This window comes from Thalassophryne amazonica, chromosome 1 (genome assembly GCF_902500255.1).
Source record: "Thalassophryne amazonica chromosome 1, fThaAma1.1, whole genome shotgun sequence".
Classification (NCBI taxonomy): domain Eukaryota; kingdom Metazoa; phylum Chordata; class Actinopteri; order Batrachoidiformes; family Batrachoididae; genus Thalassophryne; species Thalassophryne amazonica.
The window spans coordinates 147,029,032-147,168,704 of record NC_047103.1 but is presented as its reverse complement, the minus strand read 5'-3'; the positions used below and the strand labels follow the sequence as shown (position 1 = coordinate 147,168,704).

The 139,673-nt window shown below is 41.1% G+C and overlaps 1 protein-coding gene across 2 annotated transcripts; it reads left to right on the top strand.

Annotated features, from left to right (window-relative positions):
• The first annotated feature begins 20,781 nt into the window (after positions 1–20,781).
• LOC117515096 (gamma-aminobutyric acid receptor subunit beta-3-like) lies at positions 20,782–136,230 on the top strand. 2 transcript variants are annotated; one of them, XM_034175607.1, is made up of 10 exons: positions 20,782–20,861; positions 20,980–21,071; positions 21,216–21,283; positions 62,544–62,764; positions 72,504–72,586; positions 87,856–87,993; positions 110,624–110,776; positions 124,299–124,543; positions 127,223–127,291; positions 135,110–136,230. In XM_034175607.1, exons 1-10 carry the CDS (start codon positions 20,782–20,784, stop codon positions 135,479–135,481), a joined length of 1,521 nt encoding a protein of 506 aa, XP_034031498.1. In that variant the 3' UTR covers positions 135,482–136,230. The 2 variants fall into 2 exon arrangements, with proteins under 2 accessions (XP_034031498.1, XP_034031505.1); XM_034175614.1 differs by lacking the exon at positions 127,223–127,291 and having other exon boundaries at positions 135,110–135,481.
• Positions 136,231–139,673: the final 3,443 nt, after the last annotated feature.

Genomic DNA, 139,673 nt, shown 5'->3' with positions numbered 1-139,673 from the left:
ATACAAATGGATGAATATTTCTTTCTTTAGAAAAAGAAATATACAAACAGGTTTGAAACCAGGTATTCCCATGAGCTTACATTTTACCTAGATTTGGTCTGCCATGGCAAGTAACAAGCACTATGCAAATTACTAACTCACTATTAAGCAGACACAAGAGTAGTGTTTTTCCCATTTTTAAATTTCTTTTTTAAAATTAGGATGTTTATTTTCAATAAAATATAACATATTTAATAGTCATGTACGTTTCAGTCATGACCCTTAGCTCTGGTCTTTTCAAGGCACCTGTTAAATGAGAAAATAGTGTCTTGGTGCAACAGATTGAAGATCACAAGCAGATGACTTGGTTCTTGTTGTATTTCAATTTGTTTGTGAATATGATTATTGTTGCACATTAGTGCACGAGTCAATTCATTATTTCATTATTATGTGTATCCAAATCCAAATTCTCTTTCATTTGGACATCTTCACAAATAAACAGCATCATTCTCTACATGTTCTTTACAAAATTTATAATAATAACCTGTAAAGATAAAGATAAAGATAAACTTTATTGATCTCACAGAAGAGAATTCACATGTTACGTCAGCTCTTAAAAAACACACAAGACGGGTGCAAGTAGAGGAAAATGTTCATCAAACAGTGTGTACAAGGATAAGCAATAATAATAATACTTGTAACAGTACAAGACATAAGAAATGAGGTAGAAATAGAATTATATATATATATATATATATATATAATATATATATATATATATATATATATATATATATATATATATATATATATATATATATATATATGTGTGTGTGTGTGTGTGTGTGTGTGTGTGTGTGTGTGTGTGTGTGTGTATGCATATACACATATACATACACATACATATGCATATATATATAAACGTGATTGGGATTGAAAAGGAGCATCTTCTTTACAATATGTGAATGGAGTTTAGGTGTGGTAAGGTGACATTAGTGCAGGGATTTGTAAACGAGTTGTTATTGCACATGATTTGTTCAACCAGGTAGAATTCCATTGAGACTGAAACCTCTTGCAAGCAAATTGTTCAGCGCAGTGCACGAGGAAAACTATTATTGTTTTGTGGGATGACTCACTCGAGGACACCTGGCATTGTTAGCTTGCCAATATGTCCTCTTTAAAAGGGAGCAGTGGAATATGACTTTGACAGTGTAATAGCAGCAGACGTAACATTTGAAAGAAAATTTTATTTTATGACTCATGTTTGATTGTTGTCATTTTTTTTTAATGATGCGTCAGTCGACATTCAGTTTCTGTGTCCCTCCCAAACCATGCAAACCTCCCAGGCCCGGTCGCAGCCTGTTATCATAACCGTCGAGGAGCCCGTCCAGGATCCTGGTGAAAACGATGCTGTCGTCGTTGGCGCTGGTCTCCTTTTGAGCCTCTGAGGAGGAGGTGCAGAGACTGGTAGGGGGGGAGGTGGAGGGGACAGAGCAAGGAAGGAAAGAAAGGATAATAAATTCAGTGAGGAGAAATGATAGCAGAGCATCCTGGCACAAGCTGAAGAACCCTGATGCGAGACGTCAAAAAATGGCCGGGGTGCTATGATTAATTAGCCTTCTGTCTTTACAACGGGCTAGTTGCCGTTAATTATGCAACAAGAGTGCTGCTTACAACTACCAGTAGAGATAATTACGGATGGTAACATTATCTCAATATAAACACAAGGCTTCCGCTACTCTTGCTGGTAATGCACAGAAATTACCAACGAAGAACGCAGTATAGGAGACATACAGTAAAGGCTTCAGTCGAGATTTGCTGTGCAACACTGCAGAAGTTGTTGTTTGATCTGCTCAGATGAGAGTGGATTTCCTGTCAAAGAGCTTTGTGCATTTCCTAAGTGCACTACAGTAGTATTGCAACACAGTGCAATCAGTCACAGGGAGGAGGCTGAGCTGGCGGCATTCCCCGACAAAAATAAAAAAATGAATATGCCAGATTTCATTTACAAACCAGCATGAGCAGTCTAATATTTATGGCAAATGTTTGACTATACGACAGAATGTATATGTGTGTATTCATCGAAGGGGGCTGTGGGCCTCTCGGACATACGTTGTGGTTTAAAAATAACATTTAGTCATTTTGCATTTACTCCCAAACATTCATTATCTTATGCTTAACATACATATATGCATTCTACTTTCATGCATTTTCAGTTCTTTAGTCTCAGTGTCAAACATTACCCCAAATGCAACATTTTTGCTTTCCATGTTTTAATGCATTGAAGTAAAAGATCCATGATTTCTTCTGTGCACACAAAAGGCTTATTTTTCTTGAATTTTGTACACGAATTTGTTAAAATCCATGTGAAGTGGACAGTAGAGGTGGGCAATACCAGAAATTTTGTTCTTGAGCCGATACCAAGTAAATACAGGCCCAGTATCGTCAGTACCAATACCGATACTTTTTCATATTTAAGCTTCATAGATCCAAAGACCTAGGATAGAATTTCGCCAAATATTGTACGTGACAACAAAATACTTTATTATCACAATCAACTTAGCGGCCAGGCTGAGCCTACCTGCATGGCTGTTGGCTGGCGCCACTGAGCCATGTGATGGTGCAACAACAAAAGACCAGAGGGGGGAGGGTGCGCTGCACCGTGTTGTGTGACACAGCGCAGCGCTGCTCTTACAGACAGAGCGTAGACTTTGATGAATCTGAGTGTGCAGCAGTCAGTGCGTGCGGGAGAGAAAAAAGCTTGAGTATCGTATCTTTTTACACGAGGATCGTTCCATATCAATACCAGCGTTGGTATCAATATTATCGATATTAGGATTGATCTGCGCACCTCTAGTGGACATTTCACCGTTGCCAGGATAATACATCGAGCTAACAGGTGTAGCATGTCAATGTGATGATTAAACAGCATGAATATTGCAGAATCCTTTATATAATGTGCCTTGTGTGTGTGCCTATGTCATTCTGTGTGTGCGTGCACGCGCATGCATGCATATGCATTTGTGAGCTTGCAGCTCATTTATGGGTAAAGAGGTAGAGCATGGGTGAGATCGTCTATGACCATGGTGGGACAAATGAGACCCGAACATGCACCCATATTAACAATTACTAACAAGCTCAGCGAACAGGCTGACATCAGTTTGGATGTTTATTACATCACATTTTTGGGGGCTGAGCAGTGGTTCTCATCATGGTTTTGCTTTGGTGTGGGCATTAAAAATTATGACCTGCTTATTTCCTCAGTACTGATGGACTAACTGGAAATAACACCCTCAAGCTCCCGGTAGCTGATACACATGCTAATACCATTAGCATATTTCCTACAAGATCTGCTAACAAGCTAACCTCAGTTGCTTATTGCATTGTATTCTGGGGAGCTGAGCAATGATTCTCATAACTGTTTTGGTTTGGTGTGGACATCATAAATTATGATACTATCAGGGATTAATAACTTGATGTTATGAAGATACCAATAGCTTCAAAAAATGCTAATGCTGCTAGCATCAAAACTTATATCACATGATAATTTAATTTGACACAAATGCAGGCCCACACACACATCTAAAATCAGCAGGCATGGCCAGTATTTACAGAATCTTTTTCACACAGTTTATTCTATGATTAATATGAATGATGCACCATGCAGCAGTGCAGCGCTCCCTTGTGCTACACTATGTTACAAACAGGAAGTGCCAAGTTTTGAATCTACAGTGAAACAGGAAATGTCAAATGTTGAACACTTTCTGGATTGTCAATAGATGCGATCTTGTGGGAGCTTGCAGCAATTAAGTGGCACGTTGACACTGAAACAGGAAGTGCCAAGTCTTGAGCCCACAGTGAAACAGGAAATGTCAAAAGTCGAACACTTCCTGGAACTACAGCAGAGGATATTAACCTGTTTTTCATTATGTTGTTTTTGCGCTGTTATGTTTATCCTCTGTAAAGTTTTTGTGTAACGTTTTGTTTGTCTCATTTAAAAAAAAAAAAGAAAAGAAAATTTTAAAAAGAGGAAGAGGAGATCTCACATGAATAGAGGAGATTTTGCGGGAATTCAGTGCACAGCCAACACTGAAACGGGAAATGCTAAATGTTGAGTCGACATTGAATCCGGGACTGCTAACGTGGGAGGCAGCGCGCACCTTGACAGCACCTGAGTGGTTATTTAGTGTGTAAATTGCATGAAGTATTTTAGCCATGCTAATGCTGACCAGAAGCATTTACTGAGAATAAAGTGTGAAGGACCTAAATGAGATGGTGAGGACTTTTCAGGCATGTGAGACACAAATAAAGAAAAATGCTTAAAATGGCGGGGGTTATGAGGGCCGTAATTGGGGTGTTTGGGGGCGAAGCTTCCCAGAAGGTGAGTGTTTTTAGCCATGCTAATGCTGCCCAGAAGCATTTGCTGAAAATAAAGTCTGAAGGACCTAAATGAGCTGGTGAGGACTTTCCAGACATGTGAGATGCAAATAAAGAAAAATGCTTAAAATGGTGGAGGTTATACGGGCCGTAGTAGGGGTATCTGGGGTAGGGGTGGGGCAGTCTGCATTGCAAATTAGGACGTAATAAGGTGGAAATGAAGCAAAGAGTTGTCTGCACCAAAGCATAAAAAAGTTTGGAGTGAGAATGTGTATGTTTGTCTGCTTCCTGAACACTGGACATGGCATGTGATCCTCGCTGCACTCCACTCAGCAAAAAAGATAGCATCTGTGGTGGAAAATATGTCACTTCCTGCTAAAAGGTTAAAAACTATGAGGAGAAACTGAATGCAATCCACCCAACTAACAAACTAACAACTGAAAGGAGAAAAATAATGCGCTCCCCCCAGCTAACAATTTAGCAACAGAAAAGAGAAAAAAATGCGCTCCACCTAGCTAACAACTTAGCAAGAGAAAGGAGAAACATAATGTGCTCCACCCAGCTAACAAGCTAGCAACTGAGAGGAGAAATATGATGCAGTTAACCCAGCTATCTGTCAAGGTGCTGAGACACAAATAGGTAAACACAAATGCAGACTTGTAGGCTGAGAAGTTGGAGTAATCAAAAAAAGCTTTATATTGTAAACAGGCAGAGGTTCAATACACAGTAAGACAGTGATGCGGCATTTACAGACAGGCGTGAGGCACAGGTGTGACCCAAAAAATGAGCAAGGTTTAAAAACACTGAGAGACAAAATACAATGAGACACAGACAAAAGCGGAATCCAACAAACAGAGCAAGGTTAACACACAGTAAGGAAAAAAGGGGAGATGACAAAAATGCTGGAACGAAGATGCAAGGAACACTGAACTGGCAGTGAAAGACAAAACACATGAGGCTTAAATACATGGTGGGTAAATGAGACACTGGTGCGGGGAATGTCAGGAAGGGGGCGTAGACGAACGAGACGCAGATGAGGAAAGACTGTGCAGGAGACGAGAGTTCAGTGACAAAGGTGGCGTGACAGACAGGAGCAGAGGTAAGACAAATCCGTGACAGTGACTGAGCCAAACAGTGATCAAAATAACATACCTAAAACACGGATAAGCAAAACCAAAGGCCAAATAAAACACCCAGACAAAAAGAACAAAGAATTAAACCAGGAAACAAAAGGTAAGAACTGAAAGAGATCATCAAGAAACTAAAGGCTGAAACAAAAACTAGAGAGGAACTCAGCACATGGCTAAAGTATAACAACAAGGTTGGGGCAAGAAGCGGAACGCAGAGAGGGGACATTAACACAGACAGGGGACAAACCATGACATGAGCCCTGGCCGGGACAGAACCTGACACTAACAAGTGACAACCACAGGAAAAAATGTGACGCAATCCACCTAGCGAACAAGTTAGCAACCATAGGGAGATACATGGTGTCCACTGTGTATGCAGAAACAGTACAAAAAAAAAAAAATAATAATAATAATCCAGAACGGGAAAGTAAAACCAGAAAGAAACAACAGATAGAATGTGTGCCTGGGGATGGTACCAAAACTTTTCATCTGTATTTGCAAATTAGCAATTATGCATTTGAAGCACATCTCCAGAATGTTTTTGAAACTTTTGCAACACCAGTTTAAACACATTGTACACTCTGATAAATGGGGCCTCAATATGTTGTTGTTGTATAATAATTTGAATATATTAAGAAAACAAAATTTGTTATTTCACATTTATTTCTGAACATATTTTAAAATCTGTCTGTAGAAATCATGGGCCATAATAATGTCAAACATATCTTTTCTCACATTCATCCAAATACACCATGTTCTCACACGCATATACGTTGTATTTACAGTCGTTACTCACAGTAGGAGGCAGTTTGGGTGTTGACTTAATGTGAGCTAATCAAGAGCCATTGAGGAGCTCAGTGAAAACTTGTCCAATTCTTGATCTAATAGCCCTTGTACACTCCTAAAATGTTCCCACAAACACTGCTGCTACTAGATTAAGCTTCCTCATATCAATGAAGCATTTTTAGGAAAACTAAATGGAGCCAGCAGAGTAAAGTGCATGGGACAAAAATACTATACTGTGGTGTAGTATATGTATGTGTATAGTATACTACACGACACTACACACACACACACACACACACACATATATATATATATATATGTGTGTGTGTGTGTATAGTGCATCCAGAAAGTATTCACAGTGCTGCACTTTTTCCACATTTTCTTATATCAAACTGGATGTATTTTTTCCCCTCACAATTCTGCACACAATACCCAATGACAATGTGATGAAGTTTGTTTTTTTTTTAGATTTTTGCAAATTTATTAAAAATAAAGAAAAACAAAGAAATCACGTGTACTTAAGTATTCAAAGTCTTTGCCATAAAGTTCAAAATTGAGCTCACGTGCATCCTGTTCCCACTGGTCATCCTTGAGATGTTTCTAGAGATTAATTGGAGTCCACCTGGGGTAAATTCAATTGATTGGACATGACTTGGAAAGTCACACACCTATCTACATGTGACATGCACCTGTGACAGTGCATGTCAAAGCACAAACAAAGGCAAGAAGTCAAAGGAATTGTCTGTAGACCTCCGAGACAGGATTGTCTTGAGGCACAAATCTGGAAAAGGGTACAGAAACATTTCTGCTGCTTTGAAGGTCCCAGTGAGCACAATGGCCTCCATCATCCATGAATGGAAGAAGTTCACATCCACCAGGACTCTTCCTACAGCTGGCTGCCCATCTAAACTGAGTGATCGGGGGAGAAGGACCTTATAGTCAAGGAGGTGACTAAGCACCCAATGGTCACTCTGTAAGAGCACCAGCATTCCTCTGTGGAGAGAGGAGAACCTTCCAGAAGGACAACCATCTCTGCAGCAATCCAGCAATGCCCTGTATGGTAGAGGGGCCAGATGGAAGCCACTCCTTAGTAAAAGGTACATGGCAGCCTGTCTGGAGTTTGCCCAAAGGCACCTGAAGGACACTCAGACCATGAGAAACAAAATCCTCTGGTCTGATGACACAAACACTGAACTTTTTGGTGTGAATAGCAGGTGTCATGTTTGGAGGAAACCAGGCACCAGATGAACTCAGCAATATACAGAGACATCCCGGATGAAAACCTCCTCCAGAGCGCTCTTGACCTCAGACTGGGCTGATGGTTCATCTTTGACAATGACCCTACGCACACAACCAAGATATCAAAGGAGTGCCTTCAGCAGAAATATGCGAATGTCCTTGACTGGCTCAGCTAGAGCCCAGACCTGAATCCGCTTGAACATCTGTGTAGTGATCTGAAAATGGCTGTGCACCGATAGTCCCCTTCCAACCTGAGGGAGCTTGAGAGGTGCTCTAAAGAGGAATGGGTAAAACTGCCCAAAGATAGGTGCACCAAGCTTGTGGCATCATATTGAAGAAGACTTGAGGCTGAAATTACTGCCAAAGGTGCATCAACACGTATTGAGGAAAGAATGTGAGTACTTATGTACATGTGATTTCTTAGTTTTCTGTTTTTCATCACCAACACTGAAGTGCTGGAACAGGCGAAGGCTAGCAGTGTACAATGCTACTGAAGTCCCAGCTCTGCTGGGCAGGTCATGTCTCCAGGGTGGAGGATCATTGCCTCCCCAAGATTGTTCTATATGGAGAGCTGTCCACTGGCCACCGCAACAGAGGGGCACCTATGAAACGCTATAAAGACTGCTTAAAGAAGTCCCTCATTGCCTGCAACATCAACCTCTGCCTGGTCCAGCATTGCTGCTGACCATCAGCCCTGGGGGCATACCATCCATCAGTCCTTCTCCTCCTTTGAGTTCTCCTGTAGGGCTAACCTTAAGGAAAAGAGGAGGAAGAGGAAAGCTTGCCGGGCCACAAGATCACTAGCTCTTCTAGATCAAACTCTTGCTTGCAGCCGCTGTGGTCGAGTCTGCCTGTCACGCATCGGACTCATGAGTCACCAATGAACCTGTATCTGACATGGACAGTCTCTTCCTTCCTAATCTTTGTTTGTGAAGTTAAATGGTGATTTTTAATAAATTGACAAAAATAATAAAAAAAATTTTTTTTCATGTTGTCATTATGGGGTGTTGTGAGTAGAATTTTGGGAGAAAATATGAATTTACTCCATTTTGGAATAAAGCTGTTGTTGTTGTTCATTCGGCTGCTCCCGGTTTTGTTCGGGGTCGCCACAGCGGATGCAACCAGATCTGCATTGGCACAAGTTTCATGCCGGATGCCCTTCCTCACGCAACTCCAGTTTCACCTGGAGAAACACACACAGCCGCTGGTGTTCCAGAGGTCTCCCATCCAAGTACTAACCAGATCCTACTCTGCTTAGCTTCTGAGATCTGATGGGATGAGGCTGACACAGAACAGACCGGCTGCTTTGGAATAAAGCTGTAACATAACAAAATGTGGAAAAATTGAAGTTCTGTGAATACTTTCCGGATACAGTGTATATATGTATCATCACCGTGGTGGCATTCCCTCAATGTCGATGATGAACGTTTTTGTAGTGCAGATGTAATTTTGTAATTAGTTGTGAGTTCTCAGGTGGCTGAGTCTGATTTTTGACCTGAACTTTCTGTTGCAGTGCGTGCATGTTGTTCCTGGTGGTGTGATCAGCCTCGGTTGTAGCTCCTTTTGCTTTCTTCTTCGCTGCTTCTTTTGCAACCCCTCTCATCTCGCAGCATTTTCGTAGTTGTTAGGATCCATGTTGCATGTCTTCATGCTTGGTTTCAGGATGTCTTTATAGCGCTACTTCTGTGCACTTCTGCTCTGTTTGCCTTCTTTCAGTTGGGAGAAAAGACTTGCTTCAGGAGATGATCGTCACTCAAACTGACAATGTGGCCACACCATCTGAGTTGGGTCTTGATAATGCAGGCATCTGTGCTGGTCGAGTTGGTTTCTTGTGGAACACTGACGTGGGTTCTTTGATCTTCCCAACTAATTTTGAGGATACTTCGAAGACAAGGGGAGGTGATGGCCTAATGGTTAAATGTTGGACTTCAGACAAGAGGATCTTCAGTTCAAGACCCAACCAGACTGGAAAATCACTAAGGGCCCTTGGACAAGGTCCTTAATCCCCAGTTGGTCCCAATGTGTAGTGAGCTCTTTGTATGGCAGCACCCTGACATTGGTGTGTGAGTGTGAATGGGTGAATGTAAGGCATTATTGTAAAGCGCTGTGAGCGTCTGATGCAGATGGAAAAGCGCTAGATAAATGCAGTCCATTTATCATTTACAACATTGCTGGAATGTTTTGAGTGTCTTGAGATAGTGACGGTATGGAGTCCATGGAAGATGGACTTGGTGAAGACATTGACTTGGTGTCAGTTCTTTTATATATATATATATATATATATATATATATATATATATATATATATATATATATATATATATATATATATATATATTTCTTGTACCCACTGGACATGTCACATCAAATTATCAAACTAATTAATTCTTCGAATGCTTCACACCTACCAATGTTGGCATCCACACACGAGCAGGAGTGAAAGGACGAGCTGTGCCACGACCGACATTCTGATAAATTTGTTGGTGAGAGCTGTAACACAAATGTATGTTCACAAAAGCACAAAGAAAAGCATTAAACAAACATTGTGACATCATTGATACGGTACAGAACTAACCCCATCCCATAACTTAGACCATGAAATCCTGCCACTTTCCCCATAATTATCCACATGCAATCTTCAAAAAGCTGTGATGACCTAAAGCAGAAAGTGTTTTCTGCAGTGTGAAGCTTTTTACTGCGCGTCACTTCGCATCCGGTGCAATTCATACAGACCAGCCTCCCCAAGAAAGCCCCCAATCCCTCCCTTCTTACATCCACCATCACATTTTTCACCCCTCTTCATCACACACAAAAAAGAAAAGCACAATCAGTTTTCATAAAGGCTGCATCCAATTATTAAAAATAAAATATCTGAGTGAGGATACCTGAAGGGAAAATCATCATCAGCAGAAGGTTTTTCTTTCTTTCAGAGGGGTTTTTCCCAAACTGCAGCTGGTGCCAGGATTCTGTCCGACGTGCTGAAACTGAATGTTCTGCTTTCGGAATCTAATCGAGTGGTTTTCTGTGCTTTCACTGCCTTCTGCCCCAAAGCTTCTCCACAATGAGCTACTCTCTCTCTCTCTCTCTCTCTCTCTCTCTCTTTCTGTATTCTGTCTATTCTTCCTCTTCTTTACTGCCTGCTGCAGCACATCTCTTGCGTCGCCTCCAGAGGTGTTGCAGCAGCAGCATCAGCATCACCCCAGCCGGCTCCTCGATCTCCCCCCTGTCAGCCTCGCACACTGAATTTGCTTCTCTGATTTTTTTTTTATGTCGCTCTCTTGCTCCCTCTCTTTCTTTCCCACCTTGTTTATTGCCGGTGCTACAGGATGGAGTGCGGCAAGGGAGGCTAATAATTTTGTAATGGGTTCTCCTCATTGGTGGATTGGGAGGTGGAGGCGCACTGGCAGAAGAGCATTTGTTCGTGAAATCAGCTGTGGGGTTTGCAGCCCTATTGTTCAGTTTCGTAGCAGTGAGGACATGAACAAGGTTTTAATCAGAGCATCTTGTAAGACAATGTGATGCTTCATAAGCTGCCTCTTTCAATGACAATTTTATTTTTTTTCACGAAAGGAGGGCAAGTCTGTCTGAGGAGCAGACGTCAGGGATTCTCTTCCAAAAATAAAATACATTTCTTCAAATGGATATGATCTGAAATTTTTTCAAATTTATTAAAGATAAAAAAAAAAACTAAGAAATCACAAGTGCATAAGTATTCACACCATTTGCTCAATACTTTGTTGATCCACCTTTGGCAGCAATTAAAGCCTCAAGTCTTCCACAAGCTTGATGCACCTATCTTTGGGCAGTTTTGCCCATTTCTCTTTGCAGCACCTCTCAAACTCAAGACAATCCTGTCTTGGGGTCTACGGACAATTCCTTTGACTTCATGCTTGGTTTGTGCTCAGGTACGTGTCTTTCCAAATCATGTCCAATCAACTGAATTTACTCCAGGTGGACTCCAATTAAGCTGTTTAAACATCTGAAGTATGACCAGTGCAAACAGAATGCACCTGAGCTCAGTTTTGAACTTTGTGGAAAAGGCTGTGAATACTTACGTAAATGTGACTTCTTTGGGTTTTTTTTGTTGGGTTTATTTTTTTACTATTAATAAATTAGCAAAAATCTTAAAAAAAAAAACCTTTTCACATTGTCATTATGGGGTATTGAGGGTGAAAAAGTGAATTTCATCCATTTTGGAAAAAGGCTGTAACATAAAATGTGGAAAAACTGAAGTGCTGTGAATCCTTTCAGGATGCACTGTAAGGTGAGGTAAGGTGAGGTAAGGCCTGGGAAGGTAATGTAATGTAAGGTGACTAAGGTAAAATAAGGTAAAGTACGATAAATTAATGTGAGGTGAAGTAAGGTCATGTAACTTGATGTAAAGTAAAATAAAACAGGGTAATGTCCGATAAGGTAAAGGTAACGTAAGGTAAACCTGGTATCACTGTAAAGTAAGGCAATCTAAGATAATGTAAGGTGAAGTAAGACAATGCACTATAAAGTAAGGTAATGCAAGATAATGTAAAGTGAAGTAAGGCAATGTAAGGTGAAGTAGAGTAAACTGTAGAGTGTTAAAGAGTAGAGTGTAAAGAGTAAAGTATTAGCCAAGTTCAAATCCATCATGGACAACTCCTCTCACCCTCTGCACCGGCCTGTAGTGGAGCTGAGGAGCTCCTTCAGTGACAGACTGAGGCACCCTCAGTGCAAGAAGGAATGATACCGCAGGTTGTTCCTCCCTGCTGCTGTCAGACTATACAATAACACTGAAATAACCACATGCAATAATATGTCCACAAATCATGTGCAATAACAACTTGTTTACAAATTCCAGCACTAGTGTCACCTTATCAAATCTAAACTCCACTTCACATATTGTAAATAAGATGCTTCTATTTTTTAATTCCAATCATGTTCATATATATATATATATATATATATATATATATATATATATATATATATATATATATATATATATATATATATATATATATAATTTCTACCTCATTTTCTTATGTCTCGTACTGTTATTATTATTATTGCTTATCTTGCACATGCTGTTTGATGCACATTTTCTTCTACTCGCACTCATCTTGTGTGTTTATTAAGAGCTGACGTAACATGTGAATTTATCCACTGTGAGATCAATAAAGTCTTATCTTATCTTATCTTATCCTGAGGTCTGGGATCACTGTAAAGTAAGGTGAAGCAAGGTAAAATACATTAATGTAAGATAAGGTAAAACATGGTAAGGTAACGTAAGGTAACATGAAGTAAGGTAATGTAAGGTGAAGCAAGGTAAAATAGGGTAAAGTAAGGTTAGGCAACATGAAGTAAGGTATAAGAAGGTAAGGGACTGTAAAGTAAGGGTATGCAATATAATGTAAAGTGAAGGAAGTTAATGTAAGGTGCAGATTGGAATCACTGTAAAGTAAGGTAATGTGAGGTGAAGTAAGATAAAACAGGGCAACATAAGATAAATCAAACGAAGGCAAGGTAAGAAAATGTAAGGTGAAGTGAGGTAATGTAAGGCTAGGTAAGGCAATGTGAGGTGAAGTAAGATAAAATAGGGCAACATAAGATAAATTAAACTAAGGCAAGGTAAGGTAATGTAAGGTGAAGTGAAGTAATGTAAGGTGAAGTGAGGTAATGTAAGGTGAAGTGAGGTAATGTAAGGTGAAGTGAGGTAAAATAGGGAAAGGTAAGATAAGGTAAATGAAGAAACACATGCACTGAAAAAGAAATACCCTAATGTGTATTGCCAAAGTTTGAAATATGATGAAATGTTAATTAAAATGTAGTTTGATTTTATTTCTTCATCTGTATTTGGGTTTGCTGCCGACCTGGTCCTTTCTGTGTGAAGTTTCTATGTTCTCCAGGTGTTTGTATGGGTTTCCTCCATGCAGGTTTGGTATACTGGTGTGAGAGGGACTGGTGCTGTGTTTGTCTGTATGTGTCTGCCCTGTGATAGACTGATGATCTGTCCAGGGTGTACAACCTCAATTCCAATGAAGTTGGGATGTTGTGTAAAAATACAAACAGAATACAATGATTTGCAAATCCTCTTCAACCTATATTCAACTGAATACACCAGAAAGACAAGATATTTAATGTTCAAACTGATAAACTTTATTATTTTTGTGCAAATATTTGCTCATTTTGAAATGGATGCCTGCAGGACGTTTCAAAAAAGCTGGGACAGTGGTATGTTTACCACTGTGTTACACCTCCTTTGCTTCTAACAACACTCAATAAGCATTTGGGAACTGAGGACACTAATTGTGAGTGTCATGATTGGGTATAAAAGGGGCATCCCCAAAAGGCTCAGTTGTTCTCAAGCAAAGATGGGGCGAGGATCACTACTTTGTGAACAACTACATGAAAAAATAGTCCAGCAGTTTAAGAACAATGTTTCTCATTGTTCAATTGCAAGGAATTTATGAATTCCATCATCTACAGTCCATAATATAATCAGAAGATTCAGAGAATCTGGAGAACTTTCTACACCAAATCAGCACTGAATGCCTGTGACCTTCGATCCCTCATTGTGTAAAGGATCTTACCGCATGGCCTCAGGAACACTTCAGAAAACCATTGCCAGTTAACACAGTTCGTCGCTACATCGACAAGTGCAAGTTAAAACTCTACCATGCAAAGTGAGAGCCATACATCAACAACATCCAGAAACGCTGCTGCCTTCTCTGGGCCCGAGCTCATTTGAAATGGACAGACGCAAAGTGGAAAAGTGTGCTGTGGTCTGATGAGTCTACATTTCAAATTGTTTTTGGAAATCATGGACGTCGTGTCCTCAGGACAAAAGAGGAAAAAGGCCGTCCAGCACAAAGTTCAAAAGCCAGCATCTGTGATGGTATGGGGGTGTGTTATTGCCCATGGCATGAGCAACTTACACATCTGTGATGCACCATCAATGCTGATAGGCAATGCTGCATCCAAGCAATGTCTTTTTCAGGGACGTCCCTGCTTATTTCAGCAAGACAAGGCCAAGCCACATTCTGCACATGTTACAACAGCGTGGCTTCGTAGTACGAGGTCTGTGAGAAAAGTATCTGACCTTATTATCTTTTTAAAAAAAACATATGGATTTGAATCACGTGTGATTACATCAGCCAAGCTTGAACCCTCGTGGGCATGCCAGAGTTTTTTCATGCCTGTCTGTGACATCATTCGCCTGTGAGCACGCCTTGTGGAAGGAGTGGTCCAGCCCCCTCGTCGGAATTCCTTTGTCTGAGAAGTTGTTGAGAGACTGGCGCTGTGCTTGATCAAATTTTTTTCAAAAACTGTGAGGCACATCCGAATGTAGACCGTTCGAGAAATTCAGCTGGTTTTCGGTGAAAATTTTAAAGGCTGCGCCCGCCACAAGAAAACACCTCCGTTGGAAGCCTTAAGGACAAGTTGGAACATGCCCTGCTGTTAAACAATTTCTCAGACACTCACTCAACTGAAAGCCACCAAAAGCCGCCTGGATTTTACAAATGGTTATCAACACGGAGGTGTTTTTCCTGTTGCGGGCACGCCGCGCCAGCTGCGAGCCATATATATATATATATATATATATATATATATATATATATATATATATATATATATATATATATATATATATATATATATATATATATATATATATATATATATATATATAATTGTCACCACTCTGTGTGTATTCTTGTTTCAAAATGTTGCCATGCCTGTGATTAGAAATGAATAAAGTAATCCACACGAAATATGCCTACAACTTTTTATCCAACTGCACCATGCACTTAAAGATACAACAGAGTGACATAAATATGTAATTCAGTGTGTTTTATAATGTAGGAAAGCAAACCTGGATGTCCAAACGAACACGTGTTCCCACCTAATATTATTTTCAGTGAAGTAATTTGCATCCTGACAGTTGCCATAAGGGGGTACCAGAGATCCATGATGCGTTACTGGCAATTAGTGAGTGATATTTTGGCTTTGTGAATCATTCTGAGCACGACAGTTGGAGAAAATGCAAAGAGCTGCTGCAGTGATTTCAGCACCACGCCAGGCGTGGACAGCTCCTGCCGCACACAAGCGTGCAGTCAATTGGTCTTTATGTGCCTATTTATTTGGTTTACTGCAGGTTGCAACAAATATGGAAACAAACACGATACAGGCAGCATTAAAAGCACATCCGATTTATAAGTAATAATGTTCCCGGTTATGTTTGTGATCATCAGGTTCTTTTTCTTTTTTTAAAGTATTATTTCCAAAGCTTCTCTGTCACTAATGATGTCATCCTCCTCTTTCAGGGAGGCTGGTGACGGAAACAAGAAGTTGATCGCAATCTATGACACGAGGTAGGACACGCACGCGTGCACATGACCGACGAGGTACCAACATGTGTCGTGCACGCGCCACCCCACATCATTTATATCACAGCCGCACGTTTTAGAAGACCAGCGTCATTAAATAAATAAATCAATATTATTATTAAAATGAAAATAAAAGATTAATAACATAATCGATCAAAATTTATTTTATTTCATTTTATTTTATTGATTTATTTATCAAGGAACCCAGTGTGAGGGGATTGGCACAGACGGTGTGAAGAGCACAGTAAAAAAATAAAAATAAAATTTTAACACTTTGAATATAGAATATAAAATGCTGTATTTTTTCATCCTGGAAAAGCTTCAGTAATGTGATTCAAGTCTTTTTTAATCTGATGCATCTGCTCAATATAGATGCTCAATAATTTCATTAGCATTACTTTGTGTAAATTGCAGTTAGTATTGCTTATATATATATATATATATATATATATATATACAGTGAGGAAAATAAGTATTTCAACACCCTGCAATTTTGCAAGTTCTCCCACTTAGAAATCATGGAGGGGTCTGAAATTTTCATCTTAGGTGCATGTCCACTGTGAGAGACATAATCTAAAAAAAAAAAAAAAAAAAAAAAAACATCCGGAAATCACAATGTATGATTTTTTTTTTAATAATTTATTTATATGTTACTGCTGCAAATAAGTATTTGAATACCTGTGAAAATCAATGTTAATATTTGGTACAGTAGCCTTTGTTTGCAATTACAGAGGTCAAACGTTTCCTGTAGTTTTTCACCAGGTTTGCACACACTGCAGCAGGGATTTTTGGTCCACTCCTCCATACAGATCTTCTCCACATCTTTCAGGTTTGGAGTTTCAGCTCCCTCCAAAGATGTTCTGTTGAGTTCCAGTCTAGAGACCGGCCAGGCCACTCCAGGACCTTGAAATGCTTCTTACAGAGCCCCTCCTTAGTTGCCCTGGCTGTGTGTTTGGGTTCATTGTCATGCTGGAAGACCAGCCATGAACCATCTTCAATGCTCTTACTGAGGGAAGGAGGTTGTTTGCCAAAATCTCACAATACATGACCCCATCCATCCTCCCTTCAATACGGTGCAGTCGTCCTGTCCCCTTTGCAGAAGAGTACCCCCAGAGTATGATGTTTCCACCCCCATGCTTCACGGTTGGGATGGTTTTCTTGGGGTTGTTCTCATCCTCTAAACATGGTAAGTGGAATTGATTCCAAAAAGCTCTATTCTGGTCTCATCTGACCACATGACCTTCTCCTATGCCTCCTCTGGATCATCCAGATAGTCACTGGTGAACTTCAAACTGGACTGCGCATGTGCTGGCTTGAGCAGGGGGACCTTGCTGCCCTGCAGGATTTTAAACCATGACAGCATCATGTGTTACTAATGTAATATTTGTGACTGTGGTCCCAGCTCTCTTCAGGTCATTGACCAGGTCCTCCTGTGTAGTTCTGAGCTTTCTCAGAATCATCCTTACCCCACAAAGTGAGATCTTGCATGGAATCCCAGACCGAGGGAGATTGACAGTCATCTTATGTTCCTTCCACTTTCTAATAAATAATCATAACAGTTGTTATCTTCTACCAAGCTGCTTGCCTGTTGTCCTGTAGTCCATCCCAGCCTTGTGCAAGTCTACAGTTTTGTCCCTGGTGTCCTTAGACAGCTCTTTGGTCTTGGCTATGGTGGACACATTGGAGTGTGATTGATTGAGTGTGTGAACAGGTGTCTTTTATACAGGTAACAAGTTCAAACAGGTGCAGTTAATACAGGTAAAGAGTGCAGAATAAGAGGGCTTCTTAAAGAAAAATTAACAGGTCTGTGAGAGCCAGAATTCTTGCTGGTTGGTAGGTGTTCAAATACTTATTTGCAGCAACATACAAATAAATTATTAAAAAATCATACATTGTGATTTCCGGATTTTTTTTTTTTTTTTTTTTAGATTATGTCTCTCACAGTGGACATGCACCGAAGATGAAAATTCCAGACCCCTCCATGATTTCTAAGTGGGAGAACTAGCAAAATTGCAGGGTGTTCAAATACTTATTTTCCTCACTGTATATATATATATATATATATATATATATATATATATATATATATATATATATATATATATATATATATATATATTTGCCCACTCAAGTCGGTTACGACAACGAACTGGAGTCAGGTCGAGACCCCGATGAGGACGACGAGCATGCAGATGAGCTTCTCTGAGACGGTTTCTGACAGTTTGTGCAGAAATTCTTTGGTTATGCAAACCGATTGTTCCAGCAGCTGTCCGAGTGGCTGGTCTCAGACGATCTTGGAGGTGAACATGCTGGATGTGGAGGTCCTGGGCTGGTGTGGTTACACGTGGTCTGCGGTTGTGAGGCTGGTTGGATGTACAGCCAAATTCTCTGAAACGCCTTTGGAGACGGCTTATGGTTGACATTCCTGCTGTCAGCATGCCAATTGCACGCTCCCTCAAATCTTGCGACATCTGTGGCATTGTGCTGTGTGATAAAACTGCACCTTTCAGAGTGGCCTTTTATTGTGGGCAGTCTATGGCACACCTGTGCACTAATCATGGTGTCTAATCAGCATCTTGATATGGCACACCTGTGAGGTGGGATGGATTATCTCAGCAAAGGAGAAGTGCTCACTATCACAGATTTAGACTGGTTTGTGAACAATATTTGAGAGAAATGGTGATATTGTGTATGTGGAAAAAGTTTTAGATCTTTGAGTTCATCTCATACAAAATGGGAGCAAAACCAAAAGTGTTGTGTTTATATTTTTGTTGAGTGTAGTTGTTATTAAGATATCTTGCTCCAAATCATGTATACAAACACAGAGACCAAGATGAGCACAAGACTGCATGACTCTTGTTATTGGCTCTATGCTAAATGCTAAAAGCTACATGCAGCTTCTGGCTGAGGTAAGTCATATCATTTTTCACAATGCTATTGCTTTCAATAGTCCTATATGTATATTTAGGATCTATAATAAACAAGTAGACAGTTGGGTGGTCAAAGCTGCCTTTCTGGTATAAAACTGGTGTCTTTTTCATGCATAACCCAAGTGTGTGGAGTGTTGTGAATTGTGGCACCACCTGCACTCTTAAATAAATGAACTGCTGCCTCAACAAGAAAAAGTGATGTAATAATTTGCATAGATTTTTTTTCAGCTATTTCAACTTAGTGAAACATATTTCAACTTAACTAGAGAAGTCTTGTGGCATTAATTCAGTTGAAAGTTGAAATAACTAAGTTGAAATAACTTCTATGCAAATAGGGCAGCGCAGTCTCGTTTGAACCCTGTTGTGATATCGTGGGATTTGACCACTTATGGGGACAGCCAGTCCCGTTGTGCAATATATACACAGCATAACTTCACATGGATAAATGGTGTACTGTTTTGTTTTCGGCTGCAATCACCGAAGTAGTCGTGAAAAGTGCTGTTTTTTCAGTTCCCAGTGAAGAAGGGAAGACGAGGCGAATGTGAGAGGTCATGTTGGTAAGTGTTAGCCTACACAGCTAACCAGAGTAGCTGCGTTCTCTTGCCTACACAAGCGCCTCGACACGTTTGAGCTCCAGGTCATAAACAAACTGCAACATACGTCCACTGTCCACCGCATCGTCACTTTTTCTTTGTATTTTCACTTTATTCACATGTAATTTGCCCCAAATCTCAGAGAAAATGCCGTGTTTCTGTCCCCGGAAGTAAAGAAATTAAGTCATATGCGTCATATTTTACCCCTTTAGCACCCGCCCTCAAACGAGACTGAGCTGCCCAATTGTTACAATTTTTCTCGTTGAGACAACAGTTGTTTTTTTAGAGTGTGCATGTGACCCAAGTTAATATTCTGTCACCAAACTGCAGATTGATACAATAAATATCCATAAATAACTGTCCTTATTTGTTTCAGCCATCACAAGTGTCCACAAGGGTGGAAAAATGTCCAGACATTGAACTCAGACTGGTTTTCAAAGCACAAAAAAAGGGTCATTTTGAAAATATAATGTACAAAGATTGCTATGGATATCTGATGTCACACTTTGCTCCTCCACGTCGAAAGGAGACAGCTGAGGTGGCTCGGGCATCTTTTCCGGATGCCCCCTGGATGCCTCGCTGGAGAGGTGTTCCGGGCACGTCCCATTGGGAGGAGGCCCCGGGGAACACGCTGGAGGGACTACGTCTCTCGGCTGGCTTGGGAACGTCTCGGGGTTCCCCCGGACAAGGTGGGAGAGGTGTGTGTGGATCGGGAGGTCTGGGCGGCTTTGTTTGAGCTGCTGCCCCCGCGACCCGACTCCGGATAAAGCAGAAGAAAATGGATGGATGGATGGATGGATGGATGGATGGATGGATGGATGGACGGATATGGAAATTCCTGGTGATGGTGTTAGGGGGGTGTGTGTGTGTGTGGGGGGGTAGAGCCCATTTAAGCCTCACAGTAGACACGCCTATGGCGCAGATCTGCTTTAAAACGAAATCATCTGCGCAGTTGGCACAGCTGGGGAGATTGAACATTATTATGATTATTACTGTGATTAATTAGATTTCTTTTTTAACAGTGTGGAAGTGCCGCTGTCTTTTTCGTTTCAACAGTCTGACCGCCTTCACCGCCACTAGCAGCCTCCGGGTGCGTCCGTGCGTGCGTGCGTCCTCCTCATCAATATGCGCTCCAGCTCCTGAGCGTTCGGAGCCCTTCGTGCACGCTCAGACGCGGCGCCAGCGCGCATTACCAGCGAGCCGATGTCAGCCCGCACTGACCACATCTCCACCACACACTGGTGACTTTCTGCACCAGATCCAGCAGCGCACTTTCTCCATTTTTTTTTTTTTAACGATCAATGGGTTTGCATGTGAAGCGCGCCTCTCACTGTTGATTGCCGCCGCTGTGAACAATTATTATTATTTTTCCACAATAAAAAGAGGGATGCCGTCTTTGCGCAAAGCCAGCCAATTTCGCGTCTTGTCCGCACTGGTTGTGGGTTCGATTGTCTGTTGCGCCAAAAGGTGAGAATTGCTCCATTGAGCGCGGAGTCTGTCAAGGTTATTGACCGCGCGGTGATTTGATTGATCGATTTGTTTGTTGGTGATTGAAGGTGATGTGTTGTGTTTACTGTTATTTCAGCGTCAACGAACCTGGCAACATGTCATTCGTGAAGGAGACGGTGGACAACCTGCTCAAAGGGTACGACATCCGACTGAGGCCGGACTTTGGAGGTATGCTGTCGCATCGATAACCCCCGCGTCAAGAGAAAACATCTTCACGTTACGCGCACGCTGCTTTGGTTTTTGGCGCCAGTCACCGTGTTGCGTTCAGGTGCTTGATCTCGAGGCCTAACGGGCGTCTTTCGTCCCCCCCAGGTGCTCCCGTCGCCGTCGGGATGAGCATCGACGTGGCGAGCATAGACATGGTGTCAGAAGTCAACATGGTGAGTGACACGTGCACGTTTGCAACATGCTGGTTTTACAGTAGGGGAGACCTGGAGTAAGTGTAACACCGGAGTCTGTCATAGAAAAATGCCCTGATAATGCCTGATGGGTGAATTCTGACACATTTGGTCTTGTATTATATGTTCTAAAATAGTCTTTATCCGTATGACGAGTCTACATGCTCATTCCGGCCACGCACATCACCTCTGAGGAAAAACAGTCGCTCCCCCGCAGTAGAAAACACATTGAATTGATCTGAGCTCAGTTTTATCCTTTATCTTTCCTGTTTTGTTTCAGATCTCTCGCTTTTTTAATCATTGTTTATCAGATATTGTGCATATTTGTGCATACATTGGGTGTAGCAACAGCGCGTATACCATAGACACCTGGAAGGCTCGCCTGTGTGGAAAACATAAGTGCAATTTGAGTCAGATGTGTATGACTGCCTGGTTCTAACAGAAAGACTCAGACGGCAAGTTAAAGTTGATCATTTTAATGCAACAAGTTAATGTACAGAAAGTTATTGTATTTGGTGTAGAAGATATGGTGCTGGTCCAACCCAGTCTCATGGATTGCCGCGATTCAGCAGCACGAAATATACATTAAACTATTGGTTCGTCATATTGTCATTAAAAGTGCAAAATTTTCATCATGGCAGCACAAATTCATTCTAATTCATTCCGTGATGGATGCACGTAATTAAAAGTGCAGCGGGGGGTGGTTAGGGTTAGGGTTAGGGGAAGGAGTAGGGTTAGGTTATGGTTAAGGTTAGGGTTGGGGTAGGAGTAGGGCTAGTAATAGTGAGTTAAAAAAAACCCCGTCACAAAAATTTGAATCATTTCTTGACGGAGTAGACTTGAGATGTTCCCAAATCCTGCCATTGGAGATGCTCCCTAGCCAGAGGACAGGGACCAACTGGTGGCAGTGGGGTGGAGGAGGGGATGTCTTGTCAGTGATCTGTAAACAAAGAGAGTGGAGTTAGAACACTGACGTTTTAAGGAATGTGCACTGTTTCCACTGGTTGAGAGCAGATGATGAAAGCCAATGTGAATTAATCGATTCTGAGTGCCTACTTAAATGTCCTCTGGTAGAACTTACGCTGTGGTGCATTTCAATTCAAGCTCTTCACTTGACAACCTTGAAGGTCAGTATAAGCTTGTGAATATTGTATTCCTTTTCCAAAAAGAATAATATGACTTTTTTATAAAGTTTTTACAGAAATTAAGTGATTATTTAAGCTATGTATAGCTTAAAAACATAACTACATCATGTAGTCGGTCAGTATAATTAGTTGCTCTTTTTTATTTGTCATGAGGTATTTTAAATTTAGTTCTATTCCTATAACATTTGTTCATGTAGGCAATGTTCATGAAATAATTTTTGTTTTTCATGTATTATCCTATAAAGAAGGATGAGAATGACTTACTGAAAATGGTTGCAAAACACTGAAATTATCTGTAAATCTAATTTTAAAGACAAAGCTGAAATACAGAAAAATCAGCTGATCTGCTGAAAAATTCACTGGCTACAAAAATGAGTGATCATTCTTCTTTTTGGTAGCTTTCAGTCAATTTTCTAAAAAAATGATTTTCCTGGAACTTCCCAGTGGGTTTTTTATCCCCAGCTGGCTGAAGGCCAGAAGGGGGATTATGTCATGGCGATTTCCATCCATCCGTCTGTCTGTCCGTCTGTCTGGCTGTCCGTCCACCCCAAAAAGGGTATAAGCTTTCTGAGCTCAACTCCTCTCACATTTTTAGAAGGAATTTCATGAAACATGGCACAAGTCGTTGTTATAGGTTGGCAATACACATATTATAATGTAGTTCAAGTTGGGCCCATTTTACCAGAGTTATAATCCTTGATTAACAAATCTAGACTGCGTCAGTTTCATGAGCGAGTGCCTGAATTCTGAAATCAACTCCTCTCACATTTTTAATAGGAATTTTGGGAAACGTGGTACAATTCCTTGTTATAGGTTGGTAATATGCATATTTTAATATAATTCGAGTTGGACTAATTTTACCAGAGTTATGGACCTTGATTAACAAAGCTAGACTCCATCAGTTTCATGCTTCAGTGCCTGCATTCTGAAACCACCTCCACTCACACTTTTAGATGGAATTTCATGTAACTTGGTACACATCCTTGTTATAAGTTGATATATATAGTACAAGACTGACACATTTTGGCAGAGTTATAGCCCTTGATTAACAAACCTAGACACTGCCACTTTCATGAGTTGGTGTCTGCATTCTAGAATTACCCATTAGACACCTTGAAATGTTATCAGAATGAATCAAGCACTTGTACCAAAGCAGCATTTGACAGTGGGGATATTGTGCTCTCAGAGCACTCTTGTTTGATTTGAAATGAAATGAAAACCATTTCATGTTGAATGAGGTTGAATCTAGTTTCAACTAGTTCACAACTGATTTACAGTTACAGTACAGTACATTTACTGGAAAAAGTGAAGCAATGTGAAGTCTTTCCAGAAGCATTGTATAAAATAAATAAAATGTAAAAATCACAAAACAACAACAACAACAACAAAAAAAAAACTATAAAAATCTCAAAAGCAACCAATTACTTTGGCAGTATCTTTTTTGGAGCTTGATCACAGATCTCTCATTTATTGTAGTTGTCCGATTTATTGAATTTATTTTAGATTTTTCAATATTTTTGCATTCAAATTCTAATGGCTGAATAATCTTAACACTCCTTTGCTGCTTTTTGAAACTGTGTACTTGCATTATAATGGATATGTAATAGTATTAAAATGACAGTAAGTCTGTTTATAGCAATCACTCTTGGGACAGTGTATCATCCAACAAAGACAGTAATTGTGACAGTCCCAAACCAACTCATCTTGTACTGGAAAAGAAGAAAGGTTTTACCCCTTGAACATGCTTCTTTTTATATCTTCCGTATCTATGGATGAGCACTTCAGTATTTGTCCTACCTCTGTTTCTGGAGACGTGTCAGCATTAACGGTACTATCAGCTGCATTTGCCGCATTCGAATTCTCATCACCACCACCTTCAACACCAAATTTGACACATTTGCACTATGCTTTATTATTTTTTTTTAATTTAATTTAATTTTTTAATTTAATTTTTTTCATTAATGGTGCACGTCAGTTGAGTCCAAAACAATTCCTGGCACCAACCAGCAGCCCTTGTTATATAAAACAAACCTCCACTTCGACACAAGTTGCAACTTTCACTGCTGAAAAAATGAAGCCAACGCAGGAGTTCGAAAAGTTGCACTTCTTTGATTGGCCACTTGAGGCTGGTTCCAAAAGTGAATCAATCCCCATAGAAGCCCATGGTAAAATGTCCAACTTTACAACAGAAATTAACATGTTTACAGCCTCATACAACAAAACGAACAACAACAACAATAAGAATGTTTTTTTTAAATCTCTATAGCTATTTTCCCCATTCATGAGAACTGTCAGGTGGCGGGGGGGGGGGGGGGGGGGGGGGGGGGGGGTTGGGATTTTTAAGCCATTTTAAGCTGTAAAGTTATTGCAAATAAATAAATTAATTAAATAAAAAATAAAAAACAGAAAAAAAAAACAAAATACAGGATTTTGACATGGGTGTTTCCTTATGAATTTTAAAACACTTTGTGCTTTGTTTTATGATGATCAAAGTGTGATGGCAACATAGCACTGATCTATTTACTGATTTATTTACTATGATAGTCTTTGTGGACATTTTGAAAAGAAGGCCTCTTAACTTAGGACTCCATTTCCCATGATGCTTAGCTCCACAGATCCAGTTAATATGTATACCTTATCACGTCTGTTTATGTATCACACCCTGTATCATGCCCCGATGTATCTGTATCAGCCCGAGTCCGAAGGACAAGACATGTATTAAGATATTTATCGCATATTACAACATAAATAAAGAACAAGAACCATAATATAATTATCGTCAACTCCATTTAATAACAACTCATTTACTCACTACACCAACAATAATAAATAACATAACACAGTAGGTCTGAGCTACATAATCATCAAAATAGTTAAAGAATAATACATATGAATCATGTAGAACGAATTACGCAGGTAAATCATGTAGATATGTAAATTATGGAATGTTGTTATGTCTCTCTATTAAGTCATGTGTCCTTCATCACTAACTTCTTGGTGTCTCACAACCTCAGTATGAAACTCAATTTGTACAACCCCAATTCCAATGAAGTTGGGACATTGTGTAAAATGTAAATAAAAACAGAATACAATGATTTTCAAATCCTCTTCAACCTATATTCAATTGAATATACCACAAAGACAAGATATTTAATGTTCAAACTGATAAACTTTATTGTTTTGTGCAAATATTTGCTCATTTTGAAATGGATGCCTGCAACACGTTTCAAAAAAGCTGGGACAGTGGTATGTTTACCACTGTGTTACATCACCTTTCCTTCTAACAACACTCAATAAGCGTTTGGGAACTGAGGACACTAATTGTTGAAGCTTTGTAGGTGGAATTCTTTCCCATTCTTGCTTGATGTATGACTTCAGTTGTTCAACAGTCCAGGGTCTCCGTTGTCATATTTTGCGCTTCATAATGCGCCACACATTTTCAATGGGCAACAGGTCTGGACTGCAGGCAGGCCAGTCTAGTACCCGCACTCTTTTACTACGAAGCCATGCTGTTGTAACATGTGCAGAATGTGGCTTGGCATTGTCTTGCAGAAATAAGCAGGGACGTCCCTGAAACAGACGTTGCTTGGATGGCAGCATGTGTTGCTCCAAAACCTGGATGTACCTTTCAGCATTGATGGTGCCATCACAGATGTGTAAGTTGCCCATGCCATGGGCAATAACACACCACCATACCATCACAGATGTTGGCTTTTGAACTTTGTGCTGGTAACAATCTGGATGGTCTTTTTCCTCTTTTGTCCAGAGGACACGATGTCCATGATTTCCAAAAACAATTTGAAATGTGGACTCATCAGACCACAGCACACTTTTCCACTTTGCTTCTGACCATTTCAAATGAGCTCGGGCCCAGAGAAGGCGGTGGCGTTGATGTATGGCTTTCCCTTTGCATGGTAGAGTTTTAACTTGCACTTGTAGATGTAGCGACGAACTGTGTTAACTGACAATGGTTTTCTGAAGTGTTCCTGAGCCCACGCAGTAAAATCCTTTACACATTGATGTCAGTTTTTAATGCAGTGTTGCCTGAGGGATCGAAGGTCATGGGCATTCAATGTTGGTTTTTGGCCTTGCTGCTTGTGAGTAGAAAGTTCTCCAGATTCTCTGAATCGTCTGGTTATATTATGGACTGTAGATGATGGAATTCCTAAATTCCTTGCAATTGAACGTTGAGAAATATTGTTCTTAAACTGTTGGACTATTTTTTTCACACAGTTGTTCACAAAGTGGTGATCCTCACCCCTTCTTTGCTTTTGAATGGTTGAGCCTTTTGGGGATGCTCCTTTTATACCCAGTCATGACACTCACAATTAGTGCCCTCACTTCCCAAACGCTTATTGAGTGTTGTTAGAAGGAAAGGTGATGTAACACAGTGGTAAACATACCACTGTCTCAGCTTTTTTGAAATGTGTTGTAGGCATCCATTTCAAAATTAGTAAATATTTGCACAAAAACAATAAAGTTCATCAGTTTGAACATTAAATGTCTTGTCTTTGTGGGGTATTCAATTGAATATAGGTTGAAGAGGATGTGCAAGTCACTGTATTCTGTTTTAATTTACATTTCACACAACATCCCAAATTCATTGGAATTGGGGTTGTAGAATTCTCCATGGTGAGGAGGCTAAAACTCTCTCACCTTGATCAGGCATCTTGGTTGAACAAAATGATTTGGATCCTATATCAGGATCCTGCACTTGACACCAGGGTAACACAAAATGGGGGGGTGTCATTGGTGGGGGCTGAGAAATGGGGGCTCCTGATTGGATGAAAAGCGGGGCAATACAAAGCCTGGTGTTTTCAGTGTCTTTTTTTGTGTCACCATGTTTTAAAATTTGTATTGCCCTGATTTTATTGCCACAGTTTCCAGGGCAGTAAAATTGATAGGACAAGTGTATGATTTATCAGACGTATTTTTTCTTGTATCTCATGGGGGCTGGTTTTTGAGTATGGGGCACATTTTTGTTGTAATATGTGATAAAGGACAGGTATCATGTATTATCATTGATCAAGTGCTGGTATTCAACCCCTCAGACTGATATATTAATTAGCATTTCATTCTGCCTGAGGAAGTTCTTTTGATCGAAAAATTGCATATTGGATTAAGAAGAAAAAAACCTTTTGCACAGATTTGAGTGTGCAGACTTTTTTGTTTTTGTTAGTCAGTTTAACCATGAAGTTATAAAAAATTACAAATGTGGTTGATTTGAGTGAAGCTACTGTTTGGGCGCTAGCATGGCACAAGTGTCCACCTGCTAACATACAGCTATTTCTTTTCTTAGTGTTGTAATACAAATATCAGATAATATAGTGTGCTCTTCAATTAATTGAAGTAATAGACCATATAAGAAGTCTGTGCTCCAGTATTTTCAGTGAGTGAAAATTTCGTATTTAGTTTGTATGTTAGCACCATAAGTAGTACTTTAAAGCAGCTATGGATAGCAAGGTAACATTAGCTACACAGTTAATAGTTAACACTTAATAATCTACCTAGTTTTGTATCTGTGAGGTAGGCATTAGAATTTCATACTTCCTTCACATATTTTGGTGGTTGTACCCATGCTGTACTCCTTAAGCCACTTATGGTCTGGCCAGGTAATCAACAAAGTCAGGCATTGCCAAGAAAGCAACATCTACCATCCATCACCCCGCAAGAGCTTCAAACCTGCTCCCCAGGAAACCTATGGGTGTATTTTTGCAATTATTCTCGATAATTTACTTACATTAATCTAATACACCTGCACACTTATTTTAGCTTGATGAAATTCTGCGTAACATGACCGCTTTAAGTCTGAACATATTGTTGTCACTCAAAGTTCACGGCCAGACATTGGTCATGTTTGGTACCACAGATGAAAGTGGTTCAAATCTGACAAAGAGGAAGGAAAAAAAAAATCAGTTTTGACTTGTTCATACTCAGACAATACAAAAATCAGATCTGTGTCATATGTGGGGAGAACCAATCTGGGCCAAATGGCTTACAATCTCAGCACAACCCGTGTTATAACACAAACTGATGAAAAGCCATGTTCTCAGCCAGAAGAAATGCTTGCTTCCACTTGCTCCGGTTGTTAACCTCTTTCGCCGTAGTGTTCGGGAATGTCCTCCCGGGGGACCCACTGTGCAGACAGCTATCAGCCAACTCTGATTGGATTTGCTCATTTGTGTGCTGGATGCCGACAGATACCCACGAGCAAAGTAACTTCAGGCTCTTGTATCGGGTCAGCAAACAGTGTAGCTTGAGTCTTAAAATATCACTGCTTGAGCCGATGATGACCTCGGTGGCAAGAACACTTGGCTGAGTTACATTCATTTTAATGGACCAATGATTTTAAGACTCTAGATTGAAAGAGTAGCTCAGGTTTTGAGACACAATCCAACATGTGAATGTAGCTTAGCTTGAGTTAGCTTTGTATTTTGTTGTTTTTATATACATTTAATTGTATATTTAGCTAATATGTGAATGTAGCTTAGCTTGAGTTAGCTTTGTATTTTGTTGTTTTTATATATAGTTAATTGTATATTTAGTTAATATGTGAATGTAGCTTAGCTTGAGTTAGGTTTGTATTTTGTTGTTTTTATATACAGTTAATTGTATATTTAGCTAATATGTGAATGTAGCTTAGCTTGAGTTAGCTTTGTATTTTGTTGTTTTTATATACAGTTAATTGTATATTTAGTTAATATGTGAATGTAGCTTAGCTTGAGTTTGCTTTGTATTTTGTTAACTTTATGTTTCATTAGATTAGGCTTCACATAGCTTTATATTTAACTTATACTCAACAAAAATATAAACGCAACACTTTTGGTTTTGCTCCCATTTTGTATGAGATGAACTCAAAGATCTAAAACTTCTTCCACATACACAATATCATCATTTCCCTCAAATATTGTTCACAAACCAGTCTAAATCTGTGATAGTGAGCACTTCTCCTTTGCTGAGATAATCCATCCCACCTCACAGGTGTGCCATATCAAGATGCTGATTAGACACCATGATTAGTGCACAGGTGTGCCTTAGACTGCCCACAATAAAAGGCCACTCTGAAAGGTGCAGTTTTGTTTTATTGGGGGGGGGATACCAGTCAGTATCTGGTGTGACCACCATTTGCCTCATGCAGTGCAACACATCTCCTTTGCATCATCTGTGAAAAGAACACCTCTCCAACGTGCCAAACACCAGCGAATGTGAGCATTTGCCCACTCAAGTCGGTTACGACGACGAACTGGAGTCAGGTCGAGACACCGATGAAGACGACGAGCATGCAGATGAGCTTCCCTGAGACGGTTTCTGACAGTTTGTGCAGAAATTCTTTGGTTATGCAAACTGCATATGCAGCTGTCCGAGTGGCTGGTCTCAGACGATCTTGGAGGTGAAAATGCTGGATGTGGAGGTCCTGGGCTGGTGTGGTTACACGTGGTCTGCGGTTGTGAGGCTGGTTGGATGTACTGCCAAATTCTCTGAAACACCTTTGGAGACGGCTTATGGTAGAGACATGAACATTCAATACACGAGCAACAGCTCTGGTTGACATTCCTGCTGTCAGCATGCCAATTGCACGCTCCCTCAAATCTTGCGACATCTGTGGCATTGTGCTGTGTGATAAAACTGCACCTTTCAGAGTGGCCTTTTATTGTGGGCAGTCTAAGGCACACCTGTGCACTAATCATGGTGTCTAATCAGCATCTTGATATGGCACATCTGTGAGGTGGGATGGATTATCTCAGCAAAGGAGAAGTGCTCACTATCACAGATTTAGACTGGTTTGTGAACAATATTTGAGGGAAATGGTGATAATGTGTATGTGGTAAACGTTTTAGATCTTTGAGTTCATCTCATACAAAATGGGAGCAAAACCAAAAGTGTTGCGTTTATATTTTTGTTGAGTATAGATTTAGATTCACTTTGGTTTATATTCACTTAGTTTTAGCTTCAGTAAGATTTTCCATGAGGATACATTGTATTTGCTAGCTGTATTTGCTACCAGAACCACAACCCCACACCTGTTCATCATGATTCATGAGGTGGGAAAAGTGCTACAGTCTCAGACTGCGTTAACTTTTAAACTCAAACACAAGTTGGATACCGTCTCGGAGCAAATATCCGCCTTGTAAAGGAAGATATTGGAGACCAGGTAATACTTATAAATTGGTTTCAGACGGTCAGAGTAGCCGTGGAATTTCTGTGTTTCTCTGCCCAACCCCAAACATGGCAGCTTATCAGCTACCGAACGTCAAAATGCCCCACTTGTTTTTCCTCCAGAAGGATCTCATCGGCCTTGGTGAAACATTCAGCTCCCCTCTTATCTATCTGCCCTTCCTCACAGCCTCCTGTTGTTAAGGCAACTCCAGCATACACGGGCAGAGACTCATATGAGCCACCTGCACACATGGACGCATGCTCCTTCCACTTCCCCCCCCTTGTGTTTCTGTCCACCCCCCACTACCCCTGCCTCCGCACCGCCACTCCTTTCCCCCACGACTCAGCTGCTGCAGCCTTCCATTTCCCCCTGAGCTCACGGCTGCACGGGATACTGCTGCGGCCACCCAACACTCACATTGCCTCAATTCGGATGACAGACTGTCTTAAAGTTTATCGTACATAAACAATCAACTAGCAGTAATTGTGGATTAATTGCTGTATTTTTGTCTGAGGTGATTGCGTGTGAAGATAATTTTGTTGCACTTGTAACTTCGTTGCACTTGTAATGACAATAATATCTATCTATCTATCTATCTATCTATCTATCTATCTATCTATCTATCTATCTATCTATCTATCTATCTATCTATCTATCTATCTATCTATCTATCTATCTATCTATCTATCTATCTATCTATCTATCTATCTATCTATCTATCAGCAAGTTTTATGTTTAGTTACATTCATATTCATGTTGATTTTATTTAGTATTACAGTTTGCTGTCTATTGTTATTTTTCATATACAATTAGCTGTATATTTAGTTAAAATGTGTAGGCAGTTTTGATTGAGTTTGCTTTGTATTTTTTAGCCTTATGTTTCATTAGGTTTGGGTTATTTTTAGACTATCAGCATTGTATGTTAGCTTTTATATACAGTTAGTTTTCTATTTAGTTAATTATATCTTTAATTAACTTTACATTCATTTATTTGGAGTCAGTTAGCTTTTCAGTTAGTAGTGTAGTCTGTTGGTTGTATGTACAGTTACAGTGTATCCAGAAAGTATTCACAGCACTTCACTTTTGCCACATTTTGTGTTACAGCCTTATTCCAAAATGCATGAAATCCATTTTTTCCTCAAAATTCTACACACAATACCCCATAATGACAATGTGAAAACAGTTTTGAGATTTTCCACAAATTTATTAAAAATAAAAACTAAGAAATTGCAGCTGCCAGCTACCTAAGTTTTCACAGCCTTTGCCATGCAGCTCACAATTGAGCTCAGGTGCAGCCTGTTTCCACTGATCATCCTTGAGATGTTTCTCCAGCATAATTGGAGTCCACCTGGGGTAAATTCAGTTGATTGGACATGATTTGGAAAGACACATACCTGTCTACATATAAGGTTCACAGTTGACAGTGCATGTCAGAGCACAAATCAAGCATGAAGTCAAAGGAATTGTCTGTAGACCTCTGATACAGGACTGTCACAAGGCACAAATCTGGGGAAGGGCACAGAAACATTTCTGCTGCTTTGAAGGTCCCAATGAGCACAGTGGTCTCCATCATCCATAAATGGAAGAAGTTTGGATCCACCAGGACTCTTCCTAGAGCTGCCCGCTTGTCTAAACTGAGTGACTGGGGAGAAGGGCGGTGACCAAGAAGTCAATGATCACTCTGTCAGAGCTCCAGCATTCCTCTGTGGAGAGAGGAGAACCTTCCAGAAGAACAACCAACTCTGCAGAAACCCACCAATCAGGCCTGTATGGTAGAGGAAAGCAAGCACCATCCCTACAGTGACGCATGGTGGTGGCAGAATCATGCTGTGGGGATGTTTTTCAGCAGCAGGAACTGGGAGACTAGTCAGGATGTAATACACTACCAGTCCAAAGTTTGTAAAGTATATATATATATATATATATATATATATATATATATATATATATATATATATATATATATATATATATATATATATATATATATATATTTTTTTTTTTTTTTTTCATTTCTTTGATTTGATCTGGTGATCGTCTAGTGGTTAAAGCATTCGGCTTGAGATCAGAGGATCCTTGTTTCAAATCCCAGCCTGACTGGAAAATCACTAAGGGACCTTGGGCAAGGTCTTTAATCCCCTAGTTGCTCCTGGTGCGTAGTGGGTGCCTTGTACTGCAGCACCCTCACAATGGGGTGAATGTGAGCCATTATTGTAAAGCACTCTGAGCGTCTGATGCAGATGAAAAAGTGCTATATAAATGCAATCATTTACCATTTGATCTGGTGACTACCAAGGCTGCTGTTACATGGTGTTCTTATGCATCAAAATTTTCAATGACATTTGCATTAAACAGACCTGTTGGGCTCCTCAATACAGAGACTGATTAGTTTGTTAATTCAGGAATTTCTGCACAAACAACTTGGTATCATTTTGTGAAGCTGCTTACAGATCTTGACTTCTTAGTTTTAGAAGGGTGAAAGAAGTAATTTCTGTATTTTCTGGACTACAAACCCGACCAGAGTATGTCACATCTGAGCATACAAGCAGAGCCACCAGAGTATAGAACATTTATTTTTTAAATATGGTACTACCACTTCATGCCACAAGAAGCAAAATTTATTTAATTGGCACATTATTTATTTATAATACACAATGTCCATTATATATCTGCGAGGCAATGCACGTGTCCGTGCGGGTGTTGATCAATACTAATGACTCAGAGATTATTTCACCAGGTGTTTCCCGGCTAATATGTAATCTGCACTATGGTTTGAAACAAGAGATGCCCATCTACTGGTGCTTCTAGACGCTTTCACACATACTTTATATTTCAGCTGCAAATATTCACTGACATACCATCTAGTGCAGGAGTGGCCAGGTTCGATCCTCGAGAGCCACCTTCCTGACACTCTTAGTTGTCTCCCTGCTCCAACACACCTGAATCCAATGAAAGACTCGTTAGCAGACTTTTAACGAGCCTTTCATTGGATTCAGGTGTGTTGGAGCAGGGAGACAACTAAGAGTGTCAGGAATGTGGCTCTCAAGGACTGAACTTGGCCACCCCTGATCTAGTGTCTAAGCTTACACTCCAGGACCGAGTGAGAAGCTCAAATATCCAGGTAGTTGCTTGGAGTAGAGCCATTTTTTTCTCCCCATTGAAAAGAGCCAGCTGTGGTGGTTCGGACATCTGGTGTTGATGCCTTGTTGTCTCACTAAGGAGGTCTTTCAAGCATGTCTAACTGGGAAGCCAGGGGGATGCTGGAGGGATTATAATTACCAGATGGCTTGGGAATGCTACAGGATCCCCCAGGAAGAGTTAAAGGACTTGCATGAGGATAGGGAAGTGTGGGATGAGCTGCTTGGACATCTAGCAGAAAATGAATGAATGAATATCCACTTACATCCCATAATCTGTCTTTCATCCAAATTATAGTTAACTGTGGGTTGTACCAGAGTTGTTGGTAGGTTGTGGATAACTGTTGTTCACTGACATAAGGTGGAGAAGCAGGGGTGCCCCAGCTTTATACAGATTAGGTAGCTAATCATTATGTAAGGGTGACAATGAAAAAACATGAACAACCAAACTAATGAACTGCCTATACTACATATATAGTACATAGATCTGGTTTGCCATCTGCTGCTTACCACCAATGCAGCATTAATCTGCAGTCCAGTTTTCATGGTGAGCATGAAAAAAACAACAACCACAATATCAAGAAGAGTTCTTCTGTGTGGTGTACCATGGCACCCATCATGATACACCAAATTAAAGAGGTATTGCTTAACCCTAATGAAAACTATTTATGCAGTCAAGTTTGGTGATTAAAATATGCAGTATGGTTCATCTGGGGTGGGGGCATCATAAATGTGGTGTGCATAGTTTTTACAAATATGTTTCATAATATACAGCCTCTGACTTGTACGATTATTTTTTTTCCAGTCGTCTCATGTTACAAAAAGCAAATAAAAATCACAATATTATAATAATATTGTAATATCAAATTTCAAATCTTGTAGAATCACATTTCTTAAGAATTGCGTTATGTATCGAATCGACATCTAAACATCCTGATTCGGGGCCCCACAATCCACCACAGTGGCAAAAGATAGCGGCCATACTCTCACAAGCGCCACTAGCTTAGCTTATGGCAAGCTAAAAGTGGACGCTCTCATTTTGGCTGAACAGCTGTCCAGTTTCTGGGTATTCTGTGTTAGTACGCACCCGCGACCGTCGTGCTTGATGAATTCCTGCGCAAAAATTAGTTCCTAGATAACTGTGATTATATTCCTGTGAGATAATGAGTATATCTCATCTAAATTCATTCTAAAATTTACTAGTAATAAAATTATAAAGATAACTTTTTAGAGTGGCCTTAATATATATTTAAGAAACTTAAAGTTTATGAGCAACTTCATCTGTTATTGCTCAAGGACATTGTAAACATTGACACGATGGAGTTTGATGTGGAAGAGTTCAGAAAGATACGATTGGAATGGTTTGATTACCATTTACAGTTGGCGATGAAAGACTGGGGTGTTAACAAGAACAAGAAGCTGCACTGAAAGAGATCTATCTGGGAAGAGACACGTTCTGTGTGTTGTTGCTTCAACGAGAGCGGCACGCTGAGCAGTGTGGCGAAAGGAGTCCGGTGAGCTCAATCTCTGGATGCGAATAAAAACAGAATACAATGATTTGCAAATCCTCTTCAACCTATATTCAATTGAATACACCACAAAGACAAGATATTTAATGTTCAAACTGATAAACTTTATTGTTTTTGTGCAAATATTTGCTCATTTTGAGATGGATGCCTGCAACACGTTTCAAAAAAGCTGGGACAGTGGTATGTTTACCACTGTGTTACATCACCTTTCCTTCTAACAACACTCAATAAGCGTTTGGGAACTGAGGACACTAATCGTTGAAGCTTTGTAGGTGGAATTCTTTCCCATTCTTGCTTGATGTACAACTTCAGTTGTTCAACATTCTGGGGTCTCTGTTGTTGTATTTTGCACTTTATAATGCGCCACACATTTTCAATGGGTGACAGGTCTGGACTGCAGGCAGGCCAGTCTAGTACCCACACTCTTTTACTATGAAGCCACGCTGTTGTAACACGTGCAGAATGTGCCTTGGCATTGTCTTGCTGAAATAAGCAGGAACATCTCTGAAAAAGAAGTTGCTTGGATGGCAGCATGTGTTTCTCCAAAACTTGGATGTACCTTTCAGCATTGTTGGTGCCATCACAGATGTGTAAGTTGCCCATGTCATGGTCACTAACACACCCCCATACCATCACAGATGCTGGCTTTTAAACTTTGCCCTGCTTCTGTGTAGGCTCTCAGTTGTCCAGGTGGTTTCCATAGTAGAGAAGCTTGAATCTTCGACTGGACTGGATTGCTTGACGTGAGGACGTTTCGCTTCAAATCACAGAAGCTTCCTCAGCTAAAATTCTTGCTCTGGTAGTCTGACTTCTGTCTTGACTCTTGTAGAGAAGAAATTCTTCTCTACAAAGAAAGATTGTAGAAAGAAAGATTTCTTCTCTACAAGAGTAAAGACAGAAGTCAGACTACCAGAGCAAGAATTTTAGCTGAGGAAGCTTCTGTCCCTTACCAAAAAATAGTACTGATAAGTATATAAAAAGTAAACTGGAAGTATACTTGAAACATACTTGTATGTACTACTTTTTGGTAAGGGGTGATTTGAAGCGAAACGTCCTCACGTCAAGCAACCCAGTCCAGTCGAAGATTCAAGCTTTGCCCTGCTAACAATCTGGATGGTCTTTTTCCTCTTTTGTCCAGAGGACACGACGTCCATGATTTCCAAAAACAATTTGAAATGTGGACTCATCAGACCACAGCACACTTTTCCACTTTGCGTCTGTCCATTTCAAATGAGCTCAGGCCCAGAGAAGGCAGCGGCATTTCTGGATGTTGTTGATGTATGGCTTTCACTTTGCATTGTAGAGTTTTAACTTTACTTGTAGTGATGAACTGTGTTAACTGACCCCACGCAGTAAGATCCTTTACACAATGATGTCGGCTTTTAATGCACTGGTTTGAAGGTCACAGGCATTCAATGTTGGTTTTCGGCCTTGCCGCTTACATGAAGAAAGTTCTCCAGATTGTATGAATTTTCTGATGATATTATGGACTGCAGATGATGGAATCGCTAAATTCCTTGCAACTGAATGTGGAGAAACATTGTTCTTAAACTGTTGGACAATTTTTTTCATGCAGTTGTTCACAAAGTGGTGATCGTCACCCCATCTTTGCTTGTGAATAGCTGAGATTTTTTTGGGATGCTCCTTTTATATCCATTTATGAGTGTCCTCAATTCCCAAATGCTTATTGAGTGTTGTTAGAAGGAAAGGTGATGTAACACCGTGGTAAACATACCACTGTCCCAGCTTTTTTGAAATGTGTTGCAGGCATCATTTCAAAATGAGCAAATATTTGCACAATGTTTTTGTGCAAATATTTGCTCAACAATAAAGTTTATCAGTTTGAACATTAAATATATTGTGTTTGTGGTGTATTCAATTGAATATAGGTTGAAGAGGATTTGCAAATCACTGTATTCTGTTGTTATTTACATTTTACACAACGTCCCAACTTCATTGGAATTGGGGTTGTATCACAAATGACAGTGGCTTAAATCTAATGGGAGGAAAGTCATATTTGGCCTGTTGACACTCATACAGTAGGAATAAGAAACTCTGATCTCTGTCATATGTGAGGATAATAAGCTGGGCCAATCAGCATACAATGTCAACACAGTTTTTACTAAATGATGACACTGAAAAAAATATTTAACTGTTTTCAGCCAGAGGTCATACTTGCTTCTGACTTGCTCTACTTCTTAACCTCTTGCGCTGCAACATTCAAGAACGTCCTCCCAGAGGGGCCTTCTTCTGCTGACAGATATAAGCGAATTCTGATTGCTTTTGGTAATTTGTGAGCTGGATGTTGACACGTACCCACATGAGCAAAATAACTCCAGGCTCATGCTCACAATTTCGTGAGAATGAATGCATAAACAAGGATAACAACATATTGTTTGCATCAGTCATGTGATTGTATGCATCAAGCAACTGCATGTGTTGCAATTGCACAGTAATGGAATTACAATGACAGCTAAATCTGACCATATTTTATCTTACCATTAAAAATTTGTTCTGATTGTCATTCTGTTGTCATAGATACCCATGTGTATCTCCACATTCTAAATTTATTTCATGATTTATGTGCATTCTTCTGTGGCTGCAGCTATGATCTCATATACCGTGAACTTTCAGTGACTACAGTAAAAGCATACTTTGGTATGCAGGCTGTTTGAAGGATCCTTGGGTACTGCTCATATAAACTTTACTTCAGGAGGGTCAGGAGTATCATTTCCATTGTGATGGATGATTATCTATGACTTATTTGGCACTTTTCTCTGGGCAATCCAGCAAGCAGGTGCCTCAGTGTTGAGGTAGTGATGGCAAAATGAGGCCTCATGAAGTATTTGTTGTTGTTTTTTTTTCTGAGCTCACTAGATGGTAGTATCTGACACATTGTCAAAATGTCACTGCTAATGTTTCCTCACAATGCAAGAGATGCTCCTAACCCAAACCTCCTTAATTAACCACTCATTTAACACAAAGACCCAAAGATCCTCTAAAGAGACCTAGTACCAAAGACATCCAGTCTTCACCTTGGGTCACTGGTTGGTGTCCAAGTATCACGACCATATCATAAAACAGGAAGCATCAGAATCCCAAAGACTTGGACCTTCATTCTCCTGCAAAGATATTGGCATCACCTAAGACCTCTGCCCAATGACTTCAGGTCTCCATAATCTCTTCCCAGGAGTTTCCCAATATCAGAGGCCAAGGACTAAAAAACATGAATTTCACTGCCAAGATAAGTCAGCGTGTCTTAAAGTTCAACACTTTCACTGCAAACAGATATGAGGGATGATTGAGAAGTTTTGAGCCTGACCCAGAAAAAGTAGGATGTGGTTCTCCATTTTTTGCATTCTATGAAACCAACATTTCTCAAGAAGGTGTGAATTTTTTACCCACTGGGTGCAGTGTTGAGAAATGTTGGTTTCTCAATCTTCTCAGTCGCCCCTTATGCATATCTGTTGGCAGAGTCCAGGAAATCAATGAAGCCTGGATCATTATTTTTATTCGCGACAATCAAAAACCCAAAGCCTGAGTCCTCACTCAGCTTCACATCCTCCAATCAGTATACCATACCATACCATACCAACTTTATTTATCAAGCACCTTAAAACAGCCAGCGCGGACACAAGGTGCTATACACTAAAAACAAAAGACAAATTAAAATACAGTAAAACAAAAATAAAAAGAACCACTGAAATGTAATTTAAAACATTATCAAACTAAGCCTTGTTTGTGTCAAAAGCCAAGGAAAAAGATACATTTTTAAATGTACTTTAAACATGGCCAATGAGGGTGCCTCCCTAACACAAACTGTTCCACAGTCTGGGAGCAACAACATTGTAAGCCCTGTCCCCTCTGAGCTTTCTCTTTGACCTGGGCACTTGCAGGAGCAGTTGCTGAGCTGACTGGAGGGACCGACTAGGTGCATAAAGCTGAAGAAGCCCAGAGAGGTACAATAGAGCAAGACTATGGAGGGACTTAAAAATGAATATAAGAATTTTAAAATGGACCCTAAAATGAACCAGCAACCAGTACATTGCGGCCAGGACAGGAGTCACTCCTCCGAGCCCCTGTCAAAACGGCATTCTGGACCGAGTGCAGACGGGAGAGAAGTGCCTGATTTACTCTCACATAAAGCCACTTGCAGTAATCCAGATGAGATGAAACAAAAGCATGAATGACCAACTCAAAATGTTGCCTGGAAAGAAAAGTTTCCACTGTTGCCAAGTGCCGCAAATGATAAAAAAAAAAAAAACAGATTTCACCACTAACGCAATTTGACTGTCCAATTTAAGATCACCATCCATCTTAAGATCAGTAAACATTTCCTCGCCAACAAAGGCAGTTTTCCACAATGAAGTGGGAAATGCTGAATTTATTTTGAACAGAATCAGTCGAACGCGTCAGACATGTGGTCCACTCAGCCAGAACCAGGTTCAACTACTGAACCCGGTTTGGACATGCTTTTAGCACAAACCATGATAAGTTCCTAATATTAAAAAGCAAGCTGTTCTTCTCCACTGAGGAGGTGGAAGCAGGTGATCAACCTGAAATTAAATAGTAGAGATCACACCAACAGTGATAATGAATCAGGCTCACAGCTGATTGGCTGAAACCCAACATGGGACTGGGGAAGACATGTGCACTTGTTAGATAAATCATTTCTGGCCGTTAGCTTGCATTGAAGGCAAAACAAGACCGGTCAAGTTGTCTGTTAATTTTGCACCACTGACATTTGGTGGATGCTTTTCATCCAGTCTGTGCGCCACATGGGGTTGCACCGGAGAGAAATGGATAATGAGCACTTTTGTCCCGACAGCAACAGAACCGCGCTCTGTCCATTGTGCAGCAATGAGCAGCACAGCCCCGATAAACGCAGCTTTTGCTTTCTTTTATCAAAAAGACTTTTTCCATGTTGTCCAGCTTCATCCTGCTTTTTATTTTAATACGATCTCAAATGCCCTTCGCAAGCTGAATGACCCACCGGAAAAAAAACAGATTTATTAGTTGAGAGTTTGTTATTACAAGTACAGCTTTTTGACAGCTGAACAGTTCCTGCTCAATTTGTTCTTTGAGAACACAAAGAAGGAAGCAATAAATTATCAAATTTTGTGAGTAAAGGTCTTTTTCTGGCTACTTTTGTGTGAAACATTGTTTTTATTTATTCCCTATAATTGCTTTTGCAGACAGAGATTGTAGTTCAAAGTGAAGGTCAAAATTATTAACTTTAAAACAGCTGAAGTCCAAAAGTTCAGATTAGGGTAATGTCTGTGGGTATTTGTCAGAGGTACGCTCTCAAATTTCATGTTTTTTTTTTTTATCAGGAGGAGTAATAATTAAACATAATTAAACATAGAAAAATTATTATATTAATAACAATAATAAAAATAGATTTTATTTGTAACGCACTTTACATCAAATAAATGTTCTCAAAGTGCTGCAGTGCATAAAGACAAAATATCTAGAAAAAACATCTGAGACAACATTAAACTGAGGCAACATAATTAAAATAAAAACAGAGAGGCTATAATTAGTAAGTCCCTTTGGCTGCTCCCTTGTTTTTGTACTCAAGGTCGCCACAACAAATCGAAAGGGGATCTGCATGTTGAATTGGCACACGTTTTACGCCGGATGCCCTTCCTGATGCAACTCCACATTACATGGAGAAATGTGGTAGGGGTGGGATTCCAACCGGGAACCTTCCGCACTGAAATCAAGTGCATTAACCACTTGGCCACCACCCCTACATCCCAACAGAGAGGCTATAATTAAAACACTCAAATGCCTTTCTAAAAAGTTTTTAAGGCCTTTGCCAAATTGCAATTATTGCCCAATAATTCATATTATAACCTGTATAATCGTCATGTGACCAAAACAGATGGTCTGATCTTCTTTTTCTTCTAAACCTAATTTCTTAATGTTGAATAAATAATGGCTGGTTATTCATTAGATTAGATTAGATTCGACAGAACTTTATACCCCCTGTATCCATCCCCTGACTTGTCTAAAGAAAAGTGGCTGTAAATGTGATGACTTACTGTAAATTAACCAAAGGGTGCCAATAATTGTGTCCAGCATACATTTTATGACATAATTTTTTGTTTCGATTTATAAAAGCATTTTGTTTTGTTCTTGTTGCCAAAAAACTTTGGATACTTTTTAAATTATTTTGATGGAACAAAATTGCTTTCTTTGCATTTATTTGTGCAAAGAAATCCCAGACCTATATAAAAATGTGTACATAGGACAGGCCAAAATAAAGTGTCCAAATCACCTAAACTGCATGTCTGTGGGAGGAAGCCGGATGGGAACCCACACAAACATGGGCAGAAGATGCAAACTCAACATAGAAAGGCCACAGGTGGGAATGGATCCCACATCCTTCTTGCTGCGAGGTAACAGTGCTAACTGCTGAGCCATCATGCTGCCCAGTGAAACAACCTATAAATTTAATAAGTTGTTTTCAGCAGTTGAGCAAAGCTGGCGTGAGAAGAGAGGAAGGGAGGGACGGAAGATCTGTTGATGGTCATCGATCAAAATACCTCCTCTAGCTTGTGAACCAGTGATGTGCCCACCTAATGTTCAGCATCTGGATTGTCCACCATCCACCTGGCATGGGCAGCTGCGTAAATCAGTCACTACCACTCCTGTGTCTTGTTGGTGTGCATGCGTCTGCTCTTGCAGATGCTAAAGTGTCAAAGGAAGGCGCACTAATGACCTCGGAGGTTTGTTAGCGGCGTGCCAGGAGGTGGTCCTTGATGGAAAAACACACTCCATGCAAGGCTAACTAGATTGCGTGTGTTGAAGCAACACTGACAGAAAACACTTTCACATTTTAGAATGCTTTGATAACACTGAAACGCATTGCTCATTCCCGCTAGTTACCCGTTTTAATGTGTTGTGAAGAAAGTTCAGGTGCCGAAGAAGGTCACCGTGTGTGGGCGTGTTTATCGTCCCATTTTTTGCCTTTTTAGAAAAGCACAAACAAGGCATTGTTCTGTATTTTAACGCCAGCGATTGAGGTCTTCCTGTCTGCTAATGTTTGACTCATGAAAATCTTAATTTTAAGCAAATTCATGTCTTGCACGGTGAAGGTAGCACACCGCCCGCACACACACAGGGACACAGCCAGAGTCTGCTCTGTGGATAGTTGCAGTAACAGCCTGTAGATGCTAATCATCTGTACACCCACGGCTGCGTGTGGGTGTCGGAGAGAAAGAGAGAAAGGAAAAAAAACCCATCTGAGGTGAAAAGATCTATCCCTCTCACTTTCTCCAAATGTTCCTGCAGCCTGTTTTGTTTTGTAGTTTTTTTTTTACAGCGACTCCTTGGCGCTGCCGGCGCACCAGCACTGCAACAAGCTCATAAACAAGCTGTGCTTTGTTTACCTACGTTCCACGAGAACTATTTGTCATGTGGCTGAAATGTGCAAACGTCTTCACATTTTATATGCACCTGTTTTCTGCTGAATGTCATCAAGACATTTTTATAACCAGATGTAATTAAGCAGCGGAATAGCAATAACGCAACCGTGTCTGACTCTGAATAAGCTGCATTCATCACGGTAACGCCAGATCTGTTGTCATGCTTGATGTCAGGTGGTGCAAATGTACAAGCTATATCATCTTAATTATCTTATATAGGCGTCCCAGCAATGCAAAAAGTCTATATCTTGTCTATATCCCGCCGCTGTGACTGTGGCTTAATATATCTCAATGTCTTTTATCCGACATCCGGCTTCCTGCCTGATGGAATGTAATTGGCCTCAGGAGAAAGCATGCTGCAGGATGAAATGATGATCAGTAGGATTTAGGGCATGCAGAGCGGGCAGTTGCCAATGAACGAGCTTTACTGATCTACCGACCCCCTGTTTTTTTGCTTTGCGCTGTGACACAATAATAACTTTGTGTTCTGTTGCCTGCACCTTGAAGGCACTGAAACTATTGGCTTAGAGAGTCTAAAATTGATCTCATTTACGTTCTCTGTGCCATTCAACTGTTATGCAATAGAAAGTACAAAAAGGGGCATATGAACTATGAATTTGTTGAATGGTCACTTGAACACATTGATGTGAGTCGGACCTCCGTAATAAAATCGGCACTTTGATGGAAGGAAATCAAACAGTTTGTACCTTCTTTAGTTTCTGTCACAATATTTTCTGAAGGCTTATCTCCATTTAGTAGGTTTGCGTTTTCATAATTTTAGTTACTGCTCTATTACTGTTAATAGAGCAGTTACTGCTCTTCAGGTTAGCCATCCTTAGCCAATCCTGAAAGTGCCAAATGTGTGTGTTTTTGTGTGTGTGTGTGTGTGTGTGTGTGTGTGTGTGTGTGTGCAGCCTATATATGGGTAAAGAGGTGGAGCATGGTTGAGACCGTATGGCTGGGTAGAACATATAAAATCCTGACAAGACCAGCTATCAGGGTAACCTGTTTTTGGGTGTATTAAATTATGTTTTTGAGGGTTTTGAGCAGTAGCACTCACAATGATCTTGCTTTGGTGTAGCCACTTAGGCAATAACCCTGTTGTGTCTGATGATTTGCGGATGTTCACGCTGGTTATACAGTCGCAAATTGAGCTAACGCGTTGCCGGTAAAATGGCTATTTGCGACCGTATAACAGCATGAACATCCACAAATCATCAGACACAAGGGGGTTATTCCCATCCTACAACCCCAATTCCAATGAAGTTAGGACGTTGTGTAAAATGTAAATAAAAACAGAATACAATGATTTACAAATCCTCTTCAACCTATATTCAATTGAATACGCCACAAAGACAAGATATTTAATGCAAAAACAAAGAGTTCACCGTGCTTCTGCACAGCACAAACAAATCTGGTGCAACCAGGCAGGACCAATTTGTAAAAAAGAAGAAATAACTGGTGCAGCACAGAAATAAGTGCAAAAAGTCTTTAATAAGGTGCTGAAAGGAAAAAAAACTGTTCAAAGGGACTGACGTTTCGATGTGAGAGTCACATCTTCCTCAGAGTCCTGAGGAAGATTAAGTATCTCGGGGTCTTGTAGAGGACTCTGAGGAAGATGTGACTCTCACATCGAAACGTCAGTCCCTTTGAACAATTTTTTTCCTTTCAGCACCTTATTAAAGACTTTTTGCACTTATTTCTGTGCTGCACCAGTTATTTCTTCTTTTTTTTTTTTTACAAGATATTTAATGTTCAAACTGATAAACTTTATTGTTTTTGTGGAAATATTTGCTCATTTTGAAATGGATGCCTGCAACATGTTTCAAAAAAGCTGGGACAGTGGTATGTTTACCACTGTGTTACATCACCTTTCCTTCTAACAACACTCTATAAGCATTTGGGAACTGAGGACATGCATGATTGGATATAAATGAAGCATCCCCAAAAGTCTCCGCCATTCACAAGCAAAGATGGGGTGAGGATCACCACGTTTTGAACAACTGAATGAAAAAATAGTCCAACAGTTTATGAACAATGTTTCTCAATGTTTAATTGCAAGGAATTTAGGGATTCCATCATCTACAGTCCATAATAATATACACAAAAACAATAAAGTTTATCAGTTTGAACATTAAATATTTTGTCTTTGTGGTGTATTCAGTTGAATATCAGTTTAAGAGGATTTGCAAATCGTATTCTGTTTTTATTTACATTTTACACAACATTCCAACTTCATTGGAATTGGGGTTGTACATGCATGATGTGCATGATTTTTGATCTCCCCACCAATTCATTTGTTTTGTGAACTTGACAAAAAATTCTGAAAAACCTCAGGCTTGGGTGAGATACACTTATGTCCCAATAAGATATGACTGCTAACTGCTGCTACACAATGTCCCAACTTCATTGGAATTGGGGTTGTAATTCATTTCCGTCGTTTGCCCGGTTTATTTTTATATAGGTAATTCATTCGGCGAGGCTTACTGTTAAGCCGAGGCAGCGTCGCTCCAACAGTGGTCAGGGCGCAGTGTAATCCATCAAGTATCAAAATCCATCAAATGTAAAACGGTAATTCTGTATCAGAATCCACATCAATACTTTCGTATGGTAGCTTAAATGCACCGATTTCAGCGGCAGCATCGGTATGTGACTTTCTCTTGCTCTCAGCTAAAAGTGCTAACAGCTAGCAGCAAACGCAGCCGGTGTTCTGTCGAATTGTGTGTCTTGTTGCATAAATCGACAGTTCCGCATCCCGACAATATTGCGCATGTGTGCGCACCTGCACGAAGGACAGGAATGACATCTCTTCAGAACACTGGTAAGGGAGCGGAGTAATACATCCATATATGAAACGGTCAAATATTTTGCCACCATTACGCCAATATTATACGATCTGAAATCTTACATGCTTAACCAATCAGATTTGCAGAAAAAATGTAATTGGATTAGAATAAAAACTATGACCCGCTCATTTCCTCAGTAATCATGGATTAACAACCTAACAACATGAAGCTAGCGATAGCTGCTGTTAACCATCTCAGTTTACCTCACACAATAACTTTGTTTGGTGCAATTATCAGCCCACAGATGTTCTTACATCTGTTTGGAGAATTACCCAAAAAATGTGAAGAATGTGAAGAAATGCTTTTTTCCAGTTAACTTATTTTTGCATCATTTGTGTAAGTTGTTTTAAATAGAATTGAATTTGGAGGTCGATGATCAACTTTGTAGTCGTATCATCTGACCTTCGGCCACGTGTCTTGGACATGCGGGTAAAGAGGGGGGCGGAGCTGTCGACCAATCACCACCTGGTGGTGAGTGGGAGTTCGCCCAACCAGTCCACAGGTGCTTTGTGGATTTGGAGAAGGCGTTTGACCGTGTCCCTTGAGGCGCCCTGTGGGGGGTTCTCCGGGAGTACGGGGTCCTTTGCTAAGGGCTATCCGGTCCCTGTACGACCGCAGCAGGAGCATGGTTCGCATTGCCGGCAGTAAGTCAAACCTGTTTCCAGTGCACATTGGCCTCCACCAGAGCTGCCCTTTGTCACTGGTTCTGTTCATTACCTTTATGGACAGAATTTCTAGGCACAGTCAGGGTGTAGAGGGGGTCCATATTGGGAACCACAGAATCTCATCTCTGCTGTTTGCAGGTGATGTGGTTCTGTTGGCTTCGTCAAATCAGGACCTTCAGCGTGCTCTGGGGTGGTTTGCAGCTGAGTGTGAAACATCCGGGATGAAGATCAGCACCTCCAAATCCGAGGCCATGGTTCTCGACCGGAAAAAGGTGCTTTGCCCTCTTCAGGTCGGTGGGGTGTCCTTGCCTCAGGTGGAGGTGTTGAAGTATCTCTGGGTCTTGTTCACGAGTGACGGACGGATGGAAAGTGAGATCGAAAGACGGATCGGTGCAGCGTCTGCAGTGATGCGGTCGCTGTATCGGACAGTCGTGGTGAAGAGAGAGCTGAGCAGGGGGCAAAGCTCTCGATTTACCGATCGATCTACGTTCCGACCCTCACCTATGGTCATGAGATTTGGCTCATGACCGAAAGAACAAGATTGCGACTACAAGCGGCCGAGATGAGTTTCCTACGCAGGGTGGCTGGGCGCTCCCTTAGAGATAGGGTGAGGAGCTCGGTCACTCGGGAGTAGCTTGGAGTCGAGCTGCTGCTCCTCCACATCGAAAGGAGCCAGCTGAGGTGGCTCGGGCATCTTTTACGGATGCCCCCTGGACGCCTCGCTGGAGAGGTGTTCCGGGCACGTCCCATCGGGAGGAGGCCCCGGGGAAGAGCCAGATCACGCTGGAGGGACTAAGCCTCTCAGCTGGCTTGGGAATGCCTCGGGGTTCCCCCGGAGGAGCTGGGGGAGGTGTGTGTGGATCGGGAGGTCTGGGCAGCTTTGCTTGAGCTGCTGTCCCCGCGACCCGACCTAGGATAAGCTGAAGAAAATGGATGGATGGATGGATGAATTTGGCATAGATAGAAGTGCTCTACAGTGCATCCAGAAAGTAGTATAGAGGCCACTGTGCTCATTGGAACCTGAATTAAACTAGATGAATTAAACTAGATAAGCTATAGCTGCAGTTAAGAATAAATATTAAAAATGTATGTATTGATATAATTAGTTTTACATTCATGTGATTGTGGTATCTATAAAAATGGTTCTTTCACCTACATTTACAAAAATGCTTAACACAATTTACCAAAATCACAAATTTTTTTTCCAGTCCAAAACCCATAAATCTGCAATTAACTACATGCAATTTTAAATAATTAGTGTATTTAAATTGAAGAAAATAGTGAAAATGTAATATTTGTCTTCAGTGAAATGACTATTCAATTATAAAAATAATTGTTTTTTAATTCAGTTCAGTAAATTTCATCTTTATTTTAGTGATATATATATATCTATCAATCAATCAGCATTTATTTATAAAGCACTTTACACCACCGACTGGTGTCCAAAGTGCTTAACTTTAAAAACACAAATTCACAAAAATAAAACACATAGAATAAAATTATAAAATCATCAGCATCAATCTATCTATCTATCTATCTATCTATCTATCTATCTATCTATCTATATATATATATATATATATATATATATATATATATATATATGGATTTTACAGTTGTTCTGTGGTATTTTACAGACTGTTGATTAATTGTAAAAAAAAAAAATATTGTGGTGATTTATCACAGATTTAAATAATTTAGTTGCAGCTGTTGTTCAAACCTTATTGTGCAACCTCTGAAAATGTATTTTCCATGTGACTGCATTTTTTTTATTTGACAACCTGCATCTACATATTACATCTACTGTAAATTCAGTTGCTCCAAACCTTGTTCACACACTTTAATGTTTGTTTATTGTTCAAAACTGTGCTGCAGTTTTTGTTTTGTTAAAAATATCATCAAGATTTGATGACGTGTAGCAAATTGTTGAAGATTAAAAATAGCTAAAAATACATAGAATCTGCCTAAACTGTAATGTCACATATGACTGTGAGCCTAATTTTCCTAATTTCTCGTTTTTGCCCAATCTCTCTCTCCTCTTTGTTATGTAGCAATGTATCATAAACTTTACATCATGAGAAACAGTCCAATATGTTGGATGCAATACTCTCATTTAAGCAAAATAGCTCAAATTAATCACCTCTGTGTTTTCTCCCAATAAAGTCCACTGCTGTTTTAAATCATCCTTTACAACTAGAAAGGAGGATTGGAACTCACCCCAGGACTCCCCTGCAGTACACTGATATATCACTTTCGAGCAATCCAAACGGAATGTGCCCAGATTACATTGGTGTGACTCAAATTGCTTTCCTGAGTGGGATTCATGTTGACTACGAGGTGATTACATACAACCCCTGGCAAAAATTATGGAATCACCGGCCTCGGAGGATGTTCATTCAGTTGTTCATTTTGTAGAAAAAAAGCAGATCACAGACATGACACAAAACTAAAGTCATTTCAAATGGCAACTTTATGGCTTTAAGAAACACTATAAGAAATCAAGAAAAAAAGATTGTGGCAGTCAGTAACGGTTACTTTTTTAGACCAAGCAGAGGAAAAAAATATGGACTCACTCAATTCTGAGGAATAAATTATGGAATCACCCTGTAAATTTTCATCCCCAAAACTAACACCTGCATCAAATCACATCTGCTTGTTAGTCTGCATATAAAAAGGAGCGATCACACCTTGGAGAGCTGTTGCACCAAGTGGACTGACATGAATCATGGCTCCAACATGAGAGATGTCAGTTGAAACAAAGGAGAGGATTATCAAACTCTTAAAAGAACAACATGGGAAGGTTGTTAAAGGCAAACATACTGGTAGACCAAGGAAGACATCAAAGCGTCAAGACAGAAAACTTAAAGCAATATGTCTCAAAAATCGAAAATGCCCAACAAAACAAATGAGGAACGAATGGGAGGAAACTGGAGTCAACGTCTGTGACCGAACTGTAAGAAACCGCCTAAAGGAAATGGGATTTACATACAGAAAAGCTAAACGAAAGCCATCATTAACACCTAAACAGAAAAAAACAAGGTTACAATGGGCTAAAGAAAAGCAATCGTTGACTGTGGATGACTGGATGAAAGTCATATTCAGTGATGAATCTCGAATCTGCATTGGGCAAGGTGATGATGCTGGAACTTTTGTTTGGTGCCGTTTCAATGAGATTTATAAAGATGACTGCCTGAAGAGAACATGTACATTTCCACAGTCATTGATGATATGGGGCTGCATGTCAGGTAAAGACACTGGGGAGATGGCTGTCATTACATCATCAATAAATGCACAAGTTTACGTTGATATTTTGGACACTTTTCTTATCCCATCAATTGAAAGGATGTTTGGGGATGATGAAATCATTTTTCAAGATGATAATGCATCTTGCCATAGAGCAAAAACTGTGAAAACATTCCTTGCAAAAAGACACATAGGGTCAATGTCATGGCCTGCAAATAGTCCAGATCTGAATCCAGTTGAAAATCTTTGGTGGAAGTTGAAGAAAATGGTCCATGGCAAGGTTCCAACCTGCAAAGCTGATCTGGCAACAGCAATCAGAGAGTTTGATGATGCTGGAACTTTTGTTTGGTGCCTTTCCAATAAGATTTATAAAGATGACTGCCTGAAGACAACATGTAAATTTCCACAGTCATTGATGATATGGGGCTGCATGTCATGTAAAGGCACTGGGGAGATGGCTGTCATTACATCATCAATAAATGCACAAGTTTATGTTGATATTTTGGACAGTTTTCTGATGTTTAAGGATGATGAAATCATTTTTCAAGAAGATAATGCATCTTGCCATAGAGTAAAAACTGTGAAAACATTCCTTGCAAAAAGACACATAGGGTCAATTTCATGACATAGGGTTAATGTCAACGAGCAGATGTGATTTGATGTAGGTGTTAGTTTTGGGGATGGAAATTTACAGGGTGATTCCATAATTTATTCCTCAGAATTGAGTGATTCCATATTTTTTTCCTCTGCTTGGTCTAAAAAAGTAACCGTTACTGACTGCCACAATCTTTTTTTCTTGATTTCTTACAGTGTTTCTTAAAGCCAGAAAGTTGCCATTTGAAATGACTTTAGTTTTGTGTCATGTCTGTGATCTGCTTTTTTTCTACAAAATTAAACAACAGAATGAACATCCTCCGAGGCCGGTGATTCCATAATTTTTGCCAGGGGTTGTATATCAGATCATTACTTCTCCAGCAATGTGAAGTTGAACCAAGAAAAGTTGTAGCAGTAGTGTTATTCATTTTTCATGTTGGTGCAGAGCACGGCTGCGAGTGTGGAGCACACATTTCAAATTGTACATTCCTTCATCCAGACTGCACACCGTATTGCATCACATCTGACTTCAGCCTCATGTGGTTTCAAACGAGTTGATTGATTGAGAATAGCATGCAAACAGTTTATGGCTGTGGACATGAACAAGCAAAGCTCTTCAGCATCTTATCGTGTCATTTAGGACTTCAGACTTTTTTCAGGAAATGCTTCTGTGGAGGATTAGCATGGCTAAAAACCTTCAACTACGGCCCACTTAACCCCCTGCCATTTTAAGCATTTTTGTTTATTTGCGTCTCACATGCCTGGAAAATCCTCACAAGCTCCTTTAGGTCCTTCACACTTTATTTTCAGTAAATGCTTCTGGACAGCATTAGCATGGCTAAAAAACTTCATGCAAAAGGGCACTGCAGTCTCGGCATAACTACACATGGAAAAACGAGGTACTGTTTTGTTTTCAGCTGCAATCACCGAAGCAGTTGCAAAAAGTTTTTTTTTTTTTTTTTCGGTTCCCAGCAGACAAGGGAAGACGAGGTAGATAGGAGAAAGTCGTGTCAATAAGTGTTAGCCTTCACAGCTAGCTCCGTTGTCTCACCTGCAAAACCACCTCGACGTGTTTGTACTCTGGGTCATAAACAATCCACAACACATGCCCACTTTCCACCTCATTGTCACTTTTTCTTTGCATTTTCACTTTGTTTGCGTGTAATTTGCCCAAAAACTCAGAGCAAATGCTGGGTTTTTTCCCCAGAAGTAGAGAAATGACGTCATATGCATCATATTTTACCCCTTTAGCACCCACCCTCAAACGAGACTGCAGTGCCCAATTTACACAGTAAATCACTGACCTCAGGTGCTGTCAAGGTGCATGCTGTCTCTCACTTTAGCATTCTCAGATTCAATGTCGACTCAACATTGACTGTGCACTGAATTCCCACGAGATCTCCTCTATTCACGCGAGATCTCCTCTTTCTCTTTTTTCAATTAGATTTTCTGTTTATAATTGAGACAAACAAAAAGTTCCACAAAAACCTTATAGACAATAAACATAGCGGTGCAAAAACAACGTAATGATAAATAGGATATTATTCTCTGCTGTAGATCCAGGAAGTGTTCAACATTTGACATTTCCTGTTTCACTGTGGGCCAAAAATTTGGCACTTCCTGTTTCAGTGTCAACTTGCCACTGAATTCCTGTGAGATCCCATGAGATCTTGTCTATTGTTAATCCAGGAAGTATCGATCCAGGAAGTGTTCAACATTTGACATTTCCTGTTTAACTGTGGGCTCAACAATTGGCACTTCCTGTTTTAGTGTCAACTTGCCAATGAGTTCCAGTGAGCGCCCAGTAGATCTCCTCTGTTGTCAGTCCAGAAAGTGTTCAACATTTGACATTTCCTGTTTCACAGTGGGCTAAAAATACTGGGAACTCAAAATTTGGCACTTCCAGTTTGGGACTCCCTGTACCATGAATGAGCTCACACCACTTGTGCAGTGCTTCGCTCATATTAAATGATAAACAATGCACTATATCTGTAGATCAGAAGGTGGGCTGCATCCAAGTAAACTGATTGTCTACACTTCAGATACTTGTCACCTGGTAAAATCCCGTAATCCCACCCTTGCTTCTAAATGTGGTTGACTTTTACAAATCAGTTTTCTTTCAAACTGGGCAAGTAAGTGGTAAGATGTAGAATAGGAGCAGTGTTGCCACAGTTACTTTGAAAAAGTAACTTAGTTACTTTACTGATTACTCAATTGTAAAAGTAACTTAGTTACTTTACTGATTACTCAATTGTAAAAGTAACTAAGTTAGATTACTAGTTACTTTTTTAGTTACTTTTCCCAGCTGCCGACAACAACCCTCTGCCACCTCAACATGACAATGATACCTGTTTTGCCAAAACTCACTTTATAGTCACCCTTTCTTGACTTCAATGAAAATAAATACTTGTTTTATAAAAAGTAAAATAAAGACGTCTTTCTTGACCTCATATTTAACTGTTGACAGCACTGTAACAGTAAAACTTGCAATTTCGAGCCTACATTGTTTATAAAGGTAACTTTTAAATTCTAACATTTTTCTAACATTTAAATTCTCTCTAAACATTTTACTTGTCGAAATTATTATTATTTTAAGCAATATTAGTTGTAGTAAAAAACAGCTTCAAAATTGCACCTTTAATCTAGGGGTGTTGTGGGGGTGGGGGGCACATCCCTCCCCCACGCCCCCATTCCATCTAGATTCGCCCCTGCTTTGGCGTTTGAGCACAAAGAATGGATAACATTTATTTATGCAGAAAACATGACCAGATTTACAGGTAAGAAAGTTTTATTGCGTTTTCACATCATGTGGTCCTCAGAAAGAGAGTTTAGGTGCATTTGAGTGGAAAATAGTGTTAGTTGTTGACGCGTCGCGGAGGATCAGCTGTTTTTAACGACCAGATACAGAGCGGCTCAGCTCAGAATTCTAAATAAAGGAGGAAAAAAAGTATAAAAATGTCTTTGTAAAGTTCAGTGCAGGTGTGCTGATCACCGCGCTTTAAGAGGTGACGACGAGTCGAGCAGATGCAAAAAACCGCGGATTAAAAGCTCACAGCTCGCTTAAAGTGGGCAGTTCAGTCGAACCCCGACCTCCTGCCCACAGACCAAGTTTAATGCTGTTATCGACCCACAATGAAAAATAATAGTAACGCACAGTGACATGGAGAAGTAACTTTAATCTGATTACTGATTTGGAAAGATTAACGCGTTAGATTACTCGTTACTAAAAAAGTGGTCAGATTAGAGTAACGCGTTACTTAGTAACGCGTTACCGGCATCACTGAATAGGAGTAATATGAAGCTGCAATAGTAAGTACCAAGAACTCAGTTTTGGCCAAAATAAGCATAATGCAAGACATCTGCTCTGTTGCCCAGTTTTGCCTTGCAAAAATATTTTCAATTCAGAGGTAAAGTATACGAGGTCTATTAGAAAAGTATCTGACCTTATTATTTTTTTAAAAAACCATATGGATTTGAATCACGTGTGATTGCATCAGACAGGCTTGAACCCTTGTGCGCATGCGTGAGTTTTTCCACGCCTGTCGGTTGCGTCATTCGCCTGTGAGCAGGCTTTGAGTGAGGAGTGGTTCACCCCCTCTGCGGATTTTCATTGTCAGGAAATGGCGGAATGATTTGGGGTTTTTTTCCATCAGAATTTTTTCAGAAACTGTTAGAGACTGGCAGCTGGAAACCATTCGAAAAATTTATCTGGCTTTCGGTGAAAATTTTACGGGCTTCACAGAGAATAAGGACTGTTACTACAGCTTTAAGGACAGCTTTAAGGACAGCTGTAAGGACGCTCGGCGCGCCGCGCTCCGTGCCGCCATCAAGAGCCACAAACCACTGGATCATTTCTAAACGGATGGCTCTGTGGAGCCGGGACCGTTGTGTGCACTTTCTCTGGTTATCACAAGAGCTGGACATCAACCATTTTCCGGCAGATTTCACTTTCAACAAGAGATTTTGTCTTGGAAAGCCGAGCGGAGGCTTCGCGCGTCACAGTGGATTCGCTGCTGGAGCGAGACAAAACCACCTCCGTTTTGGTCTCACAGGACGGCTTTGAAATGGCGTTCAGACAGCTGTCGGTGGTTTTTCCATCGAGTGATTATCCGAGAAATTGTGGATGTGCCTGGACATGCCAGAACATGACCTGTGAGGCTTCATCACGGCGTTGCTGTGCGCCATTCGGCACTGCCACGACGCGCGAAGCCTCCGCTCCTCTTTCCATGACAAAAACTCCTGTAATAGTGGAATGTGCCGTTCATTTCCAAACTGGACACTGTGTTTTATCCGGGACGTCGTCTGACTAGTACAGGAATTGTGAAAAGACGTGGACATCAGCACTTTTTCGGCACATTGAGACAGACGTGCAGAGGAATTCCACGCGTCGCGGCGGTGCCGCATGGCGCAAACCAACACCGTGATGAAGCCTCACGGGACATGTTCTGGCATGTCCAGGCACATCCACAATTTCTCGGATAATCACTCGATGGAAAAACCACCGACAGCTGTCTGAACGCCATCTCAAAGCCGTCCTGTGAGACCAAAACGGAGGTGGTTTTGTCTAGCTCCAGTAGGGAATCCATTGTGACGCGCGAAGCTTCCACTCGGCTTTCCATGACAAAATCTCTTGTTAAAAGTGAAATCTGCTGGAAAATCGTTGATGTCCAGTTCTTGTGATAACCATAGAAAGTGCACACAACGGTCCCGGCTCCACAGAGCCATCCGTTTAGAAATGATCCGATGGTTTGTGGCTCTCGATGGCGGCACGGAGCGCGGCGCGCCGAGCGTCCTTAAAGCCATCCTTAAAGCCGTCCTTAAAGCTGTAGTAACAGTCCTTATTCTCTGTGAAGCCCATAAAATTTTCACCGAAAGCCAGATAAATTTTCGAATGATTTCCAGCTGCCAGTCTCTAACAGTTTCTGAAAAAAATTCTGATGGAAAAAAAGCCCAAATCAATCAAGCCTGCTCACAGGCGAATGACGCAACCGACAGGCGTGGAAAAAGTCACAGTTTTCAAAGTGTGGGAGAGTGAGCTCCCCCAAAGAAAAAATGAATAGCTGCGCCCCCCAACCAGCACACATACACACAATTTCAACATCTTCGTGTGTTTCTTTTTATTCTTTTACATGTTAAACACATTTTAAATATATTTACGTGTTTTTAAGGAACTGTCTATACGTTTACAGCCTTTGTAAACATTTTAAACATATTTTTAAAGAACTTTCTATTCTTTCACACATTTTACACACTTTTCAAACATTTTAAACGTGTTTTTTTATTCTATTCTATTTTTTACCTTTTGTCATATTTTAAACAATGTTTTTTTTAACATTTAAACATTTTAACATAAATATATTAAACTTTTCTACATATTTAGTCTCTCATCTAGTCTCACCTCTTGTTTAGTGCGAGCAATGAGTCTGGGCCTTTGATGCGCACAGGGAGCTGATGTGCGGATGCACCGTGGAGAGGCGTAAACAAAGGTCGTCCTCTAATTTCTTCTTTTTTTGGTTGCCCCAAACTCTGTCTTCTCACTAGTAAATTTACGCACTAAAAATGTATCCATTTTGCTCCTGGCATGTTGGCTAACAATGTTTTCTTTTTGCTTTTTGTTAACAGTGTTTACAGTTATTTTTTGCCCCCCCCCCCCGAAGAACTCCAGGGGGGCACGCCTCACAGTTTGAAAACCACTGCTTTAAATGAAATCAAGACAAAACATTCACGATGATGTGACAGAAAGCAGGTATAAAAACCAAGCTCAGCCAGCCCTGTCCTCATGTTCGCAGTACTTCCAGGTGCGCGATTTCATTTGTCTTGACAACAGGTGAGAGATTTTATTTGTCTTCACAACATGCCTGCAAACACAGGCTAGCCACAAATGGTTGGAACTTGCATACATACTTAAAGTAGTTGATAAAACGTTATCAACACTGTTGTTTCTATATGAAAATGTTGCTTTTTGTCCCAAACATGGACAATTAATTAGTGATACAAGGATGTTTCATTCAGCTCGTCGAAGCTTTAGTTATTGATTCTTTCAGATATCATCAACCTTCATTCAATATGTCGGACCTGGGAGGTTGAACGAAGTTGGATGAAAGTCAAAAGAACCGCTAATGTTACGAAAACCAAGCAAACAACAGGAAACCGTCAAGAAAGAAAGCAAAATGAAATACGGACGAATTGAGGTTGTTGTCGGTATTAGCTCAAATTTTTCAATAGTTTAAAAATTCTGACGAAGCGCCAGCTGCAGGAACGAAGCTGGACAAAGGTTAAACAATGCCTCCAAAAGTCAACGAAAGTCCAGACTTCTTGATTCGGTTGGAGGTTGTCCTTCGTTAGTGCCGTGTGACCGGGGCTTAAGTTGGCATTCTGTCACCAAAGTGACGATTCTCACATTAAATCTGCAGGGAAACAACCCCCCTCCCCACCTGAAACAGGGAAGATGTAGCACTTTGCCAATGTTTAAAACACAGCAACTGGGGCAGAGTGATGTCAGATGAAATCAGTATTCCATTCAAGGGATCGAAACCAGTCCAGTCAATAGTTGTGCGTAGCACAATGAGACATTTAGTATACAAATAATGAATGTTTATGAGTTCAATCGTATGAATATTTCATGAGGTGAAAGCTGGAATGTTCACATTCCAATGAGGCGAAGCCGAGTTGAATGGTACGTTCCAGCTTTCACCAAATTGAATATTTGTGCCATTGTGTGTTCTGACAATGTAGTCTGTGATGCCATGCACTGACTTCGTGTGTGTGTGTGTGTGTGTTAGAAGAATTAGCACCGTCAATTAGCTCCTTCAAATCGGCGTCCATCAGCAAAACAGACTCCGCCATGTTTAACTAAACACCTGGTCATGTGAGCATGCGTGGTGGTCGGGGCTTGCAATAGCACATTTCAGAATCAGAATCGCCTTTATTGTCATTGTAATTTGCATTACAATGAGATTTGAGTGCAACTCCAAAAAGGTGCTTTCTGTGGTGTGAGCAATTTTTAGACAAAAGATAGTGAAATTTAACAGTAAATTATTCAGAGTATATGTACAACTAATATAAACATAAGGTAAAATAAAATAAAATAAAATAAAATGTGGACCAAGTAAAATGTAAAACAAGAATTATATACAACTGTGGAATCATATTGCACAAGAAACTTGAAAGGTGCGGATTAGAGTGATTTGTTATTGTTCAGTGCAGTGATCGCTCTGGGGAGAAAGCTGTCCCTGAGTCTGTTTGTCCTAGTTTTGATTGACCTATACCGTCGGCCGGAGGGTAGTAGGTCAAACAGGTGTTTGCTGGGGTGGGATGTGTCTTTGCTGATGCTGGCAGCTCTGCTGAGGTGGTGAGAGCTGGCAATGTCTTCCAGGCTGGGCAGAGAGCAGCCAGTGATCCCCTGGGCCGTTTTGATCACCCTCAGCAACACTCTCCTGTCTGCTGCTGAGCACCCTCCGCACCACGCTGTGATGCAGTACGTCAGGATGCTCTCGATGGTGGCTCTGTAGAACAACACCAGCAGCTTCTCCTCCAGATTGTTTCTCCTGAGCACCCTCAGGAAGTGCAGTCGCTGCTGAGCTTTCTTTACCACCACTGTGCTGTTGGCAGTCCTGGAGAGGCTGTCAGAGAGCTGCATTCCCAGGAACCTGATGGAGCTGACCCTTTTCACACAGTCCCCTTGGATGTAGAGCGGGGCTAGGTCAGCCCTGTCCTTCCTGAAGTCCAGGATTATTTATTTTGTTTTTGTGTTGTTCCGCGGCAGGTTGTTAGCTGAACACCACGCTGTCAGTCGGTTGACCTCATCTCTGTAGTCAGTCTCATCCCCCCCTGAGATGAGCCCAATCATGGTGGTATCATCCGCATACTTTATGATGGTGTTTGTGGGATGGGTTGGAGAGCAGTCGTGTGTGTAAAGGGTGAACAGGAGGGGGCTCAGTACACAGCCTTGAGGGGAACCGGTGCTGAGTGTAATGGTGGAGGAAAGGTGGGGGCCAAGTTTCACAGACTGTGGGCGGTTTGTGAGGAAGTCCTTGATCCACTGGCAGATGAGGGTGGAGATGCCCAGATGTGCCAGTTTCTGGACCAGGATCTCCGGGGTGATGTGGTTGAAGGCTGAGCTGAAGTCCAGGAAGAGCATCCTCACATAGCTCCCCTGGTGCTCCAGGTGGCTCAGCACGGTGTGGAGAGCTGTGGTGATAGCGTCCTCTGTGGAGCCGTTTGCCCTGTAGGCAAACTGGTAGGCGTCCGGAGTGGGAGGCAAACAGGCTCTGATGTGCTGAGAGACCAGTCTTTCAAAGCACTTCATGACCACAGGCGTAAGTGCAACAGGCCTGCAGCCATTTATGCTCTCCACTGCTGACTTCTTTGGGACTGGAATGATGGTGGAGGATTTGAGGCAGAGTGGAATGATGGCCTGCGACAGGGACAGGTTGAAGATGCAGGTGAAAACTCCAGCCAGTTGGTCAGCACACGCTTTGAGTACCTTTCCAGGTACACCATCTGGGCCAGCTGCCTTCCTGGGGTTCACCACCTTCAGCACACGTCTCACTTCGTGTTCCTGAAGTGTTAGTGTGCTAGTGCTGGAGGGTGGTGGGTGTGGAGTTGCTGCTGGACTGTCTGCTTCAAAGCGGGCAAAGAAGCGGTTCAGCTCATCTGCCAGCGAGACGTCAGACCTAGCATTTCCTGGGTTGCTGCTTGTGTAGTTGGTTATATGATTTATTCCCTGCCACATCCTTCTGGGGTCATTCACAGCGAAGTGGTCCTCTGTCTTTTTCTTGTAGGCAGCCTTGGCCTCTCTGATGCCTCTTTTCAGATCACATTTCTTTTAGGACCAAAATTGCAGGATAAAAATAATTATATAACGGCTGAGTGGATCCTTGTCATTTGATTGGTGCGCTGTGTGTCATGTGACATGGTTTATTCATCCCATTTGTGTTGCGTTGCATGTAGAGTGCAATTTGATTCCATTTAGAGTGCGAATTTGGTTCCATATGTTTGGTACCATTGCACTCTGCACACACACAGACAAACACACCTACAAACATGCGCGCACACACGCATGCACGCACAAACACACAATGCACACACACACACACACACACACACACACACACAAAACAAATCCACTGTGCTGTAAGCTGTCTGAAGGCTGTTAGCAGGACGTTAGAATGAAAAGCTGGACTTTTTTTCGCTGCACTGAGGAAGTACACGGTCTCCTTTTTTTGGTAGTACACGCGTGCACAAGCGCTGTCCTGGTTGTGTGAGCATGCGCACGTGCATGCAGGACAATGACACAAGTGGAACGATGATTTGGTAAGCCTTCTGGATGCATGAAGAGCTGTTCAGATGAAAATCTGAAAAGCTGATGTGATTTTTGGCCAGACTGAGGAACTACACAAAGTCTTTTTTGGGGGGGGTGGGGAGTGCAAAGTCATTGCACTGCATCACTGGACTAGACGTCACAATTTGGACTCCTATTTAAAGTTTGTGTTGGACTTCAGCAGCAGTGGAAGACCAAAATGTACATCCCTTTTATGCTGCTTATAAATTAATAACATATCAAATGACAAGGATCTATTTTAGCCGTAATATAAAACAAATAATGAATGTTTTTACATTCTTTCAGTGGAACGAACATTTAATTCGGTGAAAGCTGGAACAGACCCATTCTCTGCTTTGCCTTGTTGCATGTTAATAGTATATTAAAGCTTTCACTTCATGAAATATTCATACCATTGAACTCATAAATATTGATTATTTGTGTACTATTGCACGGTCAATGAAACACAACGGCAAATGGTACGAACAATCCATGTCATATGACATACAAGCCACCAGTCAAATCAGCCAATATATAATATTTAATTCATGATGATACAACAGGTACAGCTTTTTTAAGAGATCTTATCAAAGGATATTAGCTGATACTGGCACCCTTAATGGTATTTGCCACATTATTGAGCACTACCAAACTGGCCTTCTACTCTATATTTATGCTCAGCACAGGCTCTCGTTTTCATGCTGCATTGCCAGTCTGTATCCTGTGCTGACTAAGATCTTATTCTGTGGACCTGGAAAAAATATTCACTATCTGCGATATGATGGTAAAGAAAGAAGAAATCAATAACAGCATGCAGTACTTCGTCAGCCGAGTCATGTCTCGAGCTCCTTCCAATTGTCTTAATTTGCATAATTTCATTCCATTCCTTTTTTAGCTGGCTCATGAAAATGCAAAAGCATTTAACATCACAGTCTCAGTATGGTGCACGAGAGGCGCACGAAGAGACAAATAAGTCTTGCGGTTATGTAACTGTTGTGAATGCACATGAACATGTTGGGAATCGGCGCTCTCTGTCACGGCTGCTGTAATCTTCATTTCAGCTTCATGTGGAAAGCAGAAACTGCACCACCACCAGGCATGTGTTCCCATGCCAGTGCCAGCTTGGTGCAGGTTGGTCCCATTTCAGCACCACAGCAGGCAGAGAGGAGATCATGGCATTGCCCCCGAGAAAGCGGGAGAGAGAGACTCGCTGACAGACAATCAGACAGACAGAGCAAGAGAAAGACAGTTGGACTAAGTGGATTATATGATGTTAAAGGATGGAGGAAGAAGTTGTCCTCTATCTGCACACTTTAAGCACAACTCAGATCACAGCAAAACACCCACCTATTTGGAATGTTTAGCACAATAAAGCTGAAAGTTTTAATCATTTATTTATTTTTAGAAATTTCACAGGGTAGTATTTTCCTCAGACGGGTACCTCAAGTACTTCTTGCCAATATTCGGCTTGCTTAGTTGCCAGATGGCTCGAGGTTGCTTTGCAGGATACCGTGAAAAGCCAAAAATATCACAAAGTGATGTTATAAAATACAATCTGAGCTGTTGTCTGTAGAACAGGGAGCTCAGTAAGATAAGAGGTTGAACCACCAATATGTTAACCAGGGTTTGAGTCCTGGTCGTGTTACCCATATGTGTCCTTGGACAAAACTGTACCAGTTTGTCCCAGCTGTTGTTCCCAGGTGTAAACGGGCACAGGTCTTTGCTGAGGAAGAAATCTGCGTCAGACTGGCATTCCGTCCAGTGGAAATTGTAGACTCAACTCTCTGGTCTTGGTAAGTTGGACTTTCTGATTGAATCTCTTTGGACCCCCAGAAGGTTAAACCATTTCAGGCCAACACATACAAATTCTTTCATTCATTTGTTGGGTTGTGGTGGCAGCAGACTAAGCAGCTCATTCCACACTTCCCTATCCTCAGCCAAGTCCTGTAACTCTTCCTAGGGGATCCGAGGTCTTCCCAAGCCAGCTGGGAAATATGTCCTGGGTCTTTCCAGGTGCCTCCTACAAATTGGACGTGCCTGCAAGACCTCCCTGGATCGTCACCTTATTGTGGTGGAGGGGTTTGTGTGCTCCAGTAATCCTGGGAGCTGTGTTGCCTGGAGCATTAGTTCCTGGTAGGACCATCCTTGACAAATTGGTAACAGGTAAGGTAAGGTGTGACAGGTAAGGAGACCGACAAAGGACAATTCATAAAGATCAGCTATGATCGATAAAACATAGGGATGGAGTCACCTCACCCAGATTAGGGAAACTGAGGCCTCTTCCTGGAGGCAGGCCTGGGGGTGGGAGTGCTTGCAGGCGAGTGCCTGGAGGCTGGGTTTACAACTGTGGGACTTGGTTGGGCCCAGCCCAAAGAAACAACATGGTGTCACCGCCGTGTAGGTTCACAAACCACAAAGATAGTATAACGAGTCTGGTGCATTGTTTGTCTCGGGCAGTGGACATGGGCAAATGCCCATATGGACTGACACTCAGTTATGCATACAAACTTGACTTATGTAATGCCATTTCCCCATATATGATCAAAATTACTATTTCTTTGTCCAAAGGATTTCACTTTCTCTCGACCCTTTTTGTTGTTGTCCTTGTTGTTGCTGTCATTGATGTTGTTGTTGTTGATGATGACCCTAAACCATGATCAACAAATGTAAAAACAACTCCGTGAGGGACGTTACGATATCCGTTGGCCTACATTTTCCTGAAAAAAATGTGCAGTATGACCCATTTAAAGACCAATTGTGCAACTTTGTGAATCACATTCCTACACTGAGAATACACGACTATGAGAGATGAATGTCACACTGGGTAAAGATTTCGATGAATGTTTCCAATAAAGCTGTAGCTACATGAGTCAGCCTGCCCACATGCTGTTGTACAGTTCCACATTCCTGTAGGGTTTACTGTATTTCAGAAAAGTAAGAGTACTCGTGAGATTTGGCTGTGGCATGGGAACCAGTTGGCCCAGCTTGTAGGATGCTGTGCCATGAATAAATGTTAAGAGCAGTAACAGTGGTAACAGATAAAGCAAATATTTTATTTAAACCTGTTAATGTGTTGAGTTTGAGGTCTCTCTCTGACAGAATCTACAACGACTGTGAAAGGAATCACATACGATGTTCTTATTGAAACGTTTTTCTATCTGTCTCCTTAGGACTACACATTGACCATGTATTTCCAACAGTACTGGAGAGACAAGCGCCTAGCCTACGTAGGAATCCCTCTTAACTTGACCCTGGACAACAGAGTTGCCGACCAGCTCTGGGTCCCTGACACGTACTTCCTCAATGACAAGAAGTCTTTCGTACATGGAGTCACCGTCAAAAACCGAATGATCCGACTGCATCCGGATGGAACCGTTCTCTACGGTCTCAGGTGGGTGTCTGCTTCCTGCTCCAAAACAGCCTTCATACTGTTAGAAAATGAATGGGTTTAACGCTAGAACACAGAAATCAATATCCTTCAAAACATGCCCACAAATGTTTTTTCACTGACGAGACTGTCAAAAGGTCCGATCAAGTGCCTGCCAAAATTTAACAACTCTGGCAGTTTGACAGCTGCACCAGTTTTGTGAATTTTATGAATTAGCTAGGTGTGCTGTGGCATATAGGGCAGGTGCATTTACCTGGACCAGGACCATGTCGAACTTCATTCCCATTATTTCTATGGCTTGACCTGAGAAAATAACAAAGAAAAACTGATCATAAGGATGAGAATTTGATGAGTGACAAGGAATAGAACTGTACTGCTGATGTACAGTGCATCCGCAAAGTATTCACAGCACTTCACTTTTTCCACATTTTGTTATGTTACAACCTTATTCCAATACGGATGAAATTAATTTTTCCCTCAAACTTCTACACACAATACCCCATAATGACAATGTGATTGATATATATATATATATATATATAGAGAGAGAGAGAGAGAGAGAGAGAGAGAGAGAGAGAGAGAGAGAGAGAGAGAGAGAGAGAGAGAGAGAGAGAGAGAGAGAAATATATATATAAAAATATATAGATTTTTGCAAGTTTATTTAAAAAATAAAGCAAAACAAACAAACATACAAAAAACAAAAGTATTCACAACCTTTGCCATGAAGCTCAAAACTGAGCTCAGGTGAATCCTGTTTCAACTGATCTTCTTTGAGATGTTCTTACAGCTTAATTGGAGTCCACTTGGGATAAATTCAGTTGACTGGACATGATTTAGAAAGGTACACACCTGTCTACATATATGAGTCAAAAATTTCCCACAGTTGACAGAACATGTCACAGCACAAACCAAGCATGAAGTCAAAGGAATTGTAGACCTCCAGGACAGGATTGTCTCGAGGCACAAATCTGGGGAAGGGTAAGGAAGCATTTCTGCTGCTTTGAAGGTCCCAATGAGCATAGTGGCCTCCATCATATGTAAATGAAAGAAGTTTGGATCCACCAGGACTTTTACTAGAGCCGTCCACCCATCGAAACTGACTGATCTAGGAAGAAGGGCCTTCATCAGGGAGGTGACCAAGAACCCAATGATCACTCTGTCAGAGATCCAACATTCCTCTGTGGAGAGAGGCGAACCTTCCAGATGGACAAACATCTCTGCAGCAATCCACCAATCAGGCCTGTATGGTAGAGTGGCCAGACGGAAGCCACTCATTAGTAAAAGGCACATGGCAGCCTGGCTGTAGGCACCGTCCCTACAGTGAAGAATGGTGGTGGCAGCATCATGCTGTGGGGATGTTTTTCAGCAGCAGGAACTGGGAGACTAGTCAGGATTGAGGCAAAGATGAATAAAGCAATATATAGAGACATCCTGGATGAAAAACTGCTCCAGGGCACTCTTGACCTCAGAATGGGGTGAGGCTTCATCCGCCAGCAGGACAATGACCCTAAGCACACAGCCAAGATATCAAACAAGTGACTTCAGGACAACTCTGTGAATGTCCGTGAGTGGCCCAGCCAGAGCCCAGACCTGAATCCAATTGAAGATTTTTGGAGAGATCTGAAAATGGCTGTGCACTGACGCTCCCCAAGCTCCAAGCTGATGGAGCTTGAGAGGTGCTGCAAAGAGGAATGTGCAAAACTGCCCAAAGATAAATGTTCCATGCTTGTGGCATCATATTCAGGGACAGTTGCAGCTGTAATTGCTGCCAAAGGTGCATTGTGTACGTGTGATTTCTTAGTTTTTTATTTTTAATAAATTTGTCTTTATGGGCTGTTGTGAGTAGAATTTTGAGGGGAAAAAAATATTTACTACATTTTGGAATAAGGCTGTAAAAATGTGGAAAAAGTGTAGGGCTGTAAATACCTTCCAGATGCACTGTAAGTGTGCTTCATTCCTCCATAGGCTTTTGGTTGTAAATGCACATTTGGAGGTTCTGCAGTGTACTGTGCTTACACATTTCTACTCATAGTTTCACCTTAAACCTAAAGTGTGTAGGACTTACTAACATCTAGTGGTAAGGTTGCAGATTGCATTATGTCATCCTTGGTCAATATTTTATTTCCCTTTCCCTTTGATGATGGGGATTCATGCTCCCTTACCTTCTGTTGTGATCAGCAATATGTCCAACCCTCCATTCCACAAATATGAGGGTTCTCGAAATTGTTAACCTGATCTAGGAACCAATAGACAGAGTTCTCGTCCTAATTTTTCGATTATCTGGGTACTGCATTAAAATGTGAAAGGTGACATACGTAGATGTCTTTTGGGCTACTGTATCAACATGGCAGTGCAATATGAAGGCCTCCACGAGGGAAACTACTCCCATGTGGATGTGAAGTTGTCATTCTGAGTTTATGAGCACACATCAGTACATTCTTTCAACAAATTATAAATGATAAAGTGCAGTCAGAGATTTCTGAAGTCCGCCAATCCGGATCCAGATCACTTCCAAAGTTCAGTGGAGTCTTCCAAGCCGTAATATCTGTCTTTGATGCAAATTTGGGAATCTGTGAATCTGTGAAGTAGTTTTGACGTAATCCTTCAAAGTCTATATAAAGTGAAATCTTTATCCAGAATTTGGATCCAGATCACCTCCAAAATTTAATGGAGTCTTCCATGGTTGAATGTGTATCCGTCGTGAAAATTTGGTGAGAGTCGGTGAAGTAGTTTTGACGTAATCCTTCAAAGTCTATATAAAGTGAAACTTGATTCAGAATCCTGATCCGGATCACCTCCAAAATTGAATGGAGTCTTCCATGGTCTGATATGAATCTGTGTTGAATACGAGGTCTGTCCGTAAAGTATCGTGCCTTTTTATTTTTTTCAAAAACTATATGGATTTCATTCATATGTTTTTACGTCAGACATGCTTGAACCCTCGTGCGCATGCGTGAGTTTTTCCACGCCTGTCGGTGACGTCATTCGCCTGTGAGCACGCCTTGTGGAAGGAGTGGTCCCGCCCCCTCGTCGGATTTTCATTGTCTGGAAATGGCGGAATGAAAAGGACTTTTTTCCATCAGAATTTTTTCAGAAGCTGTTAGAGACTGGCACCTGGAAACCATTCGAAAAATGTATCTGGCTTTCAGTGAAAATTTTACAGGCTTCACAGAGAATAAGGACTTTAAGTACAGGTTTAAGGACCCCTTTAAAGGACGGTCGGTGCGCCGCGCTGCGAGCTGCGACGATGTGGCACAAACCACTGGATCATTTCTAAGCTGATGGCTCTGTGGATACGAGACCGTCGTGTGCTCTTTCTCTGGTTATCACAAGACCTGGACATCAGCCATTGTCCGGCAGATTTCACTTTTAACAAGAGATTTTGTCATGGAAAGCCGCGCGGAGGCTTCGCGAGTCACGACCGATTCGCTGATGAAGCGAGACAAAGGAACACCTCCGTTTCGGCGTGTTAGAGGACAAGTTGGGACATGTCCAGCTCTCCACAAGTTCTTTTATACTCACTCGACTGGTAAGCACTGAAAGCCGAGATAGACATGTGATGGAAAAAAGTCCTTTTCATTCCGCCATTTCCAGACAATGAAAATCCGACGAGGGGGCGGGACCACTCCTTCCACAAGGCGTGCTCACAGGCGAATGACGTCACCGACAGGCGTGGAAAAACTCACGCATGCGCACGAGGGTTCAAGCATGTCTGACGTAAAAACATATGAATGAAATCCATATAGTTTTTGAAAAAAATAAAAAGGCACGATACTTTACGGACAGACCTCGTATGTCATCAAAATTCGGGCAGTAGTTTTGACGTAATCCTGCTAACAGTAATCCTTCAAACCCTATATACACTGAAAAAAGAGCCAACTTAAAAAGTTCTTTCAATTTGTAACACCTGAATGAATTATGTTGTTTGAACTTAAGTTAGTAAGTTAGATAAACTCTAACTTACAAACTTAAGTTCAAACAGCTTAATTCATTGAGATGTTACAAATTAAAACAATTTATTTAAGTTGGTTCAATGATTCTCTTTTTTCAGTGTAAAGTGAAACTTGATCCAGAATCCGGATTCAGATCCCTTCCAAAATTTAATGTATTCTTCTATGGCCTAATATGTATCTGTGGTGAAACTTTCGACAAAATCCATTCAGTAGTTTAGATGTAATCTTGCTAACAGACAGACAAATAAATAAATAAACACCAATGACTTTTTTTTTTCATTATTTCCTTGGTGGACGTAATGAACAGGTGTTTATGAATGGTAGAATCCATTTGTGGTAATGAATACCCTTACATCCTACACACTATAGCTTTATCACTGTCAGTATGACTTTATGTTTTGATATTTCAGGTGATAGCTACTTGATGGATGGGTTAATTGCAGCATTATTACATGTTGAGGCAGGTCTATTAAAAAGGGATGGCAGATTTATAAATATTTTTAACTGCAGTTTGGGGTGTTTTCCAAATGCATCAGTTATCACTTGAATTGATGAAAAGATGAGATCTTGCTCAAGCAAGCTCAGGCAATATGACAAAATAAAGCACAGTGCTGCATTATTCAACGTGAGTGCTAATATGCAAATTTTCGACCATGCAAATGAACAATGCTCCCAGCAACGGGCAACAGAGTGTATATCTCAGAGTCAAAAATGTTCCCTAATGTTTCTCAATGCACAGGTAGTTCCAGGACCTTATTATGGCATCGGCCACTGAAGATAAAATGTCATGTCGAAGGACACCTACAGAAGAATGTGTTCAGGGGTGACCCATGAATCAAACTGCACAGGTTAGATCGGGTTAGAAGGTGAATCACTGCAACAGCAGGCTTGCAGCTGTTGTTTGATATTTGCTTCATAAAGCCCTTGTGTTGAATTTCCATTGATCTCTCAGGCAGGCAAGTTCAGAGGAGTTGGTGACCTATGAATATGGATGCATGCTTTGAATTATTAAAGTGCATGTTCTCTGCATGGATACTTAGAAGCACATTTGTGTCTGGGGTTCTGCTTCAGAGTCAATCAGCTATGGTAGATTATGCAAGTGGAGTTCATCGCACTTAGCCTCATAGGCTACTTATAGACCTCTCAATGCTTTCAGGAGCTGGAATGTTGTTTGTGATATGAGCTGCTGCATAAATGTACAGGTGCAGCTCCAAAAAATTGGAATATCGTGATAAATATGGTTGACAGCTACAAAAAAGTATAAATTGCATATCTCAAAATATTCGAATTTATCATTTTGAGTCAGTATTTATGCAGTATAACTACCATATATCTCTCAGTCTTGTCCAGTACACACAACCACAATCATGAGGAAGACTGCTGACTTGACAGTTGGCCAGAAGGCACTTACTGACACTGTCCACTAGGAGGTTAAGCCACAGAAGGTCATTGCTGTTCACAGAGTACTGTATCTAAGCAGATTCATGGAAATGTTGACTGGAAGGCAAATGTGTGGTAGGAAAAGATGCACAAACATCAGGGATGATCGCACCTTTAAGAAGCTTGTCAGAGAACCCTGACTGAAGAACTTGGGGAAGCTTTACAAGAAGTGGACTGAGGCTGGAGTCAGTGCAACAAGAGCCTGTCAGCATATATCTGGAAATGGAGAACACGTGCTGCATTCCTAGTGTCAAGCCACTCTGGAACCAGACACAAGGTCAGAGGCATCTTGCCTGGGTTAAAGAGAAAAAGAACTGGCCCATTGTCCCATTGTTCCAAAGTCCTCCTTTTAGATGAAAAAAAAATATTGCTTTTCATTTGGAAATGAAGGTCCCAGACTCTGGAGAAAGAGTGGAGAGGCACAGAATCTAAGTTACTTGAAGTCCAATGTGAAGTTTTCACATTCAGCGATGATTTGGGGTGTTGTGTCTTCTGCTATGGTTGATCCACTGTTTTTATCAAGTCCAAAGTCAACACAGAGGTCTACCAGGAGGTTTTAGAGGATTTCATGCTTCCAACTGCAGACAAGCTTTATGGAGATGCTGATTTGCTTTTACAGCAAGATTTGGCACTCACCAAATGTGCCAAAACTATAGATTATCTATGGGATATTGTCAAGAGGAAGATGAGAGACACCAGACCCAACAATGCAGATGAGCTGAAGGCTGCTATCAAATCAACTGTGGCATTTATAACAGAGGCTGACTGTCTCCATGGCACACCACATTGATGCAGTATTTCATGCAAAATGAGCCACGACAAACTGATGAGTGCATAAATAAATATGCTTTTCAAAGGTTTGTATTTTCTGTATAGTAAGTCTGTTTTTTGAAAGTACGTTAAGAGATATTCTATTATTTAGGGGGTTTTTTTTTGGTGCTTTTATAAATAAAAAAAATGCTTAAAATATTTTAGTTGATATGTAATGAGTCTAACATATAAAAAAAAAATCATTTTCTGAAATAGCTGACAAAAATAAAGTTTTTCAGAATATTGTATTGTTTTGAGATGCTCCTGGGTGTCCACTCAGGCTGAGTAACACATTTCAGCCAGATGACTGTTGTTTAAAGCATTCTATGTATGACTAAGTCTCTTGGCAAAATTCTATTGTACCTGCATTCATTATACAACCCCTGGCAAAAATTATGGAATCACCGGCCTCGGAGGATGTTCATTCAGTTGTTTAATTTTGTAGAAAAAAAGCAGATCACAGACATGACACAAAACTAAAGTCATTTCAAATGGCAACTTTCTAGCTTTAAGAAACACTATAAGAAATCAAGAAAAAAAGATTGTGGCAGTCAGTAACGGTTACTTTTTTAGACCAAGCAGAGGAAAAAAAAATATGGAATCACTCAATTCTGAGGAAAAAATTATGGAATCACCCTGTAAATTTTCATCCCCAAAACTAACACCTGCATCATATCAGATCTGCTCGTTAGTCTGCATCTAAAAAGGAGTGAACACACCTTGGAGAGCTGTTGCACCAAGTGGACTGACATGAATCATGGCTCCAACATGAGAGATGTCAATTGAAACAAAGGAGAGGATTATCAAACTCTTAAAAGAGAGTAAATCATCACGCAATGTTGCAAAAGATGTTGGTTGTTCACAGTCAGCTGTGTCTAAACTCTGGACCAAATACAAACAACATGGGAAGGTTGTTAAAGGCAAACATACTGGTAGACCAAGGAAGACATCAAAGCATCAAGACAGAAAACTTAAAGCAATATGTCTCAAAAATCGAAAAATGTACAACAAAACAAATGAGGAACGAATGGGAGGAAACTGGAGTCAACGTCTGTGACCGAACTGTAAGAAACCGCCTAAAGGAAATGGGATTTACATACAGAAAAGCTAAATGAAAGGCATCATTAACACCTAAACAGAAAAAAACAAGATTACAATGGGCTAAGGAAAAGCAATTGTGGACTGTGGATGACTGGATGAAAGTCATATTCAGTGATGAATCTCGAATCTGCATTGGGCAAGGTGATGATGCTGGAACTTTTGTTTGGTGCCTTTCCAATGAGATTTATAAAGATGACTGCCTGACGGTAACATGTAAATTTCCACAGTCATTGATGATATGGGGCTGCATGTCAGGTAAAGGCACTGGGGAGATGGCTGTCATTATATCATCAATAAATGCACAAGTTTATGTTGATATTTTGGACAATTGAAAGGATGTTTGGGGATGATGAAATCATTTTTCAAGATGATAATGCATCTTGCCATAGAGCAAAAACTGCAAAAACATTCCTTGCAAAAAGACACATAGGGTCAATGTCATGGCATAGGGTCAATGTCAATGAGCAGATCTGATTTGATGCAGGTGTTAATTTGGGGGATGAAAATTTACAGGGTGATTCCATAATTTTTTCCTCAGAATTGAGTGATTCCATATTTTTTCCTCTGCTTGGTCTAAAAAAGTAACCGTTACTGACTGCCACAATCTTTTTTTCTTGATTTCTTATAGTGTTTCGTAAACCCAGAAAGTTGCCATTTGAAATGACTTTAGTTTTGTGTCATGTCTGTGATCTGCTTTTTTTCTACAAAATTAAACAACTGAATGAACATCCTCTGAGGCCGGTGATTCCATACTTTTTGCCAGGGGTTGTAAATGTACACCAGGTGGAGACATTGCTCCATTTCAAGAACCTTGAGATACGATGCTGACAAACCTGTTACTTATAGGAGTAGATGAGGGCAAAGGTCATCACAGTTCAGGTATTTACCTAACAGATAATTAGCTAATTAGCAAACAAGTAACTGACAAAACTAACTTTTTGATGGAGGGTCACCTAACCAATTAGTCCCATTGCATTGCCTTCTAACTTTCAGTCAGCTAACATTTTTAGTTGTGCTAAAATTTAATGGTTACAGCTTTTTATAAATCCTAGGTCATTATTGACCAAAAATGGTCTGTCCTGACCTACTGCCTAACAGGACCTTGCACAAGGACACCTCACTGGTTTTTCTGTATGATCAGGGAACTGAACCATTGACACTTTGTTCATATGGCCAATTCCCTTTGGCCACCACTTCCCTTGACATTATGGGACTTTGGGCATATTGAACATGAAACCCCAATCATATGTAACTATATACTGTGCCACGGTGGTCTTGGTGGCCACCAGATCAAGGTTTTCATACTGAAAGAACCTGACAAAGAAGCTCATTTCAATCTTCACGTTTCCAAGGCCTAAGAATTTGATCCCCTTGAGCCAGGCATCTATTTTTCTGAAGGTGCAAGAGCATCTAATTTATTTATTTATTTACTTGTATATTTTTTTTTGCCACAGTGTCATGACAACCTGAGGGACTTTTACGGGGTTGTTAAACCATTGTCTGAAGCCAAAATCTCAGAGGTTCAGGGTATTTTTGACACAAAATCAGTGATGCTTAGCCAGATGCATAGTTCCTGCTGTGCCAAAAAAGTTCGGGTGTAACAACTGAAGCATCACAGGCCAGAAAGGTGGAAGCAGAAGTTGCAGAAACATCTTTGAAATAGGCAGCCAGCCATCAATCAGTGTCCATCATGGCCACAAACACACATAACTGACAATAGAAAGAGTTAGGTCATCTCTTGACAGCCCCAGTTAACAAATTATTTGGCAATTTTGGTGTATCACAATAATGGGCTAATGGTCTTTGATTGCCTCGTCTGAATCACAGCTGAATGAAGAAATGGAGTGGCTAACTGCCAAGCAGCCGGCCTTTAATCAGGGCAGACATTGCCTGAATCATTTGGAATTTGCATTTCACTTTGCTGCTTATTTTAGCCGACTGTTTATCAGACATTTGAGTTCTCACAGCTGATAAATAAAAAGATATGTACTCGTGACCCAGATGAAGCTGGACACTAAACTCTCCCAAAGTTATGAACACCTTCCCTCTCCTCCACCACCACAAACTGATTGGAGGATAACCACCTAAGCAACAATGAAATGTTTGCGAGGCTGCTTGTCTGTGATTTGTGGGATAATTATATATGCAGCTACACAGTCAGCGTTTTAGCTCGGAGGTGGTGCAGTAATCGTATTTTAAGATGGAAATGCCAGTACCTCTGGGTAATATGAAGCTGACAAAAGAAGGAAAGACAAATTGACTTTTAGTTTCATCCCAAAATAAGGAGGGTGGAGTTATGTGATGTCAATATATTAATCTCAAGTGTAGATGAACCAACATCCTTTTTTTTTCACTCTGATTTATTATTTTAGTGTAATTCGTAATAATAACATGCTTGTAATAATGTCTTCGTCCCCTTCTGCTTTCTCCTTTTTCAGGATCACAACCACGGCAGCGTGCATGATGGATCTGAGGAGGTATCCTCTGGATGAACAGAACTGTACTCTGGAGATAGAGAGCTGTGAGTACAGGTCTCACATCAAGTGAATTTTCACTGATTTATACAGCAGTTTCTAGCTGAAAAATGTTTTTTGCAAAGTGCCCTATATAATAAAACTTCAAGACAGAACAATAAAACATTTTGCATCCATCCAGTGGCCTCTATGTGTGTGTGTGCATGCATGTGGATGGCTTCAATCATGCAAAAACTGGGGAGAGCTGACATTTGCTGTTTGGTATACTTATGTATTTTGGGTCAAAGATGAATGCTGCAAAAAAAGAAAGTTGATAATGAAAAATACTTTTGGAGAAATGAGCAATTGTAGCCAACCAGTAAACAATGGACATTGTACTGCAATGCACCATGAGAGTTTGGGGTTTTGAAGTTTTAAATTTATTGTGGTTCATGCTAGTGTAACAGTGTTGTTACTGTTATTCATTTATTGTGTTTTTGTAGTCAAATGGTTTAGTCAGCTTAAATAAGCGTTATGTTGCTCTTACCATGAGTGAATTAAGCTTCATGTTGGTACCATGAGTGAAATGTGTAGTGGTTTTTACCAAATGTCGCCAGACAAATTGTTCTGCAACATAGCAGCATGGTATGCAAATTCTCAGAAACCTGCTGACTTCTTTCTAACTCCAGGTCAACGTCTTTTTAATTCTGGGGTGACAGAGGTAGCCCACATCCTGCAATCTTGAAATTTATTGTATGATAAGTGTTGGGAAAGTGTAGGAACACGGACCCACAACAGGGGGCGCAAATGAACGGACAATGGAGTAAGTCAAAATAACAACGCTTTACTGTTGTGAATGTGCACAACGAATACAACCAATCACAGCAATGGACAACAGTCAATTCACAAAAGTGTCGTGTGGGCAGGCTCGAAGATAGGAGACGCCTCTCCAAGGTAAGACCGGAACCACACGGCTTCCTCCGCCACAGGACCCCGGGAATACTGGAGCCGCCAAGTCCCGAACTCCCAGGTGGCCACTGCCTCCGCGTGTCGGACCTGGTACTGCTGGCGAGGAGCAAAGAACAGTTAGATGGGGGCGCGTATGCACCCAGGACTCCGAACAGCAGGAAAGGTACCTCCACCTCTCGTTGGAACAGTAATCCAAAAAACTAGCTCAATCCAAAAGATGCACTCTATTTGCTTTGATACGTTACCTCTCTGGTAGAAACGATATCTCGGCAAATGAGGTGGAGATGCCGTCCTGCTGATATACCTCCGTAGTGATTGGGATCAGCTGTCTCCGGTGATGGGTGACAGCTGTCATCCTGGCTGCTCCTGTAAGGCGGCAGCGCCCTCCGGTGCCTGGAGCCCGCACTCCAGGCAGGGCGCCCTCTAGTGGTGGTGGGCCAGCAGTACCTCCTCTTCAGCGGCCCACACAACAGGACCCCCCCCCTCAACGGGCGCCTCCTGGCGCACGACCGGGTTTGTCAGGGTGGCGACGGTAGAAGTCGGCCAGGAGGGCCGGGTCCAGGATGAAGCCCTTCTTCACCCAGGAGCGTTCTTCGGGGCCGTACCCCTCCCAGTCCACCAGATACTGAAAACCCCGGCCCATTCGTCGGACGTCGAGGAGCCGGCGCACGGTCCAAGCCGGCTCTCCGTCGATGATCCGGGCAGGAGGTGGCGCCGGACCCGGAGTGCAGAGGGGTGAGGTGTGATGGGGTTTAATTCTTGACACATGGAATACCGGGTGAATCCGCAGTGAGGCTGGAAGCCGGAGCCTCACTGCGGCGGGATTGATGACCTTGAGTATTTTGTAGGGACCGATGTATCGTTCTTGCAGTTTCGGGGAGTCCACTTGAAGGGGAATGTCTTTGGTGGACAACCAGACCTCCTGCCCTGGACGATACGTGGGAGCCGGGGCCCGCCGCCGGTCTGCATGGTTCTTCGCCCTCGTCCGGGCCTTCAACAAAGCAGAACGGGCGGCACGCCACACCCGACGGCACTTCCGTAGGTGGGCCTGGACCGAGGGCACACCGACCTCCCCCTCAACCACCGGAAACAACGGGGGTTGATACCCCAAACACACCTCAAAGGGGGAGAGGCCGGTGGCGGACGACACTTGACTGTTGTGCGCGTACTCGATCCAGGCCAGGTGGGTACTCCAGGCCGTCGGGTGCGCGGCTGTCACACAGCGCAAGGTTTGCTCCATCTCCTGGTTTGCCCGTTCTGCTTGTCCGTTGGTCTGGGGGTGGTACCCGGACGAGAGACTGACCGTGGCCCCCAGTTCCCGGCAAAAGCTCCTCCAGACCTGCGAGGAGAACTGGGGACCGCGATCGGAGACGATGTCTGATGGTATCCCATGCAGACGGACGACGTGGTGGACTAGGAGGTCCGCTGTCTCCTGGGCCGTTGGGAGCTTCGGGAGGGCCACGAAGTGGGCCGCCTTGGAGAATCGGTCCACTATCGTGAGGACGACGGTGTTTCCCATGGACGGAGGGAGACCCGTGACAAAATCCAGGCCGATGTGGGACCAGGGGCGATGAGGCACGGGCAGCGGCTGTAGCAATCCCGGTGTCTTATGGTGATCCGCCTTGCCCCTGGCACAGGTGGTACAGGCCTGGATGTAACCCCGGACGTCGGCCTCCAGGGACGCCCACCAGAAGCGCTGCCGGACGACTGCCACGGTTCTTCGCACCCCAGGGTGACAGGAGAGCTTAGAACCGTGACAGAAGTCCAGAACTGCAGCCCTGGCTTCTGGTGGGACGTAGAGTTTGTTCTTCGGTCCGGTTCCGGGGTCCGGGTCTCGTGTCAGGGCCTCCCGGACGGTTTTCTCCACGTCCCAGGTGAGGGCGGCCACGATAGCGGACTCCGGGATGATGGGTTCCGGGGGATCCGACGGCTCCGTTTTGACCTCATCTTCGTGTACCCGGGACAAGGCATCCGATCTTTGGTTTTTGGTCCCGGGACGGTAGGTGATCCGGAAGTCAAAACGGCCGAAGAACAGTGACCAGCGGGCTTGCCTGGGGTTCAGTCGCTTGGCGGTCCTGATATACTCCAGGTTCCGGTGGTCAGTGAAAACCGTGAATGGCACGGACGTTCCCTCCAACAGATGTCTCCACTCCTCAAGAGCCTCTTTCACCGCAAGGAGCTCTCGATTGCCGACGTCATAGTTCCGTTCGGCTGGGGTCAACCTGCGGGAAAAATAGGCACACGGGTGAAGGACCTTATCGGTCTTCCCGCTCTGGGACAGCACGGCTCCTATCCCTGAGTCTGAGGCGTCCACTTCAATCACTAACTGGCGACTAGGATCGGGCTGCACCAGAACGGGTGCAGACGAGAAGCGCCGTTTCAACTCCTTAAACGCGGCATCGCACCGATCCGACCAGGTGAAGGGAACTTTTGGTGAGGTCAGGGCTGTCAGGGGGCTAACTACCTGACTGTAGCCCTTAATGAACCTCCTGTAGAAATTAGCAAAGCCTAGGAACTGTTGCAACTTCCTACGGCTTGTTGGTTGGGGCCAGTCTCTCACCGCCGCAACCTTGGCCGGATCAGGAGCGACGGAGTTGGAGGAGATGATGAACCCCAGGAAGGACAAAGAAGTGCGGTGGAACTCACACTTCTCGCCCTTCACAAACAGCCGGTTCTCTAACAACCGCTGCAGGACCTGACGTACATGCCGGACATGAGTCTCAGGATCCGGAGAAAAGATGAGTATATCGTCTAGATATACGAAGACGAACCGGTGCAGGAAGTCCCGCAATACGTCGTTAACCAAGGCTTGGAACGTCGCGGGGGCGTTTGTGAGGCCGAACGGCATGACCAGGTACTCAAAGTGACCTAAGGGGGTGTTGAATGCCGTCTTCCACTCGTCTCCCTTCCGGATCCGAACCAGATGATACGCGTTTCTAAGATCAAGCTTGGTAAAAATCTTGGCTCCATGCAGGGGTGTGAACACCGAATCCAACAGGGGTAACGGGTATCGGTTGCGAACCGTGATTTCGTTCAGCCCCCTATAATCGATGCATGGACGAAGTCCGCCATCTTTTTTACCCACGAAAAAGAAACCTGCGCCCATCGGGGAGGTGGAATTTCGGATCAACCCGGCAGCTAACGAGTCCCGGATGTAGGTCTCCATTGATTCGCGCTCAGGCCGTGAGAGGTTGTACAGTCTACTGGACGGGAACCCACTGCCTGGAACCAAATCAATGGCACAATCGTACGGACGGTGGGGGGGGAGTGTGAGCGCCAGATCCTTGCTGAACACGTCGACAAGGTCGTGGTACTCCACCGGCACCGTCCCCAGATTGGGCGGGACTCTGACCTCCTCCTTAGCTTGGGAGCCGGGAGGAACCGAGGAACCTAGACACACCCGATGGCAGGTCTCGCTCCACTGAACCACTACCCCGGACGGCCAATCAATCCGGGGATTGTGCTTCAACATCCAGGGAAAGCCTAAAACCACACGGGAAGTGGCCTGAGTCACAAAAAACTCGATCACCTCCCGGTGGTTTCCTGACACCACCAGCGTTACAGGTGGTGTCTTATGTGTGATCGGAGGGAGCAGGGAGCCATCTAGTGCTCGAACCTGCACAGGCGAGGTAAGCGCCACCAGAGGGAGCCCTATCTCCCTGGCCCATCTGCAGTCCAACAGATTCCCCTCAGAGCCCGTGTCCACCAGTGCTGGGGCCTTCAGGGTTAAATCCTCATACAGGATCGTGACTGGGAGTCGTGTAGCAATGTGGGTGTGTCCCACGTGAATGTCTCGGCCCACCCCTAGCCCAGTCTCTAGGGGCGGGCGTTGGTGTTGTAACCGCTCGTGGCAGTCTCTCACATGGTGCTCTAGTGCACCACAAACAAAACAAGCTCCATGGGCCCGTCTCCTCTGTGCAGCTGGTGCCCTAAATGTTGCCCTACTCGTGTCCATAGCTTCGTCAGTAGGGGGAGCTGTGGCCCCACGGAGCGCAGGGGCCGTGGAGCGTGGGGAAGGCGGAGCACGGTCGGAACCGGAAGGGAGAGGGACGGCGCGTGCCCGGCCACGCCCTTCGTCTCGTTCCCGCCGACGTTCTTCTAACCGGTTGTCCAACCGTATGACTAGATCGATAAGCCCGTCTAAATCCCGCGGTTCGTCCTTAGCCACCAGGTGCTCCTTGAGAACCAAAGACAGTCCGTTTACAAAGGCGGCGCGGAGGGCAGCGTTATTCCAGCCGGATCTCGCAGCCGCGATGCGGAAGTCGACTGCATAAACAGCTGCGCTCCGGCGCCCCTGTCTCATTGACAGCAGCACGGTTGAAGCGGTTTCTCCTCTATTAGGGTGATCGAACACGGTTCTGAGCCCCCTCACAAACCCATCGTATGTCAGAAGGAGCCGTGAATTCTGCTCCCAGAGCGCTGTAGCCCAAGCGCGTGCCTCACTGCGAAGCAGGTTTATGACATAAGCTACTTTACTAGCATCGGTCGCGTACATAACGGGACGCTGTGCGAAGACGAGCGAACACTGCATCAGTAAATCCGCGCACGTATCCACACAGCCTCCGTACGGCTCTGGAGGGCTTATGTATGCTTCCGGGGAAGGAGGGAGAGGTCGTTGAACAACCAGTGGAACGTCAACGTTACGCACAGGATCTACGGGAGGGAGAGCCGCAGCGGCGCCCGGAGGGCGCGCTTCCACCTGCGCGGCGAGAGCCTCCACCCTGCGGTTCAGGAGGACGTTCTGCTCGGTCATGAAATCCAACCGAGTCGTGAAAGCGGTGAGGATCCGCTGCAACTCACCGATTACCCCTCCCGCGGACGCCTGCGCGTCCTGTTCTTCCATTGGCCGTTCAACAGCCGGTTGACGCCCCTCGGGATCCATGACGTTGGCCGAGATATCCTGTTGGGAAAGTGTAGGAACACGGACCCACAACAGGGGGCGCAAATGAACGGACAATGGAGTAAGTCAAAATAACAACGCTTTACTGTTGTGAATGTGCACAACGAATACAACCAATCACAGCAATGGACAACAGTCAATTCACAAAAGTGTCGTGTGGGCAGGCTCGAAGATAGGAGACGCCTCTCCAAGGTAAGACCGGAACCACACGGCTTCCTCCGCCACAGGACCCCGGGAATACTGGAGCCGCCAAGTCCCGAACTCCCAGGTGGCCACTGCCTCCGCGTGTCGGACCTGGTACTGCTGGCGAGGAGCAAAGAACAGTTAGATGGGGGCGCGTATGCACCCAGGACTCCGAACAGCAGGAAAGGTACCTCCACCTCTCGTTGGAACAGTAATCCAAAAAACTAGCTCAATCCAAAAGATGCACTCTATTTGCTTTGATACGTTACCTCTCTGGTAGAAACGATATCTCGGCAAATGAGGTGGAGATGCCGTCCTGCTGATATACCTCCGTAGTGATTGGGATCAGCTGTCTCCGGTGATGGGTGACAGCTGTCATCCTGGCTGCTCCTGTAAGGCGGCAGCGCCCTCCGGTGCCTGGAGCCCGCACTCCAGGCAGGGCGCCCTCTAGTGGTGGTGGGCCAGCAGTACCTCCTCTTCAGCGGCCCACACAACAATAAGTTTCTATTTTATAGCATGATGATCCTGACGTCATGCATTTTTCATATTGATGTTCCAGTGCAAAACAGCACCCCCCCCCCCCAAAAAAAAAAAATTGAATGTGCAGGCCCATGCCATTTTGAAAACATGTACGTGGACATCAATCATTTCAAAACCAAAATAGTTGGCATGAGGTTAAAATCAGTTTTAATTACCAATTCCACAAGTAATTGGACAATAGTGTGTGCACCAACACAATGACACAATGACAGGCCCGTAGTCAGACGTTTCAAAGGTGGTGGTGGGTGAAGGGGGCGTGTCTTACTTCACTCTGAATAAATGATTTATGAATTGGCTTATGAACATCACGTGGCGTACATACACACAGTTGGTGCGTATGTGTTCCCAATGTACATCCAATGACTACCATGAAGACAAGGAAAAAAGTTACACATTTAAAATAAAATTGCCATAAATGCAGGAAATGTTGTGCAGCATGAAATGGAAATGGTCCATCAAAAACTCATGAGGGATCTGGGTCTGTATAGAACAAACTAGAGCCGAAATGAAACAGCCAACATGTGCTTCCAGTTATTCGCTTTAATACAAGCGTTAAAAAAAAAAATATATATATATATATATATAGCATTACAATAAACGCTACACAGTAAATTTTGCACAGTAAATATACTCTGCCAGGATTACATTTGGTCCCAGTCCAAATAGAGTTAAATATACTGTATTATAGAGTGAAATCAGCTCTACTGTCTTGTCAAATCACATTTTTCAGCTCCAATAAGAGTCATTCATGGCATGATAAAGTTGATTTTATCCTGTGATAGAATTGAGACAGACATAAATTACAGAACAATTCACAAAACAAATATACAGGAAATGCTGTTGGTGCACAGGACAGGAGAATCTCCAGCACAAATACCCAACGTGGTCTCACAGCAAGTCATGCTTCAGCAGCACGAAATATACATTAATCTATTGGTTCGTGATATTGTGACGAAAAGCACCTCATCTTCGTCACGGCAGCAGAAATTCATTCTCATTCATTCTGTGATGGCTGCACGAAATTAAAAGTGAAGCGGGAGGGGGGTCGGGGGTACTTATGGTTAGGGTGGGGGGGGAGTAAGATTAGGTTACTGTTAAGGTTAGGGTTGGGGGTGGGAGTAGGGTTAGGAATAGTGAGTTAAAAAAAGCTCCGTCATGAAAGTTTGACTCATTTCGTCACGGGAGCGCAAAAAAAAAAAATGTGAGACTGGGCTGCAAATACCACACCCATCTCTGGATGGAGCTGCACCTTAAACAGAGAGAAAAAAAACAATCAAGCATCAGAAAGACAAGAAATACAGTATCATTTGTCAGCATTAAACAACAAGAAAAACAGGAAATACTATCGCCGGCCACTAGCCCTAAGCTTCACTAAAAGACCCAGAATTTATGTAAAGTTGAGGCCACGCCATGCTCCGTTTCCTAATAAAATGAATTAAAAGAGTGAAAAGCATAGAACTATACTATGCCAGTATGCTAGCCATACGAAAGGGAAAATAAGTGCGTCTTAAGTCTGGACTTGAAAGCCTCCACAGAATCTGACTGTTTTATTGACGCAGGGAGATCATTCCACAGAACAGGGGCACAATAAGAAAAAGCTCTATGACCCACAGACTTCTTATTCACCCTAGGGACACAAAGTAGTCCTACACCCTGAGAACGCAAAGCCCGGGCCGGTACATAAGGTTTAATTAGGTCAGCTAGGTAGGGAGGTGCCAGTCCGTGAACAATTTTATAGACTAGTTGCAGAACCTTAAAATCTGATCTCACTGGGACAGGAAGCCAGTGAAGGGATGCCAAAATGGGTGTAATGTGGTCAAACTTTCTGCTTCGTGCTGCAGCATTTTGAATTAATTGAAGACCCCTAATGGTAGACTGCGGTAAACCAGAAAATAAAACATTGCATTAGTCCAGTCTAGAAGAGATAAATGCATGGATCAGGATCTCAGCATCAGCCATAGACAGTATGGGTCGAAGCTTCGCTATATTTCGCAAGTGGAAGAAAGCAGTCCCCATAATATTTGTAATGTGGAGGCCAAATGCAATTTCCTTCAGGATTAATAAAGTTCTTATCTATCTATCTATCTAAAGGACAACGTAGGATCAAAAATTACCGCAAAGTTCCTCGCTTTGTCCGTGTGATGTATGACACACGGGTCTAGGCTAAGCGTTAACTGGTCAAATTGATGCCGATGTCTCACTGGACAAAGAACCATCATTTCAGTCTTATCAGAGTTTAAAAGTAGGAAGTTTCTAGACATCCAGCTTCTCACTGATGCAAGACAATCTTCTAAGGATTTTATGTGGATGAGATGACCAGCAGTTATTGGCATGTATAACTGAGTATCATCAGCATAGCAGTGAAAGGTAATCCCATAGCGCCGCAATATATGTGCCCAAGGGTATATAAAAGGAGAAAAACAAGGGGCCTAAGACGGACCCCCGTGGAACCCCAAATTTTATGTGTTACTGTACAGAACACAGTGAGAATGACTGGTCAAGTATGATGTCAGCCATGCAAAGGCACCCCCAGTAATCCCAAAATTATTTTCCAGCCTATCAAGTAGAATATGATGATCCACGGTATCAAATGCAGCACTGAGATCTAACAGCATAAGAGCTATCGTGGTATCCGAATCCATTGCAAGCAGATCATTCACCACTTTAGTGAGAGTTGTCTCTGTGGAATGATATTTTCTAAAAACAGACTGCAGTGGCTCAAAGATTATTCTCAGTAAGATAGCCCATGAGCTGCCGTGAAACCACTTTTTCCAGAATTTTAGAGCAAAATGATAGATTTGATATCGGCCGATAGTTTTTCAGTACACTAGGGTCAAGATTAGGTTTTTTAAGTAATGATTTAATCACTGCAGATCTGAAACATTTAGGAACAGATCCAGAAGTTAATGAAAGATTAATGATTTCCAGCACAGTCGGCCCAAGAGTGGGCCACAGGTCCTTAAACAGTTTTGTTGGTATAGGATCATACAGACAGGTTGTGCTTTTTGTTGACGTTACGAGTTTCGTCAGCATGCCCAGAGAGATACTCTCAAATTCTGTAAATCTAGGTAATACCTCAGTAATGGAGCCCACCTCAATAGTAGGGTGTAGTGGCTGGGTTAAGGCATGCTGGGATATGTTTAACCTAATGTCTTCTATTTTATTCTCAAAGTAATCCAGGAAATCTTGTACTGTAAAATGAGAGCGAACTACAGGTGGTTGTCCATGAATAAGTGTTGCCACCGTGTTGAACAAGAACTTTGAGTTCTGCTTGTTTTTGTTGATCAAATCAGAGTAATAGGTCCACTTTGTAGCCAGTAATGCATGCTTATAGTCTAAGATAGCATCACGGCAATCAAGGTCAATCAACTTTCCGTTCTAGACCTCTAGCCTTATGCTTGAGGTCATGCAGGTAATCATTGAACCAAGGTGACTGTGTTTTGGGGGGGCGGGATTTTAACAAACGTGGCGCAATCATGTCGAGTGTAGTTTTGAGCACTGAGTTTAAACTATCCACAAGACTGTCTACTGATTGGGTATTTGCCAGTTGTGAAGCTAAGACATAAGGCAGTCTAGCTTCAAATTCAGTCTTAGTTGAGGAGTTGATGCATCGCCGTAGTAATATATAAGGTTGTTGTTCCACAAAACATGGCAGCGAAACTGTGAACTTAATAAGTGAGCTATCAGAGACCACTGATGTAAGAGGCATGATGTCAATATTCGTGACAGCAATACCATGTGCGAGAACCAAATCCAGGGTATTTTCACTTATGAACAATTTACAGTTTCCAATCCATTTAACGTGCATGCCTTTTGGATATGGAACGGCGCCAGAGCACCCGGAGTGAACCCACATAAACATGGGGAGAACATGCAAACTTCACACAGAAAGGCCACAGGTGGTAATTGATCCCATGACCTTCTTGCTGCAAGGCAACAATGCTAACCACTAAGCCACCATGCTGCCCCAAATTTGATCTCACCCAGGAAATTCAGCAACCCACCTATATAGTGTATGTGTTCAAAGTTTGTTGGAAATCAAAGTGAAAATGCAAAGATTTGTTCCCAGTGACCTTGAACTTTGCCAAAACTAAGCTTTTCAGGAGAATTCTGTGGGAGACCTTTATCTGTATACTAGGTTTGGTGGAAATCAGCAGAACCTGGTTGGAGTAGGTGAACAAAGAAACATTGCTAATATTATGATATGCATCCATTTTTGAAGCTTATAAGTTATTGTACAATCTAAGATTACTTTTAAGCATGACTTTTGCAGCCATTTTAATTTAGACAAGTCAGGGGGTGAATACATGAGCATATGTCTTGGTCTTAATTGACAAATTATTAAGAAAACCAACTGTATGTACTGTAGATTGTTATTATTGTACTGTGAAGGCATATGTATGCACCACATGAGTCCAAGACAATAAAGTACATCTTATCTGTATATTTGTATTATCAAGTGTGTCGGTAGCATGGCCCAAGCAGAGGGTCATCCCTTTGAGTCTGGTCTGCTTGATGTTTCTTCCTCAAATCATCAGAGGGAGTTTTTTCCTTACCACTGTCATGTGTGTGCTTGCTCTAGGGGTTGGTAAGGTTAGATCTTACTTGTGTGAAGCGCCTTGAGGCAGCTTTGTTGTGATTTGCCGCTATATAAATGAAATAAATTGAATTAAATTGAAATCATATCTTATGACGGACCTGTCTGGAGTGTACAACTCCTCTTGGATGGGACACCAATGCAGATTAAGTGTCTTGGGCACAGACAGGTAGCATGAGCTGGATTGAAACCCAGGTCTACAGATTGGCCGGCCTGCTCCTTATCCACTAATCTATCCAGGCAGTTCTCAAAAACTGTATGGCCATCCAAAAAAAAAAGACTATTGAGGGATGCGACCAAGATATTCAGTCAACTTTGAAAGAGTTGTCAGCTTCCGTGACCTTGATTGGAGAATATGTGGATAGTGTGAGTTTTCAATGCGGTGCCACCGATTGCAGCTTTACGGTCTTGTGGAACGCATAATCTTCTGGAAAGAGAGCAGTGATGTGGTTTCTCGCAAACTGGAGCTGAAATTTTATGTCTTTTCATTAAAATCAATGCAAAAAGTTGCATCATTGTCCAATTATTACCCAACCTGACGACAACTCGGTGAAGCAAAATCCATTGCTGTGTCCCTTACTAAACTGGTCATTCTGGTTTTCATTGCAAACTGTCTCTGCTGAGTGATAACAAAACTAGTATCATTACCACTGCTCCAACAACAGAGTGGAAAGAATGCAGGCAACCATGCAGTTAAATGTGCCGCATTTTCACTTTCACACACACACACACGTGTCCTTCAAGGCAAGTTTCAGCACAATATTTGGCCTAGATTTTGCTTCACGGGAAAGCGGTTACAGTGGTGGAGGGCACACTGTGTCACAGTTATTGAAACAGGAATGCTTGTGGATGTTCTTCAGCTAGCTTCTTGAGGAAAAAATGAACAAAAAAAAAACAATCAAATTCTGTTTAATTTCCTTGTTTGTGAGGGTCCAACAGTGAGTTTGTTTGAGAGAGACACAGAGAAAAACAAAAGGTGACAAACCACAAAAAATGCCAGTTACTTTTCCTGCGGTTGAAAGAAGACCCTTTTTTGTGATCACCAAGAAAGAATGTTCGAGCAAATAATTGGCAAAGCAGGTGGTCCATTCCGGAGCCGTCTGCAACCCCCTGAAAAAGCAAACCAAACCTTCAAGAAAATGCTCAGTTTTTACCATTTGGCAGTCGAGATGTGTCAAAGCACTGAATTATTTATGAGTGATACAGCATCAGATCATTCCAATACTGCAGTTCTTTTACACAACTTATACTTTAAAGGTTTATGAAAGATACAGTGGCTGGAAAAAGTATTTGCCCCCTTGGTATTTCATGCATTTTAATTTATTTATGCCATTTCAAATACAAAAAGTAAATAAGGTTTCTCAATATAAAAAATTGGAAAATTATGTTCCTTAAACTCAAACTGAAAGCAAATCTCTACAACTTAATAAAAATTAATAAAAAATATAAAAGCCAAGATGATGGTTTCATGAGTAATGGGACCCTTTGGTATAATACCTGTGAATAATTAGCTTTATTGCCAGCTTTATTCTTCAGACAAGTCAGGGGATGGATACATAAAAATTTCCAAGTCACTTTGAGCTTTGAGTTTAAGGAAGAAAACTTTAGATTTTTGAAGAAGAAGAAGAAGAAGAAGAAGAAGCTTTATTTACTCTTTGTATTTGAAATGGCATAAACAACTTAAAATGCGTGAATTGCCAAGGGGCCAAATACTTTTGCTAGTCACTGTAGTTTCCAGAATGCTATCTGCTGCGTCCAAATTGATCTCTATGATCAGCACACAAACATAAAGGGGTGATATTGTGTAAATTGTACCTATCTGATCACAACAATTGTTATTGGGCTCTGTATTGGATTTACTAAACACGAGTCGTGAATCACTCTGTGTTCTGCCTCACTTTGCTTCAAAGCCTTCAAGCCAACATTTTTCAAACCTTTATGCTCTGCTTCACTTCAAGTATGCAGCAAGTCTGTTTTTGAGAGATGGTTGTTATGATACACTTCTTACCAGCCAATCAGGTTGCACTTTCCATATGAATACACAAGTTTTTCTTGTCATTCTGTCTGTGTTTTCTTCCTGCTAACAGCCAGTGTACAGACCGCCAGAGGGGAGTGGGGTCAGAAGTCACCCCTCCCCATCTTTTGAGGAAAGGTCCAACTTTGAAGACATATTTTCAGTACATTTTTACTTGTGATTATAATTAATAGTATTACTGTTATTAAGAGGATGAATGTATAAATAAAACATAGACCACCAGTCTTTCATAAATGCCATTCAATAAATATGACTCCAAGCATTCTAGTTTTACTACTATAACACTGCGTTAATGGAACTGATAAGAGCCATCTAAAAAAATCCCATTTGTTTACTTAAAAAAAGAAGCAAAAATAGACTTGGATTAAAGATAGTTTTGTCCTAATGGATTGCAGAGTTCAATCGTAAAACATATACTTTGAATTGACTTTATAGTGCAGCAGATGACAGAATATTTACAGAGGAATCCTTCAAATCTGGATACAAGCACCAAAGTTGGCATAAATACTCCTTAGACATTACTCTTTTGAAAAAACTGAGTATCCACTTGAATTTTCAGTAGGCGGCCAGGTAGGGGTCAATTGAAGAATTACACAGGGGTCAAAATTTAAAAAACGTTTCAGTCATATTGAATGCTATACCACATTATTTGTCTGATCACAATGATACCAAAAAGGTATAGTTTGGACTATCTATGACTGAATGTTATGGAGTTATGGGGTAAAAACAGCAAGAATGGTAACAAAGGTCAGCATTAGTTTGTATAGGGGTCAGATGTTAAAGTTGCTCTAAATATTGTAAAATGTGATGCAAATTATTGGTTGAGTTAATAGGGTTTTAAAAAGGAATAGATTGCACTATGTGGCATGCTTAGTTATCATGTTACAGGGTAACATATGTCACATGTCATAGAATCCAATGGACGTCAACATTGCTCTACCTTTATCTTGCAGACCAAGCATTCAACACAGTCAAAACTATTTCATTTATTAATCCTATTAGTTCAACCAATAATTTGCACCACATTTTACCAAAATTGGAGCAACTTTAACATCTAACCCCTGTACAAACTGAAATTGACCTTTGTCACCATTCTTGTTGTTTTTACCCCATAACTCCATAACATTCAGTCATAGATAGTCCAAACTATACCTTTTTGGTAATTATATTCCTTTTTTAATTTGGTGAGTTACAAGATGGTAATGATTTATTTGTTTGAGTCATTGTGTGAACAAATTAGAGGGCATGGACTATCCATCCATCCATCTATCTATTCACTCACCATATTTTGCAGGGTACATGAATCAAATAATAAACAAATAAATAAATAAAGCTGCTGCTATCATACCCATAAAGCTTTCATGTAGGACAACAATAAAATTTACCCACAGTGACACATGGATGGTGTTAATTTTAGATTGTGATGAAGCTCTGAGGTGACAAGAAACTTTGAACAGCTAAAAATAACTAAACGTGCAACTGTTCACTGGAAATGGTTCCAAATATAAACTGTGCAACAGATTGCATTTTCTGCTCTTCATGTAATGGAGCACTCCTCTCCGTGTTGGATGGCCATTAATGCCGTAATATCGCTCAACGTGCAGCAGTGACTCTATGTGCGCCAGCCTCCAGAGTGCTGCTGGTTTTTTATTAGCCTTCTAATCAGGGACTGGCACCTGGCACACTGCAGCTGTAGCTGGTAGGACAGAAAATGGGGATTAGGATTAACAGGGACACATGGATCCTGTTGGTGTCCTTCATCTCACTACCAACAGGTAATTTGAGCGAGTCCCAAATCCGCCAAAATAAATAAATAAATAAATGAAATTATCTCAGGCTTGTTTCATTAAAATGTGTAAGGACAGTATTGCCAACCAGGAGATTGTACTTTTCTTTTCTTTTTCCTGGCATTTGAGCAGCAAGTGAACCCATTAGTTGACTTTCTTTTCAAAGCAACATCTGTTTCTTGGAAACTACTTCAAACATGTTATTTTTCTTTCTCAAATGACAGCCCAGTTGGATGATGAGCTGCCCCGCATATCTCGGTCTCTAGCGACAGTTAGACAGATGGTTACACCTTGGTGCGTTTGTGTGTCTGTGTCTCCTTGTACAGATGGCTACACCACAGATGACATCGAGTTCTACTGGAAAGGAGGAGAGTCGGCCGTAACCGGGGTGACGCGCATCGAGTTGCCTCAGTTCTCCATTGTCGATTACAAGCTGGTGTCTAAAAATGTAGTGTTTTCCACAGGTAAATGTCTTGTGTTGTCATGTGTTGTGTATGTGTGTGGTATCACAAACTGACTGTGAGAATAACTTGATAGCAACGCCCTCATGAATGCAAAGCATACTGCCGTAGAGATACTGTATCGGGGGGAAAGTATATTCTACATCATTTCAGAAACTGGGTCTTACTTTGAAAATGCTCAAGGTCAGTCAAGGTCAAATTTGAAGTTGAATATTTCAGCCCGTGTGACTTCTTTGACATGGCTAATTATTAACCATGGGCTTATCGGGTACCATTTAAGTGATCTATGTTTGTGTGATCTTGACATTGACCTTCAACTTTGCTCAAGGTCAAAACTGGTGGTATAGTTTGAAGGACAATATATGTTTTCCTGTTATGATTTCCTGTTTCCTGTTCTAATGATAACTATGGCCCCACCTGTCAAGGTCACTCAAGTTGAAATGAGCTGGTGTAATTTCAAAGGCCACGTATGACTTCCTGTTCGAGTTCATCTATTTTCATTGGGCCAGAATTCTGAGTAAAAGGTTTACTGACCTTTATTCTGACCTTCAAGTTCACTCAAGGTCAAATCTCATGATATATTTTGAAAGATAACATTTGACCTCCTATTCACGTCAAATATGGCGGTGCTTCAGGACAAACAAGCCTTTGAAAATGACCCTCCTATACATTTTCACTGCCAAAATATACCACTGGATTTGACCCTGAGTCACCTTTAATCGACTGGTGAATTTTGAAAGATCATACGTGATTTCCAATTCATGTACCATTAGTCTATATCTGGCACCTTTTTGTAACTTTTAGTAACTATGGGTCTTTTGGCTCTGATTCAGGAAGGATACACGTTTGAAAACTTCCCTTCTATTTCTGACCCCTTGATCTTTAACCCCTGAACCTCTAAAGTTAATGGGATCATCCAAAAATTGATTGAAAGTCATCCTTTTCTTCCTGATATATATATATATATATATATATATATATATATATATATATATATATATATATATATATATATATATATATATATTCAACAAAAATATAAACGCAACACTTTTGGTTTTGCTCCCATTTTGTATGAGATGAACTCAAAGATCTAAAACCTTTTCCACATACACAGTATCACCTTTTCCCTCAAATATTGTTCACAAACCAGTCTAAATCTGTGATAGTGAGCACTTCTCCTTTGCTGAGATAATCCATCCCACCTCACAGGTGTGCCATATCAAGATGCTGATTAGACACCATGATTAGTGCACAGGTGTGCCTTAGACTGCCCACAATAAAAGGCCACTCTGAAAGGTGCAGTTTTGTTTTATTCGGGGGGGATACCAGTCAGTATCTGGTGTGACCACCATTTGCCTCATGCAGTGCAACACATCTCCTTCGCATAGAGTTGATCAGGTTGTCAATTGTGGCCTGTGGAATGTTGGTCCACTCCTCTTCAATGGCTGTGCGAAGTTGCTGGATATTGGCAGGAACTGGTACACGCTGTCGTATACGCCGGTCCAGAGCATCCATGCTCAATGGGTGACATGTCCGGTGAGTATGCCGGCCATGCAAGAACTGGGACATTTTCAGCTTCCAAGAATTGTGTACAGATCCTTGCAACATGGGGCCGTGCATTATCCTGCTGCAACATGAGGTGATGTTCTTGGATGTATGGAACAACAATGGGCCTCAGGATCTCGTCACGGTATCTCTGTGCATTCAAAATGCCATCAATAAAATGCAGCTGTGTTCTTCGTCCATAACAGACGCCTGCCCATACCATAACCCCACCGCCACCATGGGCCACTCGATCCACAACATTGACATCAGAAAACCGCTCACCCACACGACGCCACACATGCTGTCTGCCATCTGCCCACGACAGTGTGAACCGGGATTCATCCGTGAAGAGAACACCTCTCCAACGTGCCAAATGCCAGCGAATGTGAGCATTTGCCCACTCAAGTCAGTTACGACGACGAACTGGAGTCAGGTCGAGACCCCGATGAGGACGACGAGCATGCAGATGAGCTTCCCTGAGATGGTTTCTGACAGTTTGTGCAGAAATTCTTTGGTTATGCAAACCAATTGTTTCAGCAGCTGTCCGAGTGGCTGGTCTCAGACGATCTTGGAGGTGAACATGCTGGATGTGGAGGTCCTGGGCTGGTGTGGTTCCACGTGGTCTGCGGTTGTGAGGCTGGTTGGATGTACTGCCAAATTCTCTGAAACGGCTTATGGTAGAGAAATGAACATTCAATACACGAGCAACAGCTCTAGTTGACATTCCTGCTGTCAGCATGCCAATTGCACGCTCCCTCAAATCTTGCGACATCTGTGGCATTGTGCTGTGTGATAAAACTGCACCTTTCAAAGTGGCCTTTTATTGTGGGCAGTCTAAGGCACACCTGTGCACTAATCATGGTGTCTAATCAGCATCTTGATATGGCACACCTGTGAGGTGGGATGGATTATCTCAGCAAAGGAGAAGTGCTCACTATCACAGATTTAGACTGGTTTGTGAACAATATTTGAGGGAAATGGTGATATTGTGTATGTGGTAAACGTTTTAGATCTTTGAGTTCATCTCATACAAAATGGGAGCAAAACCAAAAGTGTTGCGTTTATATATATATATATATATATATATATATATATATATATATATATATATATATATATATATATATATATATATATATATATATATATATATATATATATATGTAAGGTGAAGTGTATTAGGTGAACAGTAACAGTAAGCCCTCCAATGACTGCCGGCTGTCTTCATGAAAGGAACAAGTGGCTGTGGAAGGAGAGAAACCTTTCAATTGAATGTGGTTGAGACAATCACGCCGGAATGGAATGGGCCGTAAGCGCTGTGATTTATAGAGTGAAGTGAGTCTGTGTCAGATGGTTCTTTACTCTGGAAGTTGAGGTTTTAGAGTTAATGATACAATTCTCAAAATGTGGTTGAAGAACCAGTGTGGCATGGAAGTAAATGTGTCAGACGTATGCCTCGCAGAAATGAAGAAGAGCATTTTGAACTCACTTTATTGATGCTCCCCAACCAGTGAGCTTTCATGCTGGTAACAGGAGATGCAGTTAGTTGAGAAAGTGAACTAGTGTGTGGGAGGGGTGGGATAAGTAGTCTCACCACTTCTGAAATTTGTTAATCTCATGACGAAGAGCCACGCCCATGTTGAGAAATGTGCAAGAACAGGAAATTATGTTGTATTTGGATATTACCCGAGGCAATCAAGTATGGCCATCAGGTATTGCGAAGACTTTGACCGTCCGTCCGTCCGTCTGCCTGTGCTCAGCATAAGTCCGGTCCTATTACTGCCAGCATTTTCAAATTCACAGGGAACATTCTTGGGACACAGACCTTGGACAAGTTCAAAGATGGCTAACCTTGACATATTTTAAGAGGTTAAAAAGTCACATTCTGTTTCAATCTGTTCCTTTTTTTTATTTTGAGTGGCAGAGGTAACAGCCAATCAGAGTAGAACTGCACTGTGACATCAGTGGCAGGTCTCTCTACGCTTCATTCATCTGTTTATATAACATGTTTCTCACATATTCTGTAAAAGCTAGTGAGAAATACACACTTCTAAAACTGAAAATGCTGGTTTTGGAACCTAATAACACCTCTGAAGTGAATTAGAAAACATTTAGTGGACATTAGCGCGATGACGTCACAGGCTGGTAGCTAGCGGCAAACTCTGTATTGTTTGTGTGTAAATATAACCTTTGTGTCATATATTATGTAAAAGCTAGCGAGAAATACACACTTCTAAAACTGAAAACACTGTTTTTGTAGCCTGATAACACCTCTAGTGTGATTTACAAGACATTTTGCAGATGTCAGTGTACACGCTAACGTCTGCTAACTCAAAGCTAACTTCCACTCTTGTCAAAAGCTCATAAATGTAAGTATTGTATTGATTAACAGAAGGGTTTTATTGAACATGTACAAATTGGAAGTAAGATGATAGGATCATAATAATTAATGTAAATAACTCTCTCTCTCTCTCTCTCTCTCTCTCTCTCTCTATATATATATATATATGTATATATATATATATACAAGGTCTGTCAATAAAGTATAGGTCTTTTTTATTTTTTTCAAAAACTATATGGATTTCATTCATATGTTTTTACGTCAGACATGCTTGAACCCTCGTGCGCATGCGTGAGTTTTTCCATGCCTGTCGGTGACGTCATTTGCCTGTGCGCACTCCTTGTGGGAGGAGTCGTCCAGCCCCTCGTCGGAATTCCTTTGTCTGAGAAGTTGCTGAGAGACTGGCGCTTTGTTTGATCAAAATTTTTTCTAAACCTGTGAGACACATCGAAGTGGACACGGTTCGAAAAATTAAGCTGGTTTTCCGTGAAAATTTTAACGGCTGATGACAGATTTTGAGGTGATACTGTCGCTTTAAGGACTTCCCACGGAGCGAGACGTTGTGCAGCGGTCCCAGGCGCCGTCGTCAGCCTGTTTCAAGCTGAAAACCTCCACATTTCAGGCTCTATTGATCCAGGACGTCGTGAGAGAACAGAGAAGTTTCAGAAGAAGTCGGTTTCAGCATTTTATCCGGATAATCCACTGTTAAAGGAGATTTTTTTAATGAAAGACGTGCGGGCGGATTGCAGCGTCGGCTCGCAGCCGCTGCGACGCTCCGCCACAGGAAAAACACCTCTGTTGGAAGCCTTAAGGACAAGTTGGGACATGTCCAGCTGTTAAACAATTTCTCATATACTCACTCCACTGAAAGCCATCAAAAGCCGCCTGGATTTTACAACTGGTTACCAACACGGAGGTGTTTTTCCTGTGCCGCCGCACCGCGCCGGCTGCGTCCTGACGCGCGGACCCGTCCGCACGTCTTTCATTAAAAAAATCTCCTTTAACAGTGGAATATCCGAATAAAATGCTAATACCAACTTCTTCTGAAACTTCTCTGTTCTCTCACGACGTCCTGGATCAATAGAGCCTGAAATGTGGAGGTTTTCAGCTTGAAACAGGCTGACGACGGCGCCTGGGACAACTGCGTGACGTCTCGCTCCGTGGGAAGTCCTTAAAGTGAGAGTATCACCTCAAAATCTCTCATCAGCCGTTAAAATTTTCACGGAAAACCAGCTTAATTTTTCGAACCGTGTCCACTTCGATGTGCCTCACAGGTTTAGAAAATTTTGATCAAAGCGCCAGTCTTTCAGCAACTTCTCAGACAAACGAATTCCGACAAGGGGCTGGATGGCTCCTCCCACAAGGAGTGCTCACAGGCGAATGAAGTCACCGACAGGCGTGGAAAAACTCACGCATGCGCACAAGGGTTCAAGCATGTCTGACGTAAAAACATATGAATGAAATCCATATAGTTTTTGAAAAAAAATAAAAAGGACTTATACTTTATTGACAGCCCTCGTGTATATATATATATATATATATATATATATATATATATATATATATATATATATATATGTATATACACACACAGTGAGGAAAATAAGTATTTGAACACCCTGCGATTTTGCAAGGTCTCCCACTCAGAAATCATGGAGGGGTCTGAAATTTTCATCTTAGGTGCATCTTAGCACCTGGTCGTGGCCGATTTATGGTGAAATTACGTTCTTTCCACTTCCAGATTATGGCCCCAACAGTGCTCACTGGAACATTCAGAGGTTTCCTGAAATACTTTTTAATCACAGTACAGCGTCAAGTCAATTCAACTTCTGGGATATTGAGGTAGTCAGTTAAGTAGCAGAGGGGTTGTTAATCAGTTTCAGCTGATTTGGTGTTAATGAAATTAACAACAGGTGCACTAGAGGGGCAATGATGAGACAACCCCAAAACAGGAACGTTTTTTCTTGTGGAGGTGACTATTTTCCTTCCTCATCTTTTCCTGACTGACATAGTTTTGCATTTGGCTAGAGTCAGTGTCACTACTGGTAGCACGGTGCAGTACCTGGAACCTACAGAGGTTGCACAGGCAGTCCAATTCCTGCAGGGTGATGCATCAATAAAAGTCATTGCCAGAAGGTTTGCTGTCTCCCTCACCATGGTCTCAAGAGCATGGAGGAGATCCCAAGACACAGGCAGTTACTCTAGGAAAGCTGGATAGCTGGACTGCTGATGGGTTAAGAACCTTCTATGGCAGAAGGTCCTTAACCCATAACCAGGACTGGTATCTGCTCCTTTGTGCAAGGAGGAACAGGATGAGCACTGCCAGAGCCCAACAAAATTGAATGTATTGAACCAGATTATTCTCATCGAGATCAAGATCTTTTTTACAAGGGACACCTGGACAACTTTTAAAGTTTTCAAATCACCTAACCTGCATGTCTTTAGATGTGGGAAGAAGCCAGAGCACCTGGAGAGAACCCATGCAAACATGGGGAGAACATGCAAACTCCACATAGAAAGGCCACAGGTGGGAATCAGTCCCATGACCTTCTTGCTGTTAGGCATCAGTGCTAACCACTAAGACACTGTGATGTCCGATGACCTCCAGCAGGCCACTGGTGTTTATTTCTCTGACCAAACAATCAGAAACAGACTTCATGAGGGTGGTCTGAAGGTCCGACATCCTGTAATGGGACCTGTGCTCACTGGCCAGCACGGTGGAGCTGAATTTGGCATTTGCCATAGAACACCCGAATTGGCAGGTCCGCCTCTGGTGCCCTGTGCTTTTCACAGATGGGAGCAAGTTCAACCTGAGCATGTGACAGAGGTGAAAGGGTCTGGAGATGCTGTGGAGAAAGTTATGCTGCCTGGAACATCATTCAGCATGACCAGTTTGGTGGTGAGTCAGTGATGGTATGGGGAGGCGTATCGCTGGAAGGATGCACAGACCTCTACATGCTAGGCAACGGCACCCTAAATGATATTAGGTATTAGGATGAATTACTTGGACCCAATGCCAGACTTTACATTGGTGAAGTGGGTCCTGGGCTCCTTCTGGTGCATGACAATGCCCGGCCTCATATAGACAGAGTATGCAGGCAGTTCTGGGAGGATGAAGGACCTGATACCATTGACTAGGTTTGCCTGACCTAAATCAAATAGAACACCTCTGGAATATTATGTGTTGGCTCATCCAATGCTGCCAGGTTGCACCTCAGACTGTCCAGAAATAAGTGATCCTGGTCCAAGTCTGGCAGGCAATCCCCCAGGACACCATCCGCGTTCTCATCAGAAGCATGCCCCAATGTTGTTAGGCATGCATACAAGCAAATGGGGTATACAAACTACTGAGTACCATTTTGAGTTGCTGCAATGAAATTTTAACAAATTAGACAGGACTGCCGCATGATTTTTTCACTTTGATTTTCAGGGGTGTCTTTGAATTCTCCTCTCTGTAGGTTGACAATTTTTATTTCCATCAACTGATGTGACATCCTTTCATTCCTCACACAATACTCAGTCCATATCAGGAATAATGTCCAGCATGATTTTAGTAACACTTTCCAAATTATGTTAAAATGTCTTTGGATAAATTACAGTAATATGCATATGTTCTTTTTGAAATACAACTAATTATTGTTGGGAGAGATTGTACGGTTAGTACGGCGTCAGTCACAGTCAGTCAGAGCTGCGTGTCGTCAGAGCGAGCTGCAAAAAGTTTGTACCTGAGTTTTCAGAGGTGGTGTTTGTGGTTGCCATCTGCCACGCCGGTGTTTGCCAACCCGGACAGTGGGAATACCACCTCAACCGGCAACTTAGCCCCGCGACTGGACAGCAACAACGTCCGAGGCCCGCTCAACGTGGTGAATTCACTGAGGCCGCGCGCTGCGTCATTAGAGCCACGCGTCACGAGTGCCGCTTCCCCGAGGCCTCGTGCAGCCACCGCGGATCCATCAGCGCGGAAACACCGAGGCCGCGCGGCACCAGACAAACAACGCAGGCTGTTAACATCGGCGATCGACAAGCTGCTCATAAGCCGACCATGGGGCCTAAGAAGGTTCTGACAGCGGAGGAAGGTGACGATATTAAAAAATCTCTGGACTTTCTATCAGAGGAGATTTCTGTTGTGAAGCAGCAACAGAAATCAATCATGGATCTGGTGGAGGAGGTGAAGGCATTACGGCTCCAGAACGCTGAGAAAGACCGGCATCTGGTGCAGCTGGAAAATAGAGTGGCTGAATTGGAGCAATACACCAGAATTAACGACGTCATCATCACAGGTCTTCACATCAAACCACGGTCCTACGCACGGGCGGTAACAAATGAGAGCGGAGGGGAGCCCAGTGAACAGGAGGTCAGCTCTGTGGAAAAACAGGTTGCTGATTTCCTCCTATCTAAAGGTATAGAAATGGATTTAAATAACATTGAAGCGTGCCACCCTCTGCCCCGGAGAAATGACGGTGATAAACGAACCGTCATCATGAGATTCATCAACAGAAAACACAAAACAGCACTGTTAAAACAAGGAAGAAAACTGAAAGGGACAAACGTATTCATCAATGAACATCTCACCAAACGGAATGCCGACATCGCCAGGAAAGCACGCTTCTTGAAGAAACAGGGAAAAATCCAGCACACATGGACTTCAAACTGTAAAATATTCATCAAACTGAACGGATCACCAGAACAAGCAAAAGTCATGGCAATAAGGAACATCGAGGAGCTGAACAAATATGAACAATAGTGTTTCTTAAAGCGAGGATCTGGACAAATATGACCAATAAGGTATGAGGACACAAACACATCACAACACCATGACACAGACCAGAGGAACCTATTCATCTACTACCTATTCATCTACATCTGGAGACAAGAAGGATATAACTCAAAGGATTGCTGATCATGGAAAAGTAGAACTGAGAACATTTAAATACACAGACCACAATGTACTGGACTTGGAGCACGATATAGACCCGGACAATAATTTCTTCTCAAATATCAATGACAGTTGTTGCTATTATACAGATGAACAGTTTAATCGGATCATTAGAACGGATAACAAATTATCAATAATCCATTTCAACAGCAGAAGTCTATATGCAAACTTTAACAACATTAAAGAATATTTAAGTCAGTTTAAAAAATATTTAACATAATTGCTATATCAGAAACATGGATCAATGAAGATAAAGGAATGGATTTTGAACTGGATGGATATGAATTTAATTGTGTAAACAGAAAAAATAAGAGTGGAGGAGGAGTGGCTGTGTATGTGGATAAGAACATGGATTATAAAATAGTAGACAATATGACAACTGTGATTGATAACTTATTAGAATGTATAACTATTGAAATATGTGAAGAAAAAAGCAAAAATGTATTAGTCAGCTGTATATATAGAGCACCAGGATCTAGTATTGAAACATTCACTGACTGTATGGGAAAAATGTTCTCAAAAACTAATCAAAAAACTGTGTTCATTTGTGGTGACTTAAATATTGATCTGCTCAATCCAAATAAGCATAAAATAACAGATGAATTTATCAATATAATGTACAGTATGAGTTTATATCCAAAAATCACCAGGCCAAGCAGAATTACATCCCATAGTGCCACCTTAATTGATAATATATTCAGCAATGATATTGAGAATAACACTGTGAGTGGATTATTAATCAATGACATTAGTGATCATCTACCAGTTTTCATCGTTTATAATAGAAACCATCGGCGGAATCAGCCAGAGGAGAAAATAAAATACAGGCGAGTGCGGACAGAGGAAAACATGAACACACTAAAGAAGGATTTACAGGAGCAAAACTGGGAAAAGGTATACAGTGAAAGTGATGTTGATAGTGCATATGAAACTTTTTTTACAAATATTTACATCATTATATGATAAAAATTGTCCAATTAAACAAGACTACAGAAAACAAAAATCCAAGCTCGACCATGGATGACGAAAGGGTTACGAAATGCATGTAATAAGAAAAATACACTGTATAGAGAATTCATAAAACTAAAGACTAAAGAGGCAGAAAATAGATATAAGAAATACAAAAATAGATTAACTAATATTATACGGGTATGTAGGAAGGAATATTATAGTAACATATTATATAATAACAAAAACAATATTAAAGGAATATGGGATATATTAAATAGCATTATCAAAAATGGTAATAAAAAACAGAGTTACCCTCAGTATTTCATTGATAATAATGTCAAGAAGGAAAATAAGGATGAGGTAGTCAACGGTTTTAATAATTTTTTTGTAAATATTGGACCAAGCTTGGCAGAAAAAATTCCCGATTCCCAATCTGAGGATTGGGATAATAATCTTATAGAAAGAAATCCCTGTTCAATGTTCCTCACAGCAGTGGATGGAAATGAAATTATAGACATTGTGAATAATTGTAAATATAAAACATCTACCGATTTAAATGAAATTGATATGGTGGTGGTAAAACAGGTCATTGAATGGATTGTAGAACCATTAACATACATCTGTAACTTATCATTTCAAACCGGTAAATTTCCCAATCAAATGAAAATAGCTAAGGTTGTGCCGCTGTATAAGACTGGGGATAGACACCACTTCACAAATTATAGACCTGTTTCTTTGCTTCCACAATTTTCCAAATTATTAGAAAAGTTATTCAATAATAGATTAGACAAATTCATAAATAAACATAAATTACTTACTGATAGTCAATATGGATTCAGAGCACATAGTTCAACATCACTTGCATTAATAGAATCAGTTGAGGAGATTACAAACGCCATAGACCACAAATTACATTCAGTTGGAATATTTATAGACCTTAAAAAGGCTTTTGATACAATTAATCATGACATATTAATCAATACACTTGAACAGTATGGGATTAGGGGGTTGGTGTTGCACTGGGTGAGAAGCTACTTAAGTAACAGAAAACAGTTTGTGAAGTTGGGGGAATATACATCATCATGCTTGGACAATGCTTGTGGCGTCCCACAGGGGTCAGTATTGGGTCCAAAACTGTTTCTAATTTATATAAATGATATTGTCAATGTTTCCAAAATATTAAAATTAGTATTATTTGCAGATAACACAAGCATTTTTTGTTCAGGGGGGGATTTGCAGGAGTTACTGAGGAGGATCAGTATAGAAATGGGAAAATTGAAAATATGGTTTGACAGAAACAAATTATCATTAAACTTAAGTAAACAAAATACATGTTATTTGGCTATTGTAATACAGACATACAGGTTCAGTTACAAGTCGAGGGGGTAGATATTGAAAGGGTACATGAAAATAAGTTTCTGGCGGTGATAATAGATGATAAGATAAACTGGAAGACTCATATAAAACATATACAAAGTAAACTGTCAAGAAGCATTTCAGTTCTAAACAAAGCGAAACATATTCTGGACCACAACTCACTCCGCATTCTTTACTGCTCACTGGTTTTACCATATTTACAGTACTGTGCAGAGGTATGGGGTAATACTTATAAAGGTACAACACAATCACTATCAGTAATGCAGAAAAGAGCTATAAGAATTATTCATAATACTGGCTATAGAGATCATACAAATCCACTATTTTTACAATCCAAATTCTTAAAATTCACAGACTTGATTCATTTTCAAACAGTACAAATTGTGTATAAAGCAATAAACAATTTACTTCCAGCAAATATTAAAAATATGTTTTTTAACAGATCAGGGGATTACAGTCTGAGGGGGAAATTTAATTTAAAGCATCAGTGGGCACGAACAACATTAAAAGGTTTCTGTATTTCTGTCTGTGGGGTGAGGATGTGGAACAGATTGGGAGTGGGGCTCAAGCAATGTCCAAGCATGAACCAGTTCAAACAGCGGTACAAAAATATGTTTTTTTCTGGGTATAGGGAGGAGGAAGGGTAATGAGGGTTAGGGTGTTTTTGTTTTTTGCTTCGGCTTGTAAATATATAGTATTTTGTATGTAAGTAGGTATGTGTAGGTGTATATTTATGTTTGTGTATATATGTGTATATATGTATATGTGTATATATGTGTATGTATATGTGTATGTATGTTGATGTGTGTATGTATATATATATGTGTATGTGTATGTATATGTATATATATATATATATTGATATCGGTTTAGGTGTGTAGGAATCTATGTGTATATGTGGCAAAGGGTATTACTGGTTGTGGGGAAGAAGGGGTAGGGATAAATAAGCTGATGCTTCACCCTACCCCTTTTCGGACATGTTGGGTACACAGTAGGAACTTTTTTGTTGTTGTCTTTACTGATCTATCTTGTAATTGTTGTATCAAATGTTCGAAATAAACAGTTTTCATTCATTCATTCATTCATTCATTCATTCATTCATTCATATGTCGCAGACATGAATGAGCGAAGCTCGTCAGCATCTCACCATGTCATTTAGGTCCTCCAGACTTTATTTTGAGTAAATGCTTCAGGGGAGCATTAGCATGGCAAAAACCTTTCAGCTTCTGGGGGGTTTAAAAAGTAACAGTTTGCATCATGTGTCATGCTGAGTTCATGTTACAGGGTTACCCAATCCAATGGACATTGACCTTGTTTGATCTTTACTTTGGAGACCAAGCATTCAACACTGTCAAAACTATTCCATTTATTAATCCTATTAACTCAACTGAAAATTTGCATCACTTTTTACCAAAATTAGAGCAACACTTCTATGACATTCAGTCATAGATAGTCCAAACTATACCTTTTTTGAATCTTTATAATCAGACAAGTAAAGTGATGTAGTTTTCAATATGATTGGAGCATTTTAAATTTTGACCCCTGTGTAATTCTTCAGTTGATCCCTACCTGGCTGCCTGTTGAAAATTCACATAGCCAGTCACTTTTTTTAAAGTGTAGTGTCTAAGCTGTATTTGTGTTGAATTTGATGGTTGTATCACCATTTGAAGGATTGTTTCAGTTATCTGCTGCACTAATAAGCCAACAGAGCATGAACCAGCTGCTGTCTGTTAGCTTAAACATGTGTATATAAGGCAACCCGAATTAAAGGAGAAATACTGCTTTGAACAACCTGGACCTCATTTCTGGCATAAAGTACGGTCGTTTATTCACCAATATAAGTTTGGTGTGATTAGAAGTCCATAGTTCAAATGACGTGTTCAGTTCAAATCTGAGGCAAACATTTTTCTTCTTCTACTAAGGTGGATTAGAACTTTTTGTGGTACACAGCACCAACTACTAGACAGAAGGAACTTAGCAGTCAATGTGACTCACAGATTTCAAAATGCAGCTCTTTCAACCAGATGTGCGGTGCAGTGACATTTCAATCATCTATGTCCAATCAGATTTCAGGGGAGTCCAGTGAAACCCTGGCTTCCGCTCTAGCTCCATCCATGCCAGGATGTGTTCAACATTTGACATTTCCTGTTTCACTGTGACTGAAAATTTGGCACTTCCTGTTTGAGTGTGAGCTTGCCACTGAGTTCCCGCAAGATTCCATGGGATTTTCTCTGTCAATCTAGGAAGTGTTTGACATTTGAACATTTCCTGTTTTCCTGTGGATTCAAAATTTGGCACTTCCTGTTTAGGACGCCCTGTGCCATGAGCGAGCTTCGCGCCACTGCATGTCGCTTTGCTTGTAATATTCACACTAACATCAGTTTCTGGCCTACATTTCTGCACATCAAAGGTCAGTAATACGATCAATATGCTCTTAGTTTTAATGAAAAAAAAAATCAGTGATGCTTTTGATGTTACTTATGTTGAAACATCGATTGTTGTTATGACATTCTATTTACTCCCTGCTTTTTCTGTTTCAAAAGTCACATGAAAAGACATTATGCTTCATCTTTTGAAAAAAATAAACTGCGTTACACTTTTCAAACAGGTAATCTTGACACATCTTTGGATAAATTATGACATTGTTGCATCTTAAAGGTCACATTGAAGAATATTATGATTTGAATAGGGAAAAAAAAAAAATCAAATTGTGCTTTTCAAACCATTCATTTTGAAACATCCTTATATGAATTAAGGCATGATTGAAGCTTAAAGTGTAGGTGACACAATATGTAATGTTTTTTTGAGTATTTAAGACTAAAATTATACAACAGTTTGAAATGTATCCTTTCCTGGTGAGCAGTTACTGAAGAGAGAAATATTCAGATTTTGAACTGCGCGCCATTAAAGACCAGGAAGTTCCGGCCGAGTCCCAACATTGGAAAAGAAAGAGGAAGTGACATCAGCACCAGAACCATTATCTTAATAGTCCCATTAATTTATGGATTTTTACAGGCTACTGACAGCCCCGTTTCCACCGAATGGTTCAGGTCGGAGCGGCAAGGTGTTTTCAGTGTCTGATCAGTTCATTCTCACCGGCAGAATTCTTTTGATTGGCAGGTGGAACACTTATATTGACGAGCACGTAAGCACAGTGTCTGCAGCTTCTCCACTCAACACGGAGGCAAAACTGACTATTTTCACATTATTTTTTATTTATTTTTTTATCCCATTCTACTCTTACAAACCCTAGGAACTACAAGTAAGCCTGCAGTCTGAGAGCGAAGCGCTCTATTGGGGTGATATGGTACTATGAGGTCCCTAAGATAAGAAGGGACCTGACTATTCAAAACCTTATAAGTAAGAAGAAGAACAGGAACAGGAAGCCAATGAAGAGAGGCCAATATGGGTGAGATATGCTCTCTCCTTCTAGTCCCCGTTAGTACTCTAGCTGCAGCATTTTGAATTAACTGAAGGCTTTTCATGGAACTTTTAGGACAACCTGATAATAATGAATTACAATAGTCCAGCCTAGAGGAAATAAATGCATGAATTAGTTTTTCAGCATCACTCTGAGACAAGACCTTTCTAATTTTAGAGATATTGCGTAAATGCAAAAAAGCAGTCTTACATATTTGTTTAATATGCGCTTTGAATGACATATCCTGATCAAAAATGACTCCAAGATTTCTCACAGTATTACTAGAGGTCAGGGTAATGCCATCCAGAGTAAGGATCTGGTTAGACACCATGTTTCTAAGATTTGTGGGGCCAAGTACAATAACTTCAGTTTTATCTGAGTTTAAAAGCAGGAAATTAGAGGTCATCCATGTCCTTATGTCTGTAAGACAATCCTGCAGTTTAGCTAATTAACTGATGAACTCTTCCATCTGCTCAAAGTGATGTTCATCAGTGAAATCACCTGGTGGAGTTGGTGGTTACAAAGAAAACCTGCACCCTCTTGGCCCTTTCTGGGATCAGTTTGACACCTATGCTAAACCATGATGTTGAACATTCTCTGTTTTCAGGTCATTTCAGAGTTGTTTAGAGGCTTCCATGTTGCCACTCATTAGAAGAGATGTAAAGAGGGGAAACATTTGCAAATGGCCACCTTAAATACCCTTTCTCATGATTGGACACACCTGTGTAAGGAGGTCAAGGGCCAATGAGCTTACCAAACCAATTTTGTGTTCCAATAATTAGTGCTAAATGTATTCAAATCAATGAAATGTCAATGCCCAAATTTATGCAGCTGCCCAATTTTGTTTAAATAATTATTGCACACTTTCTGTAAATACTAGAAACTTCATATCACTTCTCAAATATCAGTGTGTTCATCTGCTATATGATATATTTAACTGAAATTTCTGATACAGACAACCAATGATTTATAAAGTCAAATCATTAAATTATCAGGGGTGCCCAAACTTTTGCATACCATAGTAAAAGTTTGGGTTTACCATAGTCTGTTCTGTATGTGAACAGATGAACCTGCTGTGTTAGACATCATGCAGGTTTTATTGCAATCATTCAACAAATCAACTGGGGATGGAAAAAAGTTGAATATTTACCCTGTGAAGCAGTGAAGCATGGTATTGTAATCGGCCCTGTGTGTGTGTCCGTTTGTGAACAAGATAACTATAAAATAGCTGTGCAAATTTTCACTCATGGTGCCCATATCACCCTGGTACGTACATATCTCAAGATGATTATCTTTTGGAGAGAATCGGACAAAGTTCAAAGTCAACAAAAACATGGTGCGAAAAACATTTTCTGCTATATCTCTGCAACCAATAAGGCTAGAGATATAGCTGAAGTTTATATTGATAAGCAAATGATTTGTAATTGATTGGTAACATGAACTATCAGACTTGGAAATATCCTGCTGTACACAACTTGAATGGTTTGCTGATGGAAACCCTGATTGCTTAGGTTGATTGTTTACGTTGTTTATCGCAACTCGTGGTCATTCAAGACATTTAAAAACAACATTGATAAACAAATTATTTTCAACAATTTTCAACTATTTATGATATTTCATCAGACTTATTAATGTGGAGTCCCATTTGTTTGTTTGTTTGTTTGTTTTTTTGCCATTTAAGTTATAAAAAGGATTTTCTTTGGCACCAATATGACTTTTTCAAATTCAAATAAATGATCCACGGTCTCATATTGCCAACATGGTCAAAATCTGGAAACAGTGCAGGATTGTGATCCGTGTGGGTTAAAGTACAACACATTCTCACTCACAACTCATCACATTTGTTGTAACCAAATGTCGATTTGTGATGATTTGGGAAGCACCTTTGTGTCAAGATGCGATTCACTGGAACACGCTGACCCTAACCTCAACAATAACCATAACCCAAACATAGGAAAATGTTCCCTGATGGCACGTGAGTCAAGGAAATAGTTATGTATGCTATCAGAGCAAAATTAGATTAGATTTGATTAGATTACATAGAACTTTACTGATCCCCTGGGAAGACTCCCTCAGGGAAATTGAGGTTCCAGCCGCATTGTATTGCAGCACACAGGGTAGGAAGCACACAGAGTATCAAAAGTGACAGTAAATAGTTTGTAAATATCGATATAAATACACAATATAAATACCAGACATACTGGTTTACTGGCTACTACTGTTCCCCTCATTCCTGTCCTCTGTCTTCCTGTTACTCCTCCTCCCCCTGAGTGAGGAGTTGTACAGTCTGATGGCCTGAGGTACAAAGGAGTTTTTCGGTCTGTTGGTCCTGCACTTGGGAAGGAGCAGTTTGTGGCTGAAGAGGCTCCTCTAGTTGCTGATGACGGTGTGCAGAGGGTGATTGACATAATGTCCAGCAGTTTGTCCAGTGTTCTCTTCTCTGCCACTGTCACCAGAGAGTCCAGCTTCATGCCAACCATGCAGCCAGTCCACCTGATCAGTTTGTCCAGCCTGGATGTGTGCTTCTTGGATGTGCTGCCCTGCTGACACTGCTGTATCGTAATGTGTTGGTCGTATGTCACAAAAGGATGTGAAGAGGCATTGACCAAGGGTAAACACGTGAGAAGTTGAAAGAGAGATTATGTAGTACATCACAGTGACAAGACACCATGATACACTTTCTCTGGCAACGTCATAGATGATGTCTGTGTGTGTGTGTGTGTGTGTGTGTGTGTGTGTGTGTGTGTGTGTGTGTGTGTGTGTGTGTGTGTGTGTGTGTGTGTGTGTGTGTGTGTGTGTGTGTGTGTGTGTGTGTGTGTGTGCGTGAGACCCTTGCTGTCTTATTCAGCGTCCGCAGCGTGGAGGTTATGAAACATGACACACCTTCCGATTGCGAATGAAAGTGCAAAAAAAATATAAAATTGAAGCAGAAAGAAAGCGGCAGACTCAGGTAGTACACAGGTCTGCTATGTCAGTTACAGTTACCGCATATTTATTTACTTTGCTAAAATATGTCAGTGGAGGAGACTTGACTTTTATTATTGCTTTATTACAATCTATAAATATATTGTTCCGACGTATGCTGAAAAGTCTGTGTTCCCAGGTTCCATCGAATGCAGCATAAACTTAGATAGAACCTTGCCCATGCCATTCTTCCATTGTGTTACAAGATGTAAAGGTATGAACTCGCTATATTTGCCATGGAATTCCCCCAAAATAAATACCAACAATAAAATTAGCCGCAATTTTGCAAAATACCACAGAAATAAGATGGAATTTATAATAACTACATTTTGGGACAGAGAACTTGTTTTTTTAATTTTGCAGAAAATCGTAAGGAATACCCCTTTCAATCAATCTTAAATATAATTGCTACATTGCTAAGTTACTATATAGCACCAAATCACAACAAAGCTGCCTCAAGGCATTTCATACAAGGATGATCTAACCCTACCAACCCCTAGAACATGCACACAGGCGACAGAGTAAAGGAAAAACTCCCTCTGATAATACTGAGGAAGAAACCTCAAGCAGCCCAGACTCAGAGGGGTGACCCACTGCTTAGGCCATGCTAATAGTTACAACATTTTTACAAAGCTTTAAAGGTGAAGAAACAGAAAAGAGGAAATCAAAACAGCATGACATAACAACAAAAGAATATGTATTTGATGAGATGTCCACGCAGGCAGTTATTCCACAGGCAGGGGTCATCCAGCATTCCTCATGCTGTCAGTGTGCCTGTTCCCACCACAATGTAATTCCACATGCAGACGGCAGTCTGCGGCACCAGCTTCAGGCGTGGCATCTCACAGTCAGTCCGGCACCCTATCTTCAGTAGCCGTCCCGCTATCCGTGCCTCGGACAGAAAGCAAAAGAGTAGAATCAGTCGGCCGGAAATACTACACGTAAGGTATAATTCATCAGCAGTAAATTGACAGGAAAGCAGAGAAAATACTGAAGGTAATCACCTTAATGAAATAATGATAACAGCAATGAGCTGCAGCCTCCTTCTTATAATTTTAATTACCTTATAGGTAATTATAGTTAATTTAAAAATATATACTTTTTTGTAATTTTATTTATTTATTAAGTAAATTTGGTGTGTCCGTTTTGTAAGCAGCATTGCCCCGTTTTGACCAACATCAGACTTTTTTCTTTTTTACCAAAACGTGATCAATCTGAGACCTAATATTGCATGAAAAAGATGCTACAGAGTCCACAGCCATATATAGTTACTGTAAAAGTGTTTAAAAAGAAACAGATTGAATTGGTAAGTTTGACACAAACACAAGACACCTGTCCACCCATTGCTCCCCGAAGTTGTTGCTCTGCCATCACCAGCTCAACTTGCGGCATCCAGTGCTCCCCTCCTCCCTCTCCTTGGTCTCCTCTGCCTCACACATGGTGTTCCTCCTACTCGCGGATGTTGTTTGGCGTAGCAGTTACAGCCAGGACACTTGTACGCCCACATGCTTGTGAATCTCAGCCTACATTTTTCAAAAAAAAGAAACACTTCTGCATCTGCTACAGTGAAGATATTTCTGCAATTCACAGTGAAAATGCTGCAAATACAAGGGAACGGGGCAGTATTTTAAGATTGGTAACATTTTGTACCCATACTCACACTGCAGTTGAATGCATGTTCTGCTTGTGTTGACTTGGTTACTGGCCACATACTGTGTGCGAAGGTTGCCAAATATGGTTATATGGAATCATCAGGATTGTTTTTATGTGGTAGATGCATTCATGCCTGATGATCCCTTATCTCTTAAGACAATACTTGATCTTTGCACTCTAAAATACAATGTACTTACTAGATATTTTCAATTATCTCCAACTGGAGGTGTGTGACTTTGCAGATGATGCTGTAATATTTTATTTTTTATTGGGAACATATTTCAGGACTGAAACAAGTGTCTTTGACATGCATCAAGAGTGAGTCATAGGCAGATGTAACGGAGAGAATCTGGTCATTTTTCAAAATAAAATCGCTGAGACTCAGATAATAAATAAAATTAAAATAATGTAAGTCATTTATTCTTTCTGTGCGGCCAGGTAACAAATGACCCATGGACCGGTACCAGTCTGCAGCCCCCGGGGTTGGGGACCTCTGGTCTTGTGCATGCAGGAACATGCAGCAGCAGTCTGTGCTCCCCAATCTGACCTAAACTGACCAATTGTAAATAAATCCATGACATGTGCAGTGACTGAGAAATGTTTCATTCTCTAAGTGATGATTTCAGTCAAAAGTCATATTTAGTCCATCCGAATTCAAATGGGCCAGATGCCCACCTGGAGAAGGTGAAGAAGCCCAAAGGGATACTAACATTTCACCTGGTTGCTGCTGATAGATGGTTATTTTCAAGATGTGGGTATGGACCGGTGGTTCCGTATGCGGAGAATCGCATCACCAGAACACGCTTGACACTGAAACTGGAGGCACAATGTATACAACTACTTGTAATTCATCAGTGTACAAATAATGAATGTTTATGAGTTCAATGGTACGAATATTTTGTGAGGTGAAAGCTGGAACAAATCATTCAACCCGGCTTCACCTCGTTGAATGATTTGTTCCAGCTTCCACCAAATTAAATATTCGCTCCATTGAAAGAACGTAAAAACATTCATTATTTGTTTTATATAACGGCTAAAATAGATCCTTGTCACTTTATATTATATTAATTCACAAACAACAGAAATGGGACTTACATTTTGGTACCTACTCAGTGCAGCGAAAAAAATTACATCAGAAATTAATCTAGATTTGGTGTGTCACTGCTGCTTTGACATCAATAATCCAATACGAACTTTAAGTAGGAGTCCAAAAATGTGCATCAGATTGTTATCTGTTAGCAAAACAAACTCCACCATGTTTGTTTTAAAATTAAATGTCATGTCATATGACTTACAGCGCAGTGGATTTGTTTTGTGTGTGTGTGTGTGTGTGTGTGTGTGTGTGTGTGTGTGTGTGTGTGTGTGTGTGTGTGTGTGTGTGTGTGTGTGTGTGTGTGTGTGTGTGTGTGTGTGTGTGTGTGTGTGTGTGTATAGGTGTGTGTCTGTGTCTGTGTGTGCAGACTGCAGTTGTACCAAACGTATGGAACCAAATTTGCGCTCTAAATGGAACCAAACTGCACTCTAAATGCAATGCAACACAAATGGGACAAATAATCCATGTCACGTGACACACAAAGCACCAATCAAATGACAAGGATCCTCTCAGCTGTTACATAATACAAATAATGGATGTTTATCAGTTCAATGGTGAAAGATGGAATGTTCCATTCAACTCGGCTTTGCCTTGTTAAGTGGAACATTCCATCTTTCACCTCATGAAATATTCGTTTCATTGAAAGAATGTAAAAACATTCATTATTTGCTTTATATAATGACAAAAATAGATCGTTGTCATTTGATATTTTATTAATTTATAAACAACAGAGAAGGGACTTACATTTTGGTGTTCCACTGGTGCTTTGACGTCATCAGGAACTTCAAATAGGAGTCCAAAATTGTTCTCAGTCATCTTCTGACAATGTAGTCCATGATACCGTGCACTGACTTTGTGTACAAACTGCTGTCTGCATTCCTCAGTCCAATAAAAAAATCGCATCAGAAATTTTTCCAGCATTTCATCCTAACTTCATCCTAACAGCTCTTCATGCCTCCAGACGGCGTAGCGGATGTTTGTTTTTTTTGTGTTAGAAGAATTTGCACCATCAGTTAGCTTGTTCAAATCCTCGTCTGTCTGCAAAACAAACTCAGCTATGTTTAGCTAAACGGCGTCCCCACTAGTGTGTGCGCTCGGTATGTGTGCACGGTGGTCTCAGCGTGCAATGGTACAAAATGGATGGAACCAAATTTGCATGGTAAATGGAACACAACACAAATGGGACGAATAATCTGTCATGTGACATACAAAGCACCAATCAAATGACAAGTATTCACTCAGCCATTATATAATAGTTAATGCAGTATTTTTATTACTCCCCAGATGCAGAATTACAAAAATTGTCACTGTCCTAACTACATACGTTCCTGACTATGTGATAACAAAAATGGCAGCAGTATCCAAATACATGTGGACCTAAAGAAAATGTGTGCTGCATGCTGTACATTTTAAGGAACTTTGTAATTCAACACCTGAGTGTCCCATTGACTGGATTGATTATAAATTTTATAATCTTGGCACCACTTCTCCTACCATGTAAATTAAAGTATTGGGGGGTTGTTGACTCACCCTTATGAAGACTATTGGAGTAATAAATTGTTCTATTCTGTCTGCCAACGAAATGCATGTTGATATATTCACAGGTTGATGTTTGAAGTAAAAAATTTGATGTTTTTTAATTGCAGATCATGATGTGAAATATCATTTTAAATCCCAGCAGGTGCTTCAGATACATTTATGAAGGTAACTTATTTCTAGAAGTAGCATTGTGTAAATTTATAAATTCTGAAAAATTTTTCAAGATCCTGTATATTCTCTCACATCATTGTGAAATAATGTATGTGTGTATAGTGAGAACTATGTGAGCTCAGCTCAAACGGATACATGTTACCATGGCAATAAATCTAACCCATGCTGTCCGTGTTGCCATGGAAACTGAAACAAAAACATAAGATGCCTCTTTGTGCTCCTTAGAATAATAAGACTTTCTTCAGCATTGGTTCCCATCCACATTTTGACACTTTAAATGAAACTGAATTTCTTCATAATGGGGGAGGTGATGGTCTAGTGGTTAAAGCGTTGGGCTTAAAACCAGAAGATCCTTGGTTCAAATCCCAGCCTGACTGGAAAAATCACTAAGAGCCCTTGGGCAAGGTTCTTAATCCCTTAGTTGCTCCCGGTGTGTAGTGAGTACCTTGTATGGCAGCAGCCTGACGTCGGGGTGAATGTGAGGCATTATTGTAAATCACTTTGAGCATATGATACAGATGGAAAAGCGCTATATAAATGCAGTCCATATATTTTATTAAATTTAGATGGAAAAAAAACCCTTGACTAAAATATTTTAAAGACTCTGTCTGCTCACTGTTTTCTTACTTCTTCCCACAGGTGCCTATCCGCGACTGTCGTTGAGTTTCAAGCTGAAGAGGAACATTGGCTACTTCATCCTTCAGACATACATGCCATCGATCCTGATTACCATCCTCTCCTGGGTCTCCTTCTGGATAAACTACGATGCGTCTGCTGCCAGAGTGGCTTTAGGTAAGAAACAGTAGTTAAGGAGTGAATATATGAATTCTGGAGTCAGTCAAAAGCAGCGATTTTCCAAAATGAGTTGTAGAAGTTCTCACTGTGTCCTAGAACCAGTTGCAGCAAAAATTCCTGAAGAACAGACCTGAGAAAAGTTCCTGATACAGTAAAAAAATGACTTTGGCATACGGAGATAATATTTTTTAATCGTTAATACTTTTTATTTATTATCATATTGGTGTACATGGATGCCTTTTTTCAATTTGTTACACATTTTTAATATTCTGACACATTTTGTAAAACAATGTTCTCAAATAATCATGTTTACAAGCCATCAAAGAAATGTAAGTGGAACACTCCATCACTACCTCCATTTTTGGATCATAATAATATTACAGTAAGTATAGCTGAAATATTTTTGTGTTTCTTTGAATTTCTTTCCTTCACAAACCAGCAGAGTAGGACTGAGGTTATGTGATTGCTTATATGTGTGAGCAATAACTCACAAATTAAATGATGGAATTCAACAGAAAATTATAAGATGTTCTCAATATCCATATCTAAACAACCAATACTACTATTACTAATAATAATATAATTCTATATCATTATTCATTGATAACCTTTAGAAGTACGACATTATATAGTTAATTTGTTAACTTTATTTTTGTCTATGACAGATAATCCTCTGTTCATTACAAACAGCTGTAGTTAAAGGTCAGTGGGATTCGAGCTGGGCTACCAATATGTCAAATGGGTTTTGATTCCCAGTCACACTCCCTCTGACCTGGCAAAATACTCTTCATCTGCATTGTCCCATTCTGCTATAAGTGCGTATCAGCCTTACCTGAGAAAGTAAACTGTGTCATGCTGGTGTCTCATCCAGGGGTAGTTGTAGACGCTCATACACTTTATGGTCCAGTATCTGGGGATAAACACACTAACACGTGTGTTGTCGTGTGTACTTGCGTGTATATGCTTTTGATCACGCAAGACTGGAGAGAGGTGCCATTTCCCATTTGGTATGCTTATGTATTTTGGGTAAAGGATGAATGCTGCGAAAATGTAAAGTTGATAAGACAAATATTTTGGGAGAAATTAGCAATTTAACTAACCAATAAACAGTGGACATTGTGCTGCAATGCACCATGGGAGTTCAGGGTTTTGAGGTTTTAAATGTCGTTACTGTGAATCGTGTTAGTTTAGGGCCCCTTCACACATAGTGTGAATTTGGTTGAATTATGGTGAAACAGTTCATTAGCACACCACGAAACATCGCGCTGACGGCAACAGTGTCTTTTGAGCAGGAACGCAGTGTGAGCAGCTGCAGCAGCTCGCACTGTGGAATGACCTGCACCACCTCGTGCTGCTGATGTGGAGGAAAATAAAATAAAAACCCGCTGTATAATTAGTCTATATCACTGGGTTGATATAAATAATACATAAAAGGGGACGCAATGCAGAACCCTATGGTTAAATATCCTTGGTTAAAAAAAAGGCCACTCATGGGATTTGAACCCACACGCCCTGACTGCCAGACAGAAACTTTACCACTGCACCACATTCACTGTCTCATAACAGGAGCGTGAAATGGTTAAAGTCAACAAAAGATAAAAGTATTTTCTAATAAAAGAAAAAAGCACTGTGATAACTGACCAAACAGTGTTTGATACAGAGTATTTCTGCTGATGTGTGACTGAAAGTGGATTATTTGTTATACTGTTGGCTTGTCATATGGTGCTGCGGCGCGCAGCTCGCTGTCCTGTCAGACAGACGTGACGTTCAGATCGCCTGCTGCATGTCCACATGAACTGGCAGTCCGGTCCAGTTGGAACAGCCTGTCAATGTGCGTACTCTCCAGCCCGTCGCAGAAGCGATATATGTTTTTGTGTATTTCGATGTGAGGACAGCAAGCATACACACGCACGTGTCCGTCAAAACTGAATAAAGGTCTGTGTTTTCTATGATGCAGTACGGGAGCAGGCCTTTTGAAATGAAACAGCCGTTGGACCTATTTATGGTTTTTGCACATTCAGAATTGGCTGGAAGATGCAGTGTGCGCTGGCTGGCTCCTGATGTTGCTGCTGTGGCTATTCTTTCAACTTGAGGTGCTGACATGCTAAATGCACCCGAGCATCTGTTGTGTTTCCGAAATGCTTGACCTTCATTTTGCACAGCTTGCATCTTGATTCAGTGATATGAAGCTCCTTCTTACCCAGAATATTATAGAATCCAATGTGCTCCCAAACACTTGCTTTTAATTTTGACGGCGCTGGTTGAATTTTTTTTGATGCTCCATGCTAATGAACCGAGCTAACGAGCTAACTTGCTGTCGCAGCGCGAACTGTTGTCTGGGAGCTGAGAAAGATGAGTGAAAACGTTTCTACATTTACAGCAGTGAGGAGACACTGAATCAAAACAAAGACATTATTTTAAAAATTGATTTTTGAAACTTTTACATCCATTGTAAATCATTAAGGATAAGAATTACAATTCTGATGTAAATCACTTTTGTATTTTCAACATCCCTGACCTGACCCTCATAAGGTGGTGTCAGTCCAGTCATTCCAAAATGAAGAGCTCCCAGGTTTCCTTAGACTGTTAAAGAAAAAGCAACATTCCATGCTTCGCTTTCAAGTTTGTATCACGTTGCTACGGCTGGCAAATGGGCCAGTAATGACCTTAACACATCATAATGCTTTCTAGAAAATATGTTTTGATCCATTATATAGCTGCAAGATCCGTCTCCACCGCTCTCATGCAGGGGCACGTACAACTCATTTGGGACCTGAAAGGATATTTAGAGAGCATCAGCAAGTTTTCTCGCACATCGACGCGTCTGAGTTCCTGCTAGTGTCAGTATCCGGCATGTGCCTCCTCCAGAGGTACGTTCACTGCTCCTGATGGATCATTACCACCTTACAGCAGGTACATCGATGGAAAATCTCACACATATGGCTGCTTTTTTGGATATGTGTGAGTGGAAGCCGGAAATAACTGTATACTGCTCCTAGAGAAATCAATTCAAAGAGGCAGCAGGCAAACAATTAAATTGTTTGAAGGAGAATCTCATTTTCTTTAGTAATTTCAAAGCATTGCAGTTACAAATGACCCGCTTGCACCCTAATCTAGTTGAAAACCATTTCCCACAGTCGTGCCTTTTGTTCATACTGTAATCATATTTTATATAACGGCTGAGTAGATCCTTATCATTTGATTGGTGAGTTGTATGTCGTGTGACATGAATTATTCATACCATTTCCCATTGTGTTTCATCTAAGGTGGAGTAGTTCTTTTAGCATGCAATTTTGGTGCTATATGAAATGTGCTATTGCACACCCCAACCACCGTGTGCGCTCACACGGCAGAGTTTCTTTTGCTGGCGGTCGACAATTTGAAGGAGCTAGTTTATGCTGCTAATTCTTCTAACACACACACACACAAACAAAAACAAATCCACTATGCTGTAAGCCATCTGGAGGCATGATGAGCTGTTAAGATGAAAAGCTGGATGAATTGAAGAGTTCAGGCACAAAACCCCATAAATCCTGTGGTAAATGCAAGTCAAGATGCGGTTTGTATGCAGAACCTCTTAAGCGCCATCCCAGTTTGTGTGCAAAACAACATAGTGAACAGCGCACCACTCACTGGCATATACGGTCACGTGACGCAAAGATTGTGGCTCCCACGAGAGCTTCTCTGATGCTGCGTTTACATATAATGACGGCATGTCACGAATGCCACGAAATATACATTCTTGGCTGCTGATCACAAATGTGATGATTTGAGGCAGAGGCATCAGGTGTCCTCGGGAACTGCTGCAACCTGTTACCACGTAACAGAGCATTGTTAAGTTCTGCCTCGTTGTGAATGAGGCGAATTGTCTCCACACACACACCCATATTCATCCATCTGCTGATGAACAATTCAGATCGCTCCAGTTTGCTCCTTTTAATCCACACCAGAAGAACTTTGTGACTGCATGCTTAGTTGGGCTCTGAGCCATGGAGTGGTGCAGAGAGGAGGAGGACACAGAGAGAGCCAGATGTGTGGTTCCACGCGGCTCTCGTCTCGCTCGTTTTCCCAAACATCAGGCGCAGCAGCAGGTGGAACACCTGCAGGAGCTCGCTGAGGAGCATTGGAATGAAACCTTTAGCCGACTTGGCGTCTCTGTCCTAGCATACGTACATTAAAGTCAACTCAATCAATCAACTTTTTTTTTATATAGCGCCAAATCACAACAAACAGTTGCCCCAAGGCGCTTAATATTGTAAGGCAAGGCCATACAATAATTATGAAAAACCCCAACGGTCAAAACGACCCCCTGTGAGCAAGCACTTGGCAACAGTGGGAAGGAAAAACTCCCTCTTAACAGGAAGAAACCTCCAGCAGAACCAGGCTCAGGGAGGGGCAGTCTTCTGCTGAGACTGGTTGGGGCTGAGGGAAAGAACCAGGAAAAAGACATGCTGTGGAGGGGGGCAGAGATCGATCACTAATGATTAAATGCGGAGTGATGCATACAGAAAGTGATGGACTTACTGAGTTTTGCAAACAAACTGAAGGTGGAGATACCAGATTTTGCAGCCAAATATATTAAAGGTTGCTAATTAACACATTTCTGAATAAAGGCTGATTTTTGAGATTCTGCAATTTCATTCAGTGCACATAACCATTTCATAACAAGAAAGAATGATTCATGGAGATGTACAACTTCCATCAGGTAAATATCCTTATTTAAAACAAGAGTGGTCTGGTGGAGATACAGGGCTTTGCGCCTGAACTCTTCAATTTCTTTTTTGGAAGTGTGCAAAGTCAGTGCACGCCATCACGGACTACATCGTTGCAATTATTTGTGAACTATCTAACTTTTTTACAAGTTGACTGAGAACAATTTTGGACTCCAATTTAAAGTTCATATTGGACTGCTGACATCAAAACACCCGTGGAACACCAAATGTAAGTCCCTTTTCTGTTGTTTATAAATTAATAAAATATCAAATGACAAAGATCTGTTTTAGCTGTTATACAACACAAATAATGAATGTTTTTTCATTCTTTCAATGGAACGAATATTTGATTCGGTGAATTCTGGATTGTTCCATCTTTCACCTCATGAAATATTCATACCATTGAACTTATAAACATTCATTATTTGTATTCTATGAAATGCAAAGATGTTGCCATTGGTTACATTTGGGATATGAGCATATTTAGAGTAATAGTTGACACTATATGTTGCTCAAGGCTTTCTGTATGCCTCCAGGTACTGTCAAATGTCTGCTTTTCCTCAAGTCGAGACTCCCTGCATGCAAATCCTGCACCACTGTGCATGCTAACTAGTTAACAGACAACTTGCGCCGCCAGCGATGAATAAAAGAATTAACGCTGCCTTGATTTACCACCCATGCTTCTATTCTCACATATTTAAAATTCACAGATATTTGAAGTCGTTTTTATTCCATCCAAAATGATTTAATTTATTTATTTTTTTTTTTTCACAATGTCGAATGGCGGCTAATGACGTGGTGTGTTCATGATTACCAGAAGGTTGATTGCTGTGTGCCGGTGTTACAGCTGTTAACGTAGGAAGAGACTTGTGGAGATAACAACAGAAGGTGGAGCAAGAGATGGAAAACACCGATAAATGCTCCTGATGTCTGCGGGTATGGGGGGATAAAGCACCAATCAGGAAGGAGAAGGTAGCAGGGAGATTAGGGGAAGAAACAAAAGCTGGAGGAGGAGGACACTGGAATGAAACAGGGAGCACGACAAGCCCCATCAAACTAGATTTGTCCCCCAAGAGTGTAAAAGCGTGATGAAAAAGGAAGCAGGCCCATTGGCACAGGGCCCCTTGATTAAATTGTCCGAACAGGGATGGGGAGGAGTGCTGGAGAGGCAGTTGGGAGTGAAATTGAAAGACAGAGAGTAATGGTGCACCTATAAAGAACAAGGCTGCTGTTCAGCAAAATAAAAAACAGAGATTGCACTGCCCCGTGAAATGCCAACGTGGTGGAGACAAGAACAGTTCGTGCCCTTTCCCCAACTCACACTCATCTCCACCTCTTGTAACGTGTTCAATAAATCACGCTAAGGGCTAGAATGACCTTAAGTATCCTGGCGCCGCCTCCCAACCCACTGGCTGTACATTATGGTGCACATGCTAGAAAGACTTGTACATTTATATTATATATGCACCCACACAAATGACAGACAACTTTTATGTCCGCGTTGGAGAATGTAAAGCAGCGGCACATAAAAGTAGGCGAGATATAATGTTATTGCGTTGCAGTAAGTCAGGATTTGCATGAGTACCAATGAGGCGAAGTCCTGCAGCCGCAGACATACATGTAAAATGAATCCAAACTATGCCACTTCACTTATTTGCACTCAAAATACCTTTCCACAAGTACAGCGAGATGGCAAATCATAATGCCAGTCGGCTCCCCTAGTGGTTAAGGTTACTAAAAGCTGGAGGCTAAATTCATGCAGCTCTATTCTAATGAGTTATTTCTGCTTGATGACCAAAGGCTAAAAAGGCAGACCTTTGAATTTTAATGAAGCAGAGGTCACGACTGGCATGAGTTTGTTCATCTAAATAAAGTACCTTTGTGGTCACACATGTGATGCGGACAGGAAACTGATCAGTAAAGTATATACATATGTATGTTTTCATTTTCTGTCTCCTTCAGAAAGAAATCCTACATTCCTTTACATTTGTCACACCATGATGGGGATGAAACCTTTGCACCACAGCAGTCTCCACTCTCATGCAGTTAAGTTTTAGTTGTGAATATTTGCTTTATTGGAATCAACAACATGGCCGCCTTACTGTGAGGCAAGAGAGCAAACCACTGATCCACCATGGTACCCATGAAACAAATACAAAGCAAGCTGAATGTAAGCATGACTGAATATAAAGCTAACAGAAAAGCTAACTAAACAGAAAATGTAGATCTTCCATGCCTCTGCCTTCAGTGGGATGTCCTTAGCCAATAACCACACCTCCTGACCCGGACGATACTGGGGAGCCGGGGTTCGATGTCAGTCTGCATGGCATATTGTCCTGCCCCTCGTCCAGAGCAGAGCGGGACAGGCCGTCCTCCACACCCGCTGACAGCGCTGCAGGTGGGAACATACGGATGGCAGGGCCTCGTCCTCTTCTTGGACAGGGTTGGTACCCCAGGGAACACTCAAACTGTGATAATCTGGTGGTCTAGCTCAACTGGGTGTTGTAGGTGTACTCCACCCACAGCAGCTGAGCACTCCAGGTGGGAGGACGTCACACACTGGGTGGTGGATTCAAGCTCTTGGTTAGCCCGCGCCTCCTGGCCATTAGTCTGACAATGACCCCAGCAGCTAACTTATGCTGTCAGTCAAGCCTGTCCAGCTGCATAGGCTCATCGGCAGGGGTGTGGAGCCAAAGGAAGAAGGAACGGGACTGAGTTACGGAGGGATCTGAGGGAAAGACGTAAGTTGCGCTTTCCCGCTCTTTTCCTGCCACCTTTACCTCAACTGGTTATCTATTTTAATGGCTAGTCTAATAAGGTTGTCGAGTGAATCTGGTTCATTCCGAACCACCAGCTCATCTTTAAGTTCTTCGTCAAGACCATTAATAAACACATTATGCAGTGCCGCCGTGTTTCAGCCGGCCTCCGCCACCAGAACCCGGAATTAAATGGAAAAGTCCGCAAAACTGTAGTTCCATTGGTGGAGAGACAAAAGCCATTTGGAGGTTACCTGCACGTGCATCGGATGATCGAAGACTATACGAAACTGCTGAAAAAAGTAGAATATGTCTGTAGTACCGGGGAGTTCTAGCTCCAGAGGGCCTCTACCATGCTAATGCCCCCCCTCCCCTGTAGTAAACTTATCAGGTTAAGTGAGCTTGCTTTGATCTGTGGCATACGATGAAGGGCGCCGTAAAAAAAATGAGTGAACATTGCATTACACGAGCTGCACAAGTATCTACGGAACCTGACAATGATTCGGGGCTGCATATGATGAGTTCCTGGAAAGTTGATGTTTGTGGAAGAACTGGCAGTGTAGGTGCTGGTGGAGAGGACGAGGAGGCGGAGGTGATCTGAGTAAGCTGGTGAGTGAGTGAGTGCTGAGAGTGGTAACAAAGATTTTACATCACACGGTCAATATAACAAACAAACAAATAACTGTTTACTAATTCAAACGAGGGTAGAACAATTTCCACGACTTTAATTTTTGGAAGCTTTTAAAAATGTGATAAAACCAAGTTTTTTATGTGTAATTCAGTAAGTATCATTGACTAAAACAGGTTTATTATATTTAGTGTTAGCTAGCATGTTTAATACTTACACGAGGCAACAAGACAAAAGCTGAATATGCGGTTAAGAGCTGTTGATTGAGCCTTGCGTTAATCACGTGATTAGTCAATTAACCAACACAATAATCATTACATTTAAAATAATCTTTTGTTGCAGACCTAGACCAGGACGAAAACCACACTGCTACTCCTGAATCCGAGGTTTGACCATCGGTCGAATTCTCCTCTCCAGTACTCTGGAATAGACCTTACCGGGGAGGCTGAGTGTGATCCCCCTATAGTTGGAACACACCCTCTGGTCCCCCTTCTTAAACAGAGGGACCACCACCCCAGTCTGCCAATCCAGAGGCACTGTCCCTGATCGCCACGCGATGTTGCAGAGGCGTGTCAACCAAGACAGTCCCACAACATCCAGAGACTTAAGGTACTCAGGACGGATTTCATCCACCCCAGGAGCCTTGCCACCGAAGAGCTTTCTAACCACCTCGGTGACTTCGGCCCGGGTAATGGATGAGTCCGCCTCTGAGTCCCCAGTCTCTGCTTCCTCTTCGGAAGACGTGACAATTGGCCTCCGCAAGGGCTGCCCTTTGTCACCGGTTCTGTTCATTATTTTTATGGACAGAATTTCTAGGTGCAACCAGGGTGTAGAGGGGGTCTGGTTTGGGAACCACAGAATCTTGTCTCTGCTGTTTGCGGACGATGTGGTTCTGTTGGCTTCCTTAAATCAGGACCTTCAGCATGCACTGGGGCAGGTGTGAAGCGTCCAGGATGAAAATCAGCACCTCCAAATCCGAGGCCATGGTTCTCAACCGGAAAAAGGTGCTTTGCCCTCTTCAGGTCGGTGGAGTGTCCTTGTCTCTAGTGGAGGAGTTTAAGTATCTTGGGGTCTTGTTCACGAGTGAGGGACGGATGGAGTGTGAGATCGATAAACGGATCGGTGCAGCATCTGCAGTGATGCAGTCACTGTATTGGACCGTCGTGGTGAAGAGAGAGCTGAGTAGGGGGGCAAAGCTCTCGATTTACTGATCGATCTACATTCCAATCCTCACCTATGGTCATGAGATTTGGCTCATGACCGAAAGAACGAGATCGCGAGTACAGGCGGCCGAGATGAGTTTCCTCCGCAGGGTGGCTGGGCGCTCCCTTAGAGATAGGGTGAGGCGCTCAGTCACTCGGGAGGAGCTTGGAGTCGAGCTGCTGCTCCTCCACATCAAAAGGAGTCAGTTGAGGTGGCTCGGGCATCTTTTCCGGATGCCCCCTGGACTTTGTCTTGTTTGCACCATGATGCCATATTTGTAATCCACAATGGTGAGCGGGGGCGACGTCAATGGGAAGGGTGTGTCAAGTTAACTAAAATAATCGAAAACTGCAGGGTTGTGAAAACTCCACGGATCCGTGGGATTCCGCGGATTTCATTATGGGGAAGGGGGGCAGGGTGTTAGTGATGTACTCTTTAATTGTGAACATCACTGAGTTTTTAAAATGCTTATCGCAAAGTGTTCTCTTTTTTTACGACATCGTGCAAGTTTATAAGTCCGCGGACACTGATCTGTGTGTTACAGATACAAATCAGTTTCCTCGGATCCGCGGAGTTTCGAGGAGGAAAAATGCCACTCAAAGCGTAGCTGTTACTGGTTGGTTACTGCGGCGACGCTGTGTGGCTCCTGTGTGACGCTTAAGCTAAACGTAGCATGTGGACATTGCAAACTTTTAGAGCTTTCAAGTTTGTAAAATAAGACTTGTGCAGCATGTCTGTGTCACAGACTGACGTCGGACAGAGAGAAGATGGCGAGAAAGACGGTTTGAAAAAGTCTTATAAGGACAAGAGTCCGTGGAATTGTTGCTGGCTTCATGGATACACCTGAAAGATAAAAGAAACGGGAAATTCTGTAAAAAATTTTCTCTCCCTGGAAAATAAACAGTCTTCTGTTCAAACAGGATTTTAGACAAGATTATGTGACTTTTTTTCATTAATCTTGACTTTATTTCATTGTAAAAAAGACATTGTGGCTTTGAATGGATTTAGGCTGCATAAATTTACACAAGAATGTAAGTTTTTACTATAAGGTATGTTATTGATATTATACCATGATTTTTCTAATCTTCTACAAGGTTTGTAGAATGGTGGTTTTTGAAATGCTTTTACAGTCTTTTCAGTCTTCATGAATTTCATGTAGTTTATCTGTTCTGAGTTAATGCATAATTTGGTTTACAATTAACGCCTATTGTCACATATATGCTACAATATTTGACTCAAATATGCAACATACCAAATTGACCAAATTGACCAATTTGCACATACCATTATTATTATTATAACTATAACATAAAGTCATTACCAAAATACCAAAATTACTATTTATTTTTTGTGCAAAAGTGAAATTAATAATCTCAACATTATTTACCATCTACTTAAAGACAAAAACACACACAAAACATTTTTTATATACAGCTATATAAATTCAGGCGTTAAGGGGTTAAAAGGAAAATCATTCCAGGTCCTACTTCCATGTCATATTCTGTTATTTCATCATCATTGACAGGTCAAATAAACTGTTGAATATAGGATCATTTAAATATGCACAAATTTTAAGATTTGTTCTTCCAGGAGATGCTGAAAAAGTATCATTAGATAAAAATTTAATTCTGGGGCCCCACAGGGCCCAAGACCCCGGCTCCTGGGGGGCTGTGTCCCCCCAGACCCCCTGCAAATTTTCCTCGGATTTCACAATTTTCATAACATTAACTGAGAAGTTCACTAAAGTTTATGCAATTCTGAAGTCACCTTGAATATTTCTTCCACTGTGTCATTCTTTCCACTTAAGTCACAGAGGATAGAGGCAGAGAACAAGCTTGTTTTTTTTTTTTTCTTCAAAAAATGTCCCAGTTTCTATAGCAACACCTCTTTTGGAGTTCTTTCCATCATGACCATTGGGTTGCTGACAAGATTCCAGTGTCAGCTCTAAGCGGTGAAGCGCTCCTGTGGAACAGGTTTACATTGTGTGTTTTGAACTGAACGTCAAGGAAAAAAATGAAATTTAACATGTCTTTCAGGCAGATGGTAACTCATGATTTTAAGGAGCTAGAAGTTTTATTTAAAGCATTGTTGGAGAGATAGAGGAATAAATTTAATGATATGAAGGATATGAAGAAAGGTGTACCATCAGAAATATGAATGATCTTACACATTTATCGATTTTATTATTAAACGTTAAATGGTCCTTCAGTGTCAACACACACAAGTATTTCTGGGATACTCTTGTGCTGTCCCCAATCTTAAGACGTGTCCTGCTAATAGTATCATTGCATACAATTGGAATGACAGATATTTGTGAAAATGCTCCTGCTCATGTTAAACCCAAAATTAATTGTAATACTAACCCCAATTATGTCTAATATTAGACATCTAGATATCTTAATATTACTGATGATGTAACAAATGCTAAGACAATATCAGTATCTGTGCATAAGGTTTGATTGAATTATTGTCATTTTCTTTGCATTGGTCAAACAAGAGCAACCCAAGATTTCTGAGGTCCACCAGTCTGGATCTGGATCACCTCCAAAATGTAATGGAGTCTTCTATGGCCTAATATCTGTCTGTGGTGCAAATTTGGTGAAAATCCGTGAAGTAGTTTTGACGTAATCCTTCAAAGCCTGTTGTTGTTGTTCATTCGGCTGCTCCCGGTTTTTGTTCAGGGTCGCCACAGCGAATACAGCCAGATCTGCAATGGTAATTGGCACAGGTTTTATACCAGATGCCCTTCCTGACGCAACTCCAGTTTCACCTGGAGAAACACACGCAGCCGCTGGTGTTACAAAGAGGTCTCCCATCCAAGTACTAACCAGATCCTGCCCTGCTTAGCTTCTGAGATCTGATGGGATCAGGCTGACCAGCTGCAATCCTTCAAAGCCTATAAAAAGAGAAATCTTGATCCAGAATCCGGATCAGGATCAACTCTAGAATTTAATGGAGTCTTCCATGGCCGAATATGTATCTGTGGTGAACATTTCGTCAAAATCTGTGCAGTAGTTTTGACAAAATCCTGCTAACAGACAGACAGACAGACAAAAGAATATATGCTGATAATTTTATTATGTTCTTGGCGGATGTAACAATGCATGTAATGCAGATATCCTCCAAGATATCACCCATAGGTTTTCTGAACAGTGGGTTTGAAGCTCAAGTGGGTTTAATGTTGTTTTTCAGTGTTGCCATCCTGCCAGTGCCTGACTCTATCTAACTGTTGGTTAACCCATAGATCAGGGGTGGGCAATCATGTGCCATGAAGGGCCGAAACACTGCAGGTTTTCCTTTCTACCAATGACCTCAGCAGGTGATTTCATTAAAGATCAGGTGTCTCAGCAGGTGATTTCATTGACTATCAGGTGTTTATGTTCAGAGGAGAAGCTCATCAGCAACCCACCTGCTGAGCTGACTGGTTGCAGTGAAAACCTGCACTGTCTTGGCCCTCGTTGCCCACCCCTGCCATAGATGGTTTAGCCAAGGTCACGTAGTCATGTCCACTCTCCACCCTTTTACAATGAATCCTGAACACACCCACATGTCCCAAATTACCAAGCTTGCTAAGGCTAACAGGCTAGATCACACTGAATTGAACTGAACTGATTTGCATACTGGGTGATGGTTCTGATAAGAAGGATTAGAGGAGGTGATGGTCTAGTGGTTAAGCGTTGGGCTTGAGACCAGAGGATCCTCGGTTCAAATTCCAGCCTGACCGGAAAATCACTAAGGGCCCTTGGGCAAGGTCCTTAATCACCTAGTTGCTCCCGGTGTGTAGTGGGCACCTTGCATGGCAGCAGCCTGACATCGGGGTGAATGTGAGGCATTGATGTGTAAAGCGCTTTGAGCGACTGATGCAGATGGAAAAGTGCTATATAAATGCAGTCCATTTACCATTTTAGTCCATTTAACATGTGGCTTGGTATGGGAATTAAAAAATATGACAGCCTATAGCTTCAATAAACATGATAGTATCAGTGTAGCTAACATTACCAAGCTACCAGTACCTGTTAATTAGTGCTACCGGTGCTAACAGACAACTTAATTGTGTGACAAATACGCATTCATATCAAATTATGATTTCATTTTTAATGATGACAGTGAGTGTGGATTTTGTATGTGTACTTACTTGCACATACATTGCTTGTGTTGATTTATACCCTTTTGATGGAAATGTGCTAATGATTAAGCATACATATTTTCTTTTTAATAAGGGATCACCACTGTGCTGACTATGACCACCATTAACACCCACTTGAGAGAGACTCTTCCCAAAATCCCTTACGTCAAGGCCATCGACATGTACCTGATGGGCTGCTTTGTAATGGTCTTTCTGGCCCTGCTGGAGTATGCCTTTGTCAACTATATCTTCTTTGGAAGGGGCCCTCAGATGCAAAAGAAGCTGGCAGAGAAAGCGGAGAAGGCCAACAATGAGAAAGCCAAATATGACGCCGCAAGGGTAAGTTAAGAATTTTGGTTTGGAACATTTGGAAATTGTTTTTCTACTATGATTGGTACCTTAAAACTGACAGTGTACTAGCCAAATATTATTGCCACCAAGTGGTGAAGATGTTAAGTATTTAAAAATGCTAATGTGTACACTGTCTATATTAAAAATAAATACTTATCCTCTTGCACATTCTTTTATGATGTCAAATCAGAATCAATAAATTGTGGTTTCTTTATGCAAAAACTGATGTTCTTTAATTATAAAGTTAAAAATGTATTTCTACAGGAATGCATGATCTATATGAGAAGGTGCACTCAACTGGTAGGTTGTTGTCCCAAATATAAGACGGTCATGCTTGTAAAACATCCACCCATTTTTCCAGAACATATTTTTGAAAAAAAAAAAAAAACTTTCTGAAGATCAAATATTATGTTTCACTTTGGTGTGGGAACAGCAGGACAAGGATTTCTGGAAAACCTGCAAATAATAGCAACTAGTAATAATGTTTTATGGCTGCTTTTGTGGTCATCTCATCTTGTTAAAGTTGTATAGATAAGTGATTGTAGTGTTTTAGAAAAGCAACATTCAACTCCATAAATGTGAACGGTACCTCACAGCACAACTTTAGCCTCTTACCTTTTTTTTATGTGGTTGTAAGTAAAAACTTGTTCAAAAGGGTTGCACATTGTTGAAGTATTTTTCTTGCCACTTACTGTTGTGTATGTACAGTGCATCCGGAAAGTATTCATGGTGCTTCACTTTTTCCACATTTTGTTATTTACAGCCTTATTTCAAAAAGGAGTAAATTCATTTTTTTCCCCTCCAAATTCTACTCACAACACCCCATAATGACAGCTTGAAAATTTTTTAAATGAAATTTTTTCAAATTTATTAAAAATAAAAAAGTAAGAAATCGGATGTACTTAAGTATTCACACCCTTTGCTCAATACTTCGTTGATGCATCTTTGGCAGCAATTACAGCCTCAAGTCTTCTTGAATATGATGCCACAAGCTTGGCGCACCTATCTGTGAAGTTTTGCCCATTCCTTTTTGTAGCACCTCTCAAGTTCCGTCAGGTTGGATGGGGAGCATCGGTGCACAGCCATTTTCAGGTCACATTGTCATTATGGGGTACTGTGTGTAGAATTTCATTTATTTTGGAATAATGCTGCAACATAAAGAAAATGTGGAAAAAAGTGAAGTGCTGTGAATACTCTCTGGATGCAATGTATATGACAGGTAAAAGCCCAGTCTGCTAGTCTAAGACAACTAGACAACTTTTTTCCAAATGTATTCCTGGAAAGTAACCATGTTTTATATTTGGTGTGGTATTGAACAGTATGAAATTGATCTAAAAGGAGGTTAAAACTACAGCTCGTTGTGACATCACATTTCAAAATCTTTTTTTTTTTCCAAGGAATATTGCTCCGGAGCAATATTCCGTTATTTTTTCTTTGCAACTTTTTTTAGTACTTTATTTGTTTGTGTGTATTTTACAATAGTGCTGGGATTTGTTTTTCTTTGATATTAAAGACCATAGTTTTTTGTATTTTTTGGACAAAGAAGCCCACATTTTTTTAATTTGACATCATAAATAAGAAAACATTTAAAAGTCCAAGTATTATTTTTATTATTATTATTATTATTATTATGTCACTGTATGTTAAATTTGTTGACCTTGAGGTTTTTTAAATATTTGTCAGCATTTTTGTGCATTTGAAGCTGGCCTGTGAGATGAATGTTTGCATGATTGTGGTCTGAATATCTCGTGACATATAAGCAAAGAAAAAAAAAACAGCACTGTATAAAGGAACCTAAAAACTAAAATCAAGTTGAATCAGTTGAATTATTTTTTTTCCATAGAATATATACTGTCAGGTACATTTTGCCTTTGTATACCACCACAGTGGAAATTAAATGCAAAATCAAGATGTTTGTGGTGCAGACTTTCAGCTTGAATTCCTCAGCCTTGGACATCAGAAGAGGTTAGCTGAGGTCATTGGACAGAGATGTTTGGCAATTCCAGTACCTTTGTAGGAGATTAAAGGTCCAAGTCTTTCGGGTCCCGATACTTCTTGCTTTTCATGGTTGGAGACTAACCACCGACCTAAGGTGACAACTAGATGTTTTTGATACTAGGTCTCTTCAGAAGATCCTCAGATACCACTGGAATGATTTTGTGTCATATAAATGGTTACTTTGGGAGACTCAGATGAGGCTGTCATTACTCTGTAACTGTCATTGTGAGTGAGCATCAGCCACAACATTTAGACCATGTGGCACACTTCTCTGATCCAACACACAGGCGCTTCAGTGTTGAGGCCACGTTTCATCTCGATGGAGCACATAGAGATGTACGGGTTGTCTGCCTGGGTGTTTGCCATCCAGGACCCAAGCCGGTTCCATTGTTTCTTGGATGTGGTAATATGCTGCACCAGTGCATGCTGCCAGATGTGACATGGCCTTGAACGGAAGGTGAAAGTCTACCCTACAAGCACACCTTGATTGCTTCATTTCAACCCTGTTGTGATGTACAGAGGGAAAGTTGCTAAAATTTTCACTGCACAACTAGTTACATAGATTACAGCCAACTGTATGTCTTTAAAAAAAAATACATTTTCAGTTGTTTTTTTTTACTTAATTATTTTATACTCCCCACATGTGGCTGAATATTTTCATTTTCTCAGGAGGCAGGTAGTAGGACTGCATCCCTAAAATGGTCCAATCAGTTTAAAGGTCTTCGCCACTCACGCTCGGTGAGTTGTTCAATGAGATTCTTCAGTATTTAAGTCAACTCTGCCATTGCCATCAGCTGAAATGGATGCTTCTTCTTCTTTTTTTTTTTTTTTTTTTTTACTTTAATGCAAAATGCTTCTTCATCCATGGAATGAATGAAGCAACAACAGACATTCTCATGACATTGTCATATTCCCAGGACAATTTTCACTTTGACTTTCTCCACTGTAGTTCAACTTCTTTTTCAACATTGATATACATAGTCTATGAGCCAGTCATCAATTGTGACCTAATCGGTACCACACAAGTTTACGAAACAACACTTAGAATCCAGCCGCAGTGTACCATGGCCTACACAAAAATGTATGATAACCATCCCAGGGTGGTAGTTATAGCCGGGCAGGGGTCAATGAAGAATTACACAGAGGTCAAAATGTAAATATGCTCCAATTATGTTAAAAACTATACCACATTATTTGTCTGATCATAACACTTCCAAAAAGGCATAGTTTGGACTATCTATGACTGACTGTTCTGGAGTTATGGGGTAAAAACAGCAAAAATGGTGACAAAAGTCAGTTTCAGTTTGTACAGGGGTCAAAAGTTAAAGTTGGTCCAATTTCACTAAAAAAAAGAAAAAAAAGATGCAAATTATTGGTTGAAATAAAAGGATTAATAAATGAAATAGTTTTGACTGTGTTGAATGTTTGGTCTCCACATGGTCTCCATGTGACATACCGTATGTTACCAAGTAATATGACAACTAAGTATGACAGATGGTGTAAACTATTCATTTTTAGAACCCTATTAACCCAACCAATAATTTGCATAAATTTTTACTGAAACTGGAGCAACTTTAACTTTTGACCCATGTACAAACTATACCTTTTTGTAATTGTTATGATCAGACAAATAATGTGGTATAGGTTTTAATATAATTGGAGCATTTTTTTTTTTTTTTTTTTTTTTACATTTTGACCTCTTTGTAATTCTTTATTGACCCCTACCTGAGTATAACTACCAGCCTGGGATTGTTATCATACAGTAGTATTCAGAATAATGGTAGTGCTATGTGACTAAAAAGATTAATCCAGGTTTTGAGTATATTTCTCATTGTTACATGGGAAACAAGGTACCAGTAGATTCAGTAGATTCTCACAAATCCAACAAGACCAAGCATTCATGATATGCACACTCTTAAGGCTATGAAATTGGGCTATTAGTAAAAAAAAGTAGAAAAGGGGGTGTTCACAGTGATAGTAGTGTGGCATGCAGTCAGTGAGTTTGTCAATTATGTGGAACAAACAGGTGTGAATCAGGTGTCCCCTATGTAAGGATGAAGCCAGCACCTGCTGAACATGCTTTTCTCTTTGAAAGCCTGACGAAAATGGGATGTTCAAGACATTGTTCAGAAGAACAGTGTAGTTTGATTAAAAAGTTGATTGGAGAGGGGAAAACCTATACGCAGGTGCAAAAAAAAAAATTATAGGGTGTTCATCTACAATGATCTCCAATGCTTTAAAATGGAAAAAAAAAAAAACAGAGACGTGTGGAAGAAAACGGAAAACAACCATCAAAATGGATAGAAGAATAACCAGAATGGCAAAGGCTCACCCATTGATCAGCTCCAGGATGATCAAAGACAGTCCGGAGTTACCTGTAATTGCTGTGACAGTTAGAAGACGCCCGTGTGAAGATAATTTATTTGCAGGAATCCCCCGCAAAGTCCCTCTGTTAAATAAAAGACGTGCAGAAGAGGTTACAATTTGCCAAAGAACACATCAACTGGCCTAAAGAGAAATGGAGGAATATTTTGTGGACTGATGAGAGTAAAATTGTTCTTTTTGGGTCCAAGGGCCGCAGACAGATTGTGAGATGGCCCCCAAACTCTGAATTCAAGCCACAGCTCACAGTGAAGACAGTGAAGCATGGTGGTGCAAGCATCATGATATGGGCATGTTTCTCCTACTATGGTGTTGGTCCTATATATCGCATACCAGGTATCATGGATCAGTTTGGATATGTCAAAATACTTGAAGAGGTCATGTTGCCTTATGCTGAAGAGGACATGCCCTTAAAATGGGTGTTTCAACAAGACAATGACCCCAAGCACACTAGTAAACAAGCAAAATCTTGGTTCCAAACCAACAAATTAATGCCTTGCAGATGTGAAGAAATCATGAAAAACTGTGGTTATACAGCTAAATACTAGTTTAGTGATTCACAGGATTGCTAGAAAAGCAGTTTGAACATAATAGTTTTGAGTTTGTAGCATCAACAGCAGATGCTACTATTATTGTGAACACCCCCTTTTCTACTTTTTTTTACTAATAGCCCAATTTCATAGCCTTTAGAGTGTGCCTATCATGAATGCTTGGTCTTGTTGGATTTGTGAGAATCTACTGAATCTACTGGTACCTTGTTTCCCATGTAATAATAAGAAATATACTCAAAACCTGGATTAATCTTTTTAGTCACATAGCACTACTATTATTCTGAACACTACTGTACATTTTTATGTAGGCCATGGTACACTGAGGCTGGATTTTAAGTGTTGTTTCTTCACCTTAAGTGGTACCGAAAACCTGCTTGGTCCATGGACTATATATTCATGCTCTACTCCTCATTGGTGTATCAGACATGATCCCATTTTTTTTCCCTTTCAGAGCTCACTGGAAATGCATGCTGCCTGTATATTTTACTCATTGAAATCGCCATTAAAGCTGCACCTCTCACAGCTTTCTGAAATTAATGTTGTACAACTTAGGATGTGGCAATTCAATGCCTCTCTTCGTAGCTGGTGTACAAGTTGAAAAATTTGCAAAATCTGACAAGTGACATGTTAAACTGTTGCAGATTGAAAAGTGATTAATTTTTCCTCTGAAGAGACGTGACAAGCAAAATTTGATTTATGCAAACTGCCACATTAATAATGAAAATGTGGGGTGTTCACTGCAGTGACATTTGCATGAATTATCACCCTTGTCCGTGATCATTTCTGGTCTGTTTTGTAGCATACAAATCATGTTGTATCTTATATGGATGGGAGCTAGGTAACAGGAGGAAGAACAACTGGTTCATTGTGGAATGCCCTGACATTACAATGAGTTAGACCTCTGCACAGGTCCAACATTTGGAAATCATTGTAAAATCTCAATTTATTTCATTTATATAGCACCAAATAACAACAAAGTTGCCTCAAGGCGCTTCACACAAGTAAGGTCTAACTTTACCAACCCCTAGAGCAAGCACACAGGCGACAGTGGTAAGGAAAAACTCCCTCTGATGATTTGAGGAAGAAACCTGAAGCAGACCAGATTCAAAGGGGTGACCCTCTGCTTGGGCCATGCTACCGTCACAAATGACAATATGAATATACAGAAAATTTTGGGAGTCCATGCTGGTGCACAGGATGGGAGGCCTGCAGAAGAAGACACCCACTCACATCTCTGGATGGAGCCACACCTCAAACAACACAGAAGAAACACAGAAGCAGGCAGCAGAAAGACAACAAATACAGTATAATTTGTCAGCATTAATCAACAAGAAAAACAGAAGAAATAGTAATTTGATTGCCGGCCAATAGCCCTAAGCTTCAGTAAAAGACCCAAACCTTAGATAAAGTTGAGGCCGCGGCCTGCTCTGTTTCCTAATAAAATTAATTTAAAAGGGTAAAAAACATAGTAACATACTTTGCCAGTATGCTAGCCATACGAAAGGGAAAATAAGTGCATCTTACGACTGGACTTGAAAGTTTCCACAGGATCTGACTGTTTTATTGACGCAGGGAGATAATTCCAGAAAGCAGGTGCATGATAAGAGAAAGTTCTCTATAACAGACAGTTCAGCTCTCACTGTGAACTGTAACAAGCATCTGGAAGGATTTCTTCTCATGTTCAATTCAAAAATTTACCATCGTATCACCAACAATCCACAGGCATCATACAACCTGACTAACATTCACATTTTGTAAAATCTCCGTACAAGAAACATGTCTTGCATTACACACACTGTTTGCTTTATGTGTATTAAGTTTGTTCTTTAATGGGGGATTTTGATTTGATTTTGTAACTAATGTCTACACTTTGACTTTAATAAAAAGGTCTTCACAGAATGCACTTTACAAATGTAGCTGTAAGCAGCAGTAAGGGGGCAAAGCAGCACCCCCTAGGAGTTAAACAACAGCGCTTTTTTGGTGCATAGTTACAATGGGGTCCTGAGCCCAAATACCATTTTTGGTTTTGATTCATCAAAGTATTGCTGAGATATGACCTCACGTCATATTTGTTGGCTTTGCCACTGAATTCAGTTGGCAAACATAACTGAACAGTCATGTCAATAGAATTGTTATGATTGACATGAAGATCAGCTGTGCCAAAATTTGTGAAGACTGGACAATATATGTGACCTGGGAAAATTTATAGACTTTTTCAACAAATCCAATATGGTAGAAAATCTGGCATGGCAGATATTGACATCATAGGGTGCAGTGAACCCAACTTGATCCAAAGAATGCAATGATGCCTGGTTTCTGAAAGTCAGGCATATCATTCATAAGTTGCATGCAAATACACACTTCCAACTGTGACCCATTAATGGTGCTAGTGATGTGAAACCTGGTGAATAAAATGATAGGATTGTCCCTAGTACAACAAAGCATGATTCTGTATCCTACCATTCTGGCACATTGGCCAGCAGGGCATCAAAATGGAAAATCCACCGTAATATGCATGTTATTTTAGAGTTAAAACAAACATGTTTACAGTTACAAAGTCAAGGTGTGGTCAGCGAGGCAGTTAAAGGTCAGACAAAGTGAAGCAATTTAACCCCTTCTAAGCCTGTATATCACATCCATGGGAAATTTCACTTTTATTTGTGAGATGCTGACAAGCCAAAATGAGGTGGGTGGTAGGGGGTTAAGGTAAGGTGTAGCAAAGCAGTTTAAGGTAAGGTAAGGTAAGGCAAGGCAATTGAAGTGAAGGTAAAGTAAGAAGGCAAGGCAAGGTAATTTAAGGTAAGGTAAAGTTAAGCAAGGCAATTTAAGTAAAGGTAAGGCAAAGCAAGGCAAGGCAATTTCAGTAAAGATGAGGTAAGGCAAGGCAATTTAAGTAAAGGTGAGGTAAAGCAAAGCGAGGCAAGGCAATTTAAGTAAAGTTGAGGTAAGGCAAGCTAAGGTAATTTAAGTAAAGGTAAGGTAAGACAAGGCTATTTCAGTAAAGGTGAGGTAAAGCAAAGCAAGGCAATTTAAGTAAAGGTGAGGTAAGGCAAGCCAAGGTAATTTAAGTAAAGGTGAGGTAAGGCAATTTAAGCAAAGGTAAGGTAAGGCAAAGGAAGGCAAGGCAATTTAAGTGAAGGTGAGGTAAGGCAAGGCAAGGTAATTTAAGTAAAGGTAAGGTAAGACAAGGCAATTTAAGTAAAGGTAAGGTAAGGCAAAGCAAGGCAAGGCAATTTAAGTAAAGGTGAGGTAAAGCAAAGCAAAGCAAGGCAATTTAAGTAAAGGTGAGGTAAGGCAAGCCAAGGTAATTTAAGTAAAGGTGAGGTAAGGTGGGGCAGTTTAAGTAAAGGTGAGGTAAGGCAAGGCAATGTAAGTAAAGGTGAGTTAAGGCAAGGCAATTTAAGTAAAGGTAAGGTAAGGCAAGGCAAGGCAATTTAAGTAAGGTGAGGTAAGGCAAGCCAAGGTAATTTAAGTAAAGGTGAGGTAAGGCAAGGCAATGTAAGTAAAAGTAAGGTAAGGCAAGGCAATTTAAGTAAAGGTAAGTTAAGGCAAAGCAAGGCAAGGCAATTTAAGTGAAGGTGAGGTAAGGCAAGGCAATTTAAGTAAAGGTGTGGTAAGGCAAGGCAAGGCAATTTAAGTAAAGGTAAGGTAAAGCAAAGCAAGGCAAGGCATTTTAAGTAAAGGTGAGGTAAGGCAAGGCAAGGTAATTTAAGTAAAGGTAAGGTAAGGCAAAGCAAGGCAAGGCAATTTAAGTAAAGGTGAGGTAAGGTAAGGCAAGGTCATTTAAGTAAAAGTAAGGTAAGGCAAGGTAATTTAAGTAAAGGTAAGGTGGGGCAGTTTAAGGTAAAGTAAGGAGGGGCGAGGTAATTTAAGGTAAGGTAATGTAAGGCAAGGTGAGATGGCAGTTCAAGGTTAGGTAAGATGAGGTGAGATAATTTAACATTAGAAAAGGTGTGGTAAGGTCAGGCAATTTATGGTAAAGCACTGTGAGACGAGGCAAATTAAGGTAAGACTAGAGTGTTACCCGTGGGGATCCACGGGCTCTAGACTGGGTGGTGTTTATAAAATAGGTAGCTGACATTTTTCATCGGTTAAATTATGCAGTTTCTACAATGAGTTGGAATGTTGGGTGAGTCCAGAATGTTTTTAGAACCTTAGACCTTAGACCTCATCAGTTTTTATAAGAACTCAACCTTTTCCTGTTTATTAAGTAATTTTAAAAGTTAATTAACTGTCTTAATGTATTTATAAATTGTTGAGGTTCTTATCATACACACACTATTATTATTATTATTATTCATGATGAGATCATACAAGACACACTGTGGCATTTTAGGTTAAGGCCAGGTAAGGCAAAATGTGATTTCAGTCATTGACATTAAGCACCTTGACCTACTTGAAGCCAAGTCAAACAACTGCCAATAGTGGTACCTTCACAATTAATTAATTAAATTTGAATTAAAATTATCACGTACGTAGTTGACTAGCTATCTTGTCAATCACGATTACAATACTGCTTGCTGTTACATGCCCACAGAAATTGGGTTATGTGGCCTCCAGCTTGTAGTATCATAGCAAGTGCACTGTACATTATTTTACTAGTAGATGTCCGTAACCACCAGTAAGCTGTGAAAAGAGGCTTAATATAGTGAAAATGTAATAAGTCCTACAATGGCCATGAGGTCCACTGATGCCGGTGCTTATCTTCGGATTCCGTCATGTGACTGCCGTCCTCTGGGACATGGCAGGTTACTTCCCCAGGCAAGGCAGTTACTCACTGACATTTGGGTGGCCTCACACGACTTAGATTAAGTGTTTTGTTCCACAACACAGACAGGTAGCATGAGTAGGAATTGAACCCAGGTCTAAATATTGAAAGCTGAGCTCCTTAACCACTTCAAGACTGAGTTGGGAGGATTATTGAAGAGTTGGGGCCTCGACACCAAAGTTTCATTTTCACATCACTGTTCCATGTGTGTTGCATACTGTCAGTTAATATGAAATATATGCACCAAATTTACATTTTTGGGGGGAGGCATCAAGCGCAAATAGCATTCATACTTACACAACTGTATTTCTTTTAGAGCAACAGAGTTTTAGAGTATTTAGAGCTCCATGTGGAGTTCCAGTAGCACTTTTCTACTTGACAGGGACAATAGGGCATTAATATCAATAGTGTTAATATCAAACCTTGAAATTCCAAATCTACAATTAGCCAAACATGGATGTATCTGTAATCCATGTAATCCATCCACTACCATGCAGTGGATGGATTTATCCACTTCTCCAGACAGGGTGCCGCACCCAACATGTGCCAGAAAAACAGATAAAATACCTGAAATAAAGTATGTATAATAAAATGTTTGTGTGGTTCATGGCTTCTGTAGGTTCAGGTCATTCTCATGTCACTTTAATGAACTGTAGTGACATAAAGCTGCCTTTTATGGGGGCACTTCCATTGTGGTAATTTTTAAGCACAGCCCACCCCACCCCGTCCCAGTATCCTTGTCTCCCATGTTGATTTCAACCAGAGAGGTTGGGGTCAGCTCAGGTGATTTCTGTGCACTCCATTTATGTGCACATAATGACCCTCATGAATTTTCCAATTTGTTTATCTTTTCAGGCGGAACCTCACGGCCACGGGAACATTTTGCTAACCACCCTGGAGATCCATAACGAAGTGGCGGGAAGCGAGATCACCACTAGCGTGGCGGACATTAGGAACTCTCAGTCCATGGTGCAGTTGGACAGCACGGCCTCGTCACACATCCAGTACCGGAAGCAAAGCGGCGGCATTGGCCCACGCTCTGCCAGCCGCCACTCCCTGGACCGGGCTGCTCAGATGAAACAAAGCCGTCTGCGGAGGCGGTCCTCACAGCTTAAAATTAAAATACCAGACCTGACGGATGTGAACGCCATCGACCGCTGGTCGCGGATCATCTTCCCTTCTGTCTTCTCACTATTCAACCTTGTCTATTGGCTCTATTACGTCTGATTGAACAGTGTCATTGAGATGTTTGTTCTTTGATTTGTTGTGTTTTCATTATTTTTCCTCGACTTTTTTGCTTTTTTACATGGTGTAATTTGTTGAGGTAAAGACTGCAACAATACAAGACAAAACAGACTGAAAAAAGACTGCTGAGTTTTGGACCAAGTTCACCTCAGAAATGTTTTTATAGGCTATTTGCAGTCTTTGGATCCTTAGTACCAATATATTTTTGTTTATTTGCTTGGCTTTTAAAATGAGGTACTGTAACTGGGATTGTGTGACAGTCATTTCCCAACATTTCCCCTTGTGGTAATTTGTAAATAGAGACAGACATAAAGCCAGCAGTTGACTAAATAGTACAGTATTTGCAAAAAAATAAAAATTAATAAATAAACTCAAGGCAGACTTTTTTAAAATCAAAAAACAAAAAATTTTAAACTTTATACAACAAATCCAAGGAGTTCCAGAATGATTTAAATACACTGGTGTATGTTTGGTACCATATGCAATATTAATGCAGTATTATTGCATGTAATGAACATATATTTAAAGTTGAAAACTCAGGTTATGAATTCTGATATTTGGCATCTTTTTTTGAATGAGAAACATCTTTCTAAAATTCCAGCGAGGAGAAAAAAAAGCACAAAATTTAAGTAAAAACTGCCATTTTTCAACTCAGTTTTACCTTCTAGAAACAGTGCTTGAAAGTGATAACATGACAGAATTGCACTTAAATTGATTAAACTCCTCTAAAACTCTCTTAACTTTAATTTAAATCAACTGCCAAGGGCCTTTTGAGCAATAGTTACTTAACCCATGAAAAGTTCTGTTATTTTTGTACTCTTAGTCCTTTTTGAACCTGTCTTGGTGACACTTTTATTTCTTGCTCAAAACTCTGTTGTGGCAACACATTGGTACACTTGAGGAATTAAATATATAGTGTGTACACAAGTGCATAGTTGTATATATACAGTGAAAGTATTCACAGCACTTTACATTTTCCACATTGTGTTATGTTACAATTTTATTCCAAAATGGAGTAAATTAAATGTTCCCCTCAAAATTCTACTTACAACACCCCATAATGACAATATGATTTTTAATTTTTTTTTACAAATTTCTTGAAAATAAAAACTAAGAAATCACGTGGACAGAAATATCCACACCCTTTGCTCAATACTTCAGCAAAGTTGGATGCACCTTTGGCAGTAATTACAGCCTCAAGTCTTCTTGAATATCATATCACAAGCTTGGTGCACCTATCGTTGGGCAGTTTTGCCCATTCCTCTTTGTAGCACCTCTCAAGCTCAAGCAGCCATTTTCAGCTCGGATTCAGGTCTGGGCTCTGGCTGGACCACTCAAGGATATTCACAGAGTTGTCCTGAAGTCACTCCTTTGATATCTTGGCTGTGTGCTTAGGGTCATTGTCCTACAGAAAGATGAACCGTCACCCCAGTCTGTGTTCAAGAGCGCTCTGGAGCAGGTTTTCATCCAGGATGTCTCTGTACATTACTGCATTCATCTTCTATCATCCTGACTAGTCTCCCAGTTCGGGCCTCTGAAAAACATCCCCACAACATGATGCTGCCACCACCATGCTCACTGTAGTGATGGTGTCTGGTTTCCTACAAACATGATGCCTGGCATTCACACCAAAGTCTTCAAATTTTTTTTCATCAGACCACAGATTTTAGTTTCTCATGGTCTGAGCATCCTTCAGGTGCCTTTTGGGCTGCCATGTGCCTTTTTGGGAGTGGCTTCTGTCTGGCCATTCTACCATACAGGCCTGATTGATGGATTGATGCAAATATGGCTGTCCTTCTGGAAGGTTCTCCTCTCCACAGAGGATGCTGGAGCTCTTACAAAGTGACCATCAGGTTTTTGGTCATCTCCCTGACTAAGGCCCTTCTCCCCCAGTTGCTCAGTTTAGACAGGCAACCAGCTCTAGGAAAAGTCCTTGTAGATCTCAACATCCTCCATTTATGGATGATGGAGGCCACTGTGCTCATTGGAACCTTCAAAGCAGCAGAAGTGTTTTTGTGCCCTTCCCCAGATTTGTGCCTCAAGACAATCCTGTCGCAGAGGGTTACAGACAATTCCTTTGACTTCATGCTTGTTTTGTGCTCTGACATGCACTGTCAACTATGGGACCTTATAGATAGACAGGTGTGTGCCTTTCCATATCATGTCCAATGGAATTTACCTCTGGTGGACTCCAATTAAGATATAGAAACATCTCAAGGATGAGTGGAAACACGATTCTGAGGTAAATTTTGAGCTTCTTGAATTGTGAATTGCAATATATATATATATACCAAAAAAAAAAAAAATATATATATATATATATAGAGAGAGAGAGAGAGAGAGAGAGCGAAACTTTTTCAAATTGTCATTATTGGGTATTGTGTGTAGAATTTTGAGATAAATGAATTTCATCGATTTTGGAGACAGGCTGTAACATAACAAAATGGAAAAGTGAAGCACTGTGAATACTTTCTGGATGCACAGTACATATAAATATATATATAGACATATGCTGTGTGTACATTCAAAATGAAAATGGTAGAATATTGAGCATTCTCTGATTGTCAGACTATTTCAAGAAAATAATAAGATGGTTGAATCACATTAACCAACAGGTCCTTTCTCCCCACATTTCTCCCCATACATCTGATCATCTGGATATGTTTACTCTGCATTTTTGCATATGTCCATGTGTACAGCGGCATGTGATGCAAGCAGACCCCATCGATTACATAGACTTGGCGGCTAACAAGCATATACTAGTATTGAATGTATCGGATCCATTCTTCAGGGAGAGGATAACGAGCCATGGTCATCACTTTGCCATCGCAATTGGAATGTAAAACACATCGCGAGTGACACTTAACATGGAAGGGATGATGAAGACCCAGTGTGTGCATGTGTGAGTGATCCTGGGAAATAATAGCGATAATGTGGGTAGATCCTTTATTTTCTGCACTGGACAAATATCAATGTTGTGGTTGAAAATAGCCTGTTTGATTCTTGTGTTGAACTGTGCCATTCCCCCACAGACCGCAGAGCATTCAGCCACTGCAATTCATGGACAATGACACCAATTTGTCTCTTATTCCACAACTACACCACATGGAACTGCTCATGCATGTACAAGAAAACATGTTTTAAATATAGTTTAGTTTCATTGTCTCGCTGAGATGCTTCAAATTTTTTGACTGTGCATGACTTGGTGTTAGTCACAGTTGGGATCAGTTTCACTCTTTCCATTTCACTGTGAAATGAAAGCATAAATTCTAAAGTTTAATGCTGTAATCACAGCTGTATTGACGGTTGGACAGAGAGATACAAGAGTCGTATACCACTGGACCAAAGGACTGGAACATAGGCAACCGTTGGATCGCCTCGCAATGAACTGGCGAGAGTTGTGTTTTCCAAAACCACTTCAAAAGGTGCAGCTAGGGAGTGGATTGTGGATTTAACCCCCTCTTGGAATGTTTTGATTATATTGACAGCAGAAATCAGAAATTTGTTTTTTAAATGTCCAAACCAAAAGAACAAACTGCCTCAAAATGATTAATTTTTTAGAAATCTTCAAAACTTTAAATGAATCAATTGCTTCAGAAAATTGTTTTGAAAAGCTTGAAAAAAAGATTCACAGAATCACTAAATAAAACATGTTTACTAAATGTGCATTATATACATATATAAATGTTTTTACATGCACAGGGTATTGTGAGGGTTTTTTTTTTGGCCCAGTGTGTCCATCTGTATATGGGTGAACATGAACAAAATAACTCAAAGAAGTTGAATCTAATTTTGACCAAGCTTGGGAAACTGATTCAGGGTCAGCCAAGGACACAGTGATTTGATTGAGAGAAAAATCAGTTTAATGTCAATGTCACAGTAACTGGTTAATGATGCACCCAAAAGTCATGGGAATCAAAGCAAACTGAAGTCCAACGTACTTTGAACTCCTTAAAAAAATACTGCCATCTAGTGGCTTCAGAAACCCACCAAATGTTTTATGAGGCCTCAACTAGCCAACACTACTCTGAGTGTGCACACGGCAGTGTAAGCGATAAATCATCATCTGTCCAATCTGACACACTGCAGAGAATTGAATGTACTACAATCTACTTACCATAAACAGAAATGAGCTCAACTCTGATTCACACAGAGCTCGAACAGATTTCACGTT

What these genes read in the sequence shown, in the direction of transcription:
- LOC117515096 (XM_034175607.1), top strand. Translation starts at nt 20,782, where the DNA reads ATGCCGTCTTTGCGCAAAGCCAGCCAATTTCGCGTCTTGTCCGCACTG. An exon ending in ACTGAGGCCGGACTTTGGAG is followed by an intron (nt 21,072 to 21,215) that starts GTATGCTGTCGC and finishes CGTCCCCCCCAG; the next exon opens with GTGCTCCCGTCGCCGTCGGG. An exon ending in AAATGTAGTGTTTTCCACAG is followed by an intron (nt 87,994 to 110,623) that starts GTAAATGTCTTG and finishes TTCTTCCCACAG; the next exon opens with GTGCCTATCCGCGACTGTCG.